We start from the raw sequence: 136056 nt of genomic DNA, 5'->3' as shown, positions 1-136056 counted from the left end.
AACAGGCCAAATTTGCCCCATGCAAAGCACGAGAGCATACTTATGGCTGGCCTGATGACATCACTTTCTGGAAGTCTCCCAGGAAGACCAAGGTAAGTGCCAGGTTCCCCCCCTCATCCCACCAAGCAGGAATAGAGACCTGGCAACCCTGCCAGTAGATCCAGTGCAGCTGTGTATATATTTCTTCATCCTCCATTTTACCTACGGCTGCTAGACAGGGTCCAGAATAATGCTGGACCCCAAGGAGTGGGGGAGGTGGACTAACCTTTTTTTTTTTTTTAAAGGACCCCACATAGCGCTCCTGCTCCAAGCCATTGCAATGATGTTACTACAGGATATGACGTCATTGCTATCACCCACTTCTGGGCCTCCAGGATGGCTGGCCACTCCAGGTAGCTCATGCTACGCCAGAAGGTCACCCTGGCGGGCTAGCTGGCCACTTCCCCTGGTTCAGCAGTGGTGTGGCACAGCCACAGGAGGCTGTGTGGCCGGGCTGGGCGATAGGGACAGGCCAGGCCAGGCCTGGAGATATATACAATAGGTGCAACAGCAGAAATGGGGAAACACACACACAGAGACACAGTTTTTGCACAGGAAAAAAGCTTGGGAGAAAGGCAGGAGCTTTTTTCCCCCTGGAGGTAGCTTTCTGAGCTGATTTGGGCTCTCCTTTTTTTATGCAAGCCATTCCCTAGAGCTGCTGTATGTCTGCACGAGCCCCAGTTGGCTCCATTGTGAACTCATGAAGGAAGTAATGCTTAGAGTGACCCTCAGATTCCTTTACACAGAGAATTCCAAATCACAGGCTTAAGCTGAACTCTTCCAAAGTCTTCAGTAGAACTGCTTTCCATGGTTCACCATAGGCTCAGGGTTAGATGCCTTGTTGCAGAAGTGGGCCAAGAGAAACAAATTGTAAATAACCCCCCAGGTGTCATTTATAGCTTTGCTTTATCACCTTTCCTGCCATCAGCACCTGTCTCTCACTTTCAAGACTATCAGGTCAAACATACTGCAGGAAAATATCATCTCAGCAAGAAGCTACTGTTTCCCCTATCCTTTCTTCTTATGTGAGAGCTTCTTGACCTAGTTAGAATGTATCCATTTAGATCTAGTTACCGATGGAATGTACCCCTTTTCCAAAGTCAAACATAACTATGAGTACGTGGTTACTTGAGTCACAGTTATTCCAAAGTACAGCTGGAGAATGTACCTGTCTCCGCATATACACATGCATTTTAAAATCAAAGGATTGCTACAAGGTTGTGGATTCAGAGGTTTACTGCAAGATCAGTTCCCCTGAAGAGGAAAAAGGATGGTCATCTGGGGACTAACAGTATGGAAGAGTCTAAGCTAGATGACTGGGATGACCATTCATACAAGATGGGGATGCATGAGGAACCACAGGAGGGGAGAGCCATTTGGAAATCCCATCCCACAAAATCTCCCTTTAATGGTGCAGTCCTAAGCAGAGATGCATCCTACTAAGCCCGCTGACGTCAGGTTGTAACTGTGTTTAGGATTGTACTGAAAATCCTCAGGGATCAGAGAATGCTGATTTCTTATCCTCCTGGCCTGTCCCCCCTCAGCTGTTGTCATCATCGGGAATGTATTTAGTTTTCATCAGGCTGGTTTTTAGGGGGGTGAGTCTTAAAGTTAATGTACAATGCTATATTTTTCTCATACCTGGACTATTCCCCCCCTTGTCTGTGGGTGGTTTGCTTGTCCTCCATTTGTAATCCAACAAGGAACTGTCAGTTTACTATTAGATATATTGACAAGCTGGGGGCACAAGGAATTATGGGATAGGATGACATTTTGGAAATCCTACCCCAATGTACTGCCATCTCCAGAACTGAAAGAATAGCCCACACCTGAAAATGGCCACAGATGCTGGGACAGGATGAAAGTTGAACACGGCCCTCTAGAGAAGATGGTCAAGCATCATGCAAGTTACGATTGGTAGGTTTTGATCAGAGATATGCATGTTGTGCTGACCTGCTCTGGGGGCAGCATACAGGGCGTAGATGGTGGTAGTGCATAGAAATTAAAACCTCCAAATCTATTTTAGGAACAAATTTAGAGATTCAGGCTTGGTTTAAAGGGGATGTTGAAAAGGCAAATGTACTTACTCATGAGGCATTGCACTTGCATAGTGGCTTCTTTCAAGTAGCTTGCTACCCATGCAAAGCAGCAATAGATGCTTTAGTTAGACTGCCTGTGATCCATAAGCTAGGTGTCACTCCAGCTTACCCACACAGTGGGTGGCAACCAGTTTCTACAATACACACTGCAAGGGCAAGGTCCAGCCGGAAAAGGTTTTCCCTAAAGTGGTCTGAGCGTATGGACATTCAACTTATGTCTGAAAAGCAATGAAATGACACCAGTTCCTTCTAAACACTCAGAAGAATATTTGTTTGCAGCAACATGATTAAATTGGGGGACAGGGGGACAAAAATCCATGCAACTGAATTTAAAAACGCCACCATACTAGTGGCAAACCTTGCTGGAAGGTGGGCAGTGGGCAAATGGAAAATGTGTCTACCAAATTAGATGAGAAATCAGCTCTTTACCCATTTTCATTGATGGCACAAAGTTTCCGATTCAGGCAAAGCCTGGCAGCATTTTGAGAAGCATTCAGTACAGCCAGATCATGCAAGACTCTTGTGCTTTGTATAGGAGGTCCTGCAGACTTCCAGGAGCCCTATCACAAGTTTCAGTAGCCTCGCTTATATGACACCTTGGTGCATTCACTGAATGGATGGAGAGGGAGAGCCGGCATGTTTGTGCTGGACCTGCCTCCTACCTCCACATGATTGCCAGGTCATGAGCATGGTGCCTGTGTGCAGAAGAAGAAGTATTAACTCATACATTCCTTCCCTGTGATCAGAAACATTCAGAAAGCAAAGTTCCCAGTCGCAGGAAGGAAGAGTATACAGAGACACTTTCTCGCATGTTTGCACCATGTCCTTCCTGCACATTGTCAATGTGACTAGGTGGAGGGCTAGTAAATGCACATAGAATTATACATTATACATTGAGTAATTTTCACATTACATTCAATGTATGTACAGCTGAACATATGGACATGGGGGAAAGGTGCTTGTCCATTTCATTTGTATAGTGGATGTGTGTTGGCTCTTAATTACAAACAAATGTATGCTCATGCATGCAGTATATATGTGTATTCAGTGTGATATGTGAAGAGGGTTAGCCTATGAGATAGAGCACAAGAGCAGGGCCACCCCTTATGGCATTGGTGTTGATTTCTCCTGCCTCACACAATGCCTGGTGGTGAAGAGTACCCTCAAGTCATAGCAGACATGGTGATTCCTTACAAGACTAACAGAGGTGGTTTGCCATTGCCTGCCTCTGCAACCCTGATCTTTTTGGAGGTCTCCCATCCAATTACTAACCAAGGCTGGCCCTACTTAGCTTCTGAGAACTGACAAGATCAGGCTTACCTGGGCTATCCAGGTGAGGGCCACTTAGTGCCTACAGCCTTGCAAAATGTCTTCAGCCCAAGACAACAGAAGCTCCTAAGTTGCCATGCCCTCAGGTTCAAATCAGGTGCATTCATTACCAGGAATAACTTGTGAGCAGATAACTGAGACGTCTGGAGGACAAAGAATAACAAACTGGTTTACTATGGAAATCTTTTACTGTCATAAAGAACTAACTGCCATTTAATAAGTCTGGGCTATAAATGATTAAATCAGATGAAAAGGAATAGGAAATGTTGAACAAACATAGTCCTATAATGCAACTCTGTATGAGTGGCTCATTTTACAGAAGGGGAGGGCTTGTAACTCACTGAGAGAGCATCTGCTTTGCATGCAAAAGGTCTCAAGTTCATCCCCCAACGTCTCAAGTTGAAAGGATCAGGTTGTAGGTGATATGAAAGAACTCTGTCTAAAACCTGGGAGAGCCACTTCCAGTCTGAATAAACATTACTGACCTTAATGGACAAATGGCTTGATTCAGTATAAGGCAGCTTCCTGTGTTCTTGTGATTATCATCACCACTGATCAGTGATTTATATAAATTCTCAGCCTGTTCATTTCTAGCAAGAAAATATTGAAATGTGGTTAACGACATTCAATTAAAAATCGTATCTTGTACAGATGTCCAACATTCGTCAGTAGGATTCTGTAGCTATATTTAGCTTTTGGTTTTTTAAAAAAATTTTTAATTTTATTAAGAACAAAAAAAATCACACTATAAAAATCACATCAACAACACCAAAGTGGTAGAAGACAGACCAGCCAGTACCATGTTCCTACTGTTAAGGGCGTTAGGGCAAACCATAGCCCTATCAAAGAAATTATTAGCAGCCATATATTAACATTAACAGCCACTCATATATAACTCCCAGTAGTGTACATTAGGTGGAATGATCTCATTCTCTGCTAAGTGTTGCAAAATTGGGAGCCAAGTACTTGAAAAGGTTCTATTCTTATCTTCACAAGAGTAAGAGCTTAGACCCTCAGCGATCTTTCCCATCTCCAACTGTGTCCATAGTTTCTCCAGCCATAATTCCAAAGCTGGAAGTTCCTTGGCTTTCCAATAAGAGGCTATGGTTAACCTCTGGTGACGACAATGTTAACTGCATTTAGCTTTTGAATGAATCATGCTTACTAAATAATTTAACCCTCCAAAAATTATAGTAAGAAAGGAATGATTTAAGATAACATGATATCTTTTAGGTGGGTAGCCATGTTTGTCTGTAGTAGAAGAGCAAGATTCAGGGCCAAAAGCTCCTTAAAGACCAACTAGATTTCCAGGGTAGGAGCTTTCGTGAGTCAGAGCTGTCCTGCAAATCTAGTTGGTTTATCCTGAAAACCTGCAGAAATCCTGTGTGTTATGTGCTGTCAAGTGGCCTCTGACCTATGGTGATCCTTTGAAGGAGAGACCTCCAAAATGTCCTATCATTAACAGACTTGCTCAGATCCTGCAAACTGGAGGACATGGTTTCTTTTATTGAGTCAACCCATCTCATTTTGGATCTTCCTCTTTTCCTGCTGCCTTCCACTTTTCCTAGCATTATTGACTTTTCCAGAGAATCTTGTCTTCTCATGATTTGACCAAAGTACGATAGCCTCAATTTTGTCATTTTAGCTTCTAGGGAGAGTTCAGGCTTGATTTGATCTAGTACCCTAGGGGTATACTAGTACCCTAGGCAGATCCAATCTGTCATTATTCCATTAAAAAGAAGCATGAGCTAGGAAAAATTACCTTCATCCACCAATAGGGTTAAAGAATGCTGTCTGATGATCAAAAATACATTCGTAGATCTATTCTCTGATGAGTTAACATATATGATCCATTGTTTCATGAGAAATGTTGTGTTTTTCGTATAAATCATGCACACCTAGTAGCTGGGCAAATCTGTTACAAAACATCAGTAATTATTAAAAGCCCTTTCAGCAGAAACTACTGATGTCTGAAAAGGGAAGGAGGGAGGGAGGCAGAGAGAGGCAAACAGAAGAAACAATCTGGTACCTAATTTAAACCTCAAATACTTACTGTTAATGCTAAACTAAAGTATTTATTCATTAATCTATATGACCAACAGCAAAACCTTTTTTTAAAAAAACATTAGAATAAACTTGTGGAAAACTCATTTGACCTTGGATATAAACTTTTAAAATTTTTGACTCACTTGAATTTCCTAGGATATATGCATATAAAACTATTCCTTCTGAGTGCAAACTTTCTGATGGTAGCAGTACATTGTGTGCTGTACTAGGTATATTTATTAGAACTATCTAAAGTCTGTACAGTGGATATATTACAGCTTAGGAAAGAGCTAGCAGATTCTGACTATTTCAGAGAATTCTGATACTTCCTCATGTATTATAATGGAAAGCATCACTCTTTTTGCATAAGGTGGAAAAAAGAACTCAAACCATATTTTAAAACAGCATCTTTTAATTTCAATTGTTAGGGATTGGGGGTGTCCCCAACTCTGACTAGAGGTTAGGCTGGCCATATTAGTTTGGCAGGAAAAATCCTGCACTCAAGCCTTTCCCTCTGCCACTGTTTGAGAGGGTGGTAAAGGGAAATGAGTGAAATTGTCTTGTGATGCCCAAATTGTCTTGTGATGTCACTTCCAGCTGCATGGCAGGAACTGATATCGCTGCATCACAAAATGCTCTAGAATTCACCTACAATTCCATGGTTTTTACCATAGAGTTTCAGGTGAATCATAGAGGACCCCAAAACACAGTGAAACCTCTTCCAATTACACAGCTAGAAGTGATGTCATGGCACTGTGAAATGCTGTTAGGGTAAGTCCCACTCATTTCCATCTCCCAGGAGTTGCCAGCCAAGAGTTGTGAATTCTACTAGGGACAGAGCTGAGCCACTGGGGGACCCACCAGTCATCCTGCTCGGTGGCAGTGCTCAGGTCATGGTAGGAACCCCATTGGCTACTCAGCCAAGGGCCAATAACACAGACAGGGCCCGAAGAGTGATAGAGATCAGGAGATAGTTTCAGGTGGGTAGGCGTGTTGGTCTGCAGTCAAAGAGCAAGGGTCATCATCCGATGAAGCAAGCTTTGACTCTTAAAAACTCATACCTTGGAAATCTAGTTGGTCTTTAAGGTGCCATTGGACAGGGATCAGGAGAAATATGTGGTTAAAATTGGGAAGAAGTGGCTTATAATAGAGATCTCTGAGGCTGGAGTTACCAACCAATCAGGTACACAGCTCTTGGGAGAAGGCCCACCCTCCTATTATTATTATAATGGGGATTTAGGAAGATCTTCCAGGTTCCACCAAGAACTGATCCCAGCCACATGAGGAGTCCGGTGGGTTTCATTTACATGTACACAGCTTGGGCCTAGAGGCTCCAATAATTCCAGAGGCCCTCTTTACAACCACAACGCTGCTTCTTCTCAGACATACCAGGAGGCAGATGGCCTCTCCTCCAATCTCTGATGTGTTCTTAACTGTACTATTCTTTGTAACTCTTTTACCGCACCTATGAGAGCCAAGAAGCTATGAAGAGACCCACTCCCTATTTAGGCTGGACTTTAAAGTAACAGAGAAGCTGATGTGGACTGATTGGTCTTCACTTCAGACACTGTAGAGTCACCTTGGGAGAGGGTAGGATTGCCAGGTCCCTATACCCTCCTGGGAGGAGGGGGAACCCAGTAGTCACCGGGACAATCTCACACGGGAGTGGTCCCAGCACAGATGCAATGACATCACTTCCAGGAAGTAATATCATTGAGCTGGAAGCAGGAGTGCTCCTGCACTTTGCATTGGGCCAGTTCACCCAATTGGGTCCAAAATTGGCCCCTGCAGAGCCCCGGAGCATGCCTGCCACTGGTGCAATGACATCACTTGAAGAAGTGACATCATAATGCCTCGCCAGGAGTGCAACCACTGCACATTTGCTTGGGTTGCCTGCCAGTGGCAACAGGGCAAAACCCTGGGAAATTGCCTGCCACTGATGGGCAAATGGAAACCCTAGGAGACGGTGAACTTTGAACTCCCCCCACCCCCTTCTACAGCTGAGGCTTTAAAAATAACATGTAGGTGGCCTGCTGTACTGGAGGGACAGAGCCGGAACATGGAATCTGACAGCAATCACATTTAATTACAGTCTTCAGACATGCTGCTGGAAAAAGCCATTTTGAGTGTGTGACTGACAATGCAATCCTAAACAGAGTTACAGACTTTTAAACCATATAGTTCAATTAGAGCTGCCAGGTCCCTCTATCCCATTTAGTGGGAGGTGGGAGGCCTGGCACTTACCTGCTCTTCAGTGGTTGTGCGTGTACAAGGAGCATGCACGCTCCTAGTCTGTGCGATGATGTTACTTCCAGGAAGCGACATCGTCACGTGGGCTGCGGGCCACCCTGGGAGTGCTCCCCCACCTCTAGCGGGGGACTGGCAACCCTAAGCTCAATGGATTCCGAAGGGTGTAACTCTGTTTAGGATTGTTCTGTTGCTTCTATGTTACTATGTTAAGTGCCAAGGTGGTTTGGGCCCAGCAACTGCACAACAAGGGCATAGTTGCTGCTTACATAACACTGCCTTCTTGGCTGCAGTTTCCGTCCTGGTCTAGGGTCACCTAATTGGATTGCAGCACATGACCCAAAGAGCCAATCACTACATTTCAGGCCCTATAAAGCCTGGGCTTGTAAACTACCTCCTCAATCTGGACAATTTATCAACAAGTGGTGACTTAGCCTTACTCAGATTATTCTTCTCATCTTCTGAAATTCTTACTTGGACTCCTGACCTGATCTTGACTCTGCCTTTTTGCCTCTAGCTTTGCACTTTGGACCGCACCCAAATCTCCTGACACATGAACAATCTGCAAAGTATCTTTTAACAACTATGAGTTGCGACCAAAAGTGGGCCATGACTTCCTCTTGCAAGTGGCTTGTGATGCTTATTGCGGCTACTTTTGGAGAGGAGGCTATAGGTTTTCCTCCAGTCATTGGTGGTACGGCAGGTAATTGAAATAGTTTACAACTATTGCCTCTCAGACTAATACTGTTGGTGGCTGGGTATTGCCTACACTTCTCACTCCATGGATTTGTGTAGGCATAAGGTCAGAGCTGATACCCACCTTATGGCAGTGCCTCTTGAAAAACAGAATAAGTTTACAAATGGGTCCTAACTTCTGTTCTAAAGGTTTCTGTGAACAAATCTGCTGTTTCGAATGACGTCTTATGATCAAAAGAACAGGCAGTGGGTTAAAATGCCTTTAAAACTTTCTGTTAAATTATTATATTTTCCGATCACATCCACAGTTCAAATACATGAAATCTGGCAGAATCAGAAAAAGACACTTTGCAGATTTGTAAAAGTCTTGTTATTTAAATCCTTAAATTAAAGTTGTTGGATCATAATGGAGATTTTTTTAAAAAAAGAAAAAATGTTATGAATGCATAAAATGGATCATTAAACTGTAAATTGTTCTGAATAGCATTGCCTATACGAATGTTTTTGGAAGCACAAGAATGAAATGGAGGCACTCCAAACCAAACAATGACCAAACATTTTTAGAAATGTCCTGCATCATACATTCTGAAGCTGCTGTCTAAAAGCTGAAATTTTACCAACACTTTTTCTAACATCTTCATGTTAGACTAGTCTACATAGCTACTAGTGACCGTGATGTCTACAGCATACCTCCAAGAGCAAAACTGTATTCTCCTAGATAAAAATCTCTGGAAGACATTCCAGTTTTTCACTACACACTAGAGGTGGGCATGAACCAGGAAAATTCCAATCTGTGCAGTTTGCGGTTCATCGCATTTCACAAACCATGAACTTTCATGAACTTGCCCCAGTTCACGAGCCAGTTCATTCGGTTTGTGAAAATGTCACTTCCGGGTCAGCAGGAGGTCTGCCAAGAGCCCATCCCCGTTGCCTAGGTAACTGATCGGCGCCAGGCTATCTGCAGTGATGAACCGAAATACAAACCAAACAAACTGGGCTAAAATTAATCATGGTTTATGAGAAATGAGCTCCCATGAACCGTTGGTTCACGAACCAGCCCAGTTTGTGACGAACTCCGGTTTATATTTCAGTTCATGCCTGCTTCTACTGCACACACCTGATAATTCATTTTGCTTCCTGTAAGCATCTGTTTCACTGGTTAGATATCTACTAGGAATTTGGTGACCATGGTTGCCAAGCACAAATGCTAGATGTAAGGCTGTATAGCTTAGTGGAGTATTAGACTATGAGTGGGGAGACGTAGGTAAAATTCCTGCTCAGCCATGGTGCTCACTGGGTGACTCTGGGCCAATCACTCTCTCCGCCTATCCTACTTCACAGGCTGGCAACTCAAGGGAGGGTTTTCTTTGTTGTGGTGCCAAAATTATGGATTTCCTTCCCCATGGATATTTGTCTGTCCTTTCTATCACTGTCTTCCACCAGCAAGTGAAGCCTGTTTTATTTTGTCCAGCATTTCCACAGCGATCCTTTCTTCCTCCCTTGTGTTTTAATTTGCTGTTCTCTGTTTTATAAATATTTTAGCTCTTTTAAAAAAAATTCTTATATGATGTATTGTATTATGCTGTTTTAATTCAAGCCACCTTTATGGCCTTGATTGGGCAAAAAGGCAGGATATGAATGTTGTAAACTGAATAAATAAAAATAACATGGGAGAGGAGAAAACCATTTATGCTCCCAAAGAACAAATGGGATACAAATGTGACATATAAATGCAAAGATAGGAATACAACTTGTGTGCAGTTTCCTACCCAGAAGTACTGTCTGTACAAAACAATCTCATTGAAAAAGCCATAAATGTAGAGTGAAGAGAGGAGTTTGAAGCCTAAGCAGAAGAACTGTAATCTCTACTTCAAAGGAACTATATGAGACTTCTTACTTGATGGAGGAACAGCAATAGATCAGAGAGTGTATTGTCGAAGGCTTTCACGGCTGGAGAACGATGGTTGTTGTGGGTTTTCCGGGCTGTATTGCCGTGGTCTTGGCATTGTAGTTCCTGACGTTTCGCCAGCAGCTGTGGCTGGCATCTTCAGAGGTGTAGCACCAAAAGACAGAGATCTCTCAGTGTCTGAGAGATCTCTGTCTTTTGGTGCTACACCTCTGAAGATGCCAGCCACAGCTGCTGGCGAAACGTCAGGAACTACAATGCCAAGACCACGGCAATACAGCCCGGAAAACCCACAACAACCATAGATCAGAGTATTTAACCTCCTGTCATGTCCATTTCCTCACATTTCTAAAAAGATGCTAATAGCTTTGGGGTGGCGTGAATCAATTACACCTCCCCATGAATTTAGCATTGCCAACCTCTATTTTTTTATATAAATTTTTTTATTTTTCATAACTACAAAACACTACACAAGACTATCACAAGGAAAGGGGAGAGGGAAGGGATAAAGGGGGTGGAAAAAGAAAATGGGGGGAATGAACTACAAACACTAAACACTACACTTCAATGTTTCCCTTCATACTGTCATAATACAAAAATAGCTCCATAGGATAATGATGGAGTGGTTAATCATACAGAGAATAAACATTTCAAATTCTGATTAAACTTTCCTCCCCCTTCTAGGTCCCGGACGCAGTTCTCTCTGTGCAACTGCTGTTGCGGTGCTCTCCTCCTCCCCCCCCCCTCCGGGCTCATCCTTTTCTTCGTTCTCGGTGCAGCAGAGTTCTGGGTTTTTATTCTCAAAATCCTTTAGTTGATCTTCTGATAATATCTTATAGGCCTGATCTTTATATCTGAACCATATTCCTTCCGGGAATAACCATTTGTACTTTATTCCATGGTCCCTCAGAAGAGCTGCAAACTTTTTATATTTAAAACGCCGTTTCCGGACTAGAAATGGAACGTCCTTCAAAATCTTGACTTTCAAACCCATAAAGTCCAAATCCGCATTGTATGAGTTATATAGGATGATGTCCCGAATCTTTTTAGATGAAAAGTCAATAATGATCTCACGAGGCAACTGTCGCTTTGTTGCATATTTTGAAGAAGCCCGACGGACCTCCAAAATGGCGCTTTTAACCTCTTCTTTAGTCGTCCTCGCGGGTATCGCCAATAGTTCCGAGACCACCTCCCACAGATCCTCTTTTTCCTCCTCTTTCACGTTTTGGAGACGCAAAATTGTCTGCGTTCGTTCCACCTGTAGCCCGATCAGCTGGTTCTCCACCAACTTCAGCTCCTTTTTTGTAGCCTTCACAAGTGACGCACTTTCCAGAGCAGACTTTTCTGCCCCCCCCCCCCCCGCTGCTGCCTTAATGGTTTTCACTTCGCTTTCAATTAAGCCCACCCTTTGATCAGTTTCATTCAGCTTGTCAACAAAGGGTTTTATAGCTTCCACCACCGCCCTGCGCACCAACTCTTCGAGCGACTCCCCCTTCTGCAAGGTAGCCGAGATTGACTTACCGAGAGCGGGACTTTGCTTCTTTGCTGCCATTTGGGGGGGGGGGGCGCCAACAAAATTCTGGAACTCAACGAAGGGGAAGAGCGAGTCTTCTTCAGATCAACCTCTCCTTCACAAACGCTTGTAGAACAGAAGGGATTCGCTTGTTTACAGGCTTCCGCCTGTTTCTTTTACTTGCCGTTTCTCGTTGCCCGGCGGCACTCGAGGCGCCGCGCACGTCTGCCGGCCTCCATAGGGACAAACGGGCAATTCCCCCCCCCATTGATTTCGGGGAGTTCTTCCCGCCGCGTCCCGGACCCTGGCTCCCTCCCTGGGAGTCCTGGGGGCTAATCCTTGTGGATCAGCCGCCCGGTCAGGGTGCCCGGTCATTTCCTCCCGGACCAGCCGAGAGGAGCGTCCGGCATGGCTGAGAAAACGAAACCGAAAACCAGCATTGCCAACCTCTAGATAGGGCCTGGAGATCTGGAATTACAACAGATTTCCAGATGACAGAGATCAGTTCCCCAGCAGAAAATGGCTGCTTTGGCGGGTGGACTCTATGCCAATAAACTGTGAAGGAGTCCCTCTCCAAACCCCACTGTCTCCAAGGTCTATGCCTAAATCTCCAGGAATTTTACAACTTGGAGATGGCAACCCTACATGGAGCTAATAACAGCTTTGGGGGTTGAATTTGAATAAAAAGTTGCCTTTTGCCAGTCCAGTGAGCAACCTAGCAGCTGTACTCAACTTAAAAGATACAGTGGAAGATCTAATTGGGAATCTCTCCCAGTTTGAACCTTACATTAACTTCACTCTGCTGAACTGAAACTCTTATAAAAGACTTAGGAACTGATCCTGGATGTGACCCTGACTGGGGGCGGGGAAGTGATAAGAAAGCCTGCAGGGAGAACAGCTGTAAGAAAGGCACTCTCCTCATCTTCCCACCCAATTTAATATATATCAAGTCCCATGTTACTTGTTTTTTGCATACTGGCAGCAGAGATCTGGGTTTAAACCCTGGGATCTATGGTAGTCTTATCTCATCAGCATTGAAACATATGCCTAACTGTTGCTTTTAATTTTTAAGTCATAATTATTTTTATTTTTGTACAGTCCCCTGGATTTTTTTCTTGCAAAAATAAAGGCAGTGTACAAGACCACAAGTAACTAATAGCTTAGTTAGGTCTACCAGTTTAGCCATCTGAGAGGCATTTTACCTAAGTGTTACCTGCCTGCCTCTGTGAGATGGAGCAAACTAGAAATCTGAATAGAATAAAATCTTTCTTTCCAGCTTGACAGTATTAAAAACAATATTTCATTCTCTTCCCCCCTTCTGCTGCATACCTTTCAGTGTGCTTGGCAGCATGGCCATATAAGACCAGCCCTACATCTGCAAATACTATTAGCTTAGAAAAATTTTCCCCACACAATGTTGTTATAAAACTCATTTTTGGCCCCATTTCTTGGTGTGTTTTTTTTCATGTTACAGGACATTTTTTTTCCATTTTCTTTTCCCTACATAATGACAGTTTTAAATTCAGCTATTTTGGCCACGTCTAAGTAGCTTTCTTGTGTCCAAATAAAATGTCAGCCTAGAGTGGGTCTTCTTGAACCAATAGCATAGGCTTCTGTAGTTAATTATACTTCTAGGTGAAACTACTGAGACATATAGAGCTACATTAGCTGAAGGTCCTGTTCTCTGTAGCTGGATTCTACCCAGGAGGCAATGGTACCTTTCCTGTCTTGAAAGTTTCTAGATTAAGGTCTAGTTTTTGCCTTAGGCAAAATTTTGTGTAGCCCTGTGGTCATATGCTGCCTCATCTCTTAGTTTGTTCCTTCTTCATTCTGCCAGCTGCCACATGAGCCTTGGAATCTGCCTTATACGGAGTAAAAAAAAATTGGTCCATCTAAATTCAATATTGTCTACTTGGACTGATAGTGTTACCTAGGCTTGCTATGCCTCCCAGTAGAGCTGTGTGAGGGAGGGGGGCCAAGAACTCACCCGGACGGTCTTGCATATGGATGCTTCCCAGTGCCAAAATGATGATGTCACTTCCAGGAAGTGACACCATTGTGCTGGCAGCAACCATGCTCCCACACTTTTTGTGTGGGGCCAGTATAGCCTATTGGGGGCCAAAATTGGCCCCTGCAAATCACAAGAGTATGCCACTGCCAGGCACAATGACATCACTTGAGGAAGTGACATCGTTGCACCCGCTGGGAGCATGTCCACTGCATGCTTGCTCTTGAAGTTCTTTGCCTCCCAGGCCTGTTCCCTACGTCTCACCCCCCCCTCCGCCAGATACGAGGTGGTAGGGGGCAGAGGCTGAAGCAGGGGATCCCACCAAGGGAGACCTCCTGCCAGCAACTCATGTTGTCTGCCACTGTTCAAAGCAACAATGGGAGAAAAATAAAATAAACAACAGCAATGTTGCTGATGTTGCTATGTCACTTCCAGGTACAATGGAACACTTCTGGTATAACCTAGAGCTGCCCTTTGTCACTTCCAGGTTGTACCCGGAAGTGACATAATGACATCAGCAGCATTGCCAACATCAGACCCACATACACTTGCCCTCATCCCCCAGTTCTCCTACTGGTTGCCAGGCTCAGCCTGGCAAGGTCTTAAACAGAGCCATTGGTAGACTTCCTTGCTACATAGGGCTGCCATGTTTCCTTCACTAGGGGTTCCCCAGCATTTTTGAGCCTGCAGGCACCTTATGAATTAGGAGACAAATGAGTAAGATCAGTCACAAAATGGCTGCCACAGGAGGCTGAGGCACCCACAAAATGACAGGGATTGGGTTTATGCCTAAGTCTAATAGTAACTCTTTAACATTTCAGGAAGAAGCTCTTTTTGACTGGATGCTTTAAAATGAACATATTGTTTTAAAATATTTTCTTGAATACACACAGTTTACTTCCAGTGACACAGAGATTCTTGTTCTGTGGTGACAGCTGCTGCCCAAGTAATTATTTTTAAAATTTCCACAGCCAATCAGAAGTCCTGCTGGGTAAAAATCCTATCTGGCCTTGCCACTTTCTAAAAACACTTGGCAGGCATCAGGAAAGGTGTTAACGGGTGCATGGCCCCTGACCTACATCTTTGATTAATAAAAAAAAATCTTCTTTACATTACTTGTTTTATTCCCATGTATATATCTGGCCATTCTCATAGTAACAGTAGCTAAAGGGGATGTTTCAGGAGCACTTAAACATCACCCCCCAAAAGTCACAAAAAAGTACAGATCTTTGTTTCAATCACTAGTGTCTCTAATTAACCTAGTTATTAATGATCTGGTGTTTGAAAAGATAGTTCTCTGCCTTAGGATCAAACTACACAAGACAGGCCTGCAATCTATTTTAGAGGCATATACCACTGGCTTGGAACCCATAGCCTGATCTTGCATAAATCATACAAGGAAGGTTCTGACTTTCATGACATCCATCTGATTGAGGTACACTCTGGATTAATTCTATCTGCTGCTTATCTAGACTCCTTCCAGGGGCAGACTGGGAAATGAAAGTGACTCTAGAGCACGCCAAAATGAGAGCTCCCTGTGGCACTAAGAAAGGATAGTTGGCAGAATAGCTGACTGAAGGCACTCTTGGCCATTACACCAACTTGCATTTCAAACAACAAGGCTGGGTCCATCCCCCCCCCCCAAATTCTTAACTTGTTCTGCAGATGCCAACTCCACCCCATCCACTAAAAGTAAATCCAGCCCCTCTAAACCTTCCCAGCTAGCATCACCTGTCTTTTCTGGATTCAAATTCAGATAGTTCTGCCTTAGCCATATGACAACCTCTTCAAAGCATACGTTTAGAGTCAAGACAGATATAGCTGGAAGTTTGGATAATGAAATATAGAGATTGGTATCTGCATGTTGATGCTGGTGACAGCCTCATTCAGTCTCATAAGAACTGAAGAGGATGGGTGAGACAGTGGAACCTTGTGGCACACCCACTGTGCCCCTCCCAAGACAAATCCCATGCTGTTAATTCTGGTTTGGGGTGGAAAGGGTCCCAACAGTCTGAAATAACTGAAGAGCTGCTCTCCAAATTCCAACTCCGTATCCCAACTGAAGTATAAGGATGGAGTAGTCAACTGATAAATCTAACAGGAATTACTGTTCCCTATCCAACTTTAAACAAGGATTGTCCACCAATGAAAATAAAGCCATCCTGGTTTAGAACCCAGGCCTAAAACTGGATTGAACTGAGTCAAGGGCCCAGAGTTAAGAAGGATTCCACAAGGGAGACTGTGGCCGCCAACTGGCCACTTCCTAGCTATAGCCAACGCTACTGTAAGGTGAGTGGAGAATTTTTCTCTGGCTCAGATGTACAGTCCATACCATGGAATAATTCAGTTATAAATATCAATATTAATGCTGAAGATTAGAATGATCATCTGCTGAGGGGTGTACTTCAGTCCCAGGGATTATAGCATTCTGTGAATTCTGCTGTTATTTTCTTTTGTGTTTCTTAAGCCTAACTACAAACCAAGAAGTCCGTACAACTAACTAACTACAAACCAAGAAGTCTGTACAAATTCTAGTATTAAGAGAAAGGAATAATACATTTCTATTCCTTCTCCTCATAACATTCTCAGTTTTATAATCCTCTTTTATACCTGACTCCTTTAGTTGTCTTTTTCTAAACCAAAAAGCCTCAATTGCTTTAGCTGTTCTAAGAGAGAATTTTGTCCCACATTTAATTTTTACATGCATCCTTACAAAGAAGTATCCTCCCCCCCCCGCCTTTTTCCACACATGTGCAAATTAGGTCTTCTGAAATTATCTTAACTGGAAATTAAGGTCCATTTTTAAAAGACAGACATTTTCAGTGTCCCATGATGTTTGACATACAGTAATTCAAAGTATCTCAGGATTATAATAAAAAAGCTCATCACCTATGGTTTAGAAATAAAAGAAACTTAATAATGTGCAAAAGATCACCCTTAACTAAGGACCACCTGAAGAGTACATAAGCCACTGAAGTGGTTTCTATTCATTCTACAGGTTATATATATAGCGTACTCAGGAAGAAACATTAATTTACCAGGGACGCTTCTCTCAAACAAGATTTAATCTAGATTCACTTCTATGCACACATCAAGCACCTAAGAATGAGAATCCCATCTTATGCATTAATTCTGATTTTCTCTCTCTTTTCCCAAGGTTTCCTACTTTCTGTTTCAAAGTCGATGCGAAAAGCGGAAGATGACATGCTATTAAGTGCGTTCAGTCTTGGAAAAGTAATCCAAAATGGCGGAAAAGCTGAAAAGTCACTGCCGGCATCTTCTCTTGAACATTATAAAATTGAGGACAGCAGTTTTCTGAATGAAGAGGAAGATGGAGCCCCAAAGTTCTCAGTGAGTTTCCTCTTTTTAGCAGTCATATTTAAAATCCATTAGTGGTGCAGCTGAAACAATCCAACACATTAGCAGTGCAATTCTAGACACAGTTAAACCTGCCTGAGCCTGTGGAAGTGAATGAGCTTAGAAGGGTATAACTCAGACTGCAAAGTGAGGGATTTTTTTCAGCTGTGCTGTTACTCTGGGGCTACCATTGAAGAGTTCACTCTTCCAACTTCATTTCTTTTTAATAATAATAAGTATGTTTGAAAACTTTAACCAAATGTAGTTTCTACAAGCCAATCTTGTAGTGCAAACAAAGACTTACACCCTTCTAAGCCCACTGACATCAATAGATTTAGAAGGGTGTAACTCTGCTTTGGATTGCACACATCAGCTCAATATATATAAAGTTTCAATGTGTTTTAGTAAAACAAAAGTGCCTCTTTCTTCGGTTAACAAATACCCTTAATGCTCTTACTTGGGACAAATAAAACCCTGTTTTTTAGGGTGCCATCCTAATCCATTAACATTAGTGGGTACATATACTTTGTCTACAAAATCCTGTAGCATGAACCTGCATTGAAGGCAAAGGTTTCCACAGTGTAGATAACTGCTGGGTCCCAAATAGTGCAATCTTAAGCAGAGTTCGTCCAGGCTAAGCCCATTGAAATCAATGGGTACAGACTGGAGTAACTGTTTAGGATTGCACTGAGAGATACCCATGTTTTCTATATATTAGGCTTCCCTGGTTTTTGGTCCAGATGCAGCCTCTGATAAAGCATGAAAAGCTGCAGTCAAAAAGACCTTTAGGGACTGGGTGGTGGTGGAGAACTCTGAAGCACTTCCACATACTTGGATGCCATTATTAATATCTCATTAAATTTCATGTTTTTTTTTCAAAATTCAGAACACAGGGTTGAAGCACCATGTCATAAGCCACAGCCGACCGCTGAACCTGCCTCTTAAGCAGCTTCCTTATTTTTCACTGGAGGAACCTGCGGCTTTTCCAGCTGAAGCCGAAGTTCAAAGTATTGAATCCATACAGGAAAGGAGAGAAACGGGAGATGATGAAAATTCAGCTAAATTACCTATCGGAAGAAGAGACTTTGACAGTAAGTATATTTTCAGATTATTTCAAGCAACAACACTGGATGGTTTCAGTGCATTCCTATATCTGTTAAAACAAACCATTAATGCGGCAGCCGTTTCTAAAAAAAAACATTTATTAGATAAATGTATCCAAATATTCGAAGTTTTTAAAAAGTTAGCAAAAATATACAAAACGCCACTAGTGCTGAAAGTGCATTTAAACACCATTTGTCACAAATATTATGTGCCAGCTAACTATTTTTCTGACAAATCAGAACTTCTGTGTTTTCTGCAGTGCTCAGGTGTATGCTGGGAAGAGTCTATCGACCATGTTGGCAAGTCTAAAGGGAAATCTAAACTATGGCAGGACAATCTTTGGAAGAGATAAAACCATTTTCATGAAAATTAAATGATGTTGTAGTTTAAATGTTACTGTGTATGTATTTTGGAGGGGGAGGTGTCTAAATATTTGTATGTCAGAAAAACAATGCATGATCAAATAACTGTACTGATTATACATTATTAAAACTGATAATTCTGCAAAGTTTGTTGTCTTGATCTGCTTGTCCAAATACTGTACATATACTAACTTTAATTCGTAATTTATAATCACGGCAAAACCAAGATGTTCATTCAACAACTGATGCTTGTTTCTTTTCAAAGATTACAGTGGCATTAATGGTTCCAAAAAGCAATCCGCTAGGACAACATTTACAATTTAAAAAAATGAGTTAGTTTTGCTTGACCGACAATCAGTTTGCTTTTTGTTGCCGTTTTGCCACATTTTACTGCTCCCTTTATTTTGTTGTCCAAACTATTCTGGCATTTCGCCACAGCCTTTGGTTTCTTACTATGTACGTGCTGAAGTGATTCATTTTCATTAGTGCCTATGGCATTTTCACTAGTCCTATCCACCTGCTTCCTCTTTGAGCTCTTGTTTCTTGGCTGGCAACTCAATTTTCCTATTTCTTTACTTCTGCTTCCATTCTGATGAACATTTCCAGAACTAGTTCCAAGTGCAGCACTTGCAAGATGTGAACGGAGGCATTCTGTTGGTTAAGAGAATAACATTTCAGCAACACTCCAGGAAATGAACGCACACACACAGAAGGCAAAGCATAGGAAAAACTAAATGTTAAGTAACTAAAACATATAAAGTATCACACAACTATTTTAAGTGATAAATTAAATATTAGCCATACTTTGCCTTTGAAAAGAATTGTTACTCTTTTGTTTGGTATGGTGACTGACAACAGACCTTAAAAGTCTCAGGAATTTAGAAATAGTCTCAAGAAATGTCTAGAACACAGCCTTCACAAGGAGACAGTTCCCCCAAGTTATTTCATTTTACATGTGAGCAGTACCAGTTTTATTTTGGCATGCAAAGGTGGACGAACGCAAAGGATAAACCTCAAGACCACTGCTTGAATAGCAGTTCTAGGGAGCTTTTCTAGCTGCTGTTACAACGGTGACTATGCCCAATGAATTTGTGACTGCCAGATTTGTGCATAAGATGGCCCCTCAGCAATGATTTTTTTCCAGAAGATAACAGACACAAGAGAGCAGTAAAGATCAATGCTAACATGCAATGCTATTTTCCACTACAGTAGTACCTAAAAGGATTTTTATCACCCAAATGCTCACTAAGCTCTTAAGAGAAGTGGTCAGTTTGTCTTAGATTAATTTGAATCATGGAGTAAACCTGTCTGTACAGAAGCAATTCTCATTTTAGTCAACGGACCTTATCTCAGGAAAGTGTAGGTAGGACTGCAGCCTTAGGCAACTCACAGTGCAATCCAAGGAAGAGATACAACATTCTCAGTCCATTGAAATCAATGGGCTTAGAAGCGTGTTCCTCTGTGTAGTGTTACCAGAACTGCTCTTTTATTATAATGGGGAATTAGCTGTAGCAGTCTGTAACTATTAATATTAAGCGAGGATCATAACCTATGTTTACGGAGGTCCCGATCCCAGACACTCTAGTGAAAAAGAGGCAGACAAGGAGTAAGGTCCAAACACGTGTATTGAGTGTAGCGTAAGCCTAGCTTGCACAATCATACAAAGAACATACAAGGTCTAAGAAATACAGAGTAGGAAATACAGAGACGTTCGCATTAGCTGGTTCCCAACGATGATAGGGGGAATACTCACTTATCCTGGAGCGAAGCAGAGACACAGCAACGAGGGTGGCCCAATGCCAGCACTGGGACCACAGATGGACAGCAAGGAAGTCTGGATAGGAATGGCCTGAGCACCGAGTGGTCTGGGAGACCAGCTTAAATACCCCAAAACGTACCCTGGGGCTGGTGCTGTACTTGGTGGTTCTCACAGTTTAAAACAAAGGGTCTAATGGGCTACTGAATGGCTTGGATGGGCCACTTTGGTAATCAGATTGTGATAAGTGACACCTCAGGAAGAGGGGACAAAAGAGGGAGGGGGAAATCCAAGTGGGCTGAAAGGATGTTCCAGCGGACAGGGCTTGTCCTGATGTCATCAGCTTTGGAATGCGGAGGTTTCTTTGAGATGCATTCCCTAAGTGCTTGGGATGGTCGGCACTTAGTTCCTTCTCCGGGGCGGCTCCTAAGATATGCAGAGCGGGGCGAGGGGCTCTCGCTGCGGACGTGGTGTGCCCGCTTCGCCGAAATGGCTTCTCAAAGCAGTCTTCTTCCCAGGGTCTTCTGGCTGCCTGAGAACATGGATGCCGGCTGGGCATAGCTGGGGCTGGATAGCAGGCTGCCCGGTAGCAAGGGCAAGCTTGGAGACCGGCTCGCGGGAGGCTCCAGACGGGAACTGACCAGGGAGCGCCTAGCCAGGCTCGCTGGAGGTTTCCCCGGCAGGCGCCCGGCTGCTAGCAGCGGCTTGGGCCCATATGAGGCAGGCTTCCATGGAGGCAGCGGGAACAACACTTTAAAACACAGTCCAAAGCAGGGAACAGCACGGTCCGGGGTAGATGGCAGCGCAGGCACGGGGCACACTTGTAACAGAGTCCAAACACACACGGGGAATTCCAGATACAGGTCAGGGCAGGGTTGCCCAGAAAGAGAGTCCTTTTGTGCAGTTAACCAAACATGGAGTCAGTAAACTACACAGTCTATTGCAGCAGCAGGGTAATTGACGCGCAGGCAGGAAACTGACACGTGTATCAGAGCACACACGTGCAAAGCAGTCTTTGGTGCAGCAGTAAAACAGTGATGCAGGAAACTCTAACACAGTTCATAGCAGGCTTCAAAGCAGGGGAGGGGGCCTACTTGGCAACAATTCCCCCCCTCGGAGACCCCGGGACGTCAGGCGCGCGGGTCTCCGAACTTGACTTCAAAGGTGAGGTGGTCGGCAATGTCCGGTAGTCGAGCTTCGAGCGAAGAAGGAGTGGGAAGGGAAGGAGGGGGAGGCGTCACTCAAAAATTTAGTTTGGAGAACCACCTAACCGAATAAGTGCAATTTAGATCAGCCAATGGGCTGCAGGTCTCTGGGTTCACACCAGGGGGTGTGCTAAGTGCAATCGTCAGAATAAATAGCAATAATTCATAGCAATAGTAATTCATAGCAATAGGCAGCAATGATCAATTCATGCATATAAATAACAACAATTCATATTTGGGTACATTGATCAATTCATGGCGGGAGGTAATTAATACGGAATTCATGGTGGGTTAAAAGCATTAAAACCAGGAGCAATTCATATACATGGATTAATTCATAAGCATAAGATTTAAAAGCAAGGACAATTCATGGTTCAATTCATGAATGTAGGATTAAAAGCAATTCATACACGGTAAAGTGAAATGTGCAAGCAAGGCATAATTCATTGATGGTAGGCTAATTCATAAATGGTTAAAATCATAAATACATAGATACATAGGGTTTAAAATGATAATTCAGGAAGTTAAAACCGATTTCATAGATGATAGCAGCAATAGTAAAAGCAAGTGCGGAGAAATAATTCATGGGGGGGTAAGCGGCGGAAGGGTTCATGGGGGCCAGAAAAATACACTCTGCAATTAAAAACCAAATCAATATGGCTGGATTAAAATCAAATTCATAGACTAGAACTGCCTCGGCGGAGGGAGTCGGGTTAAGAAGGCAATTCAAGGTTAAAATCAAATTCATAGGGATAAAGTTCGTGGGCGCACTTGCAATAGATAGAGAGAGGGACTAGTTCGGGGCTAAATTCATGGGAGTTAAAATTCATGAAAGCAATGGAAAGAAATTCATAAAAACAATAGAGCAACAAAGATCACAGACGGCTCAGTCCGCAGTACAGCTGCTGGACTGGGTTGTATATATACAAGAACAAGCAAACTTAGTTCATGTGCTCCAGAACACACTTCCGCCCCCCCTTGCTGTCTACGTCAATCCGCAGAGCAGGGTCGGCAGGCGGCGAGAAGGGCTTCAGGCACACAGTTCTAGTCCTCATGGCGGTGGCGTTGCTGGCGGTCGTTTGGAGAAGGGCCGTGGGCTGGGAGGCAGAGAAATATGTCCCCCCCTAGTCCACAAGAGGGCCTCGGAGCGGCGTCCGGCAGCAGAGCGTCCATGGGGCCGGTACAGGATCCGTACACATAATAAAACATAGTCATAGTTCACACCGGCACAAGCAATAAAACAAACAAGGGTTAAAGGAGGGCGCCAAGAATCACCATTAGGGCAAGAGTGGGTCTGGATTGTAGTGGTCCAGACGGTAAGACAGCTGGAGTTGCTGGAGCTGTCGGCGGCTCCAACAGCCCAAATAAAGTAATGAGGCACATAATAAAACTTGAAAGGCCAGAATAACGACGATCGGGTGCAAAGCCAAATTGTAAATTCCAGTGGCAGTGGGGCTCCAACCAAAGAGGGTTTCCCACCACGAGTGCTCGCCGGTGGTCTTAATCCGCTGGACCAGATCCAAAATCTCCTTTCCGTTGTGGGACACAACCAAAGCAGTGGTGTCCCCGTCCCTCTGGATGCTCTGGAGGGTGCGGTGGAGCTGCGGGTGGGCCAGGAGCTCGTGGATTAGCTCCAGACCGATGCCAAGGGAGATGGGCTTCACATGTCGATAGATGGAGGGGGCCACCAGGATCTCTTCTTGGGTCCAGACCGGTACCGTGTAGGTGAAGTCGCAGGCTGCTACCGAAGACAGGTTGCAAAAGCAGCGGTTGACTCCCGGGATCACGGGCTTGAGCTGGAACGAGTTCAGGACCACAAAGTCGCAGGCCGTTCGCACGCAGGCACATCCTTTCCCAATGTAGACCACAGCGGAGCTGTTCTCCTGGACGACCTCGAAAGGGCACTCATTGAGGGCGTCGACTTGCGGGGCTACACAGGGGTGATGAGGTGCAAAGGCTTGGTCCTGGCAGATGAAGCCGGTCTGGTCTCGATGCTGGCACCCTTGGAGGCTGACGAGCTGCCATCCGGTCGGGGTGAAGCGGGCCCAATGGTCGGGGTGGCGGGCGTAGAGGACTTCGGTGTCGCTGACTTGGAGTCCCAGAGGCACGACTGGATACACGTGGAATGACTCGTGTGCACTGGCCGTTAATAAAAATAATTTAAGCTCCTGGGTGGTCGGTGAGAATGAGGAATTTACGAGAGACCACCAGGATTCAAGCTCCAGTTCAAGGGGTGACAATTTGGGCATAATCAATCTTTTAATTTCCAGGGGCAAATGCCCGTCCGTGGCTTGCCGAATTAGCCCCATGGCCACAGCCTGATTTAATTGTTGGGCTTGCACACATGCCATGGCTATTGACATGTTGCGTTCCAAAGACTGTGTCCCTTTGAGCAGCAGAGAAAAATCTCTTTCAATTTGACTCTCCCAGTTAACTAGAATGGAGCTGATCTCGTGTTGCCCATTCGAAATGGAATTTAGGGACTGCACCACCGGTTTACCTAAGTCAGAGATGCTAGTCGTAACATGGGCAAACTTATTAGCGAGAGTCTCAATGTTGACCGAATCCATGATTGCTAAGCCTCCGGCTGCAGGAGCAGTCCAGTCGGCAATGCTTCGTCTGGCACGCGAGAGAGAAGGAGAGGGATCGATCCACAGTTGTAGCCATGCATTCCAACCCTTGCTACCGGCCTCCAGATAGGGAGCGCACTGCGGCAGCTTCTGGGTTATATTTAGCTCAGCTAAGTCTATGCGGATCTCTTTTAACGACATTTGCGGGCGGACTAGAACCCTCTCTCGAATGTCAGTCTTCAAAACATGGGAGCCCACTATATGCGTGCCGCCTTGGCTTAATTGTTCATTGCTAGCAATCAAAGGGTCAATTTGGATGGTGTGGGTCTCCTGGGTCCGGATCAGCAGGGAGTAATTGCCTGGTTCATGAGTCAAATCTACAACGAGCAGCCCAAGCCGGTGAAATTTCTCTACTAGGGGCTTGGTTTGGCATTCGGGCGTCTGTTGAACCAGAATCCAATCGGGTGGGCCATGTTTGGCTAGATCTTCCTCCTTTACAATCCAGGTCAGGTTCTCCCAGCGTTCTATAGCAAAGGAGAGAACTGCGCCTGAAGGGGGCGTGATAGTGACTGCTGCTGATTCAGTGGTAGTGGTGCCTAGTAGGATGGTCATTCTAAAGGGGTCTCCTGCCTTCCATACTGCGGCCGACACTAAAATAACTTCACAGTATGGTCCGAGAGCCTCAGTGACAAATGGCGAGGTTTCGAAGTTGGCAGGGGTGGTATATCTGTCTACCACCGGGACTGCGGTGGGGGCTGGCCTGATACGGGGAAGAAACATACAAGGAATCGGAGCAAGTGGTGAAACTGTATCAGTAGGCGAGTAACACACTAATTCTTGGGACAGAGTTTTTACTCCTACACATAAAATAACGAGCTCTGGGGGTCGGATCCACTGCTCTTCACAACTGCGGAAGTTAGTGCGATCCGTCGGGGTGGTCATATTACTCTGCTGCACAACCTTGCAGACCATCATTTCATTCCCTGCCAGGGTATTAATACATCTCCAGTGGGGGTAGGGCATTAATTTGGACGGGCGTCCCTCTATTAGGGTGCCTGCCAGCACGAGCAAACACAGAGTGGCCAGGTGCCTCATCTCCTGGCCTTCTTTTTCCTTTTGTGGTGAAAATATCCTGGGGAGACCTGCGGATATAAGTACAGGCTCCCTGAGTTTATTGCAGCAAAAATAAAAAAAGGGGGAAAAGGAAAAAGGGAGAGCGTTTTTCTGCCAGCACTGTCTATTAGGTGGGGCTCGAACGAGAAGTCCCGGAGCACTAAGCGAGCCTTCCAGCTTGTTGCTCTGGGGAACTCCTGTGTGAAGGTTTCTTTCTAAAGCGTGTATATTTCAGGGGGGACGTTTTTGCGTCGAGCAAGGGTCGGCTGTGCGTTAGGCGGGATTATGCAAACTCGCCCCAGGGGTCCCTGGGTGCCTAGGCTATGTGGCTTTCAGGTGCCCCTTGCTCGGTGGCGGGCTGTTTTTATTTTGCGGGCTGAGAGCTGTCGGTCCGGCTCGGCCTGGCCTTGCCGTTTTAAAACGAAAAAACTAAAGAGCGGTTTCCATTAACTATAAGGGTTGCTGCAGACGGGGGCCCTCGTTTTAATTTTTCAAAAATAGGCCTTCGTCATATGTTTGCAGGACAACCAATTTTTGGGGGGGGACTCCCTCGGGAGGCCCCATCTTCTAGTTAAGGAAAAAACGATACACCGGGCAAAAAAGGAAAAATACACTGAGCAAAAGAAAAATGCACTGAGCAAAAGAAAAATACACGGAGCAAGAGGCATACGGGTGTGGGGTACTTTTGGGTTGCCCTCACCTGGAAGGCCTGGCAGGGCTTCATTATAACTTCAATATGTCTCCCCCCCTTCTTTTCCCTTATACGGTACGGGCAAGGGAAAAGATTACGTGGGGCGGTCGGCTGCTGGCGGAAAGGGCCGAGGTGGAGCCGAGGGCGCTCGGCGGCGTTTATCGAAAAGCGGCGGAGGCGGCCGAGATCTGTCGGCGCCACTGAGTCTGGGTGAATCGGGGGTCATCTTGGCGCGGGGGATCCTGGCTATGTAAATGAGGCACGCTGCCCCTTGTGCGTGGCGAACGCACCTCAATAACACATTCCAGGGGTAACATATTTACAAAATACTGGCGGGTCTTTTACTTTTGCACTAAAGCGTACTGGCTGGTGGCGCCGTATAGCAACTCACCATGACGAATATGAACATTAGTAAAAGAGGGATGTTGGGCTATCTGGGGGACCTTTTCCAGGGGAGGCACGGCCCTCAAAGCCAAAGCCGACCATCATGCGAAAGCGTGGGTCTGGCAGGTGAGACCCCGAATCTACGTAGATGCGGGATCTTCACCAGCACGGCGGGTGATATATTTTCGAATACAGGGATCACCTTTTTTGGTGGTTCCACTATGTTCGAAAGAATGTATGCACCCTTGGGCTAAAGCCTCTCCAAACACTCTCACACACAGCAAATCTCCCTTGCTTGTGTAATTTTTTCCGAACATGCGGCTTATAATCCAATTAAGAATCACTTTCGGTGGTGGTCCTATTTGGCTTTGGTTGCCGTGTCTTCCCCAAGGGTCCCAACTGTGGGGCCCGCCTAATGAAGTTAAAGAATAGAACTGACAAGAAATAACAAAAACACTAAATGATTATATGAAGCCAAGTTGGCTTTTTACATCTAATTTCAAAAGGGAATTGGGCTACAGGTTCACACACACATAAAGTTAAGACTGCACAACGAAAAGGGACGGGGGCTGCGGGGACTTGAACTCAAGTCTCCTTAAGGTGGCTTTTCCACTCCTGGTTCCAATCCCTTCCAAATTCTGACAGGGAACCAGTGATTACATTTATTTGGGCTTACTTCAGCCTGGGAGAGGACAAAAGGAAGAATGGGGAGGAGGTCAGAATCCTGGTCTGGCCAGCTTTTCCATTTCAATGAGGGGTGGGGGTATAGCGCTGAGTGGGAACAGTCTGTTTTAGATGTTGCTAGCAACTGGGATTCTTTCTGGAGTCTGCTCACTTGCCTTATTACATTCCTGTCTGCACTTACTGCTGGAGGCTCTACCTTTTCACTAAGTTTTGGGCTTGAGCCTTTTAAAACGTGCAAACAGATACACAAATGTCTTTGAATTAGCTCAAGCACTATTAAACCACACAAGCACAACATAAGGTTTTCTTCAGGGGTGTTAGTCAGGGAAGGCTGAGAGAAAGCTATTTGGTGTGTAGTTGCAAGCACTGGTTTTTCAAAGCAATTTAATTCTTTTAAAGGAACTGCATTTTTACTCTCGTCTGTCTGGTTTTCAGGGCCATTGCAAGAGGGCACAGTCACGGTGGGCTGTGTATAGCTTGGCTGGGAGCACTCTATGGGAGCCAAGACAATTGCTTGGGGAATGACTTTTAAACTCTGCACATGCTCAGAGGCTAAAGTGAATTCTGGCTTCTTGGGCATGGGGGCTGAGGCAGAAATTGGAGGCAAAGGTGACTGACTACCTGTTTCACTGCCTTTGGCGGGGCGGGGTGCTGATTCAATCACTGATTGTTCCTCTAGAGTCTTTATTCTGGCCTCAGTGAGTCTCTGGGATTCCAGGAGACTTTGCATCAGGGTTTTTAAAGTGGCAGTTTCATTATTCTGGTCCTCCAGCAAAGTCTGCATGCTAAGGAATTTATTGTGGAGCTGCTCTTTCTCTATTGTGCAAGAATTTAGTTTTTCCTTTAATTCCTTATTCTCCTTATTAAGCTCATTTATTTTTAAATTCTGTTCCCTATTTACACTTATGAGTTCATGGATTTTATTTTGCAGCTCTGCCAGATTTCCTTTAGAGGTGTCTGGCAAAGTTGGTGCTGGGTTCTGGGTGCGAATCACCCTTTGGAATCTTTCCTTCTCTCTTTTAAGTTCCAAGCTATTTTTAGTTCCCGGAGGTCGAAGGCTAGCCTCAACCTTTGGTTTTCTCCCACGGGCAGTTAAGTGGGGAGAAGCATGTGTGACCCCCGGGCATCCCTATTGGAAAAAGGGGTTCCCAGCTGGTGGCGGCTCTCCTCTTACTGTAGCCACTGGCTGTGCATGTTGGGGAGGGCCTTTCCCAAGGGTGTCTAGAAGGGCAGAGAGAAGAACTGAAGTGGGCTGCTTGTGGAAGAGCTCCATGTCTGCCCCATGATCCTTGAGCCGCTTCCAGAGTTCCCAGCGGAGTGAGTCCCTGGCTGGCGGCAGGCCGCCTAGGTCAGAGGGCTCCTCATGGTCCTTTGGCTGCGGTCTCCAGGAGTCAGCCTGACTTGGGGGAGGGTAGACCTGGTGATTGTAGGGGTGAGGTGCCCGAGGGGGCGGGGGTGCCGAGGGCAGCGCAGGTCTCCAGGGCTCAGAGGGTCCCTGTGGGGAGGAAGGGTAGTGACTGGGGGTGGGCGCAAAGGTTACTCCTGGACGGGAGTCCCTCTGGCTGCGGCCCCGAGTGAAGCTACCGCTTCTCCCACGCAAGATGCCACCTCTAGGCTCCGAGTACGAGCTATGCCCTTGGGGCCGATATTGGGAGTGGGGACCATGGTTGGCATACGTGACGGTGTTGATGGGCTCACTCTCTTTCCTATGGGGGGCCGGGGACTTCACATGGCGGATGGCGCCGGTCTCTCGCAACAGGCCAGCAATGCTCCTGATGCGGGATTCCAGGTCTCCCCATGAGATGCTCCCGGGCTCCACTCCTGCTAGTGCTAGGCGGGTGGTACTATTGAGTCCATCTAAGACTGCTCTCCTGAATTCTAATTCGTCAAAGTCGGGTACATCGCTTGCATCTAGGTCCACTTCGTCTGACAGCTCTGCAAGAAGCTGTTTCCTAGCTAAATATGCCTCTGGGTCCTCTCCAGGTTTCTGGGACTCCGCGATATACAGGGCTTTCAAACTCTTGGTGGGCCACAGGAATGCACAAATTTCTTTAATTGCTCCATACTGACTGCGGGTGGCTAACCTTCGGTTAGAGATATAGGCATTCAGGGCCGAGACTATTTCAGGGGCAGCGCATTGGCAGGCCAGTTGGGCTACATCGGAACCACTGGCGGAGGGCTGGGACATGGTCACGTGTGCAAACCATTGTATGGCTGAATCTCGGTTCAGGGGTCCCATGCGGTCCGCTATGGCTTGGAGCTCATCGGGCCTCCAATTGCGGGTCTCCTTAACTATTCGGTCTGTCTTCCTGCCATCATCGTCTGTGGTGACAATTTCTTTGGTAGCTATCGGATGGAGGGGCTGTGGAGCTTCCTCGGGCTGGGGCGAAGGAGGTGACCAGTTGTCGGTACTACCTTCGGGGAGGGCCAAGAGGGCTGCGGGATGCACGGCGGAAATTACGGCCTGCTGCATTCCCAGGTGCTGTTTTAGGGCCTCTAGCTCCCTCTTACAAGCGGAGTGGTCTGCTGCGGCTATCTTTGCGACTTTCTGCTCTGCCATGAACTGGGCAGCATGGGTTAACTTTGCAATTTTCTCCTGACCTTCAATTACTGCGTGCTCAGCCATATCGGCACGAGCGGTGGCTACTTCAGCCTTGTGCTGGGCGTCCTGGAGGGCAGCGGCTAGTCCCTGCTTCTCCAGCATGAAGTTAACGCGTTCTGAACGCCACTCGGCTGCTTTTTCCTCATGTTCCTTCTTTTCTCTCTTTAGCTTTTCTATCTCCTGTTCCTGTTCTTCCTGAGCTAGCTGTAGCTTATTAATTAGGGACACGCTGTCCTGTAGGGCGGTGAAAAGTGCCCAGGCTCCATACCTATCCTTCTTACTGGACCTAGGTTTCTCTTTTTCGCAAAAATCTTGGAAGGCGCTTCTGACTATCTGGAGCGGGTCGGGTCCCTTGAAGGAACCGGCTTCCCAAGGGCAATCTCCCTTCTTAACTAGCCACTTCTCCAGGCGGGGCACGGTGGGGGCTGCCCGGTACATTTTTTTTTTCCTTTTTAGTTTAAGGCTGATCTCGGGGGAGGTTAAAGAGTAGATCAGCGACACCAGGGGTGGGGGGATTAAAGCTGCTCAAGGGTTTTAACAACTTCTTCCTCTCTATGTTCCTTTTGGGAGGTTTATCCTTCCCTCAGGTCCTCAAGGGTTTTTACCAGGGGGTTTTAAGGTTCTACTTTTAGGGTTTACAGGGTATTTTTAAGGGTCCTACACTCGGTTCTTCTCCACCGGGGGAGAAGGAAAAATTCCTATTCCCGTTTCAAGCTTGCCTACAAGCCACGGGACCAGGAAAAGTTTACTGGCTCAGAAGGTGCTCTCAAGCTCTCTAAGCCCAAGAACCAAAACGCTTAGTGCTTCCAAGCCTCTGCCTAGAAGCCAAAGCTCAGGGGTCTCCCAAGCCTATACTCGGAAACCAAAAGGTGTCCCCAAGCCTCTGCTCGGAAACTGAAGTGCTCCCAAGCCTCTGCTCAGAAGCTGCAATTAAGGGGTCTCCCAAGCCTCTGCTCAGGCAACCAGAAATGCTCCCAAGCCTCTGCTCAGAAACTGAGGTGCTTCCAAGCCTCTGCTCAGAAGCTACAAATGCTCTCAAGCTCTCTGCCCAAGAACTATACTCAAAGTGTCCCCAGGCCTCGTGCTCAGAGACAAACGGTTAAACTGTCTCCAAGCCAAGACCAAAAGACTACAGCGCTCAAGGACTGCCTCTGCAAGTCCCCAAGCAAAATTGCTCAGGAGTAAAGCTTACTGTACTCCCAAGCGAGGTGCGCTCAAGAGTTCTAACAACTCCCAAGCAAAAGTGTGCCCAAGAGTCCCACTGACTCCCAAGCAAGGTACGCCCACGAGTCTGACTTAAAACTCTCAAGCACGGTGCGGCTGGCTGCCGCGGGGCTTCAGGAACCTGGCTTCAGATTCCCAAAGCTAAACTGACTGAACAACCAAACGGACTAACGATCCCTTCACGTTTCCTCCGGAGCGGGGATTGAAGCCTAAGTGCTGGCAGGAACGGGGTTTGGACGGACTTAGGAGAGACGGGGGAGGGCGGAAAAGAATTTTATATGTGCTGCTTCAGGATATATAAATCTATAGAGCCTACTTCTGGGATCCCACCCACATAGACGCGTTTAGGCGGCCCGGAAGGTGGCCAGGAACTTCACCAGTTCAGAGGTCCTCACCCACAGTACACCGGTTATAACGGCTGGAGGGCCTCGCGGTGCACCACAAAAGGCAAGTAGTCCAAAGCTGGCTGAAGGAGGAAATGGGGGAAAAGCCAACCCACAAGATAGAGATGCTCGCTAGAGCCACACACACTCACACTTTTAATTCCCTAAGCTAAATTGCGCCCTTTACACTGAGTTCTGGAAAATTTTCCTCTATGTCAGTTCGCCGAAGACACGCGTGTCGACTCGCGTGTATTCACACGAACTGGGTTATGCCTGCATTCTCCACCAGTAAACTGTTACCAGAACTGCTCTTTTATTATAATGGGGAATTAGCTGTAGCAGTCTGTAACTATTAATATTAAGCGAGGATCATAACCTATGTTTACGGAGGTCCCGATCCCAGACACTCTAGTGAAAAAGAGGCAGACAAGGAGTAAGGTCCAAACACGTGTATTGAGTGTAGCGTAAGCCTAGCTTGCACAATCATACAAAGAACATACAAGGTCTAAGAAATACAGAGTAGGAAATACAGAGACGTTCGCATTAGCTGGTTCCCAACGATGATAGGGGGAATACTCACTTATCCTGGAGCGAAGCAGAGACACAGCAACGAGGGTGGCCCAATGCCAGCACTGGGACCACAGATGGACAGCAAGGAAGTCTGGATAGGAATGGCCTGAGCACCGAGTGGTCTGGGAGACCAGCTTAAATACCCCAAAACGTACCCTGGGGCTGGTGCTGTACTTGGTGGTTCTCACAGTTTAAAACAAAGGGTCTAATGGGCTACTGAATGGCTTGGATGGGCCACTTTGGTAATCAGATTGTGATAAGTGACACCTCAGGAAGAGGGGACAAAAGAGGGAGGGGGAAATCCAAGTGGGCTGAAAGGATGTTCCAGCGGACAGGGCTTGTCCTGATGTCATCAGCTTTGGAATGCGGAGGTTTCTTTGAGATGCATTCCCTAAGTGCTTGGGATGGTCGGCACTTAGTTCCTTCTCCGGGGCGGCTCCTAAGATATGCAGAGCGGGGCGAGGGGCTCTCGCTGCGGACGTGGTGTGCCCGCTTCGCCGAAATGGCTTCTCAAAGCAGTCTTCTTCCCAGGGTCTTCTGGCTGCCTGAGAACATGGATGCCGGCTGGGCATAGCTGGGGCTGGATAGCAGGCTGCCCGGTAGCAAGGGCAAGCTTGGCGACCGGCTCGCGGGAGGCTCCAGACGGGAACTGACCAGGGAGCGCCTAGCCAGGCTCGCTGGAGGTTTCCCCGGCAGGCGCCCGGCTGCTAGCAGCGGCTTGGGCCCATATGAGGCAGGCTTCCATGGAGGCAGCGGGAACAACACTTTAAAACACAGTCCAAAGCAGGGAACGGCACGGTCCGGGGTAGATGGCAGCGCAGGCACGGGGCACACTTGTAACAGAGTCCAAACACACACGGGGAATTCCAGATACAGGTCAGGGCAGGGTTGCCCAGAAAGAGAGTCCTTTTGTGCAGTTAACCAAACATGGAGTCAGTAAACTACACAGTCTATTGCAGCAGCAGGGTAATTGACGCGCAGGCAGGAAACTGACACGTGTATCAGAGCACACACGTGCAAAGCAGTCTTTGGTGCAGCAGTAAAACAGTGATGCAGGAAACTCTAACACAGTTCATAGCAGGCTTCAAAGCAGGGGAGGGGGCCTACTTGGCAACAATTGGAAGGCATTGATGCAAATCCATTCAGCCACTTAAATAGGCGGAGCTTCAAAGGGGGAAAGAGGAATGGAAAGAAAAGGTTTTAAACGGATAATTGAGGATTCCTTTTACCTGCGCTAGATTCATCTTCAGGGTCCAGAGCGGTCCTTTCCTTGGGTGCTGGATGTATGCATGTTGGGACCTGGCTTGCGCTGAAGGGATGGTCCTTCTTGTCACAGGTTTGGTCATCTTTGTAGGTGCAAGCAAACTGAGATCTGATCAGAGGTTGCTTCAGCTAAATGGAAAAAAACTGATCAACTATAAACATTTCCAAGTGTTTTAAAAATTCTTTTGCTTGAGAAATAAACTGCGTAGCCAGTAATGTGTAACTAGCTCTTTGGTTTTTATATACAATTCGTTCTTCACAAAAGCAGTGTTAAAGTCATTTTTAGAAAATCATACATCTGATTTTTTTAAACATTCCCCCAACCTCATTAGAGATCCTGCTTCTCAAAGTCCACACAAAATTGGCCTGAGAGAATAAATATTACATTCTCTTCTCCACAAAAATGTAAATTTCACTTACAGTCCTAAATACATTTACAGTTTTCTAAATTCAGTGGATTTATTTTCATTTAAAGCATTTCTATGCTGCCTTTCAATTCAACTCAGAGTCTCCAAGGCAGCAAACATTAAAACATGTCAAGCATTAAAAACACTTCAAACATTAAAAACAACATTTAAAATACGTATAACAATTACACAATACACACCAAGAGGGAGGAGGGCTCATATAACAGTGAGGCCATGCCAAACAAAAGAAAAAAGTTTTTACCTACTGGCAGAAGACAACAATAGAGGGAGACAAACAGGAGAGGAGAGGGTTGTAACTCTCCTTAGGTCAGTGTAACTCCGGTGAAGACAAAACAGGGTTTGGGGATTTCAGTATACAGAATGGATCATAATCATATTGATTCAGCTGACCCTTCGAATTCTGCTTCAAACCATGACAATATCAATAAGAATTCCCTGCAGCACAGAAGAATCTAATAAAGCCAAATGCCCACCGTGCAGTGTGTAGACTGCTTACACTTGCGCAGGGAAAAAATGCCCAATAATTTTTAAAATCCCACACTCGGAGGGGGGGGGGGCAGGTACCTAGTGTTATGCCTAATTGTCAAAGATCTGAAACCTGAAGCTGAAACAACCAGATACAAGTATTAGTTTCACTGGGGAAATATTTGAAACGGAACACAAATCTGTAAAATTGTCACATTTGAAGCACAAACACTAATGGCTATACCAGGTACAATGCTACAAGACAGTGGCTTTCTAAGAATTTGCAGAAACACTTAAAATGTGTCAGCTGGTTAAGAAACCAAAATTTGCAACAAATTGTAAAATTTTAGGTCAACCTGAGGTTAAGAGAGAGTACTGTCAAAGGAATCCAGGACTAACAAACAGCACACTTGTTCTGTAGCCCAGCTGTTCTGATAAGACATGAATTTAAGCCTGCACTTTAGATTATACAGTAAAAAATGTTTAGTCTGTGGTAGCAAAAACAAAAAAACCCTTTGAGCACATAACTCATGTGTAATGGATGTGGTGTGGTCAAGGAACTCTGCTACAAAGCCTGCACTAGCCACACCATAAGAAGCAATCCCAGAAATAAATAAATAAAATAAATGAGACCAAAAAATAAGATGCACTCCCAAGATAAGATTTTTTACCTATGGAAATGGTGACACACAATGCAGCCTAGCAGGTATTCAATTCAACCTGCTTATGAAGTATGCTTATGAAGTTTCTGGCAGACCACAATATACAGCAGGTGGGCTGTGATCTGCTTAGTTATAATTTCTGGAGATCAGTTTTACCAATATTGTTTCAATTAAGATTGCTATTGAGAAGGGCACAGAAGACTTGTTAACTTAGTATAACAGGGTTGACATACCTGTAACTTATGTTCATCGAGTTCTTCTGTGCTGACACACATGGGACTGCGCAGGCGCAGGCCAGCCGCCGGAAGACTCTTTACCACTTTTTTAGCTCCGAAGAGGCCGTTGATCACGAGTGCACAGCGACCGTTTCCCGTCCAAATGGTCACGTTCCCAACGGCGAGCAACGGCCCCTTCCCTCAGTTCCCCCTTGCCGCCGCTATCCAATACATAAAGGTAGTACTTCTGGAATTCACAGCGGGGCAGAAGGGAGGGATGTGTGTCAGCACAGAAGAACTCGATGAACAAAAGTTACAGGTATGTCAACCCTGTTTTCATCATCGTTCTTCTGTGCCTCCACACATGGGACAGTACCAAGCTTCAGACAATAAGGAGGCGGGGTGAAGTCCAACTCAATTTTATTATGTACAATAACCATCCATAACAAGAACAACAACATAAGTAATCATGTTCAAGAAAACATATTCCCACAAAGTATCAATATCCATCAATAGGATAAAAAATTCCAGCTGTTCCGTATGAAAACAAGGAATGAAGAACAGCCCTTGCTACTGCGACATCTTGCTCTGCATTGACATGCATAGCATAATGCTTTACAAAAGTTTCAGCAGATGACCACGTAGCTGCTTTGCATATGCTAGCCAGCGGCACACCCCTGATAAGGGCTGATGAGGCTGCTTGAGATCGTGTGGAATGGGCATTGATCTCCAAAGGACAATCTACCCTGGCCAGAGCATAGGCTTTACTAATGGCCGACACTATCCATTGGGACACTGTCTGTGACGATGCTTTGTGACCTCTGTCTTTAGCCCCAAAACAGACAAAAAGATGGGGACTATTACGGAAATCCTTTGTCCTGTCTAAATAAAAGGCTAAAGCCCTCCTCAAATCTAATGTGTGAAGGGCCTTTTCTCCTTTAGTAGATGCTTTTGGAAAGAACACAGGCAATGTGATGTCTTGTGACAGGTGGAAAGCAGACACCACTTTGGGCAGAAACTTAAGGCATGGTCGCAGAACCACCCTATTAGTATGAAAACGTAGAAATGGAGGGTCAGCCCTAAGTGCTGTCAACTCGCTGACCCTCCTAGCAGACGTAACAGCCACCAGAAATGCCACTTTATAAGACAATAAGTCCAAAGGGCAAGTAGCTAGCGGTTCAAAGGGCGGTAGCATCAGCCTGGACAGCACTAGGGACAGGGACCATAGAGGCACCGGTGGTGGCACGGGTGGGAATAGATTAAACATACCCTTGAGAAACTGACGAGACTTGTAGTGTGAGAACACTGTACTACCGTCAACCTGATCATGAAATGCGGAAATAGCCGCAAGGTGTACTTTCAGGGAGGTAACCCTAAGCCCTTGGTCCTTCAAATGACACAAGTAATCAAAAATCAACCCTAAAGGGCTACTAAAAGGCACTACATTCCTTGAAACTGCCCAAGTCTCAAATTTAAGCCACTTAGCCTTGTAGGACCGCCTCATTGAGAGTTTCCTTGCATTTAACAAAACTTCCTCTACTTGCTCAGAATAAGTTACAGGCGGGGTCGAATCTACCAAGCAGTCAGGTGTAGTTTCTTGGGCTCGTGATGGAACAGGCTCCCGTTCACCAGGAGATCCTGCCAGGGAGATAGACTCACATACGTCCGTTCGGACATCTCCAACAGTTTGGGGAACCACACCTGTCTTGGCCAGAAGAGTGCCATCAGAATGCAATCCACATCGTCGTTCTCTATTTTGCATAACACCCTTGCTATCAACGGGAATGGTGGAAACATATAATGTAACCTGTGAGTCCACGTAAATTGGAAGGCATCCCCAATAGAGAGAGGGTCGCTCCCTGCCCTTGAACAAAATATCTGGGCTTTGGTATTTGCTGACGTTGTAAACACATCTATGCTCGGTTGGCCCCACAACTGGAAGATCGGCCCAATGTACTTTACGTTTAGTTCCCACTCGTGGTCCAACATGAGTACTCTGCTGAGGGCATCTGCCTGAGCATTGTCTGATCCCGCTACATGTATCGCTCGAAGCATCACACCATTCTGAATCGCCCATTGCCAAATGAGAGTGGCCTCCCTGCAGAGAATCACTGATGCTGTGCCCCCTTGCTGGTTTAGGTAATACATGGCAGTCGTGTTGTCCGTCTGCACCAACACGTGACGGCTCTGCAGAAGCGCTGCAAGGGACACAAGTGCAAAACGTATAGCTCTTAATTCAAGGACATTAATATGTAGATTTCTTTCCCTCTCTGACCACACATCTTGTACACATACAGAACCACAATAGGCCCCCCATCCTTGCAAGGATGCATCTGTGGTCACTGTAACCTCAGGATACAGATAGCCAAACAGGGTTCCCTTAAACAAGTTGTCATCCCACAGCCACCACTCTAGGGAGGACAGTATGACCGTAGGTATCGAGGGCTTGAGAGATGGTAGGTGCCGCAGAGCATTGTAACTTCGCACAAACCAATTTTGAAGCGGACGCATATGAAGTCTTGCAAAGGGTACCACTGAGGTAGCAGCTGCCGTATGACCCAGTAAACATTGAATTGTGCGCACAGATTGGAAATGATTTCTTTTAAACATGGAAATTAAGCCTTTCAGAGACTTAGCCCTTTCCTGAGGCAGTAGTGCTCTACCATTTACCGAGTCCAATACGGCACCAATATAAGACACCTTACGGCTTGGTAACAACTTCGTTTTTTTGAAATTTACAAGCAGACCTAAACGTTTGCAAGTGCTCACTACCAAATCCACATCTTGCAACAGCTTAGTCTCTGAATCTGCCACGATAAGCCAATCATCGAGGTATGGAAAGATGGTACAGCCCTTCTCCCGAAGGAAAGACACCACAGCTGCCACACACTTAGTAAATACTCGTGGTGCTGTAGATAAGCCGAAGGGAAGCATCCTGTAACGGAACACCCTCCATTTGTAAACGAACCCCAGAAATTTTCTGTGTTCCTCCAGTATTCCCACATGGAAATAGGTGTCCTTCAGGTCAAGGACAGCAAACCAAGCCCCTTTCTTTAACAAGGAAAGTACTGCAGACAATGTGACCATCTTAAACTTTGTAACTTTAAGAAAAACATTAAGTCCCCTTAAATCTAGAATGGGACGTAAACCCCCATCCTTCTTTGGGACCAGGAAGAAACGAGAAAAAAAGCCTTTCTCAGACTCCTTATATGTCACTTCCTGCACAGCACCCTTGGTCAAGAGAGATATGATCTCATCTTCTAATTCAACCAAGGTATTATTCACATCCTCTGATGGTGGGATACACACAGGCAGTTCATTGAATTCTAACCCATCATATCCTTTATCAACAATTGTTAAGACCCATGAGTCAGATGTTATTGACTCCCACTCAAACAGGAAAGGCTTCAGTCTGTCCGAGAAATTCAGGGCTGTGGTGGATTCGTGCTGTCAAAACTGCCTCCCTGCTCCCTGCGGATCTTTTTGCTGGGCAGGAGCTTGAGGTGGACGGGGCTTGAATGGCCTATACCTCCTTGGTTGCTGTGTAGTACTGAAGTGGCGTTGGGAAGCGGGGTTTTGTTGGAAATAAGGACGATGCTGGTATCTTCCATGATACTGGTACGGATTGTATCTGGTCGAATACCGTGGCTTAAATGCAGACCTATCCGCCGAGGTCACTCCCAATGACCGAGCCGTCTGTCTATCCTCCTTTTTTTCCTTCAGTGCCTCATCCATGGTGCTGGAAAACAGGGAATCTCACTCAAATGGCAAATTCTCAATCTTGGTTCTCACCTCCATTGGGAGAGCCGTTGACCGTAGCCAAGAGTGCCATCTCAAGAGCACTGCAGCTGACATCCCACGGGCAGCAGTATCAGCAGCAGGGCTCCCCGCGTTCATCTGCTGCTTTGAGAGGCGAACCGCTTCATTTTGCAGTAGGGACACCACGGCCTTCTTGTCTGCAGGCAAGTCAGCGACATAAGACGATAGCTTTTCCCACAAGTATAACTGATAGCCAGCCATGATAGTTTGATAGTTGGCTATACGGAGGGCCAACGCCGAGATGGAGTATTGGCACCTACCCAGGGCATCAATCTTCCTTCCCTCCTTATCAGGTGGGGCAGAAGAAGACCCAGACTGCCAGTGCTGGATCTCATCAGCTATCAGGGATGATGTTGGAGGATGTTTTACAAGTGATTGCCACGTGTCTTGCTTGACTTTATACATCTGCTCAATATGCTTTGATGTTGCTGGCAGATCTGAAGGCACCTTCCACACTTTCTCCACTATCTCCTCCAAGCCTTCCAACATAGGGAAACCCACTGTAGCTGGGTTGTCATCGTAAATGCGACACAGTAGCTTATCCTTTGTATTAGGGACTGCTGAAGATATGTCAATCTCCAATGCCTTTGCCATACAGGCCATCTGGTCAGCGTAGATACGGAGGTCCTCAAAGGAGGAACTCGTACTTGGGCCCACGTTGTCATCTGGGGACGGTTCGGACAATGATTCGGATCCATACTCGGAGCACTCGACATCAACTTCCTCCACATCGGAAACAGGGGCTGACGGAACATCTGTTGGAAACAGTGGAGGTAGCCATCCACGCTGCCTGGAAGTTGAAGGTCTCGGATCCGAAGAATCATACCCTGCCGGTGCACCTTTCCACTGGCAACGGTATGGGGCCGGAACATAGCAGGCCTGATGGTGTTGCGAAGCCAGGGAACGCTCCGAGCCTGCACTCTCTACCCCGGACAATCGGCGCCGACTCTGAGTAGATGATGCCGGAGACGCGGGAGATGGCTTTCTGACCGAGCATTGTTGGATCCGACGATGGGTAGTTGGGCACGGTTCCGACGACGGAGAACGGTGCTCACTCGATACAACAACATAAGCACCCGAATCCAGCACCTCATCCTCAGGGACAGAACAGTCCGGAGAATTCAGATGAGGCAAAGGCGTATGTGGAGAAACCAACTCCAGATCATCAGCAGAATGGCACCGTGGGGACCAAGAATGTCGATGTTTAGACTTCTTCGGCTTCTTCAACAGCGGTTCCGAGTTGGCTCTCGGATCCGAAGCCCTTTTTGCAGTTGACTTCTCCCCAGTGGCCTCCGGTCTCGGAATCGCAGTACTCTTTGGATCCGATGTCGGAGTTGATATGTTAGTAAGATCCGGTGTGGAGTACGCCTTGTCCTTCAGATCCGATGTCGGAACCGTACCGTCATCCGGCCCTGGCTTCGACGTCAACTTACTTATCGGATCCGATTTCGGAGGCGCCGTCCCTCTTGGTGTTTTTGGGGACTTCGCCACCTCCAATCCTGCCCTCCAAGCTGTCTTACTTGTCGGTCTAGATGTTGACACCAACTTGGAAGACATGACCGATCCTGCTCTCGAATGCCTCCCGGCTGGGGCAGGGCCGTGAATGGCCTTTGGGGAGGACAATGGAGTTTTTTCTGCCACTGAAGGGGGTCTTGGAGCCTCCTCACCATCCAGCACTTTCTGCCATAACGACGCCTTCAATTGCAGAGACCTCTCCTGTCTCGCTTTATGGGGGATTTTTTGGCAGATCTTGCACGCTGGTACATTATGACCCTCCCCAAGGCAAAACAGACAGTCAAAAACAAGCCGGGTCAATACACACCGAGTCCAGACTTAGTCCAAATTGTTTAGAAAGTACGTTGTCCAAGTCCAAAATCCAATCAGTACCGAATATCCAATAAGAAAACAACACTCGATCACGGAGCTGCGAAGCGGGCGTTCACTTCTAGCAGCGGCAAGAAGAGAACTGAGGGAAGGGGCCGTTGCTCGCCGTTGGGAATGTGACCGTTTGGGTGGGAAACAGTCACTGTGTGCTCGCAATCAACGGCCCCTTCGGAGCTAAAAAAGTGGTAAAGAGTCTTCCGGCGGCTGGCCTGCGCCGTCCCATGTGTGGAGGCACAGAAGAACAATGATGAACTTTATCTTATTTTCTTTACTTTGCAAACAAAAAACACAAGGAGCAGCCAGCTACAACTTTCAGGGAATACTGTAGCCCTTCAGTTACCAACAGTACAGCCCTGCGCAGAATTTTGCCAGCCTAAGTCAATTGAAATAAATGGGCTTAGACTAGAGTAACTGCACAAAACTACACTGCAAGAGTCCTAATGTGTGATTTTATATGATAATAGCAACATAATGTTAAATAGCATTTTAATCTGAGCCAGAGAACAAATGAATATGTATTAATCCCTAGAGCCTGTTTTCACTACTAAACATGGAACATCTCAGAAGACTGTATCTCCCAATATCACTGATACCATCCCAGCAAGTGGCTGTGGGTATAAAAGCTTCAAGGCAAATAGTAATAACAACTGCACTTATATCATACCTCTCTTCTAGACATATTAGTGCCTCACCCAGAGCAGTGAACAAGCTAGTGTTAGTATTATCCCCACAAGACAGCTGGGGAGCTGGAGCTGAGAGAAGCGGTTTACGCAAGGCCACCTGCTGTGCTCAAGGCAGTAGTGGGATTTGAACCAGTACAGTGCTGATTTGCAGCTGAACCACATAGGAAGAGATCAAGCCCTGGTTTGACATAACATGTACAGAGACAGTATACAAAACAGAGAATTGCAACATCCTTTATGTAATGCTTATCTGTATTATCTCAAATCTTATTTGGTCCTCCAGTTTCAGTACCATATAAATGCTTTACACAATGCTACACTGGGTGATAGGACTGCCAATTCTGGCTTGGGAAATTCCTAGAACAGTGCCTGCCTGGGGACAGCAGAATTTGGGGAGGTAAGGAAGCTTAATGGGCATGTCATATCTAGAGATGGGCACGAACAGCAATACGAACAAAAAAAAGCCACGAACAGCCCAATCTGCTGTTCGCAAACAAGCTGTTCGTGAGGCCCCATTCTAAATGAACAGGTGGTTGTTGCAAACCTTGTTTGTTGCTGTTCATTTTGCTGTTCGTCAAGCCAGACAGTCTGGCACCTGCAATCAATTCCCTTGGCAACTTAGGCAGGGATTGTCTGAACTCTGCCTGAACTCCTGCTGTTGCCCTGGAAACCCCAATCTAAGCCCAATTTAGCTTGATAGGCAGGTCTTCCTTTCAAGTGTGGAGCTCCAAATTTGTTACAAGGGAGCAAAGAACAGGGGAGAGGGGGGCTCCCAGCTCCAGCTTAGTTTGCAGACAGTGGAGAGGGAGAGAGTTGCTGTTGGTCTTTTGATAGAGAGAGTGCATTGGAGCTTGAATTTTCTTTGCGTGGTAGGATAGGGATCTACCCCTTCAAATTCCAGGGCTGCTGCCAGGCTCTGGGCCAAGCTATTATTTATTATTGGTACCTTTCCTGGTGCCTGCTCAGGTCAGGTTTCTGGGAGTGGTGCAGTAGAAATCCTGACTTGGATGATGGCTGGAGGAAAGCCTGCTGGCCCCCACGAACAGCCAACCATGAACATGTTCATGAACAGGGCCATTCGTGGTTGTTCGTGAGTCCCTGTTCATGGATGGCAACGAACAACGAACATCATGTTGGTTGTTTTTTTTCTGTTCGTGCCCATGTCTAGTCATAGAGACTGCCCACTGAAACTACCACTGTCCTCAAAAGAACTACTGGCACCGAGACTTGCAGGATCAAGTATAAAATGTTAAAGTTCTCTTTCAGAGCTTCATTATACGCTTTTCTGTTTGTGGCACTACAGCTATACTTCCCCAAGAATAAGAGAGGCACAACAAAGGTCTATAGCAACAACTTGAGGGAGCTGAAAACACGCAAAAAGCCACGCAGATCCGCACTTGCTTTTGAGGTATTTTCTACAGACAAAATGAATAGAAATAACCAAGGTCTCACAGGACAGATTGAATTGCTCTGCTTTACAACATTTTTTTTAATCCTTGGAAGATTTCAGTACAGAATAAAATCAAAATAAACATTAAGCTTGCTAAAGTCTGGCAAAGAACCTTAGCCACAGAATGGAAAATAGTAATACCTGATATGGGAAAGTTGTCATCAAGTGTTTTAAGAGGAGAATGGGCTTGTGTCAAGAATGAAGAGCAGGAAGTAGAATATTACAAATAATCAGGCCACAGGTTAGTTACACAAAGCTCCATAGGTTAAAAAACATGACTTACTACTTTTTAGGGTCCCCCCCCTGCATTTTGAAACTCTGAATCAAACAATCTGCATATGTTTTGAGAGAATATCAATGAAGTTATGTGACCTTTTTAGTAAAAGGACCGTGACTATTTTCTGTATTCCTGGCAATCTCTTAATCTGCTTGACTGCACCAATGCAAAGCTCAACATAAAAATAAAAAGCACTGTTTAGTTCACAGGGGAGGCATGTATTTTACCAGCTTTTTATCATTATCTATTAACAACTCAATTTTTTGATTAGAGACAACAACCAGATATTGCTTGTATTTCTAAATGAACAGCTGTTTTTAAATATGCAAATAAATAACAGGCTGTATTGAAGCTCTCACAGAGCGAGTTTGGGGAAATGGATCTTTTCTGCCTTCACTCAGCAGCCCTCTAAAAGCCACTGCTGAAGGACAAACGAGCCTCCAAAATCATATGCTGTGTGGCATGGCTAACTGAAGACAGATGAGGCGGCAACACTCAGTCTTGTGTGAGGATAGCTAGTTCCTTCCAGGGAGCAAAAGGGGAGGGAACCTCAACTGATTCCCCCATTTTTGCTGCAGCCCTGCCCCTATACTAAAGTGACCACGGGCAGTGCCATTTCAAGGGCATCGATGAGATGCTGAGGGAAGTGGGGAAAATCTGCCTCTATGAACTCATTTTGTTCCCAGGAACACAAAATGGCAACAGTAACAGATATCGGGGAAACAGGATAATAGTCTCACCTCCCACACCCAGAACAGGAGTTATTATAGGCCTGAACTAGTTAATCTTCAGGTGCAATAGCCAATCCATTAAGAAGCACAAAGAAATTAGAGGGAAAGACAGAACAGGGCCCATTAACAGGAAATTAAATTTCAAAATCTTGGGATGAATCCAATTAACTATACGTTTTGTTTGCTGAACGGATCCTTCCCATCAACTCCTTTCCTGGTGCAGCCCCCTACACCTCCTGAAATGCTGCCATGGAAGATCAGGAGTAGGGATGCCAGTTCCCCCCCTCCCCAGTGAGAGTGGAGAATCCCCTGCCCCACCTTTCACCACCCCCAGCCCTGCTTACCTGACCTGCAGGGGGAAAGCAGAGAGGAGGTAGGCCGGGAGTCACTGGCGCATGTGGCAAAATGGCATACGTGCACACTCTGTGGAGGCCCTGATGACACACTTCCAGTGGAAAACATAGTAAAAATGCTATGGACGGTTAATAACTTTGGGACAGTGACTGAGTATTTGCCCCACATCCGCACAATGACATCACTTCCAGGCGAAGTCATCATGCGGACGCAGAAGCACATGTACACTTTGCAACAGGCCAATTTGGGCCTCAAACGAGCCCAATTCAGCCCATTTGGAGCCCAAATGGGTCCGCTGCAAAGCACGCATGCGGTCTCAGAGAGATGCAATGACATCACCCCCAGGAGTGACATCGCTGTGCTGCTCCCAGGAGCATGCCTAGGAGGTCCGTTCCTGCGCCCTTCTCCCCCACTGGCCAGGTGAATGGTGGCGGGGGATAGAGGATGAAAGCGGGAGATCCCCTGTCTCACCAGGGGAATGGGATCCCTAATTTAGAGAGACATTAGCATGTAGGGCATGTGATATTTATTGTAATTAGCACAGATAGCACTGTTGATGTGTTAATGCTCGCCACCTTGGGGACTATTTGGGAAGAAAGGTGGCATAAAAATGTCTCAAATAAATAAATTTTGTACTTTTGAGGTAATTGTCTCTTAACACAATCCACAGAAATCAAGAAACTCAGGCTTCTGCCCTCAGGCTTACATACTTTTTAAACAAATGCATATAATAGGCATCATACAGGCATCTGCCCTGAAAAGGATACATGCCTCCAACTGTTGATCAGTTCATTCATGAAAAGCACATGGTACTGTCCTCCCTGGACTGTATTACTTTAGAATAAGTTGAGGAGAATTCTAAGTTTAAAAACTCCCAGCACATATAAAACTAATATGCCACAAAGTAAGCTAGACTAGAATTTCTCCCTGATGACATAGCTTTTAGCAGAAAAAGAAAGGAAAGAATAATTTCAAATGCCCTATCGTCCATCTGCTTGGTTTCTGAAGCAGAACACTAGTAGAAGTGTACCAACACATGTTTTTTTCTAGAAGTGTGCTTCCTGTTTCAACATTAACCAATATAAATACTTAATTAATGGGACTATGATTTAAATACGTGTAAGGTGTTTTACATTTACTGTACCTTAAGTTTTCTTCCATCTACTGCTTGTTGAACCCGTTCTCTTAAAGCTTTTGGAGAAGATCCACTAGATTGTGCAGGAGATCTGCATTAACATTTGGGTAAATTGTAAGCAATGATGCTGAGAATTATACATATTAAAAATTTGCTGAGCTGGCATTTTCATATCATGCACACATAGATTTAAAGCTTCTGAAATCCGCCAAAGAATTGTTTTACAGTAGATGACCCAAAACCAAATAAATCACCAAGCCTGTCCTGCAGGGCCGGATCGAGGTGGGGCAGGGGGGTAGTCTGCCCCTGGCACTGCCAAAGAGGGGGCACCAGGCGCAGCTGCCAGCTGCTGGGAGCGCGCGGGCAGCAGAGCGGGTGGCTGAGCGGCTGCCCGCACCATTTGCCTGCCCAGCAGGACAGGGAGCACGCGGCAAGCTGGCCGCCCCCTCAGCTGGGCAGGTGAATGGCACAGAGAGTTGGGAGGCCGCCCATCCCACTTGCCTGCCCAGCTGAGGGGGTGGCCGCCTTGCCTCACGCTCCCTGTCCTGTGGGGCAGGCGAGTGGCACGGAGGGCTTGGAGGCTGCCTGCACCATTCACCTGCCCCGCAGGACAGGGAACGCGCGGCAAGCCGGCCACCCCCTCAGCAGGGCAGGCAAGTGTCATGGGCGGCCTCCCAGCCGCTGGCGCTGCCACTGCTCCGCTGGTGGCACGCCTGCCCTGCGTGATAATGGCACAAAGTGACAACATCACGCAGCGCTGGGAGACCGCGCAAGGGCTGCCAGACATGGGTTGTGCCGGGCACCAGGAACCCTAGATCCGGCCCTGCTGTCCTGATCAACATGCACATTTCACTCATTCTAATGACAAGTAACTAAGCCATAAGTAACAAGAAATGCATATGCGCATAAGAGCTCCTGCAACTGCTTACAATTGCTACATTTGATCAACTGAGCATTTGAAAGTTAGATGACTTGGGCGGGCTTGTGCTGTACATACATTTACATTTTTTGTTAGGAATATTTCATCTGTGTGACAGTAATGGCCATTATTGGTGCAATTCTAAGTAGGCTAAATGTTCCACTAAAGTTTTGATTTTCTTACCAAAGTTTTATTAGCATCAAGATTTCTTCAAGGAGATCAAAGATGTGGGCACCATTAGCACATTTATCTAACTGTCTCTTGCTATTCATTTATTTCTTGCTTCCCCCCCACCCCAAAATTTCACTCAGTTTTTTTTTCACTACAGGCAGTGGTCAAGAGCTTTAACAAAGAAATAACTATAAATAACCATCATTTATGATTATATAACAGGTGATTCTGTAAGACTGATGTTTCGTTGACACTAAATATTCCTACCATCTTCTCATCTGAGAATCATTCCAATCGGGAACAAGGTAAAGCTCCCTAATCTATATGCTTACCTCAAACCAAAGAGGCATTTTGTTTCTGCAAGGTGACAATTTCCACAAAGGAAACATTTGTGTGTGAAGTGACCCCAAATCCTTGGCTTTCAAAAATCTAAGCATTTTGGTTCTGATCTCCTTACTGACTTGATTTAGCACTTACTTGAATAGCATCAAAGTAGAGGGGAACCCAAATTCATCATCAAATAACAATTCAGCTTTGTTGGTGAGAGGAAGGTGAGTAGCTGCTTCATCCAAAAGAGCCAGCAAGAACTTCACAGTATCTCTGCCACAGTAAACAGTCCCATGGTTTACAGCATGTAGTTTGGGCTGAAATTTAAGATTAACTATATTGTTAGTTTTACATGAGAAGCTTGCATATAGTCTTATATTACTGGCCCGCCTAGACTGCAATCCTAGAGATGGTTTCCTGGGAGTAAACCCCATGGAGTAACATGGGACTTACTTCTGAGTAGACTAGCACGGGCTTGCTCCCCATGTCCAATTGGTTTAAGTCCAAGGGCAGATAGTACAAGATATAGCCGCAACAAGAAAGCTCAGCAAAACACAAAATGCTTCCTAATTCCAGGTTATTTGCGGTTTGTTTAAGGTTAATGTTTATATGTACATACTGTAGGCATGTAAGCTACCAGACTAGGGTTGCCAGTCCCCTGCTGAGGGCACGGGATCCCCCACTGCCACCCTCCACCCCTGCTTACCTGGCCAATGGGGGTGGGGAAACGCATCTCTGGGAGCACACTCCTCGGGGGTTGGGGGACCTGGCAACCCTATATCAGACTCAGAGAATGGATATTCTGGACCACAGCATGCCAGATGTAAAGAGAAGGAATCAACAAAGGAATCCACCCCTGAACCTGGGAGCCTCAGGTGGAGCAGATTCCAGCAAGGGAGTCAAACCACACACTAAAAATGGAAAGGCAAATATCTCCCAGAGCTACTAGGCAATCTGACCAAGGAGCATTCAGTATAGAAGTAACAGTTACAAGAGGTATACTATTTCCAATGTCATTACTTAAGAATCAAAGATAAGAATCAAAATATCAAGAGAATTAAATGCATCATGGTAAAAACTGCTTGGATAAGATTTTTGTGTACAAGGAGGCAAAAGAATCGTTAGCATGATAAGCATTAAAAAGATGGGAAGAAGCTAAATGTTTTCATCCATAATTCTTCAGAAATATTTTCCAAGTTAAACATTCTTAGAAAGCTACATGATAGAAAGTCTAAGATACTGCAGATACTTTTTCTCAGCAAATTGGATGGTGCCATACTACACAAAACAATACTGCTCTATATTATTGAATTATTTTCTACATTCAGGGCATTAAGAAAATGACCTGTCTCTTACATCAAGCAAATCAGAAGAACAAAAGGAGGCCCCTTACCCGGGCTGGACTGATTCCAGTAGAGCTAGCTGCCACAACATCATGCTGGAAATTGATAATATTTTTAATCCTCAAATCCAAATCGCATACAACTTCCTCTGCTGCTTGACAGAAAGGATCCCTGCTGTTTCGGCCTTTTATCAAATGCATCTTGATTGTTGATAGAATTTGACCCCCTGCAAGTCTAAAAACAGACCTAGGGTCATCTCCATATTCATCTTGGCGCTATCGTAATATACTTAATAGTTTTGAAAACAGAGAGTCTTCACAGTTAATCAAAACTGTTCAGAAAACATCTTTGATCTATGAAGTTGCACAGCATCATGCAATGAAATCCTGCCCTTTAACGCAGTGATTTGCTTTTAAAAAGTGGGAAATTACTCAAGTTAAGAAGTGAGGACAATAGACTCATCCTTTACTAATACATTGCTTTAAATAGCAAAAGGAAATAGCCTGGATGCAAAAGAAGTTTTAATTACACTATCATTTTTCAGGTCACATTATCCGCTTTTGCTCATTAAACGACAAGTGGAATAGTTCTGGAAGAAATGAAATCATCCGTAACTTCTTATGGAACATTTCTGTTTCATGTTGATTTCAGAAGCACATAAGCTATCACAAGTGTTTTGACTAAAATAATGAAGTAGCCTGTATGAATAGAACATTGATAAACAAATTTTTAAAAGAAGTTTGGAGAACTCATCCAGTGGTAGAAGAAAAGGGCAGTGATAAGTTATCTCAACAAATACTATGTATGCATAATATATATGTACAAGCAGGAGACTCATATGGCATCACATTTTCCATCTCCCACCATTTCTTCTTTCTGTTTCCTGAAAGTCACCCATCTTTCCCTTTTTCCTGTTTTCTTCTCTCTTTCCCACCCACCAGCCAACTTACCGTTATCTACTCATCTACCTCATGTTTTCGGCTTTCCCTTTTCCACTACCCCTGGCAGGTTCTCCCTTGGAAAACTCTGCACTGTTCCAGCTGCTGGCCTGGGCCAGACCCAGTTGTGTGATACTGTCCATTGGGCCCCATTGCACAACAGCAAGCAGCCAGGCCCTGTGAGTCATGCAGGTCACAATGTAGCAGATCATCCAGTGTTCCTCCTGGCCCTGATAAGCCCTCCTTAAAGGCCAAAATATCTCTGGAAAGGCCCCTGCCTCCTACACCTGCATTTTGCTGACAGACCAAGGCTTGAAGGCTGGTAATACTGTTGTCATAACCTAGCAATGGCCACAGAAAGCATTTGTTTCTTAAAGCTACATGTGCTGCTTCTATTATCTGGGGAGTGGTGATGGTGAACCACCAATATATTTTTAATAGATTTCAGATTTTTCTGAAAACTTGAAGCTTTTCTCAGATTTGTAGAAAAACCTCCCTTGTTTATTCATGGCTTCAGTCTCCAGGTTTGTATCCACAGATTTTGCCAATTGAACCCACAGAAAAAGGAAATTAACTATAGAATAGGGAGACAGAACCATGGATCAGTACCTGACAATGCCACTGAGTTCCAGTTATTAACTCATGACTTGGAGCGATGCTGCCATAATGGACCAATTCCAGGAGGGCCTGACTGAGGAAGTTCTGGATCAATTGGCCACTTTACAAGCCTTGATTGTATTGTTCCTTTGGATTCATGAATTTTTGAATACCAAAAGGCAACCTGGTTTCCTTCTTTGATCGAGTGACCAGCTTACTGGATCGGGGGAACTGTGTTGACGTGATCTGGATTTCAGTAAAGCTTTTGATAAGGTCCCCCATGACATTCTGATGGGCAAACTGGAAGACTGTGGACTGGAATATAGGACAGTTCAGTGGATAGGGAACTGGTTGGAGGACTGCACTCAAAGAGTGGTGGTCAACGGTGTTTCATCAGATTGGAGGGAGGTGTCCAGGGGGTGCCGCAGGGCTCAGTTTTGGGCCCGGTACTTTTCAATATTTTTATCAATGATCTGGATGAAGGAGTGGAAGGGCTGCTCATTAAATTTGCTGATGATACCAAATTGGGAGGAGTAGCAAACACTCAAGAAGATAGAATTAAAATTCAACAAGACCTGAATACTCTGGAGAAGTGGGCAGCTGTGAATAGGATGCAATTCAACAAAGACAAGTGCATAGTATTACATCTGGGCCACAAAAATGGGAAGCACAAATACTGGATGGGGGATACACTTCTGGGCAGTAGTATATGTGAAAGGGATCTTGGGGTAAGAGTGGACTGTAAACTAAATATGAGCAGTCAGTGTGATGCGGTGGCAAAAAAGGCTAATTCAATCTTGGGTTGTATCAAAGGGGCCATAGCGTCGAAATTGCAGGAGGTCATAGCCCCTCTCTATACTGCCTTGGTCAGGCCACGCCTGGAGTATTGTGTGCAGTTCTGGAGGCCTCACTTCAAAAAGGATGTGGACAAAATCGAGAGGGTGCAGAGGAGAGCGACAAGAACGATCAGGGGTCTGGAGACTGAGCCCTAGGAGGAAAGGCTGAGGGCCTTGGGAATGTTTAGTTTGGAGAAGAGGAGAATGAGGGGGGACATGATTGCTCTCTTTAAATATTTGAAAGGCTGTCATTTGGAGGAGGGCAAGGAGCTGTTCCAGTTGGCAGCAGAGGGTAGGACGCGAAGCAATGGGCTTAAATTACATGCACAAAGGTACTGGCTGGATATTAGGAAAAACTTTTTCACGGTCAGAGTAGTTCAAAAGTGGAATCAGCTGCCTAGGGAGGTGGTGAGCTCCCCCTCACTGGCAGTTTTCAAGAAGAGGCTGGATGGATACTTGTCAGATGCTTTAGGCTGATCCTGCACTGGGCAGGGGGTTGGACTAGATGGTCTGTATGGCCCCTTCCAACTCTATGATTCTATGATATCCCAGGATGAATGGTACCTTAAGTTTGGACAGCCACAACTGGGCAAGGGCACATCAGAGTGGGTGCTCAGGTACCTCTGTGTCCCAGCCTATTTATCCTGATGATCTCATACACCTGGGTGAGGCCCATATCCAGTTGAAGGCTAAAAGTCTATCAACCCCTGGGCAATTTTTGTCACTACTGTGGGGTTTCTAGCCACTTTTCATCTGTGTGCCCTCAGAAACATCAGTTGCCCTCTTGGTGGGGAAATAGCCCCCACTCAGCTTGGGGCACACTCCAGGACTCTCTATCATACCCATATGGCTCCAAGAACACCCTCTCATCCCTGAGACACTGCATCTACCAAAGCAACACTCCTTGTGTATCAGCGCACTGATTGACTCCAGTGCCTCCAGTTGTTTCATGAAGTCATTCATGTGCTAGCACCACATTCCCCAAGATAAGGCAGCCCCATATAGTATAGTCTGTCTTCAGGTTCTGTCACACAGGAAGGAAATCCCCTTGCTCTTGAGATCCAGAATCACCATGAGATGCTCTGCTTCAGTGCAGTGCAATCACTTGGCCCCCCGAGTCCTAAGGGTCTTGTGGCCACAGAGAATGCCACTTCTAGTCGCCATCTTTCTGCCAATAATGTGTGATCAACCAGCTCCCCCTCAAGTATACAGAATTTACAAATGTGTTTGGAGTCTAAGAGGCTGACAACCTAACCGGACCCAGCAGCCAGTCAGTGCCAGGAGCACCACTCTGTGTAGGTCGTATCTATTTTCTTTCTGAGCTTTAGTTAGCTGCCTTGGGGGGCTTCCTGTCAAAGAACTTGCAGCAGAGAAGGGGTATACATCCCTTCACTTGTCCTATTGCAGCCCAGGTACTGTCTGTAAAGAAGCGGGGCGGATTTTGCCTCTGCAATGACTAGTGCACATCAAACAAGATAACTGGAATGCCCCTGATTACTGAGCTATTAGAATGATTCCACGGTGCCACTACATACCCAAGGCTAGCTCTCTGGACATATAATTTGGTTCAAATTTGTCAAGGTGATGACTGAAAGATAACTTTCTGCACCCAAAGTCTGGAACAGGCAGAGGAGTATATGCTTGGCAGTCCACGGCCTCCCACACTCCCGCATATATTAGGTGGAAGATGCAAATATTTAGATATTGGCAGAATCAAGTACCCAACTCTAGATCTTTGTGGAACCTAGGGCGGGGCTTCCATTTCCCTATATGATCTGGCAGTTGCATCCCAACCACTGCTGGTTCCAATATCTTCTAGCAACCAGCTTGTGATTTGCTCTGGACAGTAGCTTATTGCTAAGCAGCTGTCCACCCCTTACAGAGATCTCTAGCCTCCAGCTCTTGACCACTGGGTCCTGTCCTGCTTATTCTTGTGTGCCTGCCTAGGTCCTTGAACCTTCCTCCCATCTTGCCATGTACAGAATACATGCACACATCTGTGCATGTTTCTCTTGGACTAACCATGAGTCAGACATAATTGGGCATCTTAATTATCAACAGTTTTAATTAGTTATTATTTAATTAAATATCTATTTTGCAGAGCCCTAAAATATTTTATTTGGCTCAACAAATATTTTGACTGCAACTGCCATTTTCATTTCCTTTCTGTCTTGCCTTCAAGCTATCCCTTTGTAGTCAACAAAAGTTAACCTTTTTGGAACCATGAGGTCTCATTCTTTTATGGAAAAAATGCCGTATCAGTCTATAATCTGTGTTTACAAAGACTCGGGTCCAAATGGTGCAGAGATGGGGAGAGCTTGTGTGAATAGCCACATATGTTTACCTCCTACAGTTCCCTGGGTATCATCTGTCAAATTCACTTTATTTGGAGATTTAAGATATCACTTTACCAAAAAAAAACCCCTTGTATAGCTGGTGCTGTCTGCCATGTTTCGCAGGTCTCTCGTCTGGCTTTCTCCAGGCTTTACCCAAAGCCAGTTTCTTTGCTGGGGCTGCTTTTCTGTGGGTAAATATGGCTGTCATCTTTCTACAAGCCTCTAAACGGATTCTGAGAAACTCTTCTTGCTCAACACTTTTCGGACCTGCCCCTCCCTAGATCCTGAGTAGATAGTGGTTAAGACTAGACATGAATAGAATAAGATGAAGGGGAGGGATTGGTGGGAGGGGGAGGGAAATTGGGGCGGGGTTATTTTTTTCTCTTCTGTTCAGTATCTCATAATTATTCTTTTATTTATCTAAAATTAAAATAAATAAATAAACATATAAATAACAAAAAGGGGACAAAATATTATTGAAGAGGAAATAGAAGAAGGTTTGTCTGGGTTTAGGGAGGGAACTCTACCTTCCCAAGAAGTCTTGCTGTGCGATTATTTCTCTATATTTATAAAATAGATTTTGACATAGTTACATTTCTACCCACTGTCAATATAACTTCTAGACATAACAATAATTCCTATTAATAATTAATTATCAATATTTTGGCAGTAGTAATATTTATTATTAATATTGTAATCAATAGGATTGCTCATTAATGTATTAGTAAACGTGATTACTTCTGTGTTTGTCCTTATTTAAAAAAAATTAAGGGGGCGGGTTTGTACAGTAGAGGAGGGTTGTTGGCTTTATTTGGTGTGGTTTAAGGGATTGGTAAGCTAAGTGTAAAGTAACGTTATAAATCATATATTATTATTATTATTTCTAATTTTTGATTGATTCAATTATAAATTATACTTTTCAAATTAATTGTTTATAATTATAGATTGTATTGATTTTAATCTATTTAATACTTGTTACATTTTATATTATACTTGATATTTTTATTCTTTATTAAAAAAAAAACTAGACATGGGCACGAACAAAGAAAAAAACGAACATGGTGTTCGTTGTTTGTTGCCATCCACGAACAATGAACAACAAACACTGGCAAACATGATCCTGTCACGAACATGTTCGTTGTTCGTGGGGGCCAGCAGGCTCTCCTCCAGCCATCAAGATCCCTACTGCACCACTCCAGAAACCCTACCTGAGCAGGCAGCAGGAAATGTACCAATAATAAATAATAGCTTGGCCCCAGAGCCTGGCAGCAGCCCTGGAACCTAAAGGGGTAGATCCCTATTCCACCACACAAAGAAAATTCAAGCTCCAATGCACTCACCTTGTCTCTCTAACAGCAGCTGTCCCTCCCTGAAAGCCAGAGCTGGGAGCCCCCCTCCCCCCTGCTCTTTGCTCCCTTGTTGTAACAAATTTGGAGCTCCACATTTGAAAGGAAGACCTGCCTATCAAGCTAAATTGGGCTTAGATTGGGGTTTCCAGGGCAACAGCAGGAGTTCAGACAGAGTTCAGGCAATCCCTGCCTGAATTGCCATGGGAATTGATTGCAGGTGCCAGACTGTCTGGCTTGACGAACAGCAACGGGCTTGCAACGACCACCTGTTCATTTAGAATGGGGCCTTACGAACAGCTTGTTCGTGAACAGCAGATTAGGCTGTGGATTTTTTTAGTTCATATTGCTGTTCGTGCCCATCTCTACTGAAGACATCAGCCATGTTGCTTATCACAACAAACAGCTGCACCACTGAGCTGTGGGTGGGAAGATTAAGTCCTGTGACAACTGAAGGACGAACAAGTTTTTCAGGGTAGAAGCTTTCAAAAGGCAAAGCTCCCTTCTTCAGATGAGCTGTAGCAGATAGATCAACCTAGCCCTTGTCCCTGTCTTCTTCTCAACACTGTGTCTGTCCAGGTAAAAAACAGGGGGAAAGTTATGCCTAACACTAGAAGATGTTATTTTTATCCTCAAAGTTCCTCGAGACCCAGGGTTAATGATATCAGCAGGGTGCTAGTGAGACTAAGAAGGCCAGGAACTCACAATACCCCTTCCCTGTGCAGGGTTTAGCAGTGTGGTGACTTCAAGTACTTAGAAAGAGTTGGTGCTGGAGTCTATAGTGAACGGTCAAACTCTTAAGCTGTCTAAGGGATTGATTAATTTCCTCTTTAGTGTCCAGCAGTCCAGAGACATATTAAGGCTTGTCTCAGCCATTTAGCATCTTTTGGAAATTCAAGCGAGTAAGGTGTGGATTTAGCGTAGCAATTCCCTTCCATTTCATTTCTGCTGGCCACTCACATATGGCAGTTTGAATCCTACTGGTGTCATCAAGCGTTCCAGTTACTGTTATTTTGGCACAACTTTCATCTTACTGTTGCAAAGCAGTGATTCTTACTCTTACCTCAAACTATTCAACAGTTCCTTGCCAAGAGCTAGCTCACGTTGAAGACCTGTCACTTTGTCTTCATCAGCCTTTGCTGGGAAATACTTCAGCTTCAGGAACCTACTTTATATACTCATTGGGTAAAGTCATCAGGAAGAATATTGCTGCTTTTGCCACTTCAGATAAGACATTACCTATACTGGGCTCTGCCATTAGCTTTGTCTTTGGCACTACAAGATCCTCAGGACTCTGGTGAAACTGTGTGTTGGACCCACTTAGGAGACTCCGCCAGTCCAACCTAATTTGGGGGCAGGGCTCCCAACCCCAGACACCAATGCACTAAATCAAGCAGGGTGTTCTTGTGTAGATTTATTATGAAATTTCATTTCTGCCACTCTCTAATAAGGGACTTGTGATACTCAGTATTTGGCCTGGAAAAACTTTACTGATTATTAATCAACATGTCAATTCTCAGTAATGTTCAACAATAAGTTTTCACTTATGCAAGTGAGCTTTCTTATGTTGGTTCCTTTGTTGCTCTCTTGCTCCAGATTTTCAGAGTTTGGTTCTTTAATTTAAAAGGTTATTTATTATTATTTTCAAAATTTGTATGCTGCTCTCCCACTCAATCAAAGCCACTAGTGTTCTAATAGATACAAAAGAATGGTGAGTCCCTTTCAATATTTGTATCTAACATAGATTCATGTATAATTGTAGATTATGACATTTCTAGGATAACGGTCACCTGCTATTCATTTTTCTATATTCCATCATTTAAGATTTCTGCTTGTTATTTTCTTAACATGAGTTTCAGACAATCTTTTGAGTAACATGGTTAAAAACAATCCTCAAATTAAAACAAATCTGGCATTAGTTGACTAGGATCAGACTTATTTTGGTTGGTTAGTTCTACACAGAGGACCTTTTGGCTATTCTTCTTCTGGCAGAACATAACCCAGTAAAATCTAAGGTCAGTGTTTCTAAAGCAGCAACGTTAGGTAGAGACAAACAGCTAATATCCCAGTGCTTGTTTAATCTTTCTTCCCATATTCTTCATTTCCAGGAAAAACGTTCCCATTCCCCATCAGATATACACAACACTAGTTGGAGCAATGAAAGGAAAACTTCATTCATTTTTCATGTGAAGGGGCCAAGACAAAAGTGCTGATCTACTGTGCATGGGGATTAGTTTAAGACACCATGCCATGGTTTACTTCGTTTCGCATTCCAGTACAGCATAAAGAGGGTACTCTTACAACCAGATCTTATATCCATGTTTACTTGCACATAAGTCTCAGGAAGCTCAAAGGACCTGTTCAGAGGTTATATATAGGAGAATTGCAGCCACAGGCTCGTTTATCAAGTGCCAAAACCCCTTGCTGCAGCCTCACACTTCTAATGTTCTCATACATTATATTAAGAGCTCTCAGATGTTTTGAAGTGAGACCAACTTCTAAATTCACTCTATCTTGTGGCATCCACTCCTGTAGCACCTCAGGCTGGGGCTCACCCGGACCTGGCTTCCACAGGCAAGGGGTGTGAAGGCAATGGGCACAAACTATGCTCCTCATCTTCCACACCAACTCAGAGCATGCTGAGACCTACAGCCTGGCAGCACTGCGGACTGGGGCTTGGCTCAGACCTGGCCACCAGTGGAGCAGTGCAGGAGGCAATGATAGAGGCTTAAGCCACTATTGCCTGTACTGGCCTAATTGGGAGACAACTGAGCCTCCAGGAATTAGCAGGGCTACAAAACTCACTCAGCGAGTGAGTGAGGCTGCATTTTTACCATACTCAAGGATAGTTCTTACGGTTAACAAGCTACAGAGCAAGTCAAGGACATGGGTAACATTCAAAAATCTGATAAAATAAACCAGGTTCCCAATAACTATTCTACAAAGATAAAAATGTATCAAGAATCTGTTACTACATGATCAGCATGTTTTTATTTTTTACTGCACGATCAGTGTGTTTTATTTTTTTCCTTGCAAAACATACAGAGAAACTATAGTTTATGACAAATATAATATAATAAAAACACACGCCCATGACAGACTATGAAGATTAATAATTTTAACATCAAAGATACACTAAATAGGATTCTAAAGGCCACATACACAAATGTAAGAAGTGCAGTGCAAGATACATGAATTATTTGACATTTTCACAAATAAGTATAGTTAGATGTTGGTTCTCATTTTCATCCAAATCTGGTTAAAAGTCTGTTTTTCATAAGTTTGTCTATGATACTGTAGTTCAAGTATTCGTCACCATGTATTAGGAATTCCCCCACTGTTTCCAGAGACATTTGACAATCCTTCTGAATCTTCAAAAACTTTGACCACTCCACGAATGCCGAAGTGGGGTGAAAGACAAGGTCTAAACGAAACTACCTCCCTAGCAGATCCCCCCTGCAGTACTCAGTCTTTATGCCTGCATTGTCAAAGGCTCATTCATTCATTTATATATTTTATAGTCCACCTTTTCACTGAGACTCAAGGAAGATTACACAGTGTAAGTTAATATGATAAATGGCTGAGACATTTAGTGAATACTACAATATGGTATTAGAAAAAAAGGAAGATTCCAGTAGCACCTATAAGACTAACAAAATTTGTGGTAAAGTATGAGCTTTCATGAGTCACAGCTCACTTCTTCAGATACCAACAAAGTAACAGACAGACTAACATGGCTACCCATCTTGATCTATCACAGTAGAGTATGGGTTGCAGAAATTTGAAAACAAGCATTAAACTGAATACAGAGAAGCACTGCTGAAACAAAGCATAAGCAATTAAACACAACACATTTAATGACTTGGAAGCTACCCAGTAGGAGTACATCAACAGATAGTACCCAGTATAGTCCCTGTCCCTTTACTTCCAGATTTTATGTATCTCAGCAACCCTGTCTCTGTTGATTGAAATGGTTGTGTAACTGGCCCTGTGTTTGGGAACAGGCAAGCAGAAGGACCATCTTCATCTACCCTGCTTTATGCGCAATGAGTGTCAGAGATCTCATGGGTGGAAACATATGACAGGGGTAAAGTCCTCGTGACGGGCATTGCACCAATGCTGCAATGTCACTTGTCATACAAACCCAGAAATGGCGTCTAGTGTATAGCCCTGATGAGCTGATGTCTCTTTTGGGTCCGCGCTGGCAGTAACATCATGGCATTGGTGCAACACTTGTTTCCTGAATCATCAAAGCCTCACGTAACAAGCCCCTTCATTGCCATTCTTTCTCTCCCCCACCCCCCATACACACTGCCAATCCTTGGACTCTTTCCTGACTAAACTGGAAAGCTCCCCAGGCACAGACCCAGTAACTTCAGCTATATACAAGGCCCAATACTAAATAAGTTTTGTAACAGCAGTAACCATCCACTCCCATCATTTTTTTTTACTCACATGAGAAAGGCAACTTATTTACAAGTAAACACAAAATTAAAGAAAGGAAAAGCAGAAATTAGAAACAGCATAGAAATCAACAGACTGGAGTAGAAGAACCCACTGGGATCCCATCTTCACTCAGAGCAGCGGCAGAAGACAAAAAACTCCACCGCATTGTATACAGCATCGTTATTATGTCTAGTAAAAAGACCCAAAAGAGATACAGAGAAGCTCTAGGAATTGCCAGAGACTCTGTGGTCTTACCTTACAGTTTCTGGCAACTCCTAGGGCTACTTAAGTCACTTCCAGTTTGTTTTTTTAACTAGAAGTGATGTGATACTGCAGCCAGTGTTGTGGCCTCCCCATATCCCTACTCACAGCCCTCCCACCATCTGCTGGGCACTGCCTGGCAACTCTAATAGTCAAAGCTGTTTAAAATGTCTTTGACCAATTATCTCTTTCCTAATGCAATAGTTAAGTGATATAATTAAGTTAAAATATAGGAAATTATGTTAAAGAAAAGCTAAACCATTTCAGTCTTCATATAGCAGGGCCACTGTGACAGGCTTTGAGCACTCTCTGTCTCTAGCTGGGTTAAAATCAAACTAAACTGATTTAGTTTCTAAGAAACTAATCAAAAAAGACATTTCCATTTGAACACCAAAACACAAGGATGTCAGTACAAGACAAAACGATTACCTTGAATCCAGGACTTCACCAATGATTTCTTCCAGTTTATCAATAAAGTGAACCAAGTGTGAAAGGCCCTTCACATGCTTTCTCAAAGGATCAGCTGGGGAAGGTGCATAACCTTTACCGCCAAGTTCAATAGTTCGGATGAACGAAGTTGCCACCTAATAGCAGACACGCATTTAGGTAAGTACAATATTGAAACAACATATATTCATAACATCTGAATTTTTTTAAAGCTTAATTTTGGAAACCTGACTAAGCACAGGTACAGCACACAAACTATGAGCCTATTCCCATAAATAGAGTGGTGATTCAGGGAAAACAACAGAAAGCCCATATTGTTCAGAAAGCTGGGTGTTAACACCACAGCTACCCATGTGCTTGTAAAACAAGGTTAATTTGTTCCAGATGCATGATATTTAGAAGCAAACTATAGCTGAGTGGAGTTCCTCCCCATGTATATCTTTGGAACACTCAAATATATTGTAGCAACTCTCAAACTATTCTATTGTGTCACAATCGCCAGCAGATCAGAAATAAGCCTGCATGGCTGTAAGAATCTGGCCAGAGTTAAGCTTCTTCGAGCATCAGAAACTTGAGGTTTCAGGGCCAAATCTGGCCAATGATCATCCAACTCAAGAGTATGCAGCATCCGTGTCAACAGAAACTGCAGGCTCATTATCCCCTTCTCTATGAAAGTGGTATGAGATGTAATAGAATCTGCTAGGCCAGAACAGAGGAGGAAGTGGGGGAGGGGGTTGTCTTTATTTACATATTGCATAAAAGGTTTCTTTTTCCAGAATTTTTTTTAAAAAATCCATTGGGAACAATTCTGGGAGAGAGAATCTCCACTCTGCCAACGTTTCATGGCTTTGCTGTGGGTTGTATGTGGTTCATAGGATCTTGACTACTCAATGGAAAATATTTTGTCATCACTCGGTTTCTTCAAAACAAAAGATGCCAAAAAGAAAAGACCTCTTTACAAAGTAAAGAAGTTTCCTTTCCTTGGCAACCTAGAAACAATGGGCCAGGAATCTAATCCAGAGACATAGTTCATAAAAAACATTAAAACAACATTAAGAGCTGAAATAATTAATCCTCTGAGTTTTTCCATACTCAGTCATAAGAACTCTGTTACTTTACCCTGATACATCAAATCTATTCCCAGTGCTGCTTTAAAAGAAATTAAAAATTCAGACCTGATGCTAAATACACAGAGTTGTACTCTTGCCTGAAGATTTCCCACTGCTCTGACAGCAGTGGAGGGCAAAGGCTTCAAATAATACCCATTTGACAGGAAACATTCTTTCCAGTACTACTACTTCATAAAGCTACTTTAATGCCCCAGGGACTTCAGCTTCAAATGAGTATTCAGTACAGACATACATCAGGTTATTTTGACTCATACGGTGGCACCAAAATTATTATACAAATGTACATTCTTCCCAGTGCAGTCCTAAGCAGAGTTACTCCAGTCTAAGCCTATTGACTTCAACAGGCTTAGACTGGAGTAAAACTTCTTAGGATGTACTCTTCAGAGGCAGTAGCTTCTTGGAATGCTTTGAGTCATTTTCATTGTTGGGTGTGCCAATTTAGCATTCCGGACATCCACAAGCCACATGGCAGCCCCCCTATGATCTACCACTAGTTCAACTGGCAGAGAGGAAGACACTGCCAAACACACTGGTTCTGCAAAAAAGAACTGTAGCACAAACCCCTCCATGCAACTTTGTACATCTACTTTCCTCGTGTACTAATAATCCCTATTCTTTCAATAGGGCTCACAACCAGCTACATGGAAAGCTGGTGTGTAAATTTAAGATTACGTAATCTGGCAACAGCAGCACAACCCAGAGTGGTATGCAACACCAGCGTTTTCTAGAAGAAACACTCATAGGCATAGCAGGAAAAGTCAGTACGCATTTCTCTCAAAGGTGATTCAGAGTTGCCAGCTCCAGTTTGAGATTTGGGGGCAGGAGCCGAGGTATAGGGAGGGGCTGGCGCTCAGCAGGTTATAATGCCACACAATCCATTCTCCAAAGTGGCCATTTTCCCCTGGCGTACTGGAAACCAGTTGTAATTCCAGATTGCCCAACTCCACGGCTCAGCTGGAGGTTGGCAACCCTAGATTATGGTAAATCTGAGCATGCAGAGGGCTCCAATAGTTAATACCTACTAGATCTCTAAATGGATTTTATTTTCATTTATAATCCGCCTTTCTCACTAGGGCTCAGGGCAGGTTACAAGTACAATAGAACTATTCAATCAACAAGCAGTTTACAAAATATAACAGTTGAGTCTAACAACGAAGATTCCTAATACAACTATATACAGCTGAACTGCAGCCTTACTTACTGAGCCTCAGGCAGCTCATTCATAGTTTGGGAGCCGAATGTCAGCAATATGCCACTGACACCAAGCTCTACAGGCAGGCCAATCACTACTGAGGAAGCTGGGCCACGAAAGAAGTAATATCAGGCCCCCCTGAAGGAGGAAGGCATTCTTCTCTAAGGAGTTACATAGTGGAGAAGCAGCTACCAGCAACAGAGTATCCTTCACCCACACAAGATCAGGTAGTTGCATTAGGAGTCTTTGCTTTCTTGACGGCTCTTTGTGTATTAATCTTGCCCTGCTTGTTGAAAGGTACCTCCTGTTAAAACTGTTGTCCACAAGTGTTCTCCCCCCCCCCCGCCACCCATTTGGTGATTGCCCATCTTGTTAAATAAAGCAGTTTATTTTACTCTGCCTGGGTTCTCACATCTCAGGCTCAACCACTCATCTGGCAATGCCCTCACCAATTGAGGGGACTGCTTAGAAGGGTAAAGGAAAGCTGGATTGCTATTTGTAGCTAGGCAGAGTGTGCATAGGGTACCTATTCTGCAGCCACTCCATCAGTTACCAGTTATTTTCCTGATCCAGTGCAAGATGTTGGGGATTCCTTACAAAGTCCTTCATGGCCTAGGACCTGAATAGCTGTAGAACCACCTCACTTGATATGCTTCACTCCCACAGTTTCACTTGTCTGTGGAAAGTCTTCAGAAGGTGCCGCCCTTTGGATGGTGCCATCCTGCAAATGGGCATGTGCATCAACAAATGCATGTACCCAGACATTCTCTGTTGGAACGGCCTGCCTGATGAGGTCCAGACCCAATTCAAGGTGCTGGTGTTGACCATCAAACCCCTACAGGCTTGGGACCAACATACCTGAAGGACTGTCTACTGCCTTGTGAACCTACCTGTGGTCATCTTCAAAGGCCCTGCTTCAGGTGCCGTCACTTTCTAAGATTAGGCAGGTGGCAATCCAGGAGAGGGCCATGACTCCAAAACTATGGAACTCTCTATCCCCAGGTAGGGATGTGCAATTCGGTATTCTGATTAGGTTAAAGTTACTGAATCAGAGCCGTTTCGGTTTTTTTGGTATAACCGAAACTTTTTCTGAATACTGAAAAATTTCGGTAATACCAAATCAGAGATTACCAAATCGATTCAGCCATTGTTTTCAATGAGAAAACCTTCTCCCGGCTTTCCGGGGGTCTGGGGGGCCATTTTCTGTCCAAATCACACCAAACTTGGTGGAGACCTTCTCCTAACTCTCCTCTAACTACCCTCCAAGTTTCAGAAAGATTGAATTTTGGGGGGGCATGTTATGCCCCCCAAACAAGGTGCCCCCATCCTCCTACACTCTCCATGGTTCTCTATGGGGAAAAACAAGTCGTCTTTCTAGGTGGCTTGGGGTGGCATTTTGCAAGCAAAATGCACCCAACTTTCAGGGGACCTGCTGCCACCTGTCCTCCCACCCTCCACCAAGTTTCAGGCAGATTCCACTTTGGGGGGCCATTTTATGGCCTCCCAAAGATCCTGCTCTTAGCCCCCCCCTTTCGCCATTATTTCTTATGGAGGAAATAAGAGAGGCTTGTCTAAGAGCAGCATCTTTGGGGGGCCATTTTATGGGATCCGCTTGGGCCTTGGTGGAGGGTGGGAGGACAGGTGGGAGATGAGCCCCTGAAGGCTGGGGACATTTTGCTTGCAAAATGCCACCCCAAACCACCTAGAAAGATGACTTGTTTCTCCCCATAGAGAACCATGGAGAGTGTAGGAGGATGGGGGCACCTTGTTTGAAGGGGCATAACATGCCCCCCCCCAAAGTTCAATCTTTCTGAAAGATCAGGGGTAGTTAGAGGAGAGTTAGGAGAAGGTCTCCACCAAGTTTGGTGTGATTCGGACAGAAAATGCCCCCCCCAGACTCCCAGAAAGCCGAGAGGTTTTCTCATTGAAAACAATGGCCAAATCAAGCCAAAAAGCCGAAACTATTACCGAAACGCGAATACCGAATCAGGTTTACCGAAACAGGCAGGACTTGCACACCCCTATTCTCAGGTAGATTCACTTGTTCCCTTCTGTTGCCATCTTCCACCAGCAGGTGAAAACTTTGCTTTGTGTGACATTCCCTCAAGTGATCCCTCCTCCGTGCCCAATGTTTTAATTAAGTGTTTTAATTTTTATGTCTTTGTATTTAGTTCTGGTTTAACTATTTTTAATTGTGTTGTTGTTACTTTGATTGGTTTTAATCATTTTAAAATGTGATTTTATTATTTGTTTTAAATTGTTAGCCACCTTAACGGCCTTTTTGAGGGCACAGGACAGGATATAAATTTTGTTAAATGAATACAAAACAGATTTATTCAGGAGGGCAATTTTATGAAGTGCACAGGATTCTTTAATGACTTAAAAAAAGCTTTATGTTATCTGTGCACGGCTTATTGCATTCATTATACTGTTTGTATTGCATGGTCCTCTACTCTTGTAATCCAAGGCTGGTTTTTTTGTTTGCAGTATGTATTGTAATGTTTCTATTAATTATACTGCTTATTGCATTGCCCTATTGTTCTGTAATCCACCTCAAACTTCAATGACAAACATAGGCCCTAAATGAAGTAAATAAAGAAATAACTTTTCAAGTCAAAAGCATGCAGAAGGGTCTTGCACCTTGTGTTAAAAAAAAAATTCTACTCTAGAGCCCTTTGCTCTTGTTTTAGTCTAAAACCACATGCTTGCGTGCAATTTGTTCTGGCTAAAGAAATAAAGCCTGCTCCAACTTCTAAAGAGAGGGTTCAGGTTTCCTAAAGATTTCATGCTCCTTGATGGAAAGATTAATATCAATTTGTCATACTTACTGGGAAAATAGACATTTGTCTCTTCTGTGCAGCATGCTTTAAGTCGGTAAAAGCTTCTCTTCCAAGCCCTCTGTCAGGAGTGTTTAAAATACGAGCAAAGGCAAGATCATTCTTGGAGTTCACTAACAAGCTTAAATATGCATACAGAATTTTCTTCACCACCAAATACAGCTGAATTAAAAAAAAAAATCCAGTTACAGTTGTTTCTGTTGTTTTTCCTCAATAAAAATGATTTAACAATAAGACAAGGGAGGAAAATAATATCCCCCCAAATGCTATTCTAGAATTCAAACCAACAGTCTCAGTGTCAGAAGAAATTGGGTGAGGGAAAAAGCAAGCAAATATAGATTGACGTGGATTTTTAATATGCTAATATTCAGGGGTCAGTTCATAGAAAGAGCTGGAGGAACTCATTAGCATAACTCATTAGCATATGCCACGCCCCTTGACATCACCAGAAACATGTCATTAGCATAACTGGTTTGCATATGCCACACCCCCTGACAACACCTATCCTGGCTGCTTTGGACCCAATCCTGGCCATTCAGGGCCGAAATTGGGCCCAAAATGGCAAAAAGGAGCTGAAAATGGCCAAAAAGGGGTCCAAAATGGTCAGGATCAGGCCGCTGCTGAACAGGAGAGTGATCCACCACCCATCAGAGGCCTGATATGGGCCATTTTGGCCCTAATCCAGGACGAAACGGGCCCAAAATAGCCGAGAGTCAGGTGGGTGGGCCACCTGACATGTGACCTCTTTGGCGAACTGCCAGAACTGCGTTCCTGCACGTTCCCCCTCGAAATGAGCCCTGCTAATATTACTGTCTTATTCACAGCCTCCTATTTTAGAAAATGATATGCTTATCTATTAATCACATTTATGTTCCCAATTCCTCTAAGGAGTTCCGAGCAGTTTACATGGTTCACCTGCCCTCCATTTTATCCTCAAACAGCGCTTGGAGGTAGGATGGGCTGAGAGCCCAGGGTTGCCCTTTGAGCTTCATGATTTGGTAGAGATTAGATCTTCTACGAATGCTCTAATCACCACCCAACACTGGTTTATTAAAGGCTTGATCCAAATGCTAAAAGTCACAGAAAATATTATATGGTTATTTCCTAGGCTTGAATTGCAAGTGTTTCAACAATATCTTCTATCAAGGTGATCTGTTTAGAGGAAACTCTACAGACCAGAGGGGCTTTTAAAGCAGTAGGGAGAATGTCATAGGTGATAAATAATTATTTAATTAGCCTTGAATAAGCCAATGCTGTGTAGTGTTTAGAACATTTGTGGAAGGATCCATATTCTAATCTCTACCAAGTCACGAAGCTCACTGGGCAACCCTGGGCTCTGAGGTTATCCTACCTCACAGGGATATTCTGAGGATAAATCCTTAGAACAAATGTGAAAATAAATGTGATATCTTCCAAACAGGAACCTGCAAACAAGAGAGCAGTATTCAAAAAACAAAAAATACTTCCTGATGTGTGGCAGTGAGGAAAGGTATACTAGGGTAAGGGAACATGACTGGAAGACTGCAAGTCCTGAGGAGATTTTGAACCTGTTGCCATTAGTGCCCATATTTGTGGAATGTCTTCCTAAAAAAACCAGGGCATTGTTTTAATTGAAAACAGAGAATCAACTCCAGCTCAGTGATGTTCAACATCATTTTTTTCCTTTTAAAATGTGTTTTTTGCACCAAGGCACACTTGCCCAGCACCTGCTATTAAAATGAAAAAATGCTAAGTGTCGCACATAAAAAATGTTCTGGTATGACAGACTGTTTGATGTATAATACAAACAAAACCTTACCTCTTTATTATCCTGGCTTAATCTGTTAGTTGGTGATGAGGGTGCAGAAAGAACAGAAGAACTAGTATTGTCACTCACTGAATCTGATGTTCTAGCAATAAATTCTAACAATTGTACCTGTAGTAGGCAAGAAGAGATTTCAGCACTTAACTAGACAGCCACTCTGCTACTATCTGGACAGACAGGGCTGGTTTCAGGGAGAGAATTTTTTGGAAGCTGGTAAGGGAGGCAACAGAAATATAGCTGGCTATTGACACCTGTACTGAGACATATCCACTCGCTGTTTAACCAAAATATTTTTATGAGTTTTAAAATCATAAATAAAAGCTATTCTTGTTTCTGTTTAACCCAGGCTTGCTTGAAGTTGTTGGCAGAGAGGAAGTAACACACACACATGCAAACCTCAAAACTCTGGTCACAACAAATGGGCCTAATTTATTAAAAGGTGGCAGCATACAGTATACATGGGAAGTAAACTCTAAGTTCTCTCCTTTCAATAGTCCTGGGCACTAGATGGGTGAGGGAAAGTAAATGTAGGGAATGGGTTACCTGCCTGGTGGAGCCTCTGAAAGAGCAGAAAAGGGGCTGTGTGTGGATTTGGGTCAGGGGTCTCTGCCTGGGAATTACAGGTTAAACAGGTGGCAGGTTGTGGCTGCCCTTAACTGCCTGTGTAGACCCCAAGCCTGTGAAGGGAGGTTTAAGATGGGTGGCAGTGTGAAAGGAGGTCACAGAATCACAGAGTTGGAAGGGGCCATACAGACCTTCTAGTCCAACCCCCTGCCCAATTCAGGATGAGCCTAAAGCATCTCTGACAAATATTAATCCAGCCTCTTCTTGAAAACTGCCAGTGAAGGGGAGCTCACCACCTCCGTTGGCAGCTGATTCCACTTTTGAACTACTCTGACCGCAAAAAATTTTTTCCTAACATCCAGCCGGTACCTTTCTGCATGTAATTTAAGCCCGTTGCTTCGGGTCCTACCCTCTGCCACTAACTGGAATAGCTCCTTGCCCTCCTCCAAATGATAGCCATTCAAATATTTATAGAGCGCAATCATGCCCCCCCCCAAATCTCCTCTTCTCCAAACTAACCTTTCCAAGGCCCTCAGCCTTTCCTCGTAGGGCTCAGTCTCCACCCTCCCACCCCCACCAAAGCTCCTGGGATTGCCAGGTGCAATCCCGGCAACCCTACCCATGTCATAGGGTCACACCATCCTTTCAAGGAGACAGGTTACAAAGGCTGCTCTGAGCCTGAGCTCACAAGAGACAGACAAGGCAATGGGTAAGTATGTAGTGAGCATTCTAAGCAGGTAAGCAGATTTGGAGAGCAATCCTAAGCACGTCTGCTCAGAAGTTTCATTTTATTCAATGAGCTTACTCCCAGGAAAATGTTCTTCGGATTGCAGTCTTAGTCGTGGGACACTGGTGTTCAAATCCCTGCAGCAAAACCACTGACTAATTCAGATCAAAGCAAGAGGAAATTTTCTTAAATCCTTAATATAAATCAAAGTTTGCCATTATTACAGAGATGCTTCCTAATGTTGTAGTTCTGGCTAATTTCAATATTGATAATTGCAGTTTTTATGATTTTATTGTTTGGGTTGTTTTACGTTTTGTGATCCACAATGTACAGGTCTCTGGACATGTGACATATATGTTCTCTAAATAAATAAATATAATCATTTAAGACATCCTCATACAATCTCAGAAAGGACACTATTTCTTCAATATTTTGTATAGAATTACTACTATTTTTCATATTCTTATTTTTAATCATTATACAAATAAAAATGAGCTTCACTAGGAGCTTTTAAAAAAAAAAACAGGGAACACACACACACACCTCAGGCACTGCCATTGGACAGCTAAAGCTCAAACAAATAACCGATGAAGGAGGACCTCAAGATGGGAGGAGTCAAAGGATTGCAACTAACTTCCTGCCTCAAAAAGGATGATGGGAAAGTCTCCTGACACTCAAAATTATGGTCTTAGTAACAGATGAGAAGGGGCTTCTTTCGTGTGTTCCTTTAGTTTCCCCTGTTTGGGGAGAAAAAGCAGGTTTGTACGTATCCATATTATCAAATGTCCATAATTAGTGTTTTGTATTGCTGGTGCTTGAGTCTGAACAAAGGCTCCTGAAGCCTACATGGCTATTGGGTGTTTCTGCACTGGTAACGGCCAATCATAACTGTTGCCTTATAATCCAGTCGCTGTGCTGTAAATAGTTACTTAGTACATAGTTCATGCAAATGAAGGATTCTAACTACTTGCTTTGTATTATTAGTTGCTGCTAAAAAAGGGTATGGTTTTCTTAAGTATAAATTGGCTCCTGTTGAGCCTGGTTTCAGTCTGTCTGCTTCCAGTCTTTAATAAAGTTGCTGTTATGAGATGTTAATCACAATACTTAATCATTAGAGTACTGAGCCAATTACCAATACTGAACACTTACTAGGCATAAACCAGGAGGAAAAGGGAGCACCCAGATGATCCTGGGATGACACCAGTGGTGACTTGCCAGTTAGTACCTGGCTCCCCAGTGTCAAGACTCAGCATGATGACTGATGAAGATGTTTTTACCCCACAATTCTTTCTTTGCAAACAAAAGTCTTCCATAGACTCATGTCTAGGCTTACCCTTTGCCTGCCTGTGGCAAGCAAGCTCCCAACCCTATCCTCCATTGCCCACACTTAAGCAATGGAGGAGCAGGAAACAAAATAATGGGGACAACTGCACAGGTGCTGCAATGTCAGTACCAGGTGATCCCACGTTTTTACCATAGAGATGGAGGAATTCTAGAGCAACTCAGGTGGGCTGTGATGTCACAGTGCCCACAACACTCCCCCTCCCAATGCCCCCCCAAAGCTCCTAGGATTGCCAGGTGCAATCCTGGCAACCTTACTCATGTCATATAGTCCGTTGTAAGACACTGTACTTGCAATAAATACATTTCCTTTTAAACCAGAACATTATGGCGGAACTTTAATGTTTAAAATCTAGTTAGATTTTTTTTCAGTAAGAATTTAATCCACCCCAGAAAAAAAACGTCCTTGTCTGCTCTGAACTAACAGCTCTCTCTCAGATGAAGAGCCTCAGCTGTAATATGGGACTGCTACTGAGTGACCCTCCCGACCAAGGCTGTTTTGAGAACAAAGTCTAGTGGTGTAATCCTAAACCAAGTTGCACTCTTCTAAAGCCATTGCAGTCGATTAGAAGGGTACCTCTCCGTTTTAGAATGACCTGCTAGTTCTTGAGTTAATTTATTTTATATATTTTTATTGTTTTATTTTATGTTAGATTTTTCAGAAAGCATGCTATAAATAAAAAATGCTGAGTGAGATGGATGAACGGTCTGACCCAGTAGGAGAAGACTAATATGAAAGCAGCCCTTCTCATTACAAACTCATAAAGCAACACCGCAGTTTGTCTTGATACTGCTCCAGAGATTAATGGGACTACTTGTCTGAAACTCCATTCTGAGTTACTTTGACATTAAGAGTACTATTTTTTTTAGTTGTGTAGTGTCAGCCACATTAAAGTGGGGAAATGAGATCATTATATTTTATAAACCACATTGTTTAAGCTTTTACAAAGATGTAGCAGGAAAATAAAGGTAGCAAATAAGGGTAATATGCGGCTTTGGCATGAATTTTAGGATTACTACAGAGCTATTCAGTTCTGTTGATGTCACTTTTTTAATGCCAACATTTATTTCAGCTTTCCAAATAAACCCATAAAAGTTACTAGCCCGCAAAAATGCTTACTATTACTAGCTCACACATTCATATATTAGTTATTTGTGGCACAATGATGGCCTTAAAGGAAAACAAGTTTACAAAAAGATTTCTTGCTTGGTTACCTAGAGGCATTTTTTAAAAACTTACCACAGACTAATGTGGCAATTTACATTTTACAATAGTTAGTGGGAAATACTTACAGGGGATAGTGATTCATTTCCTGGTTCTAGCGACCCACATTTCTGGTAGATATCTATAAGATCCATCATATTGCAGCGCTTCAAGAAACTAGAATAAGTACTTCTGATGTCGCCATAATTTTCAGGAGTGTCCATATTTTCATTCAATAGCCCCAGTTTGTCAGGCAGTAAATAATTCCAGGCTAACACCACTTCACTAAGTGATGCTTTAAAATCTCCATAATGCTGTGCGGGAGGAAATAATTTATTCAGGAACAAGTTGCAGACTTTACCAAGTTAACAAACAAACTTACCTTTAGACTTGTCCAGTACATACATATAAATATAATATACACATACATATGTGTGTATGTATATGTGTTCGTGTGTGTATGTGCATGTGTGCACATGCGAAAGAGGTTTTGCTCACACAAAAATTTAGAGATATATCCAGATTTTAATTTCCCTCCATCAACTGTTCAAGCACACACATTGTGAGTGGTAGGTGAGGGGAGAGGTCACATAGACCCTGAAGTCAAGCACAGAAATAAAAATTCTTCAGGGTTGCTTTGAACATTATTCAATCAGCTGCTTAAAAAAATCTCTCTTATTCCCTTTAGCAACATACAAACAGAGCAGCAGCAAAAACTGCAAAAGAGAAAGAATATCATTTTGTCAGTTCAATCTATATGTTCATTTCAGTTTTTCTTTCAATGCAATTAGGGTAACAGTGACCTCAACACTCTCAAAGTATACACTGCATTGTACATAATGTTGCAAGGAGAGCGAAGGAGTTGAACCACCACTTAGCGACTGGCCTCTTTAAGTTTGAGGACTAATTGTGGAGACAACTGAAATTGCTACTTAAACATGATTTCTATGAAATCTCATAAATGAGAAAGCTATTGAAATCACTTTCTTTATCAGCTTAACGGAAAGCCATACTCCAAACTTAAGATCTATTTAAATCTCAATACTCTTGAGAAGGGCTTTTCTCACCCCCTCTCTAGTTTGTTCTGAAACCAATTCTTTGAAGTGTAACTACTAGTTAAGCTTCAGCATAATTCGATCAAGCCCTTTTCTCACAAGATGAAGAACTAAACTATGTTTATACTGGTACTGTAAAAACATTTTAAATCCAAATAAAAATGCTGTCCAGATATCAGCTTTCATGATCAGGTGCCCACCGTGACAGCATATTATTCATAGAAAGGACTGTGAGAGTTTGTGGTAGGACACAGAAAATGTTTTGCTAGAACATATGCCAGCTGGCTGATTTATAAAGGAAGTTCACAAAGTTCAATACTTTAATTCTCTGATAGACAACAGGAATATTATATTTCACAAGAATAAAATGAGAAAAGCAAGGCTTATAAATCTTAAGGCCCTGTGGTTTTTCTTGATATTATTTTTTTAATAATTGTGTTCTCTGAACAGTTTACTACAGAATCTTTTATTCTAAAATTTAATTTTATAGAACAAATTGGTGAAGAAACAGATTTAATAGTCTCCTTAAAGTCAGAAAAATGTTGTATGGTCTATTATATTTTCATTTCTCTAAGGCAGCTCAGGGTGAGCTACCCATCATCATTTTAGTCTCACAGCTCTGTGAGGTAGGCTGTGAGGTAAGTGGCCTAAAGGTACCAGTAGAATCCTAAACTGTTAGTTATACTCAGAGTTGCCAGGTAAAGCCTTAGGGTTGTGGGGGGGGGGATAGGGACGTGGGATATGATGTCAGCGATGTCACTAGTACTACATCATTTCTGGGTACATCCTGGAAGTGAAAATGGTAGATCTAGGAATCACTACAACTCCATGGTAAAACTCTGCCGTGATTCCTAAAGCTACCATTGTCACTTCTGGGTTGTACCTGGAAATGATGTACCAGTGGCCTGGCTGGACCCCTTTTCCCCCTTTATTTTTCTTCCACTACTGCTCAGAGTGTCAGTGGGCAACAGATCAAATCCCTAGGAGTTTGCCTGCCAAAAGCGGGCAAATGCCAAGCCTAGTTACACTCTTCCCAAGTCCACTGATGACAATGAACTGTGCAACTCTGCTCAGGAGTTCGCTGCAAGTGAGCTTCACGGCTGGCTGATGATGTGAACAGATCACCCCAGTTCACTAACACTGAATCTCTAACCATAATATCACTATGTAAATAATACGTTGTTAAACAACAAATAAGCCATAGTAGGTACAGCTATTAATGTTATACTTCTTGATTCGGTTTCGTTTTCTCAGCCATGCCGGACGCTCCTCTCGGCTGGTCCGGGAGGAAACGACCGGGCACCCTGACCGGGCGGCTGATCCGCAAGGATTAGCCCCCAGGACTCCCAGGGAGGGAGCCAGGGTCCGGGACGCGGCGGGAAGAACTCCCCAAAATCAATGCAGGGGGGGGAATTGCCCGTTTGTCCCTATGGAGGCCGGCAGATGTGCGCGGCGCCTCGAGTGCCGCCGGGCAACGAGAAACGGCAAGTAAAAGAAACAGGCGGAAGCCTGTAAACAAGTGAATCCCTTCTGTTCTACAAGCGTTTGTGAAGGAGAGGTTGATCTGAAGAAGACTCGCTCTTCCCCTTCGTTGAGTTCCAGAATTTTGTTGGCGCCCCCCCCCCCAAATGGCAGCAAAGAAGCAAAGTCCCGCTCTCGGTAAGTCAATCTCGGCTACCTTGCAGAAGGGGGAGTCGCTCGAAGAGTTGGTGCGCAGGGCGGTCGTGGAAGCTATAAAACCCTTTGTTGACAAGCTGAACGAAACTGATCAAAGGGTGGGCTTAACTGAAAGCGAGGTGAAAACCATTAAGGCAGCAGCGGGGGGGGGGCAGAAAAGTCTGCTCTGGAAAGTGCGTCACTTGTGAAGGCTACAAAAAAGGAGCTGAAGTTGGTGGAGAACCAGCTGATCGGGCTACAGGTGGAACGAATGCAGACAATTTTGCGTCTCCAAAACGTGAAAGAGGAGGAAAATGAGGATCTGTGGGATGTGGTCTCGGAACTACTGGCGACACCCGCAAGGACGACTAAAGAAGAGGTTAAAAGCGCCATTTTGGAGGTCCGTCGGGCGTCTTCAAAATATGCAACAAAGCGACAGTTGCCTCGTGAGATCATTATTGACTTTTCATCTAAAAAGATTCGGGACACCATCCTATATAACTCATACAATGCGGATTTAGACTTTATGGGTTTGAAAGTCAAGATTTTGAAGGACGTTCCATTTCTAGTCCGGAAACGGCGTTTTAAATATAAAAAGTTTGCAGCTCTTCTGAGGGACCATGGAATAAAGTACAAATGGTTATTCCCGGAAGGAATATGGTTCAGATATAAAGATCAGGCCTATAAGATATTATCAGAAGATCAACTAAAGGATTTTGAGAATAAAAACCCAGAACTCTGCTGCACCAAGAACGAAGAAAAGGAGGAGCCGGAGGGGGGGGGGGAGGAGGAGGAGAGCATCGCAACAGCAGTTGCACAGAGAGAACTGCGTCCGGGACCTAGAAGGGGGAGGAAAGTTTAATCAGAATTTGAAATGTTTATTCTCTGTATGATTAACCACTCCATCATTATTCTATGGAGCTATTTTTGTATTATGACAGTATGAAGGGAAACATTGAAGTGTAGTGTTTAGTGTTTGTAGTTCATTCCCCCCCCTTTTCCTTTTCCACCCCCCTTTGTCCCTTCCCTCTCCCCTTTCCTTGTGATAGTCTGGTGTAGTGTTTTGTAGTTATGAAAAATAAAAAAATTTATAAAAAAAAAAATGTTATACTTCTTAAAGGATAAAACAAATTCCACCTCTATAGGCAATCACATTCAGCTGCAGGCTAACTTCTTAAAAAGACCAGTCAATGAAGTTAGTTTAATAGGGGAAGGAGCCAGGAGCAAGGCAACAGATTGGCATGAGTGACAATTAGGGCTCCCAATATTGCCTCAGCAAATGCCAGAAAAGGGGGAACGGTGCCTGCAGAGGGTGAAGTAGAGCACAGCTATATGGAGGCCATTTTTTCTCCCATTCCTCATTTACTCAGGGGTGGGAAATTGCAGGTGGGGACTGGTAATTCTCCAGCCTGGCCAAGTAAATGGGAGGGCCTAGTGAAGAGAGATCTACTCGTGCCCTATTTTGCTCACAAGGCAAATCAATAATTGGAAGGGAAATCCTGCACGCCTGCCTATGAATAACTTATTTCCAAGAAACCGACACCCCCATGAGGAACAGAAGGTGAACCTTTACTGTTTGGCCCATCACTACCCCTCCTCATTTTTAGACTGACAGCTAGGGTTACCTGCTGGCCTCTTCACTCCAACAGGGAGCAAAAATGGGGGGTAAGGAAAGGAAAAGTAACATCACTTACCAGCTGTAACTGGAAGTAATGTCATAACACATCCAAGTACAACTGGAAGTGACATCATTTTTGCTCTCACCAGAGCAGACAGTGGCAGCCAAACGATTGCTCACCATGGCAGGAAATCTGATAAGCATACTGGCAACAAAAGCCAGAAGAAGGTAACAATGCTGCAAGCAGTTGCAGAAAAATTGTCTACACTTAGAAAATCTCTGCACATATGTGTATATTTTGCAAACATGAACTTTATATCTCTGGGTGTTTGTAACCAGACTTCCTCTTCAGAAAAATGGTGTTCTAGTTACGTAGACTTGTAACAACTTTCTCTTATAATGCCTTTCTGCTGTGTGGAACTAGTAGATTTCAAAAAGGAAAGTGAAAGGAGGAGGACAAAGAGAAATAGACACTGTGACAAAGAGAAATAGACACTGTACAAAATAAGTGTATCATGAAGCAGGAAAAAGGGCCTGTCTTCTGCTTGTCTCAGGGCAGTTTAATAACCCTAGATGGAGGGTGGGATGAGGGTTGACCAACTCAGAGCAAGAAAAAGAGCCACATAGAGCAAGAAAAAGAGCCACATAACCAGATCCCAACCCACTCCCACCCTCCAAGACATCTCATCACTTTTATCAGCCCACCATTAGCCATTATTAAAAAAATCTGTGCTCAAATGCAATAACAAAGTCATAAAATGTAATGATAAAGTAGTTATTTGCTCATGGCTGATGCAGATTCGTGTTTAACCTATATTTCATCTCACATCTAAGCTTGTACTGCTATTATTATTTTTTGAATCAGTGAAGCTTCCATTTCATTTATTTGTGATCCCAAGGCAATATACAATTTTTTAAAAAATGCATACCAAAACCAACTATAATCAGAATACAGACTCCCTAGAAACCAAAACATTGTCCTGCCTGAAGACCCAGCTTCTCTGTTTTAAAAGGAGATGCAACGCGTGTCCAACTAAACACTAAATAAAGTTCTTTTCTGAATGTTTGCAAAATGCATCAGGATTCAGGAATTTTCTACTTAACCTACTACTGGGACCTTGTACATTATTGGCTTACTAATATTTAAGCTTTCTAACAATGCCACCCTAAGCAGAATGACACTCTTCTAAGCCAGTTAACATCAGTGGATTTAGAAGGATATGACTGCTAATGCTGCCACTTTTAACTCCTCCAAAGTGTTGGAAAACAGGGATGATTTGGTTCCATAAAGTTCAGTAAATCTAGGCAGTCCAAAGCTGCAATACTGCAACAGAGAGGGCACTGCCCTACACCATCACTGGATTAACCCCTTCAAATGATGGAACACTGAATCCCTCTCCAGAAAACTGGACTTGTTAGAACGTAAGAACCCCACTTGTGTCAGATCAATGGTTCATCTAGTTCAACATGCTCTTTACCAAAATGTCAACCAGATGCCTAGAAGGTCCACAAGCAGGGGCACAGAAGCCAATGCTTTCCCTTACTGTTCCCCTCCAGCAACTAGCCTTCATATGGCCTCTGAATGCGGATGCTCCATTTAGCCATCACGGCCACTGATGGACCCATCCTCTATGAATTTGTCTAAATCCCTTTTAAGCTACCTACCCCACTGGTCATCGTAAGGGGAGATTTGGCCCTAATTACCTTATTAGGAAAATGCCCAGTGGACTATTGCTATGGTGTAAGCCCCATGGAATTGGTTTCAAATCAACAGGCAAAAAATTAGGCTCCAAGTCCTCCACTGGGAAATGAGAACTTGCAACTGATTGTCAGTTTGATGATTTGGTAATGTATTCAAATAAGCCATCAAATTAATTCTAATTCTAAGAAGTCTTGAGCTACTTTAAGGCTAGCAAATTCACTCTTATAAGGAAAGGGTACAGCATTTTTATCCTCCATTCTAGACACTGGGTGACCCAGACCTTGCTTACAGAGATTCTTCAGAGTACACCAACACTCAACACGCCTCTCCTTCCATAGGGATGCTGCTCAAACCCACCCTGCATGTCATACAAGCCAGAGGTTTGGGTAGTGGCTGAGAAGGAGGCAGTTTCATAATAGAACTATGACATGCAACATTGCAATAGGAACACAGTTGCCTATTCCGAAATTAACTAGAGGCTTCTAACTTAGCTAGGATTGGCATTGTCACCAATTCCTAGTTATGCCAGCCATGCGCGTGTGAGGAGGGCATCTAGCATAATTGAGATACATTTTCAGGGTATACAAAGACTCTGCCATAGAGTCTTGCAGGTCTCACTGCCTTTAACATGGCCAAGATACTACACTGGACAGAATTTGGCACTATAACCAGAGAAGAGGAAGAACAGCTAGGCATCTGTGTGCACTTACAGGATTTCAGTAAATGAGAACCACAAGTTCTTCCCATGTTTGAGGTCTTTGGCAGTCATTCATGTCCACAGACTATGCAATATATAAGCCCTGTCCTAACCTAATACATATCTCACCTGTCATAGGACAGGGATTTTACTAACTGCTTAATAAAAAGTTTCTCAAGCCCTCAGATAGGAACGTCTCCCTGATTAGGTGGGAAAAGTTGTGGGGCCATTCCCATGTAGTTAGCTAAAGTATCTTTCTCTGTAGCAAGGTTAGCTTTTCTGGTTTTACCAAGCTTTTGTTAACATTTAAATTTTAGAAACTGGACTACCTGCTACTGTAACATTCCTATTTTATTACTTTAATTTCATACTAGTATTTTTATTGTTTCAGGATAATTGATGCATGCTGTCTTGGCAACCATTTGATAGACAGGATATATGTTTCAAATAAACTGAATTCAAGTCTGCCTCTTCCCATTCATTTTGCACCATCTGCCTTCAAAAAAAAAAACACTTCTTTCTGCATTCTTCAAGCTTCGTCACTCTTCCTTGTTCTCACCCTCTCACTTTCCTTTGAAATCCTGCTTAAATTAAGCACCAGTCCTACAAATGGCTCAGAGGGGCATCAGGCTTCTGCTATTTCAAATAAAATGATATCCCTCCCTTCTAAAACATTACAGTACAGAACAGAACACTACAATATCACACTAACCTTTTTATTGACCTCTGCAATCGATAGCTGCAGAGCCATCAGCATGCTGTCTCCGCCGCATACAGTAGTCCTTTCAGAATCTGTAAATAAGCGCCATTCTTTTCGGAAACACTGTATCATTTTCAAGATCTGTTGTCGAAGTGAAGACATATTCCTAAACCAGAAAGAAGACTAATTTACAAAATTATACATAACTGACATAAACGGCCCACAAACATTTCCGAGGGCAGGTGGAACAGTATTCTCTATCAACTGGAGAGGAAAGCAAATAGCAACAAAATGAAATTCAACAGGAACAAAGCACGATCCAAGGGGAAAAGTTTAAGACCAGGTGAACTGGCAAGAAACCATCAAGGCAGACATAAAGGCAAGACAGTGGATACCACAAGCATGAGTCGCCAAGGTGATAAGTGCAGTAGAAAAGCCAACACTGTGAGGATTTTTTCCCCTAAGTTAGAAAGTAACCATTATACTTCAGTGCCGGATACAATGCATCTGGAGAAAGGAGTTCAGCCGGGCAATCACAACAAGAAAGTTCTGAAGAAAGCAGAAAGGTTGCACAGGAGAGTTACAGGAAATTAATCATAGACAGAAAATAGATTCTTTTTGCAAAAAACAGCAACTGTATTGGGATCCAGAGTATATTTATTGCATACAGTGGAATGTACTTACTAATAAAATGTACTTTGGAATGTACTTGCTAATAAAATGTATTTAGGATTGCAGTTTGTAGCTGCAATCTTGTGAATTGGGTTCAAATCTCCGCTCTGCCTTGGAATCTTGCTGGGTGGCCTTTGGCCTGTCACACATTCTAACCAGCTCCCAGGGTTGGCAAGAGGATAAAATAATCTTAACAGCACTGGGACCTCAATGGGATGAGGCAAGGTATAAACTGTAAATAAAAATCTCATTATACTTTATACATATGACCAAGAATTAGAGTCAAAAGCTGAAGGTCATGCTTTTCATTTTAGTAGTAGTAACAACATTTGATTTATATACTGCCCTTCAGGATGACTTAACACCCACTCAGAGCGGATTACAAAGTATATCATTATTACCCCCACAACAACAAACACCCTGTGAGGTGGGTGGGGCTGAGAGAGCTCCTAGAAGCTATGACTGACCCAAGGTCATGCAGCTGGCTTCAAGTGGAGGAGTGGGGAATCAAACCTGGTTCTCCAGATTAGAGTCCTGTGCTCTTAACCACTACACCAAACTGACTCCCACTGGCTTAGGGGAACTAAGGGGTTCATAAAGTTATGCATGATGTGAAGAAACTAAAGAAAACCTTTTCATTCCTTCCCCCATTAGTGCAAGAACAAGGGAATAGCTAGTGAAGATGATGGGCTGTAGTATCAAAGCAGAGAAGTTAATGTATTCCTTCATGCAATGCGTAAGTAACTTATGTCACAAAATGTAGTGATTGTCACTACTCTATAAGGCTTTAAAAGGGAATTAGACCAGTTCACCAAGGATGGCCATTCTTGGGTCTGTAAGCCATGATGGAACCTCCATGTTCAGAGGCAGAGTACTTCTGAATACCAATTGCTGGAGGACAACAAGAACTAGAGGACTTAGTTTCTGGGGACATCTAACTACTGTTGCTAACAGAATCATGGAATAAATGGACCTTTCTTCTTTTTAAAAGGAAGATTCTCAATTTTGCAGATGGATACCCATAGACACATAGGTTCTGTACACTCATTCCAATGAACATATACAGGTCAGACACTAGAGTTGCCAACAAGCCTAGAGAAAAATGTCATAAGAAGTTTCAATCGGCTACTTCCATACACTAGCCTTTATTAAAGAGACAGAGCCATTTTCTCCAAGGCTCTGGACAAGCCTACTAGAGGCAGAGTTTGCCACTACAATTGCAATCTCCTCAAGCATGCGTGCATGGATTCATTCTCCTCCATTAGAAAGACTCAGAGGACCTAATGCCCATATATAAACTATTCTTAAACAGCTACTGAAGGCTACATTTATCTCCATGCTTCAAGTAGTTTAGGATTGCCAACTCCAGGTTGGGAAGTTTCTGGAGATTGGGGGTGGAGCCTGAGGAAGGGAGGAGCCACAGCAGAGAATAATACCATTGAATCCATTCTCCAGTGCCGCTGTTTTTTGTAGGGGAATTGATCTCTGTAGACTGGTGATCAGTTGTAATTCCAGGAGATCTCCAGGCCCCCCATGGAGGATGGCAACATCCACTGATCAAATCCAAGAGCCAGCCCACCCAGACTATGCTTTCTCTTGGTCCTTTGGCACCTTGTCATTCAGTTTTATCCTTTCATTTTTTAAAATGAAATTTTGTTTTTAAACCTTTAACCTAAAGCAGCCCCTATTATTTATTACCCTTATTTATAACCCACCTATAACCCAAGGGTGACCAAAAGCAGTTACATTGCTCTTCTCTCCTCTGATTTTACTATTATACAGTACAAAAGAAGAAATATCCTGTTAAAGGTTACTCAGTGTACCAAATCCCAGTAGCGCAATCTAATTATGAAGGCAGTATACCACCCAATGCCAGCTGACCCACTGTCCTAATGTGCAGGTTTCAGTAAGCTAGGCTTATCAATTTACAGGTGGTGGCTGGAGATCTCCCGGAATTACAACTGACCTCCAAGCCACAGAGATCTGTTCCCCTGGACAAAGTGTCTGCTTTGGAGGGTAGACTCTATTCTGCCACTCTGAGATCCCTGTCCTTTCTATACTCTGCCCTCTCCAGCTCCACCCCCAAAATCTCCCTACCTGGAGCTGACAACTTTACTCCCATTGCTAAAAATGTATCACAGACCAATTAATTGTCAGATGCGAGATGCGAGTCGAGATTGTGATCAAAGGAAGCGCCTTTAAAACTAACCAAATTGGTTAATCTTAAAGGTGCTCCTGGACTCTTTACTGTTTTGCGACTATAGATTAACACGGCTAACTCCTCTAGATCGATGACCAAAGGAAGTAAGGGTGGAGGTGGGGGGACAATTTGAAAATCTCACCCCTAACTTTCCCTTCCAGGATTCACTCAACTCCAAGGATCTAAATGTTTACAGCCATTGCAAATGTTCATCTGCTACGCATCAGACGGCCGTTAAGAACAACCCCAGTAAGTGTTTCTTTCCTGATCAGTTTGCAACCCTGAATCCCGACCCCCACAATACGCGAGCGCCTCCGCCTCACTTACCTGCAGCGCTACTAAGCCACAACCAGCTGCTGCTGCTCCCGAGCCGCTCTTCGCGGAGGTTTAATTTTAAACTCTTCCCGGCTGGCCAATCAAAAAGCGGCCTGCTGGCTGACCCAGAAGCAGTTGTCTTTGTAGCGGCCGCCACCCGGAAGTTCTGAGTCCTGACGAATTCTTCGCGGGAGCTTTTCGGGTGGCTTCGGCGGAGTCGGGCATGTGGTGTGGGCGTTTGCAGGTGGGCTTGTTTTACACCGGGGAGGGGGGATATGTGTCTGCTTGGCAGGCTGCCGTTCTGAAGCGGTATAGGCCACCCGCAGGAACTGCGCCACATCAGAGGGGGGAGGTAGAGGCAGAGTTTTTTAAAATCGGTTTTACGACCCCCGCCACTGTTTTGTAAAACGTAGCGTGGCTCAAATGGCTCAAAAGTATTTGGTGGTTTCTTGGCGGGAGGGCGCTCTTGTGGTTGTCATTTATAAGGTATTTGTTGGCTGTTTGAAAAACGTATAGTGCAATCCTAAGAAGAGTTACTCCAGTCTGAGCAGTGAGCCCACTGAAATCAGTGGTCTTAGGAAGCTGGAGTAACTCTTCTTAAGATAGTGCCCGGTGGGTAGCCGTGTTGGTATGTAGTAGAAGGGCAAGATTCGGTTCCAGAAACACCTTAAACACCAACTAAATTTACAGGGGTTGCCTTTGGAGAATCATAACTCTCTTCGTCACATACAACGAAGAGAGGTCTGGCTGTCGAAAGCTCGTGCCTTGGAAATCTAGCTGGTCTTTAAGGTGCTTTTGGACTCGAACCTTGTCCTTCATGACGATCACCTAAAACACCCTAAAGTCCTGAGTAAACTTTCAGGGTCATTAAAACTCTTCTTCTGAATGGACATGAATAATAATAATGATAATTTAACTATGCGCCCCTTCCTCCCCCAGAGGCTGTATAGGCTGCTAGAAACATGATCTTAAACATGCATGAACAGCAAGATTCTGTCCAATAGCACTTTAAAGACCAACTAGATTTCCTGAATATGACTTTTGAGAGTCAGAGCTCCTTTTGTCAGATAGGCCACCCACAGAGTAACGGAAAGAGCTTTGACTGGAAACATAATGTGCAAATCTAATTGGTCTTTTAAGGTACTACTGGACTCGAATGTTGCTCTTAGAATAGTACTGTTAATGTTTTGAAGGTGTTATGGTTTTTTAAATCTATTACCTTAGGTCCCAATTGTTTGGAAATAAAATGAACATATAAATATTTTTGATAAGTAAAATAAATGTAACCAGAAAACTTGGAATCTGTAGTTAAATGCAGAGTGAATTAGCCCTGCAAGAAAGCATTGAAATTCGTTTTCTACAGTGGCAGTTGTACCTGTAGTCCTGAGAAAGCATTATTTGGAATTAATCCCATTGAGTACAATGGAATTTATGTACAAGTAGAGCATATTAGAATTGCTCTGTTACTTCTGGAAGTATTTGTAAAAATAAACCCCTCACTTTATGTGATGCTTGTGCTTAGCGGTTTGTATGGAAACTTTATTTCTTGGGCTCTAGGATGATTTGGGTAATGGAGAAGAAAAGGGTATTTTAATTAGCTGCAAGACTAGAAATATATTAATTCTGGAAATTGATTTTTTTTTTTGCTCTTTGCTTTACATTACAGTCCTAGTTCTTAAACTTTGGTCTGTTGATGTCTAGATTTATTCCTAAATCATTTAACTTCATTATTGACTGCTGCTTTTTGCCTTGCATTTCAAACAAAATAATGTGTTTGGGATGAAGGGACAGATCATCTTTGTGTTCTTGTGGAATGGCGTAATTTGTATGTTGGCACAAATTGTTTCTAGATATAGTTATCTAGAAGGAAAATTTTCCCATGGTAGTTTAATTTCCCTGCAATCCTAGTCATATTTACCTAAAAGTAAGTTCCACTGATTGTATTATTCACTTCCAACAAGTATGCCTTGGGTGTAATTCTACCATTTCTAAGTCTGCAATTACTTAGTTTGGTGTCAGTCTCATTGCACTCAGTGGATCTTACTTCCAAGTAAACATGGATAAGACTGGGCTGCTAGTTGTCTAATGATGTATGCATTTATTTTTGTTCCTTGTCCAACTGAAGAACCTACTGTTATGTTAATCTGAGTCCTTCTATTGAAGATGAAGCAGGAGTCTTCCCGAAGTCCTTCCTATACTGTTGAATGTGAGGACTATGTACACGTGGTGGAATTTAACCCATTTGAAAGTGGGACTGCAGAATCTCTAATAGCATATGGAGGCAATAATTATGTGGTGATTGGGCGCTGCAGCTTCCAGGTGAGCATGCTTCATAGCTCTGACACTGTTACAAAGAAGCCAAGAAAGACTGTCCTTTGTGGGACGGGCTGGAAATGTGAATTAAACATTTACGGGCTTTTCCACACAGTTTATTCCTAATTTTCTTAGAAATCAGTTCCCAATCTTGGAAATCAATTTGGGTAAGGTTCTTCTTCACGTTTGCCATCTCTTTGAATTTTTACAATTGTGGATTATTAAATGGTTAATTTTTATGGTTGTGGGTTATTATAAAATCAAGATTTTCAAGGGAGCAAACTGACCTCTGGGACAGAGAAGAGAGCAGCAATGGCTATGTGATTTTCAAACTACTCTGCTTTTTCTGGCACCAAAAGTGGCTGTCCCCTCTTCCCCTGAGCCGCAAGGTGTATCTCCACAAGGGAAGGGGCTAGAGACTTACTTTTAAAAATGAAAGCCTGGAATTCAGAGTACTTGCTGCACCTGTCATTACAGTGGTAGGTCAATATATCAATGTCTAATTAACGATTTTAAAAGATCAGAAGAAAAACAGAAAAGGAGGAAAAGGTAGGCTGCAGAGGAGTGATTCGATTACGATGAATGTCCAATCATCAAAAAATGAGTTGGAGGTGGATAGAAATTGATGCGACAAACAAAATCAAAAGAAACATTATACACACAGAAAAAATCGACTCAAAATTGGTTTCTAAAAAAAGATGCGGATAAAAGTGGTCTCAAAAGAACCCGGGGGGGGGGCGGAATAGGGGGAAACCAAAAAACTAAAGGCAAAAAAAAATACATGTGAAACTCAGGGAATAAATCAAAGCAGTATGAGAGCCAGAACCAACAGGGGGAAATCTGTGCAGAAAACTCTTAGGTCAAATATGATAACTGAAGTGCTTTGAAAAACTTGTTCTATGAATTCTTGTTCACAATAATCAGAATTGTTTATTTGTATTGTAATACTTGTTGATCAAAACCCTGCCCAAAACAACCAGACACTGACTATTTATATCATATATATATATATAGATATAGATATAGATATAGATATATAGATATAGATAATATGTATATCATATATATTGTGCACTGCAGTTCTTCTTTGTTCAAAGGAGAGCCTTTCATAGAGCATCCCATTGACAGCATTTCTTATTTCCTGGTATTCCTTTACTTTATAATTCCTGAGGAGATGGAACTAGTGGTGTGAGGAAGCAAAGAGGCTCAGCAGAGCTTTCTTAAGATTCCTCACACGAGCATACACAGAAGAGTAGAAAAATTATCATAACTCTGTACTACTGTTCTACTACTGTTCCTGATTGCTGCTGGTCAAAAGCATGTTTGGTACATAATGCCCCTCCCCATCTTCATGATAGCCGATGTGGTTTAGTGGTTGGAGTGTTGGACTTGACCTGGGAAGACTTCAGTTTGAAACTTTGCTTGGCCCATGAAATTCTGTTGGTGAAGGGTGGTAACCTTGTATAACTTAACAAATGTAGGAGAAAAGGATACAAGTGAAATTGCATTGGTCACTAATTGCTTGTTTTTTTTAAACAGAAGTACATGGTTTTTGTTAGCAAGGAGGGGAGAGGGCCACAACGTCACCATTACCACATAACTGTGCCCCAACAGAATGAAGTTAAAGTTCATATTGCTTATTAAGAGCCCCGTGACGCAGAGTGGTAAGCCGCAGTACATCAGCCCAAGCTCTGCTCACGACCTGAATTTGATCCTGGCAGAAGCCAGGTTCAGGTAACCGGCTCAAGGTTGACTCAGCCTTCCATCCTTTCGAGGTCGGTAAAATGAGTACCCAGTTTCCTGGGGATAAAGTGTAGATGACTGGGGAAGGCAATGGCAAACCACCCTGTAATGAAAAGTCTGCCAAGAAAACATGGTAATGCGATGTTCCCCCATGGGTCAGTAATGACTCAATGCTTGCACAGGGAACTACCTTTACCTACCTTACCATGTTTGAGGGTTGGACTAGATGACCCTAGAGATCCCTTCCAACCTTATGATTCTGTGATTCTAAGTTTATCATGCTGCAAAATCTTTGAGGTGAAAGACTAGCAATAAACATTTACCAGATGTTGCATGTATTTGTAGGAAGAGGATGCAGAAGTGGATGGAATACAGTATAATACACTAAGGACTTTTCATCAGGGGATTAGAGTTGACGCAATAGCATGGAGTCCAGAAACTAGACTTGATGCTTTACCTCCCTTGCTACGGTAATATTTCCGGTGCACATATAAGCATTGTGATTCATACTGTTCAATGTACTAACATAGAGTACATGCTTGAAAACTAGGATTTTGGATAGCTCCATCTTTCCTGTCACTTATATTTTTGTATGCTTAAGAAATTACATGCCACTTTTCTGCCCCAACAGACACATTCCAGTGAAAATTGGTGAGGGTTTAACAAATCCTTTAGGTAACAAACTCTTTTTTGGTATGAAGTTATATAGGAACCGAGCACAAAACGATACGGTATTATGGTGTACAAGCAAATGTATAGTAGCATAGGAACATCTTACTGTTCTAGGAGTATCTGAGGCATTTGACACTAGCAAGAAGACCAGTTTTAAGGGAGACAGAACTCTACTGAGGCATCTTTGCTAATTTGGCTTCATTTTTATAAGCAGCTTAATTCATCACATGCAGTATTTTGCTAGGGCTGCCAGAGCCTGAGGAACAGCAATCATTGGTCCTTGTGTGTTTCACTGCAATCACAACTAACCCAAAACTGCAGAGCCAAGCCTGTAGTGTGCACAGCACTCAGTCTCCAGGAGGCAGAGAAAGCAGCTCATATATTCCATGTGACTCTTCCCTGTTTCTCTGGATCTGTGAGTCCTGGTTGGCAGGAAGCAATTGCAATTTGCTCCATGGCTGCCAGGCCACTGCTAAGTTGCAAGACTATGGTAAGAGATATTATGGTAGATTTGCCTTCCAGATATCTGCAGCATTTTAGGACAAATCAGAAAGCTTTACTAGAAGAACTTCAATAGCAAAATCTGTTGAACATAATATTTTAATGGTTTGACTAGCAATGCTGATAGTAAAGAATATGGTAGATGTTTATAGGCATTTTTATAAAATATCTTACGTGCTATAAATCTTTATGAAAAATGTTCCAAGCATTGCCTCGTGATCCTGTCTTGAATTTCATCACTAGCATTTTGTTTTCTTAAATATTTAGCTATCGTCTATCACATAATGCTACTAGTTAACACTGCGCATTATGCCATATGAATTATTTTTCATAACACATCAAATCACCTAACTGGAAGCATTATTTTTTCTGTGTGAGAGAGAGATCTTTCCCCCACTCCCTAGTGATTTGATATAAGAGTTCAGAGGAATTTGATAACTATTTTTGTAAATTTCTTCTGAAAAATAAATCTGTATCCAATGTAGGATGTTAGTCCTTAAAACTACCATCTATTTTTAATTGTATGAAACAACTGAATGTTTGTGTGTTTGATTACTTCAGGTTTTGTACTGCAGCTGCTGATAGAAAATTGAGGTTATTCACATCAGATCTCCAAGAAAAGAATGAATATAAGGTGAGATGGAGGGGTGGGGAGAGGTAATATAACTATATTTGACTTACTCCTGGTATTTGCCTGTCATTTTAAAAGCCAACCAATGTGCACTTTTAAAAAAATATTTTTGATAATTTTAAGGTGTGTGTGTCTTCGAGTCCTTAAAAGCATTAACGCTTCTAAATGAAATATTCATTCTTGCAAAATGTTACCATTTTGTACTCCTTAATGTAGAATTTTAATAAAATCCAAAATTGATTTTTAACAGTAATTGTTCAGCCCAAAATAGATACAAGTATGAAAAAATAAAGCTAAAAAAATTCTGGGAGTTTGTGCTGGATCTGTGTGCCAATTCTCTGGCATTCCTTCATTTGGAACCAGTAAGTGGTTGGGTGAAACTAAAGATGGTATCAGTTTTACGCCCTCTGTGACATCTTTTCTGCCCACTTTCCAGAAAAAAACTGCTAATATTCAGCTCAGTATAGGCCAATCAATTTAAATACAGAATTGAAGGTAGCAGAGCTTGAATTGTTTGAGGTTATGTTGTGTTTTTGTCATTTCCAGTTTCTCCCGTCTATGGAGAGTTTCTGCGTGTGACTGCCTATAATTTGCTTCCATGCCAAGGGGCCTTGATGTGCCTCTTGAGCATTTCTAAAGGTGAATGCCCCACCACCATGTCAGAAAGATCATCCCACAATGTACCAGAAAGGCATGGGCTGTAGCTGATGACAGGTTGGCTACCCTAAACAAAAAGACAGTTTGCAGCTGCCATATGGGGGACATGCTGAAAGAAGTGGTGCTTTAGATAGCTTAGTCCTAGTCCATAAAGTACTTTATAGGCTGTAACCAAAACCTTGAACTGAACTCGAAAACAAACTGGCAGCCAATGTAGCTAAGATGGACCGTATATATTTTCATTGGATACTAATCAGGCTGCTGTACTCTGAATCAGCTGCAGTTTCTGGACTGTCTTCAAGGGTACCTCAAAATTGAGATCATTACAGTAATCTAGCCATGAGACTACAGAAGCATATATTGGCATGCCCAGATAAAGCTGAGTCTGCAAAAGAGAGAGAATGTCCAGACTAAATAGAGGTGACAGAAGACATGCCTGGCACTACAACAACTTCTTTTTAAACAAGGCTAGGTGTAAGAGCACTCTCCCAAGTTCTTAACGTGTTTTGCAGATGCCAGCTCCACTCAGTTCACTAGGATTGGATTCAGTCCTTATGGAACATCAGCCTTTCCAGTTAACTTTTAACTCTGTCACATGTGGATTCAACTTCCGTTTGTTCTGCTGAAGCCACTAGGATGGCTGTTGGGAAGTTTGGATGGTTCAAAAGACTGTCTTCTGATAATTGTAGTTATTGATATCATTTTGACCTGTTCTTCCTTAGAGAAGTTCACCTACGTAGTATATATGGTTCACCCTCCTCGGTTTTTTCATCACAACACTATGAGGTAGACTAGACAGAGAGAATGTCTGGCCCAGAGCAGATCTCTGGAAGCACATAACACCAGTTGTCCAGTATTTTGGAGACTATTCAGGAAGGATACCTGTTTTTATAAAACCCTTAAAAGCTTGGGTCTAGGAGCACTTAAGAAATTAGCTCCTCCTCTTTAACTCGTCATGCTTTCAGATCTTTCTCTCATTGCGTTTCAGAATAATGGCTTCACTTTAAACTTGCTTGCTTTTACCAGCATTAAGATACTTTTTAAAAATTCATTTTGATTAATATATTTTCACTTTCTGATATACAGATTATGGAAGGCCACTCAGGTTATATTAATGACCTGGTATTTGCTCCTAAAGGAGGTCAGGAAATCGCAAGTGTGAGTGATGACCACACCTGCAGGTATGTATTTTGTCAATTGGCTGTAAATATAATTATGTATTTATAGTGAAAAGCCAGAGTTGTAGAAGTTGTAAGATGAGGGCTCTTATCACAAAGTTTAGTTTTTTCTAGATTTGCATATTTAGAATCTGTCTAACTCTTTTTGTTAATCAGCACTTAATGTGTTTGCCTAACTTAGAAAAATATTGGCTGTCTTTACTAAACTTTAAAGGAGGAATATATGCCTGCAGAAGTTTGAGCATGTAATCAGTGGTACAGTATTTGTGATGTTCTAAAAAGGCAACATATAAAAATACAGTTTCATTGTTGTTATTATTAAATTCTAGCTATGTAATTTATTACTGATTAGTTCTTATGACTATCAAAACTGTTTTCTAAACTAGAAAATAGTGTTTTACAGTCTGTTCATACGGTATGATAAAACTAGATTTTTATGTATAGTGATGCCAATAACAAATGAATTAGGCTGCAAAATTACCTTGAAGGAGCTTGGTATATTGTCTTTAGTGCCTGCCTTTGCATAGGCAGAAGAACTGTGATTGGTTAGTATCATTGTGCAGTAGTTGCTAGCATGAGTACATTCCCCTTTGATTCCTCATATCAGTTTCATGTCCCAGTTTTCATACACAAGAAAAATGTCTAGTTTTGCTTTCTTCTAGCACCTTCTTGCTTTCAGTTTGCTTCTTTTTGCTTGGGATATTCCACTACTCCCCTTTTGTCTTAGTTGGCCTGTTTGCTCTTTGAATAGTGAGGATGGATGCATACCATAAGAACTAAGGGAAGCATTAAGTCCAGGAGTATTCCAGGCCATTGTTCCCCATTGCTCTTCCTATTGCAGTCCCTGCCAAAACATGTTGTTCTGGGAGTCAAGAACTGTTGGCTGTGGCTAACGCAGCACTTTGCTGTCTTTTACTCTCGGCATTCGCTTTCTCTCTCACACACATCTCTTTGCTGACCTTTTCGAAATACTGTTTTCAAGTTTAAAAAAAAACATTATTTGCTGTATCCTGATTGACAAATCAGTATTTGGAATGGTGTGTACCCACTGCTGTGGCAGTGCAAGTGTTGCAACTCTTTATATTTGCCATAGTGTCATGGGAACATTGCTTGTGAGGCTGCAGGCAGATGTGCCGGCATGCACCGCCACTTAGTATTTTTTTGGCAGCAAAAATAACTGCACACTAATTTAATTTGAACTTCTATAGCTGAAGAGAGCTTGGCATGTTTGGAATATATGAATGTTTTTCTAATGGTAACCAACCCCTTTTTTTTGTTCCTTTTTAAAGACCTGAAATTATCTGATGTTCACAAAGCTAGCTGTTATGTACTATAATACTTTACTATGGTGGATTTGGAAGAAGATTAAAGGCTATGACATAATGAGAATATTTTGCTGATGCTTGAATTCCATGATTTCTGCCCACTTTTTGTTGTATTCAAATATGTCGTACAGATGTGATTCTCACCCCTCCCCCCAGCACTTAATCATGTGCAAGCTTGTTTCCTGTTACAGTATCTAGGCATCTCACAAACAGAATAATTTTCTGAACCAAATATATTACCTGGTTGTGTAGTGTAATCAAGTAAGCATTAATCAAAGTGTTATATGCTCACTTTGTGCATTTATACAGCTGAAAAATTGTTCTTGGCAAATGCCAAGTATTCTCTGGTTGTCATTGGCAATTACCATGTCCATGAAAGGCCTATCTCTAGACTGTAAATACTTTAAGAATGAAGTCATTTTATTTGATCTATCTACAAGCATGGGTCATGAAAATTTTAAGGTCACTGGCAGGAACGAAAATGAACATGTAAGGATAGTAATCTTTCAAAACTATTCTACTGAGAAATATTCTAAGTTCAACTTAGAAAGGAAATGAACATTCAAAGAGCATATACAGCACATTTTCATTTTTTCTCATATGTGAAATAGTTTTTGCCTACATGATTGCATGTTGATTCCTCTCACATTATGTTTAAGTAACTCAAAATATTTGAGTTTTAGAAGTGTCCGGAGTTTAATAGACCACCGTTTTTTACAAGCCGCCCCCCCCCCCCAATACATTCCTATGTCAGTTATTGGTGACCTGAAAGTTGGGTTGTTGTTGTTGTTGTTTTAGTGTAAACCTCTCTGCCTGGTCACATAAAGCAGAACTAGTTTGCCATAAGCAATTGTGTGAGTGGCTATATGCAAAGCTGCTAGTCCATCTTCAGTATTTTAACAGTCGGATGGTGTTAATGTCTTCCTTAGTAATGTGAAAGCCAGTGTATTGGTCATGTTAGTGAATTCTTCCATCTTCCAAATCCATTTAGAATTCCTGCAATGAAACATGAATTTATGAGTTGTCTTGATTTAACATGAAAGAAGAAAGACACTACCAAAGTGACCATTGATAGTTGTCCAGAGAGCTAAACCCTAATAGGGAAGTATCTTTCAGTTTAGAAAATTTCTTCCCAATTTTAGTTTGAATATGAAGATAGTGACTTAATGCTTCCTTTGGGCAAAGGTTTATACTAATTGCTTCTTTTAAAAATCAAAACTTTTCTCTTTTTTCCTAAGGATCTCGATGCCTTACAAATACTGAATAATTTTTTTCGGAGCTGTCTGGCTCTCCTCTTTTTCCATGCCTCCCATTCCCAAATCAATACCTCTGTGCTTCAAAGAAAACTATTTAGCATTAATTTCTCTTATATATTATTTGTCAGCGTCTGTAATCAATTTGTTGTGACTGATTGCCATCCATTTTGCCTGATGCTTTGAACGTTACCTGGCTTTTGTGCGATAAACAATAACTAGTAACTAGTCTAATTTCTTCCAAATTAAAGGCCGTGTCAAAATTATGATATGTTTCTTACATAGAATACAGTTATAGAGGAAAGATAATTAAAACCATATGTAGTTCATTTTAATATTTCTGCTCCTTAGCATTTATATAAAACTCGAGTGTTCAAAGCATTTTGCATGTTCTATCACAGAAATCCTCACAATAACCCTGAAGTTATCAGTGGTCTTAGACTGGAGGAACTCTGCATAGGATTGCACTGTTAACCACTTCAGTACACTAGTACGCATTTGATCATTGTATGCATATTTGTTAGGCTTAAGTGCCCTTTTCTCCATTTATTTTTAATATGGAAATGCAACAAGGTGCATTTGAGGTAGTCCTATGTTATTGTAGGAGGGAGAAAAAATGATCAAGCCATGTTTTGCTATCAGAGGACATTTTGTTACTGAGTATGGTCTTAATATTTCAACAAAACATAAAGCAGATACAGAGCCTGACACTAAATCATAAATCAAGCGAAAAATGAGAATTTTCTATCTCTGCCCTGCATCTCGGCTCCCTTGACTTTGGGAAGGGGACATGATGTTCTTTGTCCAAAATGATTCATCATTTTGAATTGTACCACACTCTTCTTCCCCACATAGTAAACATGTAGGAAGTGTTGATTTGACTTGGAAAGATCTACAAGGCAAAATATCTGGCAGCGGAAGAAAGGCCTTAGTCTCTAAATTACCTAATCAAGTAGATATTCTTTGTTTTCACAAAACTTGTAAGTTTTTAAAAATAAGGATACTGATCTCTCCAAATTTGGAGGCCCTAGGATTTCTGCAGGGAAAACAAATACTTGATCTGCTGAGGTTTGGCAGGGAAAGACTCACACTGTTCATTAATTGTATTTACTCTACTTCACATCTATTTTGTCTAGACTTGTGATGTTATCATTTATTTAAGAGAGCATTCAGATCCTAATATAAAATTTTCAATACCCTGGTGAGAGATGAACTGAAAAGATCTCCAAGCAAAAATGATTTTAAAATGTTTTGCTGCTCAGTAATTGTAATTAAGGGAGGGATGGCATCATCAGATCTCGGAAGCTAAACAGGGTCAGCTCTTGGATGGGTAACCACCAAGGAAGACTCTGCAGAAGGGCATGGCAAACCACCTCTGCTTCTCACTTGCCATGACAGCCCCTTGCGGCTGTCACCATAAGTTAATGGCACATTTGTAATTAAAGCCTGGATGTTTCACTTAAACTTTTAGAAATAAATACTTAACCCTGTGACAGAAGTCAGTGCAAAGTGGCTGTTTTGACCGTCCTTCTTTTGAGGAAATGACATAAAGAGGGCAGGGCCTAAGCTTCTTAATAACCAGTTGAGTTCTAAACCATTGCCAAAGAAGCATGTGTGTGTGGTACGAATAAGTGAGTGGTTCCTGTCCACATTCTTGCTTTGAATAGTGATGGTTCCTAAACCTCTGGGACTCCGGGGAGATAATTAGTATAATGTTTTGCCATATAAATAGTTTGTGTATTTTGTTTCAGCCAGTTAACGTGGGGAGGGAGTGAATATTTTTTTACCGTGGTTGAAAACGCAGGCCTCTAAAGCAACAAGGAGTTGAGGGGTGTGGGCTGGATGGGTGTGTAAAGGGTGCTGTGATTGGATGGAATGAACTGGAATTTAGTCAGAGTGCAGAGGGAAAGTTTAGTTAGCCAGTGAGTCTGCGTAGAAATCTGTGTGGGTGAAAGGGGTATTATATTGTTAGTGAAATGCTGAGGGAAGAAGCCTGTGTGACCTTGTGGATGAAAGCAGCCTAGCTAGCAACTGAGGGAAAAAAGTCAGTCACAAAGACTTGTTTCCCTCAGTTGCTAACTAGGCTATTTAGTGTTTAGTCAGTTTAGTGTTTCGGCCTAAGTGGCAAGCATGTGGAAAATTAGCTTTTTGACTGTTTCTTGGAGAAACATTTAAAGATCTGTACCTGTTTTCAAACATCAAGTTTATGAACCATTTTGAAACCAACATGCTTTAAAATTATTCTGACACTATTATGCATATGTATGTACTCATAAGTAAATTCTATTTCTGGTTAAGTAAAACACCTTTTCTGCCTGGAGAATAGGATCCTTTTTTTACCTCACAGCCACCCCCATGCACTGACCGCTCTGTCATTCTACCGTCTATAACTAAACCTTCCTATAATACAAGTCCAATTGAGAGGGAACTAAGGTTTTGGTGGCAGTGTAAATGTAAGAGAATGCAAAGGAAATCAGGGAAGCAGCAATATACAAGGCACATAAGAGGCAAAACACCATAATTAGGGAATCTGTTTTTTTAAATCTGTTTTGATTATCCTTGATTTTAATTGCTGCTTACTTTTCTTTATATTTTTTGCTACAACTGTAAGTTTCCTCAAGTCCCTGTTTAGAAAAAATGGGGTGTATGGTATGCCTTTGATACTGTTAAGCCTATCAATGGCATTTGATACAGTTGAATATGATATTTTAGTGGATCGACTTAATCAGTATTTGGGATAAAAGGCCCCGTATAACATAACACCATCTTACACTGAAAGCATTTCCATCCTCAATCTATTACCTTTATTATATACATGTTAGGGTCTGCTTTTCCTTGTTTAAAAGATCTTCTAGGATTTGTCAGTCCATCCTTCTGCATCTGTGCCTTGGGGAAATAAACATTTCTGTTGTATGATTCTTTCCTCTCCCGCACAACCCTCATATCTTTTTTTTTACTCAGTCGTAGAAACCAATTTGATAATGATAATAGGCAGTAGTATTCATATCCTGGTTTTCTGCATCTGTGTTTGCTGTCAAAAGAATTCCGTTAAAAATAAGGACTTGGAAGCTAATGACATCGTTCCTCTCAAGCTTCTCTCCAGCCACTGTGGAGGCTTGCCTCCACTGTGGTGCTCACTTCCTCTGCCAATAGTACTTCCTGTGCTCATGGAAGTGCTAGCAGCAAATGAAAGCCTCTGTGGCAGCCGGAGAGGAGCATGAGGGAAACAGTGTCATAGGATCCAAGCCAAGTCTTTTTTTGTTGAACAGGATTTAATAAGAGGAGGTTAAAGTGAACAGAATATGGAGACTTGTTAATATTTGTGTTATTTCTTTTTATTAGGGTTTGGGACTTAGAGGGAAACATGAGAGCTTGTTTTGTTCTACGTTCTCCTGGAATGAGTGTGGGTTGGCATCCTGAAGATGCATTCAAGGTGAGTGTTCTATAGATAATTTTCCTTTATCCAAACTTGAATGTATTTAATGGAGTAGTAATGGCTTATTAGTGTTGCCTAAAATTGTTCTACTGTTAGAAGATTTCCGCCCCCTCTTCGGAATCCTGAAATAGAGCAAAGCAACTGTGGGCATTTTTTGAACGAAACATCTGCCCCAGACCCATATCATTCTGGCTTTAAGCCAGGATTCAGAACCAAAACAGCACTTGTGGCTTTGGTTAAGGAACTTCACTTGACAGTGTTGCAGTCGCTGTTGATACTGTTAAGCCTGTCAAGGGCATTTGATACAATTGAATGTGATATTTTAGTGGATCGACTTCAGTGAGCATTTGGGATAAAGGGTCTGACCTCTGCTGGTTTAGTTTGTTTCTTATTAGCAAGAAATAGAGTTACCATTAGAGAGGCAATCAGCAAGTTGGGCCCTAATGTGTAGGGGTATGCAGGGCCAGGTCGCTTTGGGTTTACCCGAAACGGGAAAAAAATCCGGAAATACCTTAATTTCGAAGTGGCTTGTATTTTACTCGCTTCAGTATGCTCTGTAAATATTCAGAGCATACTGAAGTGAGGGGGGAAACTCCCCCACCTCCCACCCCCCCTGGGGCAACCCTTCCACCCCCCACCCACTTACCTGGCGGGAGGGTCTTTGACAGCTGGGCAGCGGGCCGCCACAGTGGCAGCAGCAGCATGAGGCTGTGACGGCCTGGAGCCAGCCGGTTCAGCTCCTCTGCTGCTGTGCCGTCGCCTCCTCCAGCCCTTCCTGCCCCTCAAATGGCCATTGGCACGCTGCAGCCAATTGAGGGGCAGGAAGGGCTGGAGGCAGCGGTGGCTCTGGCCTTCCTCACCGCCCCACAGGCGGCGGCGCAGCAGCAGAGGACCTGGAGCCACCACTGCCGCCGACAAGGGGGGTGGGGGTGGGGGTGGGATGATGTTTAAAGGGCAGCAGCGGGGCCCTTTAAACTCAGCCCCGAAGCTTTCTGAAGCATTCCAAATGCTGGCCCCAATTCAGATATTCCTAATCTTTACGGATCGGGTCCGATTTGGGTAATTTACCCAAATCAGAAAGCTGAAGTGCGCACCCCTACTAATGTGCAGGGTAGCTCAAGGGTCCATTTTATCCCTGGTGCTCTTTAATGCCTCGGTGGAGACATCTAGCCAAGATTATCAGGAGTTTTGTAGTGAATTGTTATCAATATACTGATGACAGAGCTTTATCCAAGCATCCAGAGGCAGGGCCAGTTTCCTGAGGCTTTGGCCAAGTAGCTGACGGTAAACAGACTTAAGTTTAATCTAGATAAGCAGAGGTGCTGCTGGTTGAAAAGGCAGAATGTTTGGCTGGTCTTGATTTACCAGACATAGCTGGGGTCGGGCTTTCCAAACAGATCAAGCTAAGAGCTTGGGGATGGTCCAGGATCCAGCTTTATTGATGGATAAACAGGACGGTACTATTGCTAGGAGCACCTTCTTTCAGTTGCATCTAGCTTGTAAGCTGGCACGTTATCTAGCTCATGCTGACCTAACTATGCTGGTCCATGCTATTGTAACGTCCAAACTGGACTATTGTAAATCTGAATGCAGAGCTGCCTTTGAAGAAGTCCTGGAAACGCCATTTGGTACAAAGGGCTCAGTGCGCCTCATTAATGCTCATTTATTCATTCCATGCCCAAAGACTCAGAGTAGGTAACCATGCTTTTAAAATTCAAGTAATTATAAATTAAGTTTCCAGTATAAAATAAGCCACTGCAGGTTAGAACCACCATATACCTTCGGTTTAATCTTTGACACATCTCCAAAAGGAAAGTATTCCATTCAAGAGTGGAGAAGCCTCTATAACAGTTTCTGAGATGTAGTAGCTGTGGATCTGAAGTTCTGCTGCCAGCTCCCCAATCAGCTTGAAACAGAAGACACAGGAAGAGATTAATGTTGCACAACTCAGAGTTGGAGATAAACCCAGCCTCTCTTGTTGGTTCCAAGCTTGGGAGAGGAGCAGAGTCTTCTGTCAGACCTTAGTGCTGAACTTTGGAGATTCTCAGTGCCCCTAAAGCAGAAGGCAAAGTCTCACAAAGTCCCAATTCTTGCCCATGTTTCAAGCTGAAAGAAAAAGGTCTGAGGCTAATTGCCATGTGCTTTGGAGGTTCTGAAAGGCTTCCAAAATGTAAAGTCAGAACTGGGGGACCCTTTACAAGAAGCGAGTGGGGTGGCGTGTAGCTTGCCTTTGCAGCTGTGCAAATCACCTTTTTGGACTCTTGGAGTTACTTTAGATGACATGCTCTGTAGGTCATGGGCCTTAACCTGCTTAACCACCTTTTATTAAGCTGCAATCCAATAAAACAGCTTCTGATTTGGCTTATCTTGGATGTTTATAGTTTATAAATCAAGCAATCATAGCATGTAGTAACTGTTGTTTTGGCATATATTGAGCATATACTAAATGGCTTAATATGCACTGTATACTGGTTCTGCTTAACTAAGTGCTAATTGATGTAGATAACATATTTTAGGACATCTAATGTACTAAAGAGGGTAATGATCAGGACGTCACCATTTCCCAAGGACTGTTGTAACTTTCCGGCTCACTTTCTCTTGTAGTTGATGGTAGCAGAGAAGAATGGAACGATACGATTCTATGATCTGGTGACCCATCAGGCCATTTTGTCCCTCACTACTGGTCAGACTCCACTGATGTCAGCACACTGGTGTTTAAAAAATACTTTTAAAGTTGGAGCAGTTGCTGGAAATGATTGGTTTATCTGGGATATTACGCGATCTAGGTATTGTCATCACATTCTATTCTTTTGATAATTCACTTTTATATTTGCTGGGGTTTTTTTTGCATTTTAAACATACACTAAATGTTCCATCTAACCCTGCATGGTCACACTCACCTTCCTATCCCTTTCCCCTCCTGTCAGGGAGTTACCCCTTTGTCTCTCTCCCGCCCTGAGTCAGCAACTGGCTGCTCAGGCTCCTAGGAAGATCTGGAGACGCAGGGGGGATCCACTTACCAAGGCTTTTCAGCTCAAGGAAGGATGTAAGTTCGCCCAGGTGACACAGCATACAGTGCTAGAGACAGTGAACCAAGACAGAGGCAAAGTAAAAGATATTTTTATTTCAAGAGGGTTAACACAAAAAGCTGTTGTTACCCAGTCAAGCTTTGCAAGCATATACATAAAATAACAAATCCTTGCTAAGACTGAATAGGGCTAACTTAACTGAAACACTTGAACTGGCTGACTAATAATCCCACAGCTGGGCCTCACCAATAGAGTCCATAGCAGGGTAAGCTGGTCTTGCAGAACTGGAAGAAGGAAACTAATGCAGTTGACGGAACCTTCCAGGTAACAGTGTTCAAATCAAAGTAATGGTCCAGCAGGAGGAAGAAGAAGAGCCGCACCCCATAGCTGGAAACAGTCACATCTGAAAGTAAATCTAGCCAATCAGGGCAATACACCATTTAACAATTACTACCCCGAGAAACCTGTGAGAGGCGATAAGGCTTGCTGACTCACAAGCTCTGCCAAAATCACACAGGTGCAGGTGCTGAAACCCCTCTCAAGCATGTAAAGCTGACTCTGCTCATAAGACAGCTCTTAAAGCTAACTCATGACAACATATTTTCTCAGGCTTAGGTTCCTTTCCTGACACCTCCACCACAAAATTCAGTAACATATAGGAAAGAACACCAGTGCAAAGAAAAAGAAAGGGAAGTGTATAAATGTCTGGGTGATAGTGTGCTCTGGATGACTTCCAAAGTTTGACCATCTATCAGTCATCATTACAGACTACAAAATAAAACATGATTTGACTGCCATTGCTAATCTGAGCTTTACATAAAATAAAAAATGTACTTTATATAAAATAAAAAATGGTAGCAATTAGTTGTCAGTTTACTTAACTGTAATTGACTAAGTATGCAATCCTAAAGCCAATCTGCTAAAGGTGGCAACTAAGTTCTATGCCATTATAACACAGAAATATGGCAGAATAATGCTCTGCTGACATTGCGTCAGTGTAAGAACCAGATATGAGCAGTACTAGGGGTGTGCCAGAAAAAGAGTCAGACAATCAGTATCCTAAGTCTATGGAAAATGTTTATTAATAATAATAACATTCAATTTATATACTGCCCTTCAGGATGACTTAACACCCACTTAGAGCAGTTTACAAAGTATGCTATTATCCCCACAACAATCATCCTGTGAGGTGGGTGGGGCTGAGAGAGAGAGAAGCTGTGACTGACCCAAGGTCACCCAGCTGGCTTCAAGTGGAGGAGTGAGGAATCAAACCCGGTTCTCCAGATTAAAGTCCTGCGCTTTTAACCACTACACCAAACTGGCTCTACACAAAACTTATTTAAGTCTAAATGCTTCCACTGAACAAAATGAAACAGAGAAATTAAAACTACCTCCCACTGCAACTACTCAATCATGGAATAGCCTACAATATCACTTTATGCAGTCTCGCCCAGAAAATGCCTCCCCACGTTGACATGGTCCATCTAATCAGCTGGATCCATAATACAGTAACATCAAGACTAGGCTATTGTAATGCATTCAACATAGGTCTGCTCTTAAAGTCAGAATGTAGTATGTGTGTGTGTGTACAATAATTTAAAAACCATGTTGAAATGCAGCATTTTCATTTTTTCATTATTTTTATAAATAAGGATTCAAGATTAGCCTAATAAACTCTTCTGTCTGTGATCTTATAATGAAGTCACACAGTCAAAAGATGTATTAACTATTATTTTAGTGTGAGCTATGATATCTAAAGCTGTAATGTGGTCACCACTTATTGATGGAATGATTTGCAAAGAAAACTTTTTCTTTTACAGTTATCCTCTGGATAAGAGACCTGTTCATGCTGATAGAGCCAAATTATTTAGGTATGTTTTGGGGTAGTTGTGTCCTAAACTAATGTTGCATATGGTTAGCTTTCTCTCATGAGTACTATATTAGCCTTTATGTTGCCACATGACTCCACTGGACTTTTTGTTCTAATTCATAGCACTGATATGCCCAGCTTCATTTTAAACTACACGGATACTGTGTAGTTTTTCTTTTGAAGCCATACTCTGATTCATTAGTATTTTCCCTGATGCCTATTAATAATGAAGAAGAAACTGAAATTGGGAGCTTTTTAATAGTGACATTTGCTTAGTTTGTGTCTGCCGCTGCCGTAGACTTATGTTTCACCCGAAAGTTCCTACCAGCCAAAAGTTAAGAGCTCTCTGAACTTGCACTGATTTCTGTGGACAAGATTTAGGCATGTGCTTAATCGTCCATTAAAATTGATGAGATTCCTGACTGTCTTGTGTATTGTTTCCTCTTCTCTCTGTGTGTATGCATTTAGTCTTTAATTCTTTTAAAAACTTCATTGGTTGGGCTTTCATGTTCATAGGTGGTCCATGGTCAATGAAAATTTGTTTGCTACTACCGGCTATCCAGGCAAAATGAATAGTCAGCTTTTCATCCACCACTTAGGACATCCTCAGGTAAAGTTTATACAACTCTGGGATCAGTGTTGGTCCCCTCCCCCAACATTATATATATTACTCTAAGAACTAATGATAATTACAAAACAGATTTTAGATTATTGCTGTGTGTCTGGGTGTTGTGTCTAAAAATTAATACTAGTAGACTTTCTGTATTTCAAAACAATCTTGGGGAAACAGTTTTGGGGAATACCGCTTACAGCAGCAGTGTGCAGAATAAAGGATGTTGAAAAATTCTCAAAAAGTAGCACTTGAAGCCTTCTTGAAAAATTAAGAATATTTTTAAATTGGGGACTTTTATACACATTAAATGACACCTGAATATTTTGTTCTCTCTTCTCTTTTCAGCCCATCCTTATTGGTTCAGCAGCTGTAGGATCTGGCTTGACTTGGCATAGAACACTCCCATTATGTGCCGTGGGTGGTGATCACCGTATTTTTTTCTGGGTGACAGAAATGTAAACATTTGTATATGGTTATTGCCTGTGGGACTGGGAAGAAGTAATAGCACATAATATTAAAAAGCCACTAATTTTGTTCACCTTTTAGCAGCCAGTTGATACAAAACAACTATCGTCTTCATATAAGGATCAAAGCACATTTGCTGGGTTTATTTTTTACAATTCCATGTGTAAATAGCTCCATTAAATCAGGTTTTATGTCTGAAAGGCCATTTTGTAAATAAACTATTTCTATCTCTCTTACCGCTATCGCTTCTCCTTGAGCTTCCAGACAGCCTAACTACTGAATGGGATTAGAATTAACATTGCTATATTAGATATTGTGGATTCAATCCACCAAAAAACTTCTGTGTAAACCTTGTTCTGCACAAGCTTTGTATGGAAAATGTTTTCTTTTCCACTTCCCATAGGACCTGTTTGACAGAAATTCCAGATAAAAAGCGATTTAGCTGGTATATCTTATTTCAGTGGGAAAGCAGTATGTGTCTCAGAGAGGGTGCTAAACTTGGGCTACTGAGATCCTGTTAATCTCTCTACTTAAGCACAAACTTCAAGAAGTAGTCTGGAGAAAGCACATTTTAGCTGTGTCTGTTCCCTGATGTATTGGTTTTCTACTTGCAAGGAATTATTTATTTATGGGAGCATTAAAAATGGAATTTTTCCACCTGCAGTCTGAACTAGTACAGTGTATTCCCTACCACTTCACAATTTTACCTCTCCATTCACATCTCATTCTACTACATTTAGAGAAACAAGCCTGAGTTGCTGATGTGTATGAGGATATAAAAAGTAATCTTGGCCCATGCTTTGTCTGTCAATTTGGGTGATTTTAACCTGCTTTTCTGTGCTTGGTGCAAGCTCAAAGCATCTTACAATATCAAAAAAGCAACAAAAGAAAACCCTAAATTCTGCAAGTTACCAAACAACATATCTTCCTGCCATCAACAGACTGGAGCAGAGCAGGTGCCTTTGCTGGCAACAATCTCTTTCTTAATGAATGAGTAGAGCGCAGATTTCAAAAACAAAAGAGAAACAATGAATAAAAACAAATACTTTAGGGATTTTTGCCCAACAGTATTATGGTTTCATATATGGCAGTTGTTACGACCCTTGCTTCTCTAGGGTAGATTTTACCTTTAATCTTTCCCTTACACCTTCTGGGTAGTTTGCTGCCACTAGGAATATTATATTCCAAGATATTTTATTTAAATTTTCCCTTTGGTAACGTTCCTAAGCATCAGGCTTCTTCGTGGTTCTATGTGGCCCTGAGGATAGGAATGGGATATAGCAATGGCAGCCACTCTGGGATATAGCAAAACAAAATAAACTTTTATTTAGTCAAGAAGTGTATCAGTTTCATAAAAGTAGTTCTCAGTTCTTAAAGTTACTACCTATAAACTCATTCACACAGATCTCTTCTAAGGCTTTACACACATAGTTAGCCTCTTTCTCTAACTCAATATTTCACAGAAATGCTTAAACTCCTCAGGCAGCACACAGCTGGCCTCTCTTTCCCTGACTGAGTGTCCTTTCACAAACATGCTCAGTTCAGGCTCCACACAGGTTATATTTCTCTCATAAATACTTCAACATACTCAGGCAGCACACAGCTAGCCTGCCTTCTGACTGCCTGTTCTTTTCTCCCCTCAGTCTAAAACTCCATTCACTCCGCCCACACTCTTAGTCATCAACCAATCATATCGCTCACTCATCCCTCTCTCACCCCCACTCTTCTCCTGTCTCACACCAATCTTTTAAAGACACATGCACACATTTACTTGAAGTCATTACAGTAGTATATAGAAGTATCTGATACGTTATAATTAGGGATGTGCGTTTCGGCATTCAGAATGCCGAAAGAATGCCGAAACAAAAGTGTTTCGGCTTCTTTCAGGGAATGCCGAAACGTTTCGGGGAATCCCGAAACGTTTCGGGTAGCCGAAAGAAAAAAGCCGAAACGTTTCGGGATTCTTTCGTCTTTCATTCGGCTTTTCAATGGGAAAATGCCTCCGTCTTCCCGGACGTCTGGGGGAGGCATCTTCCCACCGAATAAGCCCAAAATTGGTGGGGACCTTCCTCTAACCCTTCTCTAACAACCACCCAAGTTTCAGACAGATTGGACTTTGGGGGGCCATGTTATGGCCCCCCAAAGAAGGTCCCCCCATCCTCCCATAAAGGAGCATCTTCTTCATTATTTCCTATGGGGAAAAAATGAAGAAGCAGGCTTCCTTTGCCAGGGGTGGCATTTTGCATGCAAAATGCCCCCTTACCCTCAGGGGCCCTTCTCCCACCCCTCCTCCCACCCCCCACCAAGGCTCAGCCTGCTCCCACTTGGGGGGGCCATTTCATGGCCTCCCCAAGTAGGTGCTCTAATCTCTACCACTGACAGCTGGGGGAGGCTTGTGTTGCCAGGGGTGGCATTTTGCATGCAAAATGCCCCCCAACCCTCTGGGGCCCTTCTCCCACCCCTCCTTCCACCCCCCACCAAGGCTCAGCCTGCTCCCACTTGGGGGGGCCATTTCATGGCCTCCCCAAGTAGGTCCTCTCAGCCCCTAAATTCCACCCCTTACAGCTCCACACAAACCCAATTCCCCCCAGCTGCCACACACAGACCCAAATCCCCACATTAGCCCCTCACAGACCCAAATCCACCCCCACCTGCCCCACACCCATAACCCCAGGAACAGGCTGGCAAAGGCCAGCCCTCTCCCTTTGTTCCCTATGCTGGGAACTTCTAAACTCTCTTTCCCTGGGCAATTCTGCACAGCCCAGGGGTGCCACAATGGTGGGCACACTTCTGAGTGCCAGCTGGTCCCTGTGAAAGAGCACCTGAACCACAGACACCCTCCCTCAAATTCCCCCACCACCTACAGAGATGGCTGGCCAGCCAGCCCCATTGTTCCCTATGATGGGAACCAACTGCACAACAAAGAATAAAACAAGAACAACACAAAATAAAGTTTTTTAAAAATTATTTTCTCCCTTCCAAAGTACAAGTAGGCAAAGCATTATGACACATAACACCAGCAGTCCCCCACACAGAAAAATAACACAACTCACTTAACATCAGAGAATCACAAAGCACGATTCCTGTCAAAAACACTTTATTTCTTGAACAGCTTTAGGCTACACAGCAGGGGGGGAACACCAAAGGGCATGGCAGCAGTATCTTACACAAAAATAACACAACTCACTTAACATCAGAGAATCACAAAAACACAATTCCTGGCAAAAACACTTTATTTCTTGAACAGCTTTAGGCTACACAGCAGGGGGGGAACACCAAAGGGCATGGAAGCAGTATCTTACACAAAAATAACACAACTCACTTAACATCAGAGAATTACAAAAACACAATTCCTGGCAAAAACACTTTATTTCTTGAACAGCTTTAGGTTACACAGTAGGAGGGCACAAAAGGGCATGATAGCAATGTACTACAAAAAATAATACAACCCACTTCACCGTTTTTGACAGCAATTGTGTTTGTGTGATTCTCTGATGTGAAGTGAGTTGTGTTATTTTTGTGTAGTACACTGCTTTCCTGCTCTGTGGTGCCTTCCTACTGTGTAACCTAAAGCAGTTACAGAAATAAAGTGCTTTTGACAGCAATTTTTTGGGGTGATTCTTTAATGTGAAGTGAGTTGTGTTATTTTTGTGTAAGATACTGCTTCCATGCCCTTTGGTGTCCCCCCCTGCTGTGTAGCCTAAAGCTGTTCAAGAAATAAAGTGTTTTTGACAGGAATTGTGCTTTTGTGATTCTCTGATGTTAAGTGAGTTGTGTTATTTTTGTGTAAGATACTGCTGCCAAGCCCTTTGGTGTTCCCCCCTGCTGTGTAACCTAAAGCTGTTCAAGAAATAAAGTGTTTTTGACAGGAATCGTGCTTTGTGATTCTCTGATGTTAAGTGAGTTGTGTTATTTTTCTGTGTGGGGGACTGCTGGTGTAATGTGTCATAATGCTTTGCCTACTTGTACTTTGGAAGGGAGAAAATAATTTTTTAAAAACTTTATTTTGTGTTGTTCTTGTTTTATTCTTTGTTGTGCAGTTGGTTCCCATCATAGGGAACAATGGGGCTGGCTGGCCAGCTATCTCTGTAGGTGGTGGGGGAATTTGAGGGAGGGTGTCTGTGGTTCAGGTGTTCTTTCACAGGGACCAGCTGGCACTCAGAAGTGTGCCCACCATTGTGGCACCCCTGGGCTGTGCAGAATTGCCCAGGGAAAGAGAGTTTAGAAGTTCCCAGCATAGGGAACAAAGGGAGAGGGCTGGCCTTTGCCAGCCTGTTCCTGGGGTTATGGGTGTGGGGCAGGTGGGGGTGGATTTGGGTCTGTGAGGGGCTAATGTGGGGATTTGGGTCTGTGTGCGGCAGCTGGGGGGGAATTGGGTTTGTGTGGGGCTGTAAGGGGTGGACTTTAGGGGCTGAGAGGACCTACTTGGGGAGGCCATGAAATGGCCCCCCCAAGTGGGAGCAGGCTGAGCCTTGGTGGGGGGTGGGAGGAGGGGTGGGAGAAGGGCCCCAGAGGGTTGGGGGGCATTTTGCATGCAAAATGCCACCCCTGGCAACACAAGCCTCCCCCAGCTGTCAGTGGTAGAGATTAGAGCACCTACTTGGGGAGGCCATGAAATGCCCCCCCCAAGTGGGAGCAGGCTGAGCCTTGGTGGGGGGTGGGAGGAGGGGTGGGAGAAGGGCCCCTGAGGGTAAGGGGGCATTTTGCATGCAAAATGCCACCCCTGGCAAAGGAAGCCTGCTTCTTCATTTTTTCCCCATAGGAAATAATGAAGAAGATGCTCCTTTATGGGAGGATGGGGGGACCTGCTTTGGGGGGCCATAACATGGCCCCCCAAAGTCCAATCTGTCTGAAACTTGGGTGGTTGTTAGAGAAGGGTTAGAGGAAGGTCCCCACCAATTTTGGGCTTATTCGGTGGGAAAATGCCTCCTCCAGGCGTCCTGGAAGACGGAGGCATTTTCCCATAGAAAAAAGCCGAAAGAATGCCGAAATAATGCCGAAAGAATCCCGAATCCCGAAAGAGATTCTTGTTTCGGCTTTCAGCTTTAACGATAGAGAATTTTCTTTCGGCTTTCCACTTTCGGCTATAGCCGAAAATTTTTGGCTTGCACACCCCTAGTTATAATCATTAAAACATCAAAATTTACATAGTACACTTACCCTGCTGTCCCTTCATGGATCTCAAAGCAACATAGATAGTTTTCCCACCTATATTTTGTCCTGACAATAAAGTAGGTTAAGCCAAGGGCAGAAGTAGTTGGCCCAAGTTCACCCAATGACCTTAATAAAACCGAGTTTCCCAGATCCTAGTCTAACAATAACCACTACACCTAGCTGAGCAGAGGGTGCCAATAGAACATCTGTACATCAAGGGGAATGTCCAGAGAGAGCTATTTCCTAGTATAGCAATTCCCTTCCCACCCTACTCCCTGACAAGGGACATTAGAGGAAATGTGCATCAAAAGACCAAGGAAGCTTCCCACTGTATCGGGAAAGAAACGGAGTCTAATTCGGGTTAGCTCTGAGCTGTATGTCCCCAACAAATGCTGTCAGCAGCAGTTGAAAACAATACTAATTTTGTTAGCTTTGAATTGGTACTGTCCAAGATACTTGGTTTCTTCAATGCTAAGCAGCTGATATGCATCATACATGGGACTTCACGTGTGTTTAAAAGTAGTTGGCTTCCTTAAAATGTTCTACAACAGTAATGTTAACACCCTGCCTGGATGAACAGTGGGTGGGGTTTTTTTTTTGCATATTTACATACTCTCCAAGCCGGAAGTCTCCTTGCATATTTACGTACTATAAGGTATTAAATGCAAGTTTCCTGATGAAAACTGAATTCATTTGAGAATCACTACAATCTATAGAAGGGTTGCTGCAGCAAATGTAGTGGAATGTGAGGTGCTTTATAACAAAACTGTTTTTTGAGGCTGAGGCAGAGGCCAACCATGAGCCATTACAAGAGAGGTTCAGAATCTGCAGATGGTTATAAATGATTAAGGATATAATTTTACTAGCAAATATTCTCTTGCAAAAGTATGTTAGAAACAAATGAGAGCTGCATATTGGCTTCTTTTCCTTTAATGGGTCTTATGCAAGAGCCAGCATGATGTAACAGTTGGACTAGGATCTCTGGGAGACCTGGGTTTGAATCCCTGTTCTGCCCTAAAAGTTTACTGGGTGTCCTTGGGCCAGTCATTCTTTCTGAGCCCAGTCTACCTCAAAGGATTGTTGTGATGATAAAATGGGAGGAGGGGGGAATAAAGCTGTAAACTGCATCGGATTTCATTGGGCAGGGTGGGCGGGTGGGAAGCAGAGTATAAATAAATAGGCCTCAGTTTACACTGAACATTGCTTCATTCTTATTTGAACAAAATGACAAAAATATTCCTCATATACTTGGCTGATATGGCTGTATACTAAACCAGACACAGACATTTTTTCTAAATGATGCTAATCATCTGCTTTCAATTAAGTTAAAATTACCCCTTTTTAAGAAAGTAGGAAAGGCATATATCACTGTGTCATGACCATTTTGTTATGTATTAAAATTCTAATTGTATTACTTGTTTGACTTGTTGCCACAAATATAAAACAGCTACAATAAATTAAAAATTGTGCATCTTTAAGTGTAGAGTGGGAGTATTCATTTATACAGATGTTAGTGTTCCTAATGCCCACAAATTCTCAATTATTTGCATAATCTCCTGTGCGCTGCCACAGTGTTACCATCTGTTGGTTGGCTTGTACTGCTAGAAACCTTAATAAAGAAACAAGAGCTGATGTTATCTCAAAACTTCTTCCACTCAGTCTTTGTTACAAGCAGTGTTAAAATAGTGAATTGAAGCTATTTGTCCTTTTTAAGTTAAAAAAACTAAATGTAGTAATTATTAAAAGATTTATATAGAAAATAAGAGAAAGATGTCAGACAATCATTGCATACAAAAATACTGAACATTTTAGGATTCATAACAGTGCAATCTTAAGGAGAGTTATACCCTTTTAAGTGCATTGAAGTTAGTGGCCTTAGAAGGGCTTAACTCTGTTTAGGTTTGCACTGTAAATGTATGAGAAGAAAGATGCCACCAAATCACTGATCTAAATGGTTCATATGCTCCCTTCCCTGCCCTCATGTGCTCTAATTCCCCTCCATACTTCCTGTTTGTGACAAACCATAGTTTGCCCAATTAGACATAAGAAAGAACAGCTTGTTGGGTCAGGGAACAAGAACACACAAAGGGAGGAGGAAGTGGCAACACCCACAGTGGCTTTGTTTGTTTATTATTTACTTAAAACATCCCACTTAGGGTCCCCAAGGGGGCAAACAATCAAAAATATTAAAACTGACTTTTGCAATACATAGAGTAGAAACAGGTAAAAACAGTAACACGTACAAAGGAAGGACACTCAATGAAGGACTGCCAAACAACACAGATAAGTCTTCAGCTGCTGTCAGAAGACAATGGTTGAGAGAAACAGATAAATCTTAATGGGGAAGGAATTCCATCATTTTGGTGCCACAACTGCAAAGGCCTTTTTCAGGTTCATGTCTAGACTCAAACAGCCAAAGGGCCCCCAAAAGGACCCCTTAAGATGACTACAGTGGTCAAGTATGTTCAGATAGGAGTAGACAATATTGAAGATATGCTGGCCCCAAGCTGTACAGGGCTTTAAATGTTGATACCGGCACCCTGAATTGGGCCTGGAAACTAACCTGCTCTGGTCAGCATTCTGGTGACAGCAATCAAATCACAGCTTCTGAATACTCTTCAAGGGCAGCTCCATGTATGTTGCAGTAGTCTAATCTAGATGTTACAAGGGCATATATCACTATGTTAAGATCCTTTGGCCCAGTGAAGAAGCACAGTGAAAAGCTACAGCCAGTCATATGGAAGACTATACAGTTGCAAGTGGGGGACCCGCAAAGACTTGGAGGAGGCATCTCATTTTCCCTTCCCCCACCATGTCCTCTTTCTCTTCCCTGATCCCCCATAGCTTCTCACCCTTTTCCTGCTTCCTCCTCTCCTTCCCACCTACCTTTATCTGCCTCATCTTCAGCTATATTTAATAATTTATTTCATGTATATACTGTTTTTTTCCACAATTGGGGACCCAAAGCAGCTTACATCATTCTTGCCTCCATATTATCCTCACAACAAGCCTGAGGGCTATATTAGGCTAAGTGTGTGTGACTGGATCAAAGCCACCTAGTGAGTTTCCACAGCAGAGTGGTGATTCGAACCTGGGCTTCCCACTCCCTACTCTGAAATGCTAACCCCTACATTACACTGGCTTTTGTGGGGGAGGGGTGACTGCTGTTGAACAGTAGCAAGCAGCCAGGCCTAGGTGAGTCATGCAAGTCATGTGGTATCAAGTTGACCAACGGTTGCTTCTGGCCCCAATGAGTCTTCCCTTGAAGGCCAAAACAGCAGGGGAAAACACCCTGTCCTACTGAGAGAAACCAAGCCTGGAATATTGGCTAAACTGTTATGGTGGCTTAGGAACAGGCACTGAGCACATCTGGTTAAAGCTACAAATGCTTCTTTTATCATTTTGGATTCTTTTTGACCCCCAATATATTTTTTTAAAAAATTCATATTTTTCTGCAAACCTGGGGAATTTTTTCAGGTGTGTAGGAAGATTGGCCTTGTCCATTTATGGCTCCAATCTCCGGATTTAAGTATCCAAGATCACAGCCACTTGACTACTAGTATATAATAAGATAACACTAAATTGTAGTTGTTAAAGTCTCCCAGTTTCCATTTAGTCACTTAACTGCTGAGACTTTCCATAGGCCTTCTGAAGTATCACAGCTGCCTGAGCAAATAGCAGCCTCAGGGACCATGACACCTCTGGCTTGACTTGGTATGGCATAGATCAGCCTATAGCATTGGGGAGAGGGGGTGGGAGCAAGCAAAGGTCAAGGGATTGCATGAATAAAGTAGTCAAAGGGGATCATTAGGAGATATTCCAAAAGCACTTTAATATGAACATGCCACAGCTTATCACGGTGAGATGATGTATAACAGGGTCACCTGTAAGTATAACATGAACCCTAAAGAGACTTATAGACATGGTCTACGAAAGATTAAGCATCAACAAATGGTAGCATTTGTTTCTTAGTGTTTAAGTCATAATTTGCTGTTGTTTATCTGTAGAGAAGGGGAGGTATGTATGCTTTACAGCAAAGAAGAAATTGAGGTCAGCAAGCTCATGCCATCAGCCTTTGAAGAGACCTTCAGTGGCCTGAAAGTTCACCTGAGGCAGTCCCTTCCTCCTTTTCCAAAGGAGTTTACTTTAGAATGTTGTGCACCAGGCGAAGGCAAGAGAGGAGAAGCCCAGGATCAGCTACCAAAGAGACCATTCCTTGCCCTAGGAGAATTCTGCTTTTCAAATGTTTCATCTTTTATATCTTTTCTTTTAAATTGTCAGTCACCCTCTGTACCTCCAACTGAAAGTGCGGTGGCAGTAAATAAACAAAACAGATATTACTCTGGGACTAAAAGTGCACTCACATATATAGCAGTGATATGAGCACAAGTACTGGATAATGTTATCCACTGGCATTGGTGGTAGAGAGTGCCCTCAAGTCATAGCTGATGTATGGTGACCCCTGATGGGGGGTTTTCATGACAAGAGACTAATAGAAGTGATTTGCCATTGCCTGCCTCTGCAGCCCTGATCTTCATTGGAGGTCTCGCATCTAATTACTAACCAAGGCAGACCCTGCTTAGCTTCTGAGATCTGACAAGATCAGGCTCACCCAGGTTATCCGGGTCAGGGCACCCACTGGCATTAACCTTCATTTATTTATTTAGAAAATATCTATGCTATCTTTACAGAGAACCTGCACAAAGCAGTTTACAAAGTAAAACACGAAAAACATAAAACGCCATAAAAGATATTGACAATAAAGTATTAAAACAGCATTTTGAAAAAACACAGAGTATGGAAATAGCATAAAACACTGAGTGGCTTCAAATGAGCTCAGGGTAGAAGCAGACTATATAACCAATGTTAAAAGATCACCTTAATAAAAGGTTTGGGTAAAAAGAAAAATGTTGGTTTGTTGCTTAAGAGACTGTAGGGTAGGTACCAGGTGCACATCAAATGGAAGTGTATTCTACATGCAATTCACCACCACTGAAAAGACCTGTCTCAAGTCAGCTGAGTCTAGTCACCCACTTAATAATAATAATGATAATAACAACATTCAATTTATATACTGCCCTTCAGGACAACTTAATGCCACACAGAGCAGTTTACAAAGTATGTTGTTATCCTCATGACAATCACCCTGTGAAGTGGGTGGGGCTGAGAGCTCTGAGAGAGCTGTGACTGACCCAAGGTCACCCAGCTGGCTTCAAGAGGAGGAACGAGGAATCAAACCTGGTTCTCCAGGTTGGAGTTCTGCCACTCTTAACCCCTACACCGAACCGGCTATTCACCTCTGAAGGCAGGGTAACAGAAAGCAGAGCTTGTGATCTTAGCTGGTGGACAAGACAGAGTGGAAAGAGGCAATCTGTCAGAACACTAGCTTCATCCTGATCTTACTCATGTTTATTCATGAATAAGTCTCAATGAGTTCAATGAAATTTCTTTCACGTAAGTATCTTCACAGCCATAGGGTTTTTCTAAACAAATGACAAGGCTATAACAAAACAGTTTAGAAAGATACTTGGATAAAGATAAAGAGTTAGACTGGTCTATGGTGTATAGTTCATTGTAAGTTGGATCCTATCATGTAATTTTTGTATTGTTTAGTGTGCCATATTAATACCTAAGTATTGCTTCAGTTCTGTTTATATTTCTGGTCCCTACCACCAAAATCCTATTGCGCTGTCTATTGGATGTCCCATCGTGCTGATTGTATCGACTTATTCTGTGTAATCTGACTCACCCACCACCAATCACTGAGAGAGGGTTTACTCACTCCAAATCTACCACTGTGTGCAAATGCTTCCTATCCTGCCTGATCTCTCCTCCTACGCGTTAAATGTAAGCCTATACTATTTAATCTGCAGATTTAGGACAAATACACTTAGCAAAATCAGGGTGTGCATGTAACTAACTTGGTGGGTGTTAACTCCTTTTTAGCAGCTTAATCCCATCTGATGACATAAGCTGTTCCTCAAATGTCTCACCCGAGTGCCTTTTGAACACATAGACTTGGAGAACTTCATGGGAAACTGGAAAAAGAAACCTTTCTACTTTCTGACCTTTCAGCTTCACTCTGAACTTTACTTTAGTAAACACTGTGTTACCCTTATGGAGGCTCAGCTGACACCGTGACTGGAAAATTGCCTTGGATCAGTTTTTTCTTTCTATTGAACTTGCTGCCTCGTTGTATAGCTGTTTGACTTCTATGCTGATTATTAAAAGAGCACTAGGGAACTGTTACATTTATATAAGCATATGAAATTCGTATAAGGCACAGCCCCGATGGCCAGTTTCTTGGTTCTTGTAGGCTATTTTGATTAGCGATAATTAAAATGGGCTGTTATAGGGAAGGTTTAGTATTTTGTTTCATGTGAAGAGTTTAGGACCAAAGAGTATTATTATCAATCATGCCATTATCTTTTTATGACATCACACAAAAGTCTTCCTCATACTTTTCCTTGTCTTCACTGATGACAAAGACAATTTTTAATCTTTCTGTAAAGACAGCTTTTGCATCTCTATTTTGGCTAAACTCCATAGAAGGCTAGCTTGCCCCCTAGCACATAAATTCATGTTTAACACAGTATTTTAATTCAATTTTTATTTGATTTGTTTTGTCTTACAACTGAGCTTTGGTTTTGTGAGAGAAATAATACTTGGACTGGCTCTGGGTCTTGCAGTTGCTGTACTTTCCCTGATCTTGTTGCTAAATTTTCCAAAGAATTTTTAAACCCAGAAATATAGCAGGTGAAGTTTTCTCCATCATTTAATTCTATGCCAGAAAAAGTTTCGCTTGCTAAATTCATCCATTGTAAGGCATTATTAAAGGCACAACAGTAAGGCTCTCTTTAAAAAAAAGATAACCTAATTAACTGGGTGTCACTTAAACAAAATCTCTTTTGTAGGTATTTACTATCATTCACACTTTGCCTAAACACATTAGCCTGGAATTATTTGATTGAATAAGGGTGACATTGTTTAGATAATAGATAGCAACAGCCTAACTTCTTTAGGATTATATCAAAGTAAAACCCTAAGATCCCAACTGCTATTTTATGTTTACACCAGAGCCTTTATCTGAGTAGTCTCATGATGTGTTCATATTTGACACACACACAGATTTTGAACAGTACTTTTCCTGTGGCTCAAGCATGTTGTGCGCCAAATCAGTAGCACAACCAGTACACACACAACTTCTCCTGCCATAACACTGCAGCATTTGGAAAAGCCAAACTGGCAAAATTTTCTCTGCTACATAGTTCTTAATGCCAAAGAAGTCACGTTCCGCATTGAATCTGGCAACCAAACCCCAAACTTGTCTATAATTTTTGATATTCAGATTTAATTGAACCATAATAGTCTCTGTGTGTAAATTCCTTGTCTGCTGTCCAGCTTTTTGTACATCAGAATACTTGTTTTCCCCTGGATCATAAAGGAAATGTGTAAGTTGGGGTTTTTTGGCATACATTTATGTTTTTCCATGGCAAAGCCATCTATTTTGTGAATTATTTAGCTGAAATTATAAATCAAAACCACCACAATCTAAATGATTTGTGTGGTTTTATCTGCTTGGAAAAACTTCAAAGGGAGAATCCAGTCAAAAGCAGATTTCAGTATTAGAATATATTGGGGAACTTGACATTATTACCAGTATTAACTATATTTATTGTTATTTATGGTTGTTAGCTGCCCTGAGCCTATTCGGAGGGAAGGCGGGATATAAATCTAATAAAAATATATCAATTAAGGCTCAATCTTGTTTATGGATTCCTCTCATACTACAGCTGTTCAATTAGCTTAGTTAATGGCTGCCACACTTACCTTCTATGCATTTGGGCTTTGAATACAGAACAGATACTATTCATCTTGTGTTTCCCCTTTGACCTCAGTTTTCCAATATACATTTATACTTATCTACCAGATGAAGGACACATGTCATGCATAACCAAGTCTGAAGTCCATCAAGGCTCATTCCACATCAAATTGCAAATCTTTACAGTACCATAAGACTCCTTTTTGGTTTTGCTACAACAGACAACACCCCCCCCGCCCCCCCCCCCCCACATTCTCTTTCAAATTTGGAATATATTACAAACAATTGGGGCCTGTGAGGAATGGGAAGGATGAACAACTTGAGAAATTCTCCTTATGCATACCAAATCTATCTCCCCAGAGTTTTTATGGATTTGAGCAGGCTAATTTCCCTCTGCTTCCCTACCTCTAAATTGCTCTCAACATATTGTACACCCTGAAGCATACTCTGTTTTATATGGCTTGGCACTGGTGTTTTTCCTTTTTCTTAATATACATTTTTTCTATATACCTAAGGAATTAGTTTCTCATGTTTGGAGAGACCTCAGTCTTCAGGTAGCTGCAACAGATGCTTTCAAGATTGGCTCAAGTCCCCCATGCTTGACCAGTAAATATAGTGATGGAAGTCACGCTATGTTGAAATAGGAACTTGTGTGTGAGGTGCATATAGGAATACTTAATTTATTATCTAACTTATATACTGCCTCTCCACCATGTCCAACTTTACAGTTAAAGCCTCTTGCATTCTAGAACTAGAATAGGTTCAGGCCGGTAGCCATGTTGGTCTGCAGTTGAAGAGCAAGATCCAGGTCCAATAGCATCTTAAAGACCAACTAAATTCCCAAGGCATGAGCTTATTTACGTTAGTTATAGTCCCCCTTTCTCACTGAGACTTAAGGCGGGTACAGTGTGTCAGCACAGTCGATTTCAAAGACATTTCAATAAACATGTAATAGAGTATAAACATGCAAATTTGCAAAGATTTAAACCCAGCAGAAATACAATAAATACAGTCTACTCCCCTCTATCCCATTATGTATTTGTTCATGGAGCTACACTGGAAAATACAATCAGCAGACTGATTCCTCGCCGGCGAAGGGAAGTAGAGGGGGGCGTATTTTTCAGCGAGATTCAGTCGGACAGAGACTCATCTCAAGACTCTGAGAACTACAGTTCCCAGAATGCAAAGCGGAGGAAGCCTGTACCTTCTCTTCCTTCCCTCCCGCGTTTCCGGCGGAGGTTGTGATGTGCAGGTTTTCTGAGTGATAAGAGAGCTTCTCTTCCTAGCCGCAGTCTATAGGGCACCGGGAGAGGCTGCTGGAGATGGACGAGGACGGGTTACCCCTCGTAGGTTCCGGCATCGATCTGACTAAGGTATAGGCAGTTTTCTGGCATCTCCTCTGCCCTTGGCAGTGCAGTCCTAGGCGTGTTTACTCAGGAGTAAGCCCCTCAGTGGGGCTTACCCCTCGGTAAGCGTGTATAGGATTCAACCTTAGTTTCTCTGCTTCTCACACTAAGAAGGTTCGTACTGGTTCAGCTGTTTTCAGTTAGTAGTAAAATGAGGAATTTCCCCCTGTGCTTCACGTCCTAAGCGCTTGAGAAGCAGCTTTGGGACTTCAGAGCTTACTTTGTCTCTCGCAGAAAGGACATAAAACCTCATGTTAGCATTATTGGCGTGAACAGGGCTTGCCACCTTTTTCCAGACAAGGTTTCTACATCAATAGCTTTGTATTTAACAATTCTTAATATTTTTATGTTCTTGGCTTAATGTTCTCAAAGAGGCTTATAAAGTTAAAGACAGAATTGGTACAAGGGGAAAAAATCTTGGAAAGAAAGTGACTAATATCACAGTATAAGATCAATAAAGCAGCAGTATATCAAAGCAACCAGTCAGAGCACCAAAGCTGTTGAAGAACATGAGAGCTGGTCAAAATACAAACAAGTCAAGTTACATCGAAGCAATCGAATCAGACTGTCGAATCAAATGAATTCGAATGCTGTCAATGAGCCACAAACACCTGAGACTTTTTTAAAAAATGGGGTCAGTTGGTACCCATAAGAGTTGAACTCTATTGCCAGGGATTCATTTGGTGAAGTTTTTTCTTGTTGTTATTTGTAAAGCAGTGCATTACTTGGAAAAGCTTCACCTAGTGTGTCTCTGCCCATCAAGGCTGTTGTTTAAAGTATAGGAACGCTGCTGGGAGGAAGAGAGATAATCTTGGAGTATATATAATAAATGTGGAGAGGCTGAGATTAGCAGAGAGGGAGATGAAAAGGAATTTTTTTATGGCGTCCTCACCTGGGTTTGCTTCCTGTTAGTATAATTTTAATCTTTGATGGGACCTTCATGCCCTAACAATCCTCCTTTTTTATTTAAATGTAAAAGAGCCTGTAAATGTGAGGCGTTAATGTAAACTGCATCCAACTAACTAGTTTAAAGGTTAACAGATTGGGAATTGAGCCCAGAAACTAAGTAGAAACCAACAGAAGTTAGAGTTATTCACTCCAAGTGTTTTACTCCTGTCAGGGTCCTGGTGGCCACATTCTGGACCAGTCACAGTTTCCAAGCAAAGGAAGCCCCTCACAGATTGTGTGTAAAAGTAATCTAATCTGAGTGTCACTTGAGGCATGAGTAGTGATGGCCAGATATCAGGGTAGGAGAGTACAGGCAAGGGGGCAAGGTTGGTGCCATGTAATCAGGTAATAAAAGCAGTGGGAAAGGGGGGAAGGGTTGTGCTGCAGTCTTTTAGCTCAAAAGGAAAATTCCTTTCTGATTTATGCCGTGGTGATTTATTTATGTTGATCGCGTAAGCAGGAACTACTAGCCCAGTCTTTGAGGAACGTACTTCTGTGCCAAACCATCCTGTCTGAAGGGCCTTATGGCAGATGCCAAAGAAGAAAAATGGAACAAATATGGGAAATGGAAAAAAATCCTATCTGACTTTACTAGGCTTCTCCCATAGCATCAGATTAAATTTTTCCTGTAAACTGCCACTGAAGTATCCAAATTTATTGGATCCCTTTTTAAATAGATCCTTCATAGATTAGAGACTGGGAAGGGCAGGCAAGGTTACAGTTGATGATTTTAATGATTTTTATAAATGATTTTTATTTAAGTGGCAGTGGATAAGAATGATTTATTTGTGTAGACAAGTTCAGGGTGGGGAGTATGTGTAATATGGGCACTTCTGCTCATACCTGAGTGGGGTATGAGGGCCGTGGGGCAATTAATGGATTAAAGCAGGAGTCAGATTCTGTGGCTGCTGAGGGTTTGCTGCATGACAGTGCATGGGTTTCTTTCTCACTCTTGTTTCAGATAGAACACCCCCCAAAAAGAGATGTTGTTTTAATTATAGCTAGCTTTTGAAGCCATGTTTTGGCTTGCAGAAGATAATTGAAATCCTGGTTTGCCTTGACAAATGCTGGTTTTCTCACCTGAGTAGGCAGGAAGTGTGTCACAGTTACCTTAACTGACACATTATTTTACATGATGTCTGAACTGAGCTGAGTGTTCAGAAATTCCAAGAGGGATGTAGGTGAGGGTTTTGAGGCTTGTAAGTGCCTTGGTGGAAGACTATGGAAAAGAAGTGTTCGTAAAACTGTGTTAACTGTATTCTCAGAAACCAGCCTGTGCTATATTCCGGATATGAACTCTACATTTCAATCCTGTGTATATTTACTCACCAATAAGTCCATTTATCACCAAAGTCAGAGATACAAAGGGCAAATATATGACAGGGCCTTCTTGATTGTGGTGCCTCGTTGTAGAATGCCCTCCCTGCACCCATCAGCCTTGGGCTAACGGTGCAGTTTAAGAACACTCTCCTGGGAGTATGCCCCATTGAATCCCGCTTAGGATGGCTCTGTCAATCTTCTAAGTTTTCAGCCCCAGGTTGAAGTGTGATTATTCTCCGAGCATTAAATGAGCTTGATATAATCTACTTGTTGACTAGTTTTTTCCTCCTGTATCTAACCCATTTTTGATACTACCTTGATGGTATAGTTACTCTGCAGTTATGAAACATTTTATTGATCTGCTAGTTTTAAGATGTTATTTTAATAAGATATTAATACCTCCTGATTTCATTGCTGGGAGAGGTTTTTGAAGTTTTTAACTTAAAACTATTTAAAAATTTAGAATGCCGCTGGGATTTTCTATTCTTAATAATTAGGAACTGTTGGCTGGTTTTCTGGATTAATAGTTGTTGTTTTACTACTATTATGTTTGTTTTTAAAACTTTGCTATAAGCTGTATCAGGAGCCATGATTGGCTAAGATTGCAGAATAAAAGTATTATAAATAAATACATGTAATTTGTTAGTGCTCAGTCTTAATCTTTGTTTTATTTACAGTGCAATCCTAAGCATGTGTACTAAGCACTGAATTCAGTGGTGCTCAAGTGTGTTTAGGATTACATCCTTAAGCATCTAGTCAAATACATTATTGAGACCCACTGTTGTTAGATATCTGTATCCATGGGTCAGATGAAAAAGAATGTTTGTGTAATTTGCAGATGCTATGAAACTGGAAAGAACTGCAAATATAAGATTATACTTCAGCGTGTGATTTTCATAAATTGGAGAATTGGTATGAAAACCTTAAGTCAAAATACAACCTATTAGAAAGAAAAACATGTATGAAGTGTGGGAGAGAGAGTGATGAAGCTCTGTTGTATCAAGATGGATTTAAAGGTTTTACTGAATCAGTTACTGATGTATTTTGTGTGTGTATTTTGTACTGTGCAGGTTCCAGCCATACAGCAAAAAAGAACAGTGGCCTTTCTAAACCAGTTTGTGGTTCACACAGTTCAGTTTCTTAACCGATTTTCTACAGTTTGTGAAGAGGTATGTATACATTGCATCACTTTAAACCCATACCTCTGTGTGCATAGACAGCATTATTTACTGGTAGGTTCCATCTGAGTATATGAACACATATTCAGCTGTTGTGACAAACTGTAGTTAAAAAGCACAGTTTAACTGAACTCTGGGGTATGATTGAAAGCTTTTAGCATCTGATGAAGTGAACTCTGACTTACAGAAGCTTAGTTTGGAGTAAATTTTGTAAGTCTTTAAAGGTGCTGCTGGACTCCCATGTTATTTTGCTGCTACAGACTAGCACGCCTACTCATCTTTGTATATTGTTAAATCTCAATGCATGGTGTTCTACAAACTGATTTTGGATGGATAGTAAAGCAGGATTCTGAACTGTAGTTTGTGCCTGGCTTGTTAACTATGATCGGTACTAACTGTGGTTTTTTAGTAACATCCACATTCAGAAGTCCCTGTTTGTTTAGTAGCCCTTTCTGGATACAGGGTTGGCTGTACTGACCAGCAGAACATGAGATAACCAGATACCTGAGGAGTGCCTGTTGAAGGTCGTTTCTCAGGATGCTCCTCTCCCATCCTCTTTCCTGTCCTTTACTGTCTTTCCACACTAGTGATGACTTGCAAAGCAGGACTGAGCAGCTCTAGCGTCTTACAGAGAAGAAATATAAAATGCTGTGGAACAGATCTTGCTTCATCACATGCTGCTGTTGTTTGCCAACATACACAATAGGCACTTCTCCACACAAAACACTGGGGCAGTCAGATGCAGTTCACAACCTACCTGCTCACATATCCTCCCCCCTCCCCCCACCATAAAGAAAACTCAGTTTCAAAAAATCATTTATATTCCAGGAAACAGTGAGTGACTAACTGGTTTGGCCTTGATCATGTGCTTCTTCTGTTTTTGTTTTTTTTATCTCTGCAAGAGAACGAGATTAGAGAATGTGGCAGAACAACAAGAGAGGGTGATGTCTGTATTAAGATCCACTTTGTTTCAGGCTGAAAAGTTTAGAGAATGCATCGAAGTGGCTAGATAGAAAGCGGGTGCGGGGGGGGGGGGGAGCATCGCTGACAGTTGGCTTAGCCAAGAGCAGTTGGAAAATCTTCAGTGGAGCTTGGCTTGCCCTGAGTTTCTTTGCCCTTTCCCTACTTATTTGTTGCAGAGAGCAAATAACACACATGCAGCATAGATAGGGGCACTTTGCCAGCAGTCAGGCAGTGCAAGGAAGCTGTGGGTCACGTCTGGAAGTTCTGATTGGAAGTAGGAAAGGAGGCAAACAGCAGACTGATCGTTTTCAGGCAAAGCGTTTTGTGGCACAGACAAATCAGGGTTTGTACAATGAACTGTGGTTTATAGCCATAATTCCAAACAAGCTGACATGGGGTGATGGCCCCACCCTTGCACTCGCCTACTCCAGAGGAGCAACGGGTAGGGGGCAGCCCTAACAAGGCTGAGGCAGGAAGCTCTAACAGGCTGTGGGGAAAGGAGCAAGGGTGCGGCCACACCCAGAGGTGCACCTGCAGTGGCCTCAGAGCCTTGAAGATCAAGCACATGACTCAAGGAGGAAGCAGGGCTTAGAAAGCAGACTGTGCCTTGGGAACAGGCCAGAGAAAGAGGCTGGCAGCAGCTTGGGCCTCCTGGATCCTGGTCACACAGGCAGAAGAGCCTCTTAAAACGTTTGAAAAGGGCAGGGCTGGAGATGAGAAGGCCCAGCCAGGAAGGCCATTGGCCTACATCCCCTTCACTCACCTTGGACCTGCCACTGAAGAAAGGGCATTGGGGGCGTTCCGGGTCAGCCCACACTCTGACAATCCTTTATTAGTCTGGCCAGGGAGGGGCAAGCAGGAAGGGCCAAACCACTCATGAGAGGGAGAAGGACAGAACTAGAACCCCCTTCCCCTCTGTGATTGAGGCTCATCCAGGGGCTTACTGGAAAAGGGGGGTGCTGGAGGACATTTGAGCCCTGGACTGTGACCCACTGCTTGGGAGTCTGACACAAGTACTTAAAAAGTCCAGGGAAAGGTCTGTCCCAAAATCTAGTATTTGGAATGTCCTAAGGGAAGATGCCAGGGGTTAAACCTGTGCCCTTTGAACACACACAGCAGGTTCTTACACCAAATATTAGTCCCTACTCAAGATTCCCAGAAAGCACTGTCTTCAGTATATAAATAGCGTCAAATAAATAGATCTTGAACCATTAGAACAGATGGCTAGTCAGGGGTTTTTTTAATTAAAAAAATATTTCTAATGCATGTGTTTGGTCACTTTTAAAAACTGACATTCATTTTGAAGAACAAAGTTAACGTCTATAATGAAAACAATGGGGATCAAATAGCCTTTTTAAAAAATCTGTCACTTTTCTTATGTTGGCTGGATGGCATGTTTCTCAGGGTGTTAAAAGTTTTTGGCTCCTCAAGCCAGGCAAAAACTTACTACTGTGCCAGGAGGCAGTGAGAACGCTACACATCTGCCAGCCACCGCACTGGCCAAGAGTACTTGAGTAAAGCAAAGGCTGGTTGCATCTGGCAACAATTAGTTAAAGCCACCATATCGGTTCATATGGCCTGGTTCGTTGCAAGTCAGCCTGTGTTTGAAAAGGAATCGTACATGACATTTGATTTTAGGTGTGACTGGAGCATTTTGTTCTTCAGCTTCTGGGTTTCCAAAAGCTTTTAGTGTGAGTGATTTCCACTGACTTTTATTGTCTCAGATGCATTCCATATTTTTCTTCCAAACTGGATTAACGTATACAACTAAGGCTGCAAATTTTAGTTCCTTTGATTGGTATAGTTATCACTGAGATGGAGAAGAGAGTAAATGCATTCGGTTTTTTTTAGAAGTTGTTTTGGTTGTGGTGCGAGACTAAATGGGAATTAAAAGTTAATAAGGTTGGCCTTTTTTTTCAGCAAGGAGTAGCTGCTTTTGTTCATCCATATCCTATTTTCTTTAAATTTCAGAAACCGGCCTGTATTGAGGTATCTAACAATGTGCATTTATGTTTAAATTAAGTAGAAAAAGGTGCATATGTTCATTCATCAGTTGACAGTCCAGTTGATACTGACCACACTTTTTCATTGCAAATATTCTTGAAATTGGTCCCATGGAATCAAATAATAATCTTTATCATTTGGTGGGTTCAGGATATCCAGTCTTATCTTCCTATTCCAGTGCTTATAGTTTGCTTTCCCTCTCAGTATATTTAATCTATCCCTTCGTTTGCCTGATAACTTGAAAGAAGACCCTTTCCCTGGTGGTCTTGGCAAACAGAGTGGCGTCCAGGAAATAGTAGGCTCTCTTTCACTTAGACTTCAAGTGGTGAATAGGTATTTTTGAGGAGTTAAGCATCTGTTGTGGGCTGCTCATTTTTAGGAACTGACAGGGCTTCTCTATGATATATCTACAAACATTAGGTAGCCAAAACCACAGCAGGCCAAGATTATAACCAGGGCTTTTTTTTCAGGGGGAACGCGGGGGAAAGGAGTTCCGGAACCTCTTGAAAATGGTCACATGGCTGGTGGCCCCGCCCCCTGATCTCCAGACAGAGGGGAGTTTAGATGGCCCTCCACGCTGCTGGAGCGGCGGGGAGGGCAATCTAAACTCTCCTCTGTCTGGAGATCAGGGGCGGGGCCACCAGCCATGTGACCATTTTCTCCAAGGGCAACCCACTGAGTTCCACCACCTCTTTTCCCAGAAAAAAAGCTTTGATTATAACCCATATTTAATTATGAGGCAGATTCAGTCTCTGTATGAAAAAAGGTTTACTGTAGCATTGTATCCCATGCTGTGTAATTGTTTGCCAAATGACTGGTGTAATAAGTGAGCAGGCTTAGTTTTTTTGGCAGGAAGGAAGATGGGACACTTGAGTACAAGTACAGTATTGAGTAATATTTCATGTCCTTGTTTCCCAGAAATTGTCGGCTCTCTCCCTTCGAATTCAGCAAATTGAAACTATGCTCAATATTCTAGATGCAAAGGTTGGTATGTGAGATGTCTCTTCTTATTAGTAGTTTTTGTGCATACTTAAAGCTCTTGCCTGTATTGTATATAGTTTCACTGCTGGTTTTTTTCTGCATGCAGAAATGATCATCTGGTGGGGGGGCGGGAATTGCATGTTATGCAAACATATGGAAAATAGTTATGGGTGATAGGGAAAACAGGAAGTGAAATTGCCTTTGTCATTCAGGCCTTGCCTGCACTAGACTTTTTTAAACTGATGATTTAGTAAAAGAGAGTCCCCTGAATGCTAAGTAGGCAGCTTGTATTCTCACTGTTAAAATGCTGACTTCTGTTTTTAATGTCGCCTGTCTTCAGTTGTCTTCTATACCGGGGCTAGAAGATGTCAAGTGTGATGTATCCAGTACCAACGTCAACAGTGTCATGAATGGCCCCGTACCACAAACCTCAACAGATCCACAATCAACAAATGTTTCACCTCAATCAGAGGTAAATGTTTAAAGCACAAAGGGGCCATTGTTATCTCAAACAGCATTTTCTCTGGTTAGCAATTCATTTTTTTAAAAAAACGAATCCACACACGTTGGTGAAAGATTGATCTGCAATTTTTGCTGTGTATAGCAGGACAGTGTGCATGAGACAGGACAGCTGAAGTCAGAAGGAACCAGCGAAAACATCACAACTGTAGCAAAGGATCCACGCTATGCCAGATATCTCAAAATGGTTCAAGTGGTAAGCCAGTTTGTTTTGTTCTTCATACTTGTTGGAAATACCAAGCTTCAGTAATTTCTCAGCAAACACTATAACAACAACGACAACAATAATAATATTCAATTTATATACCACCCTTCAGGACAACTTAATGCCCACTCAGAGCAGTTTACAAAGTATGTTGTTATTATCCCCACAACAGTAATCACCCTGTGAGGTGGGTGGGGCTGTGAGAGCTCCTAGAAGCTATGACTAGCCCACGGTCACCCAGCTGGCTTCAAGTGGCAGAGTGGGGAATCAAACCCGGTTCTCCAGATTAGAGTCCCATGCTCTTAACCACTGCACTAAACTGTACATATCCTATTATCCATCCATCTGTCTAGGATAGTTTTTAACCAGCCTTTCCACCAAGGAGCTGAGAACAACTTAGATTCTTCTCTCCTCTGTTTTATCCTCACAACAACCCTATGAGGTAGATTAGGCTGAGAGAGTGACTGGACCAAAATCAACCAGCAAACTTCATGGCAGAGTGGCAGTTTGAATGTGGGTCTTCCAAATCCTAGTTCGACACTTTAACCACTGCATCACACTGACTTTCCGTAATTGTAGACAAAATTCCCTTCCAAAATACCATAATCCTTGATTAAAACCCAAAAAAAACAAGTAAAAACTGTGTTGATTTCAACTACACCAGCTGTTATCTCATGCAGTAGATTAAATTTGACTTGGACTACCCAGTGTCAAATAGCACTTGTGCTGAGTTTTATAAAAAGCAACTGTCTGATAAGGTAAGATCAATAAAAAGGGTATATTAGACTCAATCCAGCTCCATTGTTCTCCCGAGATGCTGTAGCCCAAGTCTTTCCCCTGTTGGTGCTTTTTTAGAAATAAAAATACCCAGGAGCTCCTTGATGGTTATATGTAGATCATATATTCTGCTTGTTAAACTGCTCAACAATCCACACCTCATTATATTTTCAAATAAGGAGCTATCCCAGAAATGTTTTTGTCAAGAGCAAAAAACCCCACATTTGTAGGTTGTAGACACTGCAGAGTGTGAGGAGTAGTGTCATTTTATGCACTTTAGATTGGAAAGGCAGGCTCAAAATGTTCTAAAAATAAACAGGCCTCATTGCAACCCTGTTATTCTGTGTATTTCAGTAAAGTAAAGGGGGAAAATGCCACCCAGACCCTTCCAGGCAATACAAGCAAAGGAGTTCTGAATCTTTATGGTGTGAAGCAGGCAAGCGAGAACCCTTTGGTCCGGGAGGCCAGAACCACTCTGGCTGCTTATTCAATGAAGGTGTTGGGGAGGGAGAAGTACATGCCCTTTCTTGGAGAATACAATGGAAACAATTTATCACATTTGTTCCTGAGTTGCTTTTTGCCATGGTACCATGCGAGTTGATCTTATTTTAACTAATTATGAGCGTGCTTTCCTGCGGTTCTCCCTGACATTAAAATGGAACCAACAGCTTTAATTTCGTTGCCTGTGTCCAGCAGTTGCAGTTGAGTCAGGCTTAAATACAGAGCACTCAAACTCTGCAGTATCGTTATTAGGATATTCCATCAGACCCTTTTGCTGGCGCAGAAATTTTCCGGTGAATTTGGATTCGGGTATTGGCATTCTGTGACTAGTTAATTGCTAATGGACTTGGAAAGACTGGGGTGCTGTTGAAAGGAGAACACTCCCTGGACTGTGTGCTGCGATGCTTATATCTGTTTGCGGTTTTCAATCTTTTTTTTTTTTTAAGTGACTGCCTTGAAAGGAGGCAAGTTGCCTCCCTTGCCCTTTTAAATTAACAGAGAATTTTAACCACAGTAGAAGTCTCTCGTTCTTCTGTGATTAAACTTCTTAACCCTATTGGCAGAGATGTTAAACCCGTAAACATTTTGAAGCAGTAAAAAAATTGGAGGGGAGTGGACCGGGGCGGGGGGCGCAATGGAAATTTGGTGAGGAACTGAAATATATGCAATACTTAATTTCTTACCAAATCTAAACTTATTTTACTGCTTTAACTTATAAATGCATAACATTATTGCTTAGCATATAAAATTGGACTGTTTCTTTTATTTATGGAATTTAAACGTACCAATGCCTTAGCACATGTATCTTAGTTTTAAAGGTAGGCATGAATCCACAGGCAAAAAAAAAAAATCTCATGAACACGATGGCACCCTCTGAGTCCACTGAAAAGTATCTTGGATTTGAGCAGTGTGTTTTCAGTGTATATCATTATCTTTTTTTGACATGGCTGATGGTCTTGCATAGAAACAATTCATCCGACACAGGAAATAGGAGTGGCACGTCATTTATTTATATCTAATGTGTGCATAGATACAATATCTCTGTATGGCCATAATCCAAAATAGATTTAGCTGCAGTTAATGCCCTAGATCTCAAACCATTAAGCATGCCTACCTCTGGCCAAATGGCAGTGTGCAAGGGCATGAAAAACCATAAGACTTGGAGCAGTCTCTCCCACCATTGAACCTGTGCTAAAGTTTCTTATATGCGAGTTGAGAGCCACATTCTTGCTGCTGAGGAGTTGAATGTATTACGGTTTCTGATAGCCAAGGAATTCGACAGCCCCACTATAAAGTTCGAAGCAATATTAAAGATGGCAGAAGTCCATGAGATGTGATTTGTCTGGTGGGTGTGATTGGTTCACATGTTTGGTGCAAACCTCAGTAACCGAAAGGAGGATAAGCTTTACAAAGAAAAGAAGACCCATCTGTATTGGTAATCAAGCCAGCTCTGACCCTTAAGACAGATAAGCTTTTGTTTTTTTAAAATGAAGTAGATAATGCACAGTCACTTTCCAGCTAAAGGTGGGTCTGGAAGTAAATTATCTTTGGGATGGGACACCTGTTTCATAAAACCTTAAGCTAACGGTTTATAGGCCTCAAGTATATGATCTTAAATTCCTCTTGCATTAGTTATGAGACACAAGTTTGGTCTTTTATTTGATTTATATATCATTTTAGTGCTATGTGTGATAAAAATTTTGGCAAGCAAAAAAGATCACTACATCAAAGTATAGGTATGCATGTTGTGTCTTATCCATTTCTTACTTCATATTTCCCAGGATTCTTCCTTGGGTTGAAGCCTAGGTGAGAGAGACTTTACAAAAAAGAAATAAATAAAATCCTGAAACTGTTGAAAGCTCTGAAATGGGAAGGAAATACTTATCAGATTTGAATCAAGCTTGCATCATCTCCAGAATGCAACTCTGATAGTGCTAGCTCAGTAAGACATTGTGAGACTCTGTTGCTGTTGACCTTGAAGCTTAGTTAAGCACTGTGCTGAGACAGACGGCATCCAGGTCTTCCTTGGAGCTCATCATCAGAGGCATATGAGGGCTGCCTTACTTGGAGTATCAGTTATGATGGGCAAGACTCCCTTGCTGATCATCTGCAGTGTTATGACTATTGGGGTGGGGCATTGGAGTGTATGATAGCAGAGTCTACTAAGAAAATTTCTGGTTCAGTTTTGAATTCAGGGTTTCCAGATGAACTATGTACCATTATTGGTCTTTTCTGGGTGGAGCATTGTCGGTTCGGATCGAATCCATTTTTTTCCGTTACCGTGAGTTTTGGATCTGTTATTTGCAATGAGGCCTTCAATGCTCTTTGAGGCAGATTTTTTGCCCTTAACAGCTCCAAAATTGCACAGAACACAGTCTTCCCTCTAAACCATCAACCCACTGAGTTTGAGAACACACAACAATTGGGTTTGTTGCTTATGGACCCCAAAGAACACTAGGGGAAGGCAAGTATCAGCTATGCACATGCACACTGTTCTTTTCAAGGGGAGGGGTTGGCAAAACAAGGCTCTGGGGTAGCTGTTTTCATGCCTAACAGCAACAAAATCACACAAACCATTGATCCACTGAGTTTTTCCTCATGTACACTACATACACACAACAGACCATGAAGAAGGCGAGTGTCAGTGAGCACACCCTATAGCGGGAAATTGGCAAAGCATAGCAGGGCAGCAGCGCCCAAACAGGAGTGTGCTCCAACCAGTACAGTGTAATGACATTAAGAAAAATCCTGCTTTTTGTTCACTTTTTCCTTTCTTTAAGTAATGGTAGTGCCAATAAATTATTAATTATTAATGCCATTAAGAAGAAAAAGAAAGGATAGTGCCAATAAATCATTATTTTTGCGTCCTGCTGTTGCCTGTTGCAATAACAGCAGGAAGATAATGTCATTGCTCAAGTAGTGCTGCCAAAAAAAATGCACATTCCCCCTTCTCTTCAACAGAGGTAAACAAATGTTTCCAGAGCCAATAGGCGGAGAGGGGTCGGTGCTCCTGTTATGAGGACCTGATTGGCAGGGAGACAGTGACATTGTTCTGGTAGTGCTGAAAAAGAATGAACTCATACACATTGCACACATTCCCCTTTCTTGCCGACTTGAGTTAATTAAGTGGTATAACATAGCACAAGGGCTCTCTCCCCTTGGGGTCTGATTGGTAAACAATGCCAGTAAGGAAAACAAGATGCTGCTGACTGAGCGCCTGCCTGCCTTCTGCTGCGCAGTAAGAACTGAAAGACAAGCTTTTCAGTGGGACGTGTCATTATAACTCTGTTTCCGAAATTTGGTTCACCACTCAAGAAGCCACTTTAATGAAACAGCTGTTTCTGTGACAGTTTCTGGGAACATTTGTTTTGTTTTTGCGCACTCCTAGTATATGATACCATTTAGAAGAGGAGCAATAGCAATACTTGAAAGGTCAGGCCAGTTCCTGTAGGAACTGTGTGCATGTGCCACAGATCCTCAGTGGACAAAGGTAGAATTCTTTTCTCTAACAGTAGGAACTTTGAGAACTGCTTGACTGTATGGGCAGTGTGGTAATCTAAACACACTCTTGCCATGCTCACAAGTAACAAAAGTTAGTCACTACTTTCTGCTTGATTGTTGAAAGACGACAGCCGTGTGTTGCAAGAGGCTTTAACCCAATTCTTTTTGGCTGGAAGCCAGGCAGATAGAAATGGTAGAGAATCCTTATACCTTCAGCACAAGCATAGCATAAAAATAAGCCCTTGTTGCTGAGGTAACCAAAAAATGTACTGTGGCCACATTCAGATATCCTGCCAAATGGCTTGTGTGTTTCTACATAAACATCAGGATTCTAAATCATGGGTTAACAAGAAAAACTTCAGTTTACCAGGCACCTGAAATTGCATGTCACAGCAAATTTAAGCTTGAATTCAAGTCTTCCCAAACTAAGAAGTTCTTGGTCACACATGAGGAAAGAAGAGAGGGATTCTGTGTGAGCACAACACATGAACCGTATTCTTTCCCATAATGAACAAACAGAAGTTCGCCATGATGTTCTAAATTTGGCCAGTCATTGGCCTGTGTGAGGGAGCATTTTATCATCCTGAAATTCAGCACAGTTAGCAAAAAGGCATATGTGGACCAACTGCAGTGAAAGGGATGCCGCTGTCTGAGTGAACAGGGTAATACAAAAGTATTTCATGTAAGAATGAATACAAAGAGCCATCTGTATCTGCATAATAAAACATGCTCAATTACTTGGTTTTATACACATCCCTATTTGATCAAAGTATTTTAGGGTGGCTTGTTTGTTTGTTTGTTTCCTAATGAAAAAGCTGGCTTGATTTTACCCCATGTCAGTAACTCTGTTGAGCCTTTATGCAGAGACCTAGTCTCCCATGTAATCTAGCTGCCAAACTCTTCAGTGAAGAATTCTGACATAAACTTCCAGTTTCTTTGAGTGCATCTTTCCAGTTGCGGCAGTGGTGGGAATTATTCCCTGCCTAACGTTGCCTGTTTCTTCTTCTTTCATACTTATTAGTGTTAATGTTACCATTGTGAGGTACAAGGAGTTTTGGACAACAGAGGTTCAAGAAAAGAACATTTGCCTCCATGTTTTGGGTTACATTTTCCATATGATGACTCCCAGTTATAAAAGAACTGTGTGACTCCCAGTAATAACAGCTCTGTGGATTCCCAGTATTAAACTTGGTCTATTTAATTGTTTGTATTGGAGGGGGAATGAGCTCTGAATACTGATGCATACAGGGAAATATTAATCACAGAATTAGTGTGGCTATCACTCTGCCAGCCTAAATGGCTCTTTCTGCTTTCCCCAATGATGCTAGTATAAACATGCTTCTGTGAAACAGCAGTCATGGCTGCCTTCTCCTTTTAAAAAGCTTCTACTTACCTTGGCCAGGCTGTATCTGTTCCATGCCAAAACCAGCCGCACACTTCTGGTTGCTTAGACTTTGAGGTCTCTCACGTCTTTTTCAGACCTTCAGTAGACCTTGGAAATCAGAAATGGTACTTTTTTTTTCCTTTTGACCTTTGCCTCAATGATGGCACAGCAGCATGTTCTTTTCGAGCCATACTAGCAAAAGCACAAGAGAAAAACCTGTAAGTGTGTCCCTAGCCAAAGGTTCCCTGACTTTTCTCAGGTACACTGCAGAAAAATATTAGGGAAGGAAGCTTGAATTCTGGGGAAATAAAATCTACAGGCAATAGGAATACTTTCATTGCAGAAGCATTTTTTTAAACTTAACTGTCTAAACCCCTGAGAAGGTAAATCTCAGCTGACAAAATACAGTAACTTCAATATGTTTATTACAGTCAAAAGTTTCCAACAGAATTTGAGTCCAGTAACACTTTCATGACAAAAAAAAATGTCCCAGGTATAAGCTTCATGAGCTTCATGTCAGTAAGCTTTGACTCACAAAAACTTATACCTTGAAATGTTTTGTTAGTCTTTAAGGCGCTACTGGCCTCAAATTTTGTTCTGCTGTATGGCTATGCACCTAAATCACCAGGATCCCCTTGGTTATTTCAGAGTTTTACAGGCCTTTTGAAGGACTAAGAGGGAAGGAATTTGGTGTCTAGCCCCTGGAAGGCCATTCCAAAAGGGATGGTGTGGCAATTGAAAAGCTTGATTCCTAGCAGAGACCTGAACTGATTTCCACATCTGTTTGCTGCAGGTGTGGCATTGGCAAATAAACATCATTAGTGTTCAGTAAGTCGAAGACCTGTTCACTTTCCTGCATGCACATGAATTGTCTTGTTGTCGCATCCGCTTCTTATTTTCCCTTGGCTGCACTACTGTGTTTATTGTGCCAAACCCCAGCTGCTTTTACCTTTTTGATACAGAGCAGCAGGTGTAGGTATTGTCTGGAAAATTGTGTTTAGATTCTTGCATCCATTTTGTGGGACTGAGCATTTCAGATGGGCTAGGATTTGGAAGCTTATCAGTTGAAGAAAAAAGACTTTCTGGTGGTATTTTTGAATTGCTCAAAAGCAGAGCTTGGTTTTTCAGGATTTCTCCTGTTGGCATAGAGGTAGTCGTAGGAAATACAGTCTTCCGTCATCCTGATGGAGTCCAATCTGCAAAACTAGTTGTTGAGAACAGTTTTTAAAATGTTTGTTCAGTAAAATATCGATGCTTGTTCGGTAATCTGGACTTCTAACTATCATTTTTTTCTCCTTAGGGTGTCCCTGTAATGGCAATAAGAAACAAAATGATATCTGAAGGATTAAACCCCGATCTTCTTGAGTAAGCAACAACTTTTGCTTAGCTTGAATGTTGTTTGCTTGATGACTTGGCGTACTTGGCCTTTGCAGTAGTCCTTTGGGAGCATTGGAGAAACCTGAAAAACCTCCAAAGCTAAGATGTATCTGTTAAAAGGCTTTGAAATACCGTGTTATAGAGCCTTTCTGGGAGATATTGTGTGTGTGTGTGTGTGTGTGTGTGTGAGAGAGAGAGAGGGAGGGAGAGAGAGAGAGAGAGAGAGAGAGAGGTGTCTATCGAAAATGCACAGTTGCATTCTGTCCTAAATGCTTTAATAATAATACATTCTCAGAAATCCTTACAGCAATTCAGTAAAAGAGATCAATGCTATCAGATCCATAGCAGGTAGGGGAATTAAGGTTGCTTAGGGCTACGTTGAGTGTTCTTGTCTGAGAGGAGACTTGAACTGGATCTTCCCAGATTGCTTCCTTAACCACTACATTATACCATCATATCTCAAGTTCTCCTGGATTTTGAACCCCAGTTCAATGCTCTGAAGCTTTTCCTAGGTACTGTGCATTCTCCACTGGATGTGGATGCTCTTGCTTCTCAGATCTATGCCACAACCATCAGCATTGTCTCTTAAGGTCCCAAAGTGCTTTTTGGTACTGCTGGAAGTAGCTAGTATTATGACATTTCACTTGATTCTAGACAATTTCTCGCCTTTCTGTTGCAGGACGCCGGATGCTGCAGTGCCTGCCTGGGGAGGCCAGGCAAACGGAGAAGAAAGTTCTGATAGTGAATCCTCATTTAGCGACTAAAACTGCTGATAATTCTCCCCCTTCCCTTTTAAAAGCTCCTTGCAAACTATTTGTAAGTGCTAATATACGGAACTTAACGGAAGAGATCCCTGATCGTTTGAGCCATAGGAAGTATTGTTTTAAGAAACGGTTTCTTTGCACTGGGATCTTCATGTTTGTCTTCCACAGAGTTTTGAATGAAGGCCCAGTCACACCAGAAGTGAGATTGTTGTGGACGACGTGCTCTTCCTTGTAATGCAAGGGCCTTGAGTTAAGTCACTGTTCTAAAGAGGTTCAAAGTAAAACTTGAAATGGCATTCTTTTAGCCCTGAAGTTTCTTTGGACTTAACCTTTGAGGGGAAATTCTTTCCCAGTAGCTGTCAGCTGTATTCTCATTCAAGGTTCCTCTGAAACTGACACATGGTTTCCTATATTGCATTTTTATCTATCAGTATTGAGTAAGAATTCACAGACCAGTTATATCATGGTAAATAACAAATACTGTACTTGATTCAATAGAGCTGGGAGTAGAAAAGGGACCGTACAAGAGGAGGGGATAATATTGGCTCTTTGAAATGAACAAACATCTCTCATGGTAGCAGGCTATCGCATCTTGCTGCTGGAGTGCCAGTGTGTTGGCTCTCTACACTAGACTGAGTGGCCCAGCTATCTGAGGCCAGCCAAGGAGCACCGGGTTGTCCATAAACATGCAGTACACTGTGGGCAAGAGGCAGCCCCTTTCCATTTCCGCTTACGCCATATTTTTCAGTGGGAAGGTTATATGGAAACCCTAGTCTCGCAGCACCAAATGTTGCAGATTGCTCCAGTGTTATCCCAGGGGGCATTTGATTCTTTGTGCAAAATGAAGAAGATAAGTCCAGGTTACTTTGGAGAATAAAGCCTCAAATACTTTGTGAAACAAACGTATTTTCCTAGAAGGTTTGGGTTAATGCAGTAGCAAGCATTCCGTTGCTTGTGATTGAAGGATGGTACCAAGCTAGATGGAAAATGCTTTCCAGTTGCTCAAGTGAAATGAAGTGAGTTTATACTGGGTCGCCCGTAGGTGTCCTGGAAAGTGGTTTCGGAAAAGTAACCTCTTACATAGATAGGTCTATTTTTAAAACAGATGGATTGCCTTATAGAGAAACCTAGTAGAAAATTGGATTTGTTTTAAGTAAAATCCAGCCATCTGAATCAAAACACAAAACTCTTATTTGTGTTAAAATACATCTCTATTCAGTCAGTGTGTTTGTCCTGGCAAAGCTGGGCATGAGACTACTTGGTGAATTTTGCCCATGATTTTGAATTGTCGAAAGACCACTTTACACATTAGAGTTTAAGTGTGTTTTCATGGTATACATGCAAGTGAATGCTGGCTCATTGGAATGAGTATGCTGCTTCATCCATCACATATGCTCACCCGCGAGCTGTAGTTGGCCGTGGCTTCTCACCATGTGGCTACATAGATACGTTGTAGCCACATGAACTGATTGTGTGACATTAATCCTGAATCTATGAAGTGGTTCTGAACATTTCTCCCCAAAAGCAGCTGTAACCAAGCTGATATTAATACATTCCCACTCTGCCATTTTGAATTTGCTGCATATGTGCTAATTACGTGTCATGTGGACAACAAGTGATGGTGGCTGTTGAAGATCAGATTTGAAGCTGACCGATGAGGGATGGAGGATGGATACTCATCTTGGTCTAGACAATTTAAGGCTCCAGTGGTGAAGTAGACTGTCATGCTACTTTCTGGTTGGATTAAGTCCTTCCAGTCCGCTCTTTGAAAACAACAGGACATCATAAATACACAAAGTTCAGCCTATCTTAAATTTTTTTAACCAACTTGATTTTCAGCAAAATGTGCAACTGGTCTGCCAGCAGTAAATCACTTAAAGATGTTAAATGCTCATTAACGTGCTGCCTAATAGCATACATTGTATACTGCTGCACTTAATCCTGTATGTCAGAGGAAATGCTTGGATTTATAATTAAAAGTATGTTTTGTAAATCAAACTTGTGATTCTTTGCTATATCCAAATGCATATCCTTGTTCATTAGGGTTGTACCTCTTGAATTTTAATTAGAACAAATTAAGCAAGCTAAATTAATGTCTCCAGTGAGATCTAGAGGATGCTAGAAAAATATATTTATGCCTAGACACCAAAAAAGACTGACATTGGGTTATCCTTAGGGATCAGTAGTTCATTCGTATAGGCTGGGTACTACATGGAGATGGCACTAATAAACTGGATTTTATAACATTTGGAAAGGGAAGCTATTGCTTGATATGAAAGAATCCAGAATCTGTGTTTTTAATCAGTAGTAGAGTCTGAATCGTTTGGATGAGAGATGCCACCTCTTCCCACACTTTAGTGCCAGGGTTGGGTTTTCAGTGCCTTCCTCAACTTTGTTACTAGAAAATGAAAATAACGTAGTCAAGGGAATTTTGAAAAAACAATGTAATAACAAAGAATTGGCAGAGCCTGCAGTCTGCCAAAGCATCTCACTCGTTTTAACAAGGCAGTCGCTTTGGTCTATTTTTTAAAAAGCATTACCATACCATAGAAGTTTAGGAGTTCAGGTCAATCAAGATTCCATCATATCCCTAGACAGTAAAATTAGAAGTGAATAGCAGTAAGGTTGGCCGAACATGCAATTCCCTTCCACCCTCCACTAATGGTGCTGTTCAGACTTCAGAGGGACTTTAAATGTTTTAAGATGTGCTTTTAAATGTTTTTCTTATGGCAAAGCTAAATAGGTGGATTCTTTTCCTTGACCAGATGTCAAAGGCCTGCTGAGCAGGCCTTGTGGTTTGGTTGGGATGTTTTCATGGTGTTGTTTAGATTGTCAGATACAAGATCCACTGTCATGGTTTGGGTTTTATTTGTGAAAACATCCTGGTTAGGACTTCCCTTCTTGTCCCAATCATCAACACTGAGGAACTGAGCATGTTTCCATTTGAAGCTGTCGTCCCTGAAAATGTGGAGGAAAGTTTACTTAACAGCAGATGCAAGTGTATGGCGTCAGTGATTCAAAATACTTCCGCAGTTACCCCCTTATTTGTACTACAGGGACTGTAAATAAAGTCTGAGACCATATCATGGTTCAAGTAGTGGAGTCAGTTCTCAGGTGGGCAGAAGTATGGTTGTTGGTACTGAAAATTCACAAATGCTGAAGATATAAACTCTTTCTAGATTCTGACAGTATTTTCCATATTTATTAAACAGAGCACAAACAAAATAATGATGTATTACAGATACATAATTTGGAAACTTTAAAAAAAAGCACATCTTTATTTTCTTACTTTTGTTAACAACCAAGATACGTCAGTATTTCAAAAAGAAGAATATTCCCTCATATATTTTGATGATCCTGCATCTAATAGCTAAGTATGACCCATACAGATTAAAAAAACTGCAAGGGTGGTACTCAAATCTTGAACTGAACTTGGAGAAAACTCTAGTTTTGCAGAAAAAACCTAAAGGTTAATGAAAAAGGGGGTTGGGCAGATTGAAATACAAAAAATGTTTAAAAGTGACAAGATTTGGCAAACTACCTCACAAAATACCAACTGCCGCTTTGAGTTTCCTAGCTAATTCCAGGCAACACTGGTTGTAGTGTTTAAGGGCTGTGAATCAGCACTCCTGGTTTGAGACTCACTATTGCCATGATTTCTGCAGGTGGCCTTGGGTCAGCCGCTCCTCTCAGCCCCAGCTCCCCAGCTGTATTGTGGATAATAATAACACTGACGTTATTCACCCCTCTGAGTGGGGCACTAATCAGAAGAGCAAATGAACTGTTAACGATTAATGCTGGACAGCCATCAATAGTGGTTAGTGTTTCAGATTAGGATCTGGAAGACCCAGGTTCGAATCTCCATTCTGTCAGGGAAGCTTGCAGGGTGGTCTTGGTCCAGTCATAAACTATCAGCCTAACCTCTCTCAGGATTGTTGCCAGCATAGAATGGAGAATGGGAGGTTATCGCAAGTCACTGGATCCCCATGGAGAGAAAAGTGAGGTATAATTGAAGTAAATAAATTACCCAGACAGCAGAAGTCAAGTATAGGTGAAAAGAACAGGCTATGGGAGACTACAGGTATGTAAAAGGAGAGCTAAGAAGGGAATGTAGCAGTTGAGAGGAAAATATAACCACCTTGAATGCCTCTGGGTAGAAAAGCAGCTAATAAATGCCTTAAATAAGTAGAAGGATGAGAGTGAAGAAAATGTTACCAAAGGTGGGGAGAAGGGGAAAGTGGGCCACAAGAAAGAACTGAAGCTGGAGCAAGTGTATGGAAGCAAGAGGAATGGGATTCCCCCCACTCGTAACTTCTTTCTCACAAATTCTTTCTAAGCATGATGAGGAACCCTCCTTTTTTGTCTTTTCCAGTAAATGGGTTCTCAAATTACAAAATGGCTACTTGCCAGTTCCCCATACACGTTAGTGCATCCTGGAATCATTGCGAGTGTAAACTATATAGGTATGCCCAGAATCATCATCTTTGCAGAGAAGTCATCATAGTACCAGAAGTGGAGGTGGGAAGGAAACATATAGATTGCATACAAATTTAAACAAAAATGCCTTCTGGGTATTGGAAGGGGTTTCCTAATTGAAATTGGAAAGTCTGATTATAATAGAGAGGAAAATATTTCTGAAAATGTGCTAAAGTACTATAACAGATGCCTTGGTAAAGTTACCCCTTTGCCACAGGCACTTATATCCTCTAAACATCTCAGTTTGCCTGGAAAATGCTGGGTGAGAAAGGACCAGCTGAGGATTAAAGCAAAGTATATCCTACCATGATTGTCAGGAGAAGGCCTGATGGGTATAATATGTTTATCTTGGCCATTCTTGAATGTCTTATGTGCCAGATGTGTAGAAAATGAATTTAATAGAGGCATTCTACATCGCCCCGGAGTTTACAGCACAAGAAGCCAGTTCCTGGGTC

The 136056-nt window shown here is 42.8% G+C and overlaps 4 protein-coding genes across 6 annotated transcripts; 3 read left to right on the top strand and 1 right to left on the bottom strand.

The window, feature by feature from the left end:
• Nucleotides 1-16961: 16961 nt before the first annotated feature.
• Nucleotides 16962-18653, top strand: PMCH (pro-melanin concentrating hormone). Its single transcript, XM_054988395.1, has 3 exons — nt 16962-17234; nt 18127-18331; nt 18604-18653. The coding sequence occupies exons 1-3, from the start codon at nt 16989-16991 to the stop codon at nt 18651-18653; spliced, it is 501 nt and encodes a 166-aa protein (XP_054844370.1). The 5' UTR covers nt 16962-16988.
• Nucleotides 18423-80667, bottom strand: PARPBP (PARP1 binding protein). The gene is made up of 11 exons (XM_054988394.1): nt 80648-80667; nt 77461-77614; nt 70110-70334; nt 66179-66295; nt 64372-64542; nt 59204-59358; nt 48065-48248; nt 46822-46988; nt 45264-45345; nt 33118-33280; nt 18423-19357 (listed from the first exon to the last, which is right to left on the bottom strand). The coding sequence occupies exons 2-11, from the start codon at nt 77608-77610 to the stop codon at nt 19020-19022; spliced, it is 1752 nt and encodes a 583-aa protein (XP_054844369.1). The 5' UTR covers nt 77611-77614; nt 80648-80667; the 3' UTR covers nt 18423-19019.
• Nucleotides 80668-80793: 126 nt separating this feature from the next.
• On the top strand, nt 80794-100557 carry NUP37 (nucleoporin 37). 2 transcript variants are annotated; one of them, XM_054988776.1, is made up of 10 exons: nt 80794-80879; nt 82761-82954; nt 85037-85161; nt 86426-86498; nt 88239-88333; nt 94251-94341; nt 96949-97130; nt 99194-99244; nt 99760-99853; nt 100202-100557. In XM_054988776.1, the coding sequence occupies exons 2-10, from the start codon at nt 82799-82801 to the stop codon at nt 100313-100315; spliced, it is 981 nt and encodes a 326-aa protein (XP_054844751.1). In that variant the 5' UTR covers nt 80794-80879; nt 82761-82798; the 3' UTR covers nt 100316-100557. The 2 variants fall into 2 exon arrangements, with proteins under 2 accessions (XP_054844751.1, XP_054844750.1); XM_054988775.1 differs by having other exon boundaries at nt 80800-80879; nt 82799-82954.
• A 13978-nt stretch (nt 100558-114535) lies between these two features.
• On the top strand, nt 114536-133109 carry WASHC3 (WASH complex subunit 3). 2 transcript variants are annotated; one of them, XM_054987700.1, is made up of 7 exons: nt 114536-114670; nt 118042-118140; nt 122035-122100; nt 122438-122569; nt 122705-122812; nt 130285-130349; nt 131041-133109. In XM_054987700.1, the coding sequence occupies exons 1-7, from the start codon at nt 114620-114622 to the stop codon at nt 131123-131125; spliced, it is 606 nt and encodes a 201-aa protein (XP_054843675.1). In that variant the 5' UTR covers nt 114536-114619; the 3' UTR covers nt 131126-133109. The 2 variants fall into 2 exon arrangements, with proteins under 2 accessions (XP_054843675.1, XP_054843674.1); XM_054987699.1 differs by having other exon boundaries at nt 122702-122812.
• The last annotated feature ends 2947 nt before the right edge of the window (nt 133110-136056 follow it).

Source organism: Eublepharis macularius, chromosome 9, assembly GCF_028583425.1.
Source record: "Eublepharis macularius isolate TG4126 chromosome 9, MPM_Emac_v1.0, whole genome shotgun sequence".
Taxonomy (NCBI): domain Eukaryota; kingdom Metazoa; phylum Chordata; class Lepidosauria; order Squamata; family Eublepharidae; genus Eublepharis; species Eublepharis macularius.
This window is presented reverse-complemented; position numbering and strand designations above follow the sequence as displayed.

Excerpts from the sequence above, each read along its gene's own strand:
- PMCH (XM_054988395.1), top strand. The coding sequence starts at position 16,989 with ATGAGAATCCCATCTTATGCATTAATTCTGATTTTCTCTCTCTTTTCC. Across the intron at positions 17,235-18,126 it reads ATGGAGCCCCAAAGTTCTCA|AACACAGGGTTGAAGCACCA; the intron begins GTGAGTTTCCTC and ends TTCAAAATTCAG. Across the intron at positions 18,332-18,603 it reads CGGAAGAAGAGACTTTGACA|TGCTCAGGTGTATGCTGGGA; the intron begins GTAAGTATATTT and ends TGTTTTCTGCAG.
- WASHC3 (XM_054987699.1), top strand. The coding sequence starts at position 114,620 with ATGGACGAGGACGGGTTACCCCTCGTAGGTTCCGGCATCGATCTGACT. Across the intron at positions 122,570-122,701 it reads ATGTTTCACCTCAATCAGAG|CAGGACAGTGTGCATGAGAC; the intron begins GTAAATGTTTAA and ends TGCTGTGTATAG. Across the intron at positions 130,350-131,040 it reads TTAAACCCCGATCTTCTTGA|GACGCCGGATGCTGCAGTGC; the intron begins GTAAGCAACAAC and ends TTTCTGTTGCAG.
- NUP37 (XM_054988775.1), top strand. The coding sequence starts at position 80,859 with ATGTGGTGTGGGCGTTTGCAG. Across the intron at positions 80,880-82,798 it reads TGTGGTGTGGGCGTTTGCAG|ATGAAGCAGGAGTCTTCCCG; the intron begins GTGGGCTTGTTT and ends CTTCTATTGAAG. Across the intron at positions 99,854-100,201 it reads ACCACTTAGGACATCCTCAG|CCCATCCTTATTGGTTCAGC; the intron begins GTAAAGTTTATA and ends TTCTCTTTTCAG.
- PARPBP (XM_054988394.1), bottom strand. The coding sequence starts at position 77,610 with ATGTCTTCACTTCGACAACAGATCTTGAAAATGATACAGTGTTTCCGA. Across the intron at positions 33,281-45,263 it reads TAGATGGAAGAAAACTTAAG|CTGAAGCAACCTCTGATCAG; the intron begins GTACAGTAAATG and ends TTTTCCATTTAG. Across the intron at positions 19,358-33,117 it reads TGAAGATGAATCTAGCGCAG|AATGCCTCCGTTCACATCTT; the intron begins GTAAAAGGAATC and ends CTTAACCAACAG.